This window comes from Juglans regia, chromosome 1, assembly GCF_001411555.2.
Source record: "Juglans regia cultivar Chandler chromosome 1, Walnut 2.0, whole genome shotgun sequence".
NCBI classification, from domain to species: Eukaryota; Viridiplantae; Streptophyta; class Magnoliopsida; order Fagales; family Juglandaceae; genus Juglans; species Juglans regia.
The window spans coordinates 12475247-12619425 of NC_049901.1; the positions used below are offsets into that span (position 1 = coordinate 12475247).

General features: G+C 36.2%; 9 protein-coding genes and 2 long non-coding RNA genes across 16 annotated transcripts; 3 read left to right on the forward strand and 8 right to left on the reverse strand.

Moving 5' to 3' along the window:
• Positions 1-11657: 11657 nt before the first annotated feature.
• On the reverse strand, positions 11658-14101 carry LOC109021127 (G-type lectin S-receptor-like serine/threonine-protein kinase LECRK3). Its single transcript, XM_019003683.2, has one exon. It carries the CDS (start codon positions 14085-14087, stop codon positions 11766-11768), a length of 2322 nt encoding a protein of 773 aa, XP_018859228.1. The 5' UTR covers positions 14088-14101; the 3' UTR covers positions 11658-11765.
• Positions 14102-22452: 8351 nt separating this feature from the next.
• LOC109021131 lies at positions 22453-26186 on the forward strand. Of its 4 annotated transcripts, none has more exons than XR_002001037.2 (4): positions 22453-22707; positions 22867-22934; positions 24046-24087; positions 25115-25404. XR_002001037.2 is itself a non-coding variant. In XM_019003689.2 (4 exons), exons 1-4 carry the CDS (start codon positions 22590-22592, stop codon positions 25642-25644), a joined length of 249 nt encoding a protein of 82 aa, XP_018859234.1. In that variant the 5' UTR covers positions 22453-22589; the 3' UTR covers positions 25645-26186. The 4 variants fall into 4 exon arrangements, 3 of the variants coding, with proteins under 3 accessions (XP_018859234.1, XP_018859232.1, XP_018859233.1); XM_019003689.2 differs by lacking the exon at positions 25115-25404 and adding an exon at positions 25624-26186; XM_019003687.2 differs by having other exon boundaries at positions 25126-25404.
• A 7620-nt stretch (positions 26187-33806) lies between these two features.
• LOC109021128 (G-type lectin S-receptor-like serine/threonine-protein kinase LECRK3) lies at positions 33807-36292 on the reverse strand. The gene has a single exon (XM_019003684.2). It carries the CDS (start codon positions 36290-36292, stop codon positions 33923-33925), a length of 2370 nt encoding a protein of 789 aa, XP_018859229.2. The 3' UTR covers positions 33807-33922.
• Positions 36293-54412: 18120 nt separating this feature from the next.
• On the reverse strand, positions 54413-54724 carry LOC108990483 (histone H4-like). The gene is made up of 2 exons (XM_035685005.1): positions 54680-54724; positions 54413-54628 (listed from the first exon to the last, which is right to left on the reverse strand). Exons 1-2 carry the CDS (start codon positions 54722-54724, stop codon positions 54413-54415), a joined length of 261 nt encoding a protein of 86 aa, XP_035540898.1.
• A 605-nt stretch (positions 54725-55329) lies between these two features.
• Positions 55330-63358, reverse strand: LOC109021129 (G-type lectin S-receptor-like serine/threonine-protein kinase LECRK3). Its single transcript, XM_019003686.2, has 2 exons — positions 62035-63358; positions 55330-55532 (listed from the first exon to the last, which is right to left on the reverse strand). Exons 1-2 carry the CDS (start codon positions 63356-63358, stop codon positions 55330-55332), a joined length of 1527 nt encoding a protein of 508 aa, XP_018859231.1.
• Positions 63359-70465: 7107 nt separating this feature from the next.
• On the forward strand, positions 70466-73213 carry LOC108990480 (protein TONSOKU-like). Its single transcript, XM_018964464.2, has 2 exons — positions 70466-70738; positions 71362-73213. Exons 1-2 carry the CDS (start codon positions 70466-70468, stop codon positions 72067-72069), a joined length of 981 nt encoding a protein of 326 aa, XP_018820009.1. The 3' UTR covers positions 72070-73213.
• Positions 73214-81195: 7982 nt separating this feature from the next.
• Positions 81196-101245, reverse strand: LOC108990479 (G-type lectin S-receptor-like serine/threonine-protein kinase LECRK3). The gene is made up of 2 exons (XM_035688029.1): positions 99435-101245; positions 81196-81843 (listed from the first exon to the last, which is right to left on the reverse strand). Exons 1-2 carry the CDS (start codon positions 101213-101215, stop codon positions 81309-81311), a joined length of 2316 nt encoding a protein of 771 aa, XP_035543922.1. The 5' UTR covers positions 101216-101245; the 3' UTR covers positions 81196-81308.
• LOC118347901 lies at positions 81992-84336 on the reverse strand. Its single transcript, XR_004801058.1, has 3 exons — positions 83784-84336; positions 83088-83152; positions 81992-82210 (listed from the first exon to the last, which is right to left on the reverse strand). It is a non-coding gene; the product is annotated as an uncharacterized LOC118347901 (long non-coding RNA).
• LOC118347903 lies at positions 89504-91844 on the reverse strand. Its single transcript, XR_004801060.1, has 3 exons — positions 91292-91844; positions 90600-90664; positions 89504-89722 (listed from the first exon to the last, which is right to left on the reverse strand). It is a non-coding gene; the product is annotated as an uncharacterized LOC118347903 (long non-coding RNA).
• A 6374-nt stretch (positions 101246-107619) lies between the features above and the next one.
• Positions 107620-118781, forward strand: LOC108990474 (protein TONSOKU). Of its 3 annotated transcripts, none has more exons than XM_018964456.2 (20): positions 107623-108056; positions 108511-109311; positions 110300-110476; positions 110767-110858; positions 111254-111352; positions 111669-112150; positions 112239-112282; positions 112374-112637; positions 112735-112882; positions 113401-113517; positions 114375-114481; positions 114574-114697; positions 114839-114948; positions 115401-115512; positions 115759-115863; positions 115952-116018; positions 116113-116233; positions 116333-116500; positions 117755-117872; positions 117960-118781. In XM_018964456.2, exons 1-20 carry the CDS (start codon positions 107784-107786, stop codon positions 118496-118498), a joined length of 4068 nt encoding a protein of 1355 aa, XP_018820001.1. In that variant the 5' UTR covers positions 107623-107783; the 3' UTR covers positions 118499-118781. The 3 variants fall into 3 exon arrangements, with proteins under 3 accessions (XP_018820003.1, XP_018820001.1, XP_018820002.1); XM_018964457.2 differs by having other exon boundaries at positions 112738-112882; XM_018964458.2 differs by lacking the exons at positions 117755-117872; positions 117960-118781 and having other exon boundaries at positions 107620-108056; positions 116113-116222; positions 116333-116453.
• A 7512-nt stretch (positions 118782-126293) lies between these two features.
• Positions 126294-127328, reverse strand: LOC118348322 (protein IDA-LIKE 2-like). The gene is made up of 2 exons (XM_035689850.1): positions 127243-127328; positions 126294-126777 (listed from the first exon to the last, which is right to left on the reverse strand). The coding sequence occupies exons 1-2, from the start codon at positions 127326-127328 to the stop codon at positions 126588-126590; spliced, it is 276 nt and encodes a 91-aa protein (XP_035545743.1). The 3' UTR covers positions 126294-126587.
• Between the last annotated feature and the right edge of the window lie 16851 nt (positions 127329-144179).

Sequence of the window (144179 nt, forward strand, 5' to 3'; positions counted from 1 at the left end):
CGAACTCCAAACGGTCAGAACAAGTATCTAAAAATCTGAGAATAACAAATGCCAAACGATCCAAGCGGCGACCGCTTCGGCTGGGAGGAAAAAAACGAGATGAAAAAATTATTCAGAGAAAATAGTAGAACTTACGAGAAGACTGTAAGAAGTGGAAAAGGAAAGAAAAACAAATACCAAAGCAAGGGTAGAAATAGGCGACTGCAGAAGCCAAGGATGAAAGGGGAAGACAAATAGAAAATTAAGGGCAAAAATGGAAAAGAAAAGGAATACAGAACGACAAACATACGGAAATTGAACCGAAATGCATGAGTAAAATCGACAGAAAAAATGGAATAAGACAACAAGCTAAGGGTGCAAATGGAAAACGAATAAAAAAGTAAGGGCAATCGTGACAAAAAAATATTGCCAGGACAAAATGTAATGACACAAAGGAAAAAATCATAACTTCAGTAACTGAAAAAAAATTGCCAGAAGCGAGTAAAAAATCAGAACGTAGTGGAAGTTGGAGAGCGGGAAAATGAATAAAAATGGAAAATAAAATTTGAAAACAACGAGAAGATAATACCGGAATTTATTCAAAACATCAGGGGCAGAATTGGAAGAAATAATGAACGATTTTAAACGTGAGAGAATTAACAGCAAGTAAAACGGAAGAGGAAATGGGGTAGAAAGTAAAAGATGAGGAGAATTGCTTTTATATGAAATGCCAACCGGTGGAAGCGGCAGAAGAGAATAATAAGAAAAAATTAAAAATTATTCAATTTTTAAAAATCTGATAATACTAAACTGCAAACGGTCGAAGCGGTGGAAAAGGAAAGAAGGATAGAATACATTCCAGAACAGTAATTCCTATGCTTTGCAAAAAAAAAAAAAAAAAAAGTGATTTTACAGCAAAAAATCTATTCGGTGCACTGCCAAAATTGGCAAATAGGCTCACAAATTTAAGGTAACAACTGTAAAAGGGCAAAAATAGAAATAAAAATAAAAGTAGTCACTGCAGAATCGAAGGATTGTTGGGGAAAATAAGATAGAAATGGAAAAAAAAAAAAAAGAACGCAGGATGGTGGAAATGGACGTACGACAAAAGTGGGAAAAAAAGAACGCAAGATGGCAGTAATGGTAAAAAGAGCTGAAATTCAGGGACAAAATCGTAATAAAACGAACGACAAAAGTGGGGAAAAAAGAAGGCAAGATGGCAGTCATGGTAAAAAGAGCTGAAATGCAGGGACAAAAATAATGGACGAACGACAAAATTGGGAAAAAAAGAACGGAAGATGGCAGTCATGGTAAAAAGAGCTGAAATGCAGGGATAAAATTGGAAGAAGCGACGGACGACACCTGCTTATTGGCGCTTATTATATATAAGATTAGATATATATATATATATATATATATATATATAGTTGTAGTCGATGTCGTTGTCAAGACTCAAGGACCAAGGACCCCAAAAAGTCGTCGATGTCTCCCTTCGCAGTCTTCGTCATCGCCTTCATTTTATATATATATATATATATATGAAAAATGATATATAAAAACTACTGTTTATAGAAGTTAATTTTGTACACATTAGGTGTCAAAATATACACCACATATTTGAGAGGAAAAACGAGAGAGAGAGCAAAGATGAGAGAGAGAGCGCACAGATGAGAGAGAGAGTGCAGATGAGAGAGAGAACGAGCGAGAGATGAGAGAGAGAGCGAGACGAGAGATGAGAGAGAGAGAGAGCGAGACGAGAGCGAGAGCAGAGATGAGAGCGAGAGCGAGACGAGAGAGAGAGCAGAGATGAGAGAGAGAGCGGAGGCGATGAGAGAGAGAGACGCTGGTGAGAGAGACAAGCCGAAGGAAGAAAAAAAAAACAATTGGATGAAAGGCATCCACGTAGTGTGTGCATTGTGTGCACCACTACAGTGGATGCCGTATAGCACTTCTATATATATATATATGAATTATTCCTATTAATTTGTGGTATGAGGGGTGTTGATATATTCATATATATATATATATAATTCGATCGCACACAAGAGTCATGTTTTTGTAATCCAGGTATTAACGTAATATTTATTATGGAATTTATTATTTCTATATAGAAGAATAAAAATAATTAAATATAAATATTATTCAATGTAAGCTGATGCTCAATGTGTTGGGAAAATCAACACGACGAAATGAATAAAAGCAGAAATAAAATAGCACACTCACGTACTCAGTGACACCAAGAATTTAACATGGTTCGGCAACTGCCTACGTCCACAGAAAAGAGCTTCAATAATAAATAGTGAAACACAAGAAAATATTACAGAGGAGGAGGATCACACTCCACTCAACTCAACTCTCTTCTTTTCTCTCAGAGCTCTCTTAGCTCTTTCTCTTTTCTTTTCTCCTTGGATGTATCTGAGGCTTTCGCTGGGAGCCTCAATTTATAGGCGAACATATATCGCCTACTAGTATGAATGCATTTATTTGAATTTAGTTGTGGACTGCTGAGCGTTGAGCGCTGAGCAACAATTGTTGACTGCTCAGGGCATGGGCATGGACTTCAACAATTCTCTCCCTCCATGCCCATCTACCTAGATGTTATCCATTCCAGTTATGCCTCTGCATAGCTCAAGTTTCTCACTTGTAACCACCGTCGTCAGCATGTTCATTGGATTCTCTTTCGTATGGATCTTCACAAGCTTCAACAGCTGTTGTTTCGTCACTTCGCGTATCCAATAATAGCGGATGTCAATATGCTTGGTGCGGGAATGGTACATTGAATTCTTGCTCAAGTCTAGAGTACTTTGACTATCACAATGTTCCTTGTAGTCTTTTTGACTAACCCCTAGTTCTTGGAGAAAACGCTTCATCCACAACACCTCTTTCTCAGCTTCCGTTGTGGCAATGTACTTTGCATCTTTTGTAGATAAAACAACACACTTCTACAATTTGAACTGCCAAAAGACAGCTCCTTCTGCAAAGGTGAAGAGAAATCCCGAAGTGGATTTCTTACTATCCAGATCTCTAGCCATATCTTATATTGTAATGCCCCGTCCCTGAGGGTCCGGAGAGTTAACTCATAAAACCTGATAATCAACTCTAACAAGGCTAGAGTACTTCCAAATTTAAGGATATATATATTTTCCCAAACCTCAAATCAAACATAAATACTTCAATTAAATAAACCATATAAACTCATCTATCCAATTTTCAATCCAGCAACTCAAATAAAATCAACTCTTCTTCATGTCTCAAATAACAAACTAGAAATAATGAAACATTAACATAAGTCTTCATAAACCGTCTAAATCCATTGAAGCAAACTTAAGAAATATAAATAACTTCCAACATCAACATTAATACCACGAAATACCCAACAACCATTCACTGCTAATCTTCTCCATAAACTCTAATACTGATCTTCAGCTGAACCATCAATGTCATCTGAAATATTATGGAGATAAGGGGGGGTGAGTTATCAACAACTCAGTAAGCAAAGAACATATACCAGTGTATAAACATGAGCATTTACAGAAATCAGAATGCAGAACAAAACATTTTTATTTTCAGAGTGCGGAAGCAGAACATGTTATCAAAATATCAGAGCGAAGATTTAGAAATAATTTCATTCAAAATATTCTTTGGCATAACATAAAAGATCATCATCATCATCAGAACATCATATCAGAACAGAGGCCATGTATAATCCCCGTGGTAGGGTTGTGCATCTGCGGATAGCCAAGCAGAACATAAAACACTCTGTCACCAAGGTGTGCACTCAAAACAGAGACCACTACTATAACCCGTGGCAGGGCCGTATCCACTATTATAACCCATGGTTGGGCCGTATCCATTAGGGCTGCAACCCGAACTGAAACAGTCGGGTTTACGCCCGACCCGACCCGACCCGAAATGATCTGGTTGAGAACTCAACCCGATCCGAACCGACCCGGTCAACATAAAACCGGGTCGAACCCGTATGACCCGATAAATCTGCCCTTTTCATGGTTCTGTACCTTTCTCAGATGAAGAAAAGCCACGAATGAAGCGAATTCCAGCAAACGCAACACCAAACAATCTCCACTAGCCAAAAAAAGCCTCGAATAACCGTGTGAATTTGTATACATATCGAAACCAAAAGCTTCTTCCCGAATCCCTAGCCTATATAATTGAAAGACCAATGACCTCGACGGCAATGAGATACGCATGAGGTACAAATTAGATTTCTTGGTGGAATCGGCGAAACAATTCTTTGTGTGTGTGTGTGTGTGTGAGATGGGGTTTTTGATTTTCGAACCCATCCTCCAATGGAAAGTAATGTAACCAATTACCTTCCGTAAGAAGCGATTGGCGACAAAGGCAAGGAAAGATTCAAGAAATGCAGAAAATTTGACACCCGTCTTCCTTCTTCCCACAGGGCACCCCCGTAGAGATCGGCTCACACGACGCCGGATTCGTGGGCTCCTGCTTCGCCGGCACAGTCCGCAGACCTCAGATCTTGAGATACGCATGATGTGTTGGCAAAAGCACGGAAAGATTCAAGAAACCCCATTCGCAAGATGTTGAAGGTTCTCAAGAAAGTTGCATGTCTTTCGGTTCTCTGCCTCTCAGTGAACCCACATCGCACTCAATCCATGGAAAGTTCTACAAGGCTCAGAGACCATCACTCGTAAGTTTACGGACGAATATCTGCGTTTTAGACTTTGGGCTGCATGAATATCTGCGTTTTAATTTGGGCGAGTTGGAGAACTGAAGATGAGAACAGTTTACGGACGGGTTGAAAGAAAAATACAAACCCGTTAACTAGTTGGGTTGGAGACCCGATTATATAATAACTGACAAAATGCGGGTCTGGTCGGGTCACTTTAAACGGGCCCATCGGACTGACGGATTATTTGCACAGCCCTAGTATCCATTATTATAATCCGTGGTTGGGCCGTATCCACTATTATAACCTGTGGTTGGGCCGTATGCTACTATTATCACCCGTGGCAGGACCGTAACTGAACAGAACAGAAACATAATCAAATTCAGAATCAGAGAGTCATGCCAAAGGTTTTCAGAAATCACGTCTTTTCCAAATAGTGTACTGAACAAAAATTTTTGGAACAGAACAAAATCATATCACAACATAATTTATGCACAAATTTCATATTTGCTCTCATTTTCAAAGTTCAGAAACAAAATATAAAAAATAAGCTCATGTTTACACCAGTCATGACAGAAAATAAGTTCTTCTTAAATAGAATCTCATGAGTAATGCAGAACAAATATCTGAGATTGTTTTCAAATTTCTTTTCATAGTAGAACATGCACATTTTTCAAAAAGGACCTCAGTTCATTTTATTTAATGCAAATTCTAGCATAGGAACCCCGCTTACCTGGACTTCTTAGCTTTTCAGAAATTTCCTCAAAATGTCGATAATTAACAATCGTCACCTATCAAATAATCAAGTAATTCCCGTAAATTTTCAATCAATCACGTATTTCGGTATTTAAGCCTAAACTTATAAAATAACCTATTTAATTCCATAAAACCCTCAAAAGCCCAAAATATAACATCCCTTCCTAAAATTGGCAATGTCCATTCAATAACTTCGGCTAAAAACCTTTAAAAGTCTAACTTATTTACTATTGACGTGTAATTATAAAATCTAATACCAGCTAATATAATTACACCAAAATATTTTAAATTACAAAGCGATCATATAATAAACTAAGTAATTGTAAAAATACAACATTACCAATTATTCCTTTGAAAGAAATAACAACTTAAAGCATTTAGGAAACATTTTTTTTTTTTTTACTAACATAATAAAAGACTTATCTGTATCAAAAACCCTTCGTAAACTTCAACCCAACCCAGCCGAAAAATAAAACCCATTTTAAAAGCAAAATACATTCAAATCCTATTGGCTTAAGGGCAAAATGGTACTCTCATAAAAATCTTCCCCTACCCACTAATTTTACGTAACTGCAGTACTTATAACCATAAATTCCGACCGAAACTCACGAGTGAGGGACGACGTGCGACAGGAGCTCTCGTGAGGGAAGGAGATCGTGGAGGACCTGAGTTGCGGTGGGCGGAGGCTGTCCCGACGGCAGCGCACTGAAAGAGAGAGGGAGGAAGAGAGATTAGCGAGAGAGAGACAGAGAGAGAGAAACGAAGAGAGACGGAGAGGCAAGTTGAGTTCGGGGGGCAGCTTACCGAGTGGAGAGTGACGAACTTGGATGGAGTACAGAGCCCAACGATACACGATGTACGGCGGCGCTCGGCTGGTTTGCGTCGAACAGCAACAAACAGAAAAGGAAAACAAAGATACTCTGTTTTCGGAGACAAAAACAGAGGTTCCTTCAATGGCTTGAACGATGGTTTAGGGCGGGAAGCGACGGCAGCGTTGAGTCTGAATCGTGGGGTGCTGCTACAGGAAAGATGCTGGCGGCAGCGACTGGATCGTGATGTGGCAGAGTTTGGCAGTGAGACTACCCTTCGGTGGTGGTTGTGCGGTTCTCGTGGGGCTCGGGCAGTGGTTATAGCCTGATGGTAAGCAAGGCTGTGTGCGTGAATCAAAGGTTGGGCGTGGCAGGGTGGTGAACGAGCTAGAGGGCGAGCGCTGTTTGCCAAGAGGAGAAGAAAAAAAAATATAAATTGGGCTAAGGTTTCGCGTAGGAGGGCAGCGGCGGACGCATCCTTCGAATACGTACAAATATAAATATATAAGTGGAGAAACAAGAAAAGAAAACCCTAGAGAGCCGAGAGAGAGACATGCGCGCGGACGTGCCGTGAGTGTGCATGGAGTGGGCGAGAGGAACACTACGGGAGTAAAGAAAAAAAAAAGACGGAAAATGAGAAGAAAACAAACAAAAAAAAAAAAAATTAACTAATTAAACATGCGGGGAGAATAAAAGAATAAAATAAACAATCAAGATCTCCAAATTAAAAGAAAACCACCACTCAAATTCGTAAAATAAAAACTTAAAAAAAATATATATATCAAGCTCCAATAAATAAATAAATAAATAAATCTAAAGTCCAACCATACCAATTTTGGGTCCAGGTGTTACATATATAGCCTTCCAAAACTGGTTTAGCTCCCCCAAAACACAAGCATATCTTCAATGTACCTTCTAGGTACCTGAGAATTCACTTGACTGTTTCCCAATGATCCTTTCCTGGATTTGAAAGGAATCTGCTTACCATGCCTACAACATGAGTAATATCTGATCTAGTACAAACCATTGCATACATCAGGCTTCCTACTACTGAAGAGTAAGAGACTACTTCCATCTCTTCAATCTCTTTCTTTGAAAAAGGACACGAGTTATTTCTCAACTTTAAGTGGTTAGCAAGTGGAGTATTGACTGGCTTAGCATCTCCCATGTTGAAACATTTCATTCAACATATTTTTGTTTTGATAGCCACACCCTTTTGGCTTTCCTTTCACGAACAATCTTCATATCTAAAATTTGTTGTGCTGGGCCTAAGTCCTTCATGTCAAAGGACTTGGATAGTTCCTTCTTTAGCTTGTTAATCATGGACCTATCCTCACCAATGATTAACATATCATCAACGTAAAGAATGAGTATGACAAACTTGTCATCCTGGAATCTTCGAGCATAGACACACTGATCTGCAACAAGTCTCTTGTAACCATGACTCATCATGAATGAGTCAAACTTCTTGTACCATTGCCTCGGCACTTGCTTGAGGTCTTAGAGACTCTTCTTTAGCTTGCAAACTAAGTGATCTTTCTCTGAAACTTCGAACCCTTCTGGCTGCTCCATATAGATTTCCTCCTCCAAATATCCATGGAGAAAGACTGTCTTCACATCTATAAGTTCGAATTCCAAATTCAAGATGACTACTAATCCGAGTATGACTTGGATTGACATCATTTTCACCACTGGAGAAAATATCTCATCAAAGTCGATTCCCTTCTTCTGCTGGAATCCTTTGACAACCAATCTGGCCTTGTGCTTTATCAACTTTCCTTGGCCATCTTTCTTCAGCTTGAACACCTATTTGCTCTTTAGGGCTTTCTTTCCTTCAGGAAGTTTCACCAACTGATAGGTCTAATTTTTCTACAAAGAACTCATCTCTTCTTGTATTGCATGCACCCATAGGCTTCTACTAGCATGAGTTTGAACTTCCTAGAAGCTCTCCGGCTCCCCCTCATTAGTAAGCAGAATATAGTCTAAGTCCGGATATCTCCTCGACGGAATCAGTAGGCAGCCTCTTGCCGATCTTCTTGGTTGAGCTTCATCAACCAAAGGAGGTTCATCACCATCTAACCCTTGTGGTGGTACACCAGCTTCTGGTGAAGAGTGTTCTTGCTCCCCCTACTCGACACCCTGAGTTTCTTCTTCTACTTCTGGACCTCGATCCTACATATCCTCATTATCTATTGCGAACTGTAATGGTGCAGGATCTGGAGTATAGAAACTAAGCTCTGCTGACATAGAGGAAGCTTCAATTCCTATGTGCTAGTTTTCATGGAACACAACGTCCCTACTTCTGACAATTCTTCATGGAACACAACGTTGTATCCGAATTCTTCATCTCCATATCCAACAAAGATACATGGAGTTAACTTGACATCGAGCTTCTGTCTCAACTTCTTGGATACGTGTGTAAAGGCTTTGCACCCAAACACTCTAAGGTGAGAGTAAGAGACATCTTTTCCAGACCAAACCTTCTCAGGAACTTCAAATTTCAGTGGTGCAGAAGGTGATCTATTAATCAGGTAACAGACAGCACGAACAACTTCACCCCAGAATGGCTTTGGTAACTTAGTCATACTGAGCATGCATCTTGTTCTTTCAATGATGGTCCGATTCATTCTTTCGGCTACACCATTGTGCTGAGGGGTATATGGGATAGTTTTCTCATGTCAAATACCGCGATCAACACAGTATGCAGTGAATCTTTTGGAGATATATTCTCCTCCATTGTCCGTTCGCAGGCACTTCAACTTCTTTCATGTCTCTCTTTTCACTAGGGTGTGGAAACTCTTGAAGTGCTCAAAGACCTAATCCTTTGATTTCAAAGCGTATACCCAGATCTTTCGTGAAGCATCATCAATGAATGTCACGAAATATCTGTTACCTCCCAATGACTATTCTTCCATGGGACCACATACATCAGAGTGTACCAGACTCAGCAACTCTGATCTTCTCTTAGTATAGGAATTAAACGAGACTCTGTGTTATTTGCCAAACAAATAGTACTCACAAGGGCTTAACGCTGTTACTTTGGCAACTTTGATGAGTGTCTTCTTTACAAGCGTATTCAACACTTTCTCGCCGATGTGTCCGAGTCTTTTGTGCCACAGATTCGATGATGCCTCGTCTTCAACTGTATTGAGGCTATCAAAACCGATCTTCACATTGGTCTTGTACAATGTAAAAATAATATGTCATCGGGCGACAACCATGGCACCTTGTGACAGCTTCCAAGTGACATTGTTGAAGTAGCTGTCATAGACCTGTCGATCAAGGGTTGTTCCCGAAATCAGGTTGAGATGAAGGTCAGGAATGTGTCGAACATCCTTCAACACCATGGTGCAACCAATGTTGGTTTTTATCTACACTTCGCCAACTCCCACGATCTTTGAGGAATCGGCATTCCCCATCCTTACCGTACCAAAGTCTCCTACTTTGTACGTAGTGAAAAATTCACTATGGGAAGTGGCGTGGTATGATGTTATTGTGTCTACAACCCACTCAACATCGTGGCTTGCAACGTGCAGACACGTCTCTTCACTGGTGGAGAGTATTGCCACATCTCCCGAAAGGGTGATAGGAGTTTCACCATCTTCTTTCTTCAGCTTACTGTTTTGACATTGCTCCCTTTAAAACTCGCGACAGTGTTTCCTCATGTAGCCTTCTTTGCCACAATGGTAACACTTCATCTTACCCGTCTGCTGGTTCCTGCTACTGCTGGACCTTTCATGTGGTTGAGACTTCCCTATGTTTCTACCTCCACTTCTCCCTCTATCATTACCTTGAGGCCTTTCTCTACTCTAGTTGACAAGGACATGAGATTGATTCATGCTCATCTCCTTTCGTCTAGCCTTCTCATTGAACAAGGCATCCTTAACCATCGTAATGGTAAGTTTGCCATCTGGGGTAAAGTTACTTAAGGAGACCATCAGCGCCTCCCAACTGTCTGGTAATGAACTGAGAAGTAGCAGGGCTTGTTCTTCATTGCCAAGATTCAACTTGACAGACCCGAGCTGGTTAACTAGGTTTTGAAACTCACTAATGTGCTCGGCAACAGAGGTGTCGCTCTTCAACTTCAAGTTAACAAGCCATCTCATCAAGAGGGCCTTGTTTCGAGTAGTCTTAGCTTGATACATATCCTCTAATTTTTTTCCAGAGGTTATATGCATCTGTCTCTTGGGCCACGTGGTAAAAGACACTATGGTCGATCCATTGCCTAATCTAACGGATAGTCTTCTTGTGCATCTTTTTCCACACTTGATCCGTTAATTCATCTGCTTCTTCCCTTCATTTTCCAATGGGTCAGACAGATCTTTACAGTTCAAAAGATCTTCCATCCGAGGTCTCCAAAGACTATAGTTTGAGGCAGTCAGATTTATCATGGCGCCTGATGCTGAATCCTCCATGGATTTAGACTGATTCTAAATACAAAATGAAAGTACATGATCTTCAAAGTGGAATATCGCAAAAAGGACAGCACCGTTGTGTCCGGAATGCCTGATTTTGTTGGAAACAAGTTTTGTTTCATCAAAATCGGACTCAGATAGCACAAGGAATGAGCAAAAGAACCAAAACAGGAATTCTGTTACGCGTGCAATGCATGCGACGTGAAAAACGTGTAGGCGCGTGGAGATCACGCGCAGGGGTCTGTAGCGCATGTACTTCATGAGCAAAGACTTCTCTAGAGTGCGTGTGGTACGTGGTGGGCGTGGGTGTCACGCGCTCCATCCTCCCCTGGGTGAGTGTTGAGAGTGGACTTCACTCTCAGATCTTTGGGCGGCGCATGGGGGCGCATGTAGCGTCCTTTTGGCCTCTGGTTTTCACTGCTTTTCTTGTCTCGATGAGACGAACACAGCGGTATGCTCAAATTCGCAAACTAAGCAACGCACTAAAACCGAGTTTTCTATAAAAAAAAAACTCCTCCCAACAATCGCTCTGATACCATTTGTTGGAGAAACCAACACAGTGGAATGAATAAAAGCGGAAATAAAAGAGCACACCCACGTACTCAGTGACACCAAGAATTTAACGTGGTTCGGTAACTGCCTATGTTCACAGAAAAGAGTTTCACTAATAAATAGTCGAACACAAGAAAATATTACAGAGAAGGAGGATCACACTCCACTCTACTCAACTCTCTTCTTTTCTCTCAGAACTCTCTCGGTTCTTTCTCTTTTCTTTTCTCCTTGGGTGTGTCTAAGGCTCTAGCTAGGAGCCTCGATTTATAGGCAAACATATATCGCCTACTAGTATGAATGCATTTATTTGTATTCTATTGTTGAGCGCTGAGCAACAGTTGTTGACTGCTCAGGGCATGGGCATGGACTTCAACACAACGTCAGTAGTAGTGTGGTTATTGTATCAATTGATAAACTTGTGAAGGCATCATCCCATTCATGACATTGACAATAACACTTTTACTATAATGGAAAGTAAGAGTTAAATACCAACTACAACCAGAGAATGCACAAACAGGTACCTTAAAGTAAAACTTGTAGGAAAAATTACACTTGGATGTAGAAACTACTAGGCTGATCAAGCAGTTGACAGCCAGCATGCCTAGCCTAGATCACACTGAAAAAAGAAGTAGGGCTGGGAGGGATTGGAATATCCACAGTTCCTTCCAGCATAAGTAGAACCTTCTTCATCGAGGGCCGGAGTGATGGTTCATCCTGAATGCACCAAAGTCCTAATTTAACCATTCTCTCCAACTGTTTCTTGTCAACCTCATCATCCATCCCAACTAATTGGCCCAAGTCGCCAGCCTCGAAACAGTGGTAGGCCCAGTCTTCAAGAACAGCTTTTTCCTCTGGTAGACTCCAATCCACACTCTTTCGTCGACAGATGATTTCCAACAACACAATTCCATAGCTGTAAACATCTGCCTTGACTGTTATGGGCAGTTTCCTATGCCACTCCGGTGCAACATATCCCCTCGTCCCTCTAATGCCGGTAAAGGTCCTGGTTTGATCTGGTTTCAGTAGCTTTGCCAATCCAAAGTCAGAGATTTTTGCACACCCAAAATCATCCATGAGAATGTTCTGTGGTTTTATGTCACAATGAATGATTTGTCGCTCGCACTCTTCGTGGAGATAAAGGATTCCTCTTGCTATGTCGCGAGCAATTCCCATTCTTTCTTCCCAACAAGGTTGTTTTTCTGGTGTGAAGAGTATATCTGCGAGTGACCCATTGCTCATGAACTCGTACACCAAAAGCCTATGAATCCCATCATGACAATACCCGAGTAGACGGACCAGATTTCTGTGATGCGTTCTCCCGATCACTTTCACCTCAGTCTGGAACTCTCTTTCCCCTTCAGCCAACACTTTCTCTAGCTTCTTCACTGCCACAATCTTCTGGCCTCTCAATATTGCCCCTTTGTAAACTGTGCCAAATGATCCTCTTCCAACCTCTTCTTTAAAGCCATCGGTCGCTTTCTCAAGGTCTAGATAAGTAAATCGTCGCAGAGCAACATCGTCGCTCAGCTCAACATCTCCATTAAACGGGAGCTTTCTATACCAGAAATGATTTTTGTAGAACACAATTCCAGAAATTACCAACATCATACCTCCAAAAGTAAGAAAGACAGCACTAATAATTAGAATGTCTAGTCGGAGGCCTTCCCTTTTTTCTTTCGGCATATCTTTACTTGTAACAGGTGTCGATTTACCTACCTTGATGAAAGCTATGGTTGAATCACTAAATTTTCTTCTTCCGTATCTCAATGGGAGCCTTTGTTTGTTGCAGTTCCCGTCTTTGAATAGTGCAGCTTCACAGTTACAATCCTCTAGGCAGGCTTGTTTGCAATCTTCTTTAACTAGAAACGACATAATAGAATACGAAACATCTTCCCATTGGGTATTAGCCAGCTCCTCCATGGTGTAAGTATTATATTCATTCTTGTTGTTGCAACCAGGACCACTGAAACTTCTGTCACAGCCTGGAGTCCAATTCCCCGGGTGTACCATTTCAAACCCAGGAAGGCATACACATTTAGCTTCTGTATCATTCGAAACACAATAACCGTTTAGTCCACAGAGACCCTTGGGATCACACAAATCATTCGAAGATGACCATACAACTGACCAGTTTCCATTCTGTTTCAGCTTATATGAGTACAGTCGGAATATCCCATCTGCATCAATTCTCATAAGATAAATAGTTTCCTTTGTAGGATATCCTCCATCGGTTAGATTCCTCATGTCAGCACCAGTAGCGTTGAGCAAGTAGAGATGGCCATCAGGACTAAAGTTTAGCGTTACGTTATCTCCCATTCCATTTGTCCCAGATGCAAAGTAAGCATATCCAGCGATGTCTGGAGTTACCGCCGGGTATTGAACAAGGTTTCCATCACGTTGCATCTTAAGACGAAAGACACCCGTTGAGTGATCAGTTGCTGATATACCAGAAAACAGCTCTGTACCTGCTAAGAGACGTTGACCGGGTAAAAGGGAATCAGTCGGATGTTCAAAACTCTGCCATAGTATTTCTTGATCAGAATTATAGAGCACAAAATTCCCAGAATTATGCATGGCAGCGGAAGTAGAACCAACAGAATCAGCTATACTGATTCTTTGCTCTGGTGTCGATTGCAGGAAAAGCGTGCCGTCCCAGGAAAAATGCAAGGTAGCATTGCTGGAGACTGGAGGATAGTCACGGTTTGCAGTCCAGACAACAGTTTTTTGAGGAATTCCAGCAAGAAAAATACCAACAGCGTAGCCATTGCCTTGCTTATAAAATCCAAAGGCAAAGAGACCAGAACGTGACAACCACGTCGAGTTGATGCCGGGTGTTAGAGAAGAGCCTCGGATTACATTGGACTGTATTTGTTGAGCTGAAGCAGTAAAAAATGCAGAGAGAACGAGAAACAGAGTGATAGAATCCATAACGAGCAGAATGAGCTCTTTGCAACCTCTCTGTTCTCTGTTTTGTTTCCTTTCGTATGAAGTTGAGGACTAAAGTATTTGAAGTTTAAAAATAAAATCCGACATCAAAGTTCCAAATAATTGTTTCCACTTTCAACGTCGACTTACGAGTCAACCGAGACAAGTAATAGCAATCTTGAGGACGACGTTGTGGGTTAATGCACGCGGGGCTAGCGAGTTTTTTGACGAATTCAAAATGAGACATTATTGCTTTGCTAAATAAATAAATTAATATTTTATTAAAACAAAAAATTCTAAAAAGCAGTTCTTCTAAACCTTTTTTTTTTTTTATTTTTTGAAAAGAACAATCTATGTATTATATTTATGAATCAACAGAATTATAAAGTTTATCAATTTCCACAAGTTTCTTAATCTCTTGAGGATAGTCTTCCATCCACACTATCTCTTCATTTACACGTAAAGCACTTTTAGCAAGACTATGTGCAATACTATTACAAAGCCTATTCACGTACCCAAGCCTCCAATGTCTTCTGTTATTCAAAACCACCTTCAATTCTTCTATCATTTGGTCATGCCACACCCACGAGACTTCAACCTTGTTGACAGCTTGAATCACAGTTAATGCATCCCCTTCCAACTGCACCCTTACAAAGTTTAATTCATTACACAGCTTCATAGCCCTCCGAAGGGCAAAGATTTCTACCATAATAGGATCTGCAACATTTAACTTTGGACAGCACAAAGTAGCTAATACTTCTCCACAGTTATCCCTGATAATCACCCCAATCCCTCCTCTGTTCTCATCGATCTTCAGGGATGCATCCCAGTTGACCTTGATTGTTTCCCCAACAAGTGGTTTCCAACGGGTAATCCTACTGCCTTGAGTCCCAGACCTCTAGCCACTTCCATGCTTGCTCTGAGCTTGTTGAAAGTCACTCAACATCTCTGCTGCTAAATTAAAAACTTCACTTGGACCCTCAAACTTGCTCTCAAAAACCACATCATTCCATCTTAGCCACACCCTTCTCAGAACCACTGCTATCACCTCCAATTGGTCTTGAGAAAGCTTTGAATTCCATTATGTCCATAGATCGAACATATCCATTTCAGAACTAGACCACTTCTGCATTGGACTCCTCTCACAGGCCCACACATCACTAGCCCCACTGCAACTCCACAAGGCATGACAAACTGATTCCTCAACTAGCTTACACACTGGGCATAAGGCTTCTCTAAGAACCTTTCTTCTCATCAGATTTCCTTTTGTTGGAAGGCAATTGGTAATGGCTTTCCAAACAAAAACTTTTGCAACCCCTGGAATATTCAGCTTCCATAATTTCCTCCAAGCCTTCTCTACCTCTTCTGATGCCTCCCATTTATCCCTTCTTCTTTTGCTCATTTCAGCATAATAGGCAAATTTCACACTAAATAAGCCATCCTTTGAATAGGCCCCATATTTGCTTATCTGGGAGCCCATCAATACTAACAGGTAACCTGCAAATTAAATTTGCTTCATCAACATTAAAAACTTGCCTCACTAACTCTTCATTCCACCCTTTCTTTTCAATAATCAGATCTTCCACTCTTGCCTCAGTATTTAAGATATTCACAGGAGATTGCACTCTAAAAGTTTCTGCCTTAAGAATCCATTTATCTTCCCAAACTTTGATATTTTTCCCATCCCCAACTCCCCAAACCAAACCACCCTTCAATAAGTCCATAGCACCCCATAGACTTCTCCAAACCTGAATGCACCAAAAGGGTTAAACAATTATGTTACGTTAACACACTTTACTAATGCGGCAGAATTTAACATTTATTTTATATTAAAAAAAATAACGAAACCAAACACATCTTGTGCAATCACTTTTCCATATTCTTTGTGCACTACATTGCTGTAATTATTTACTTTACTTTTTTTAAATATAAAATAAATGTTGAGTTGTCACATTAATAGAGTACGCAAAAAATACGCAAAAATAACTGTATATAGCATAATTGAGTCTTAATAGTCATTCTCTCCAATTGTTTCCTATCAATCTCGTCATCCTGCTCGACTAATTGATCCAAGTCGCTAGACTCAAAACAATGGTTTGGCAACTCAATATTTTATTTCATCTTATTATTACAATTTTTTAAAATTTTTACACAAAATATAATAAACAATTCAACTTTTTTCAAATCTCAATTCAATTTTTTAAAATCTTAAAACAATAATAATTTTAAAAAATAATATTTTAAACTTTTATCTAAAATAAAAAATTCTCATCTCATTGTCCAAACTTATCCCCCCAAGTCTTCAAGAACAATTCTATCTTTTAAGTATTCATAAATATTTCATTTCCAAACATGTTCAAATAAAAAAAAAACTCTTTCTTAATTTCAACTTTTTAACTTTTTCATTTAATTATTATTTAATAATTATCCAAATACAAAATCTAATATTATTTTTTCAAACTCTCAAACAAAACACAAAAAATAAAATAACTTTTTTAAATTTTTTTAACTTTATAATATTTTTATTTAGTTTTTTTCCTCTCATTTTTTAAAATCTAATAAATATTTTAATTCAAACTATTTCACTATTACTTACAAACAACTTCATTACTATTTACAGATATTACGAGATATTCAATTATCCAAACATTTCTAAAAATAAAATCCAAGATTAAAGTTTACAAATAGTTGTTTCCTCTTTCTAAGGGCGACTATTACGAGCCTACCGAGACAAGTCGTAACAATCTTGAGGACGTCGTTGTAACTTGTGGGTTCATGCACGCAGGACCGTCCCCAGAATATGTTAAATATATTCGTACGAAGACCCAGCAAAACGATGATCTGCATTCAAATTTCAATGCAAATAAATAGACCTAATGTCAAATACTCGAGTTAAACATCTCTTATAAGTCATGAAAATTCACTCGAATCTTAAGTTTTTAAAATTCTCATAGGGGGACACACTACTGAAAAATCCTATATGGATAATATTAAATATTGTAAATTCTACATTATTTGTCTATTTCTCTTTAGAATTTACTTATTTAATTTGGTCAAACAATTAAAAAATATCCCTATACAATTATTAATTTTGTTTAAGTTAATTGGTTGTGGTTGGTACACCTTAGATATATATGTCCTCATTTTGTTTTCGGTACTTTTTTTCTAGGCTCATAAACATCAAGAATGCTACTCACAAGTCATTGAATGACATTACTGACTGATGTGATTTGATTCATTAGAAAAGTTTAATGTTAAATTATATTGTTAATCAAATCATGTCATGTCATGTCAATAACGTTGAGATTGTGTTTTCTATACCGACTTATAAATATAATTTTTTAAAGACCATGCTATTGTGCCGCCCAGCACATACAGTTGGACAAGACCACTAGGCATTCTGCCTTTAGTTTTTAAACATTATTCAAGTTCATTATAGTAAATTTTTAAGACATTTTAAAATAAATTAAAATAAGATAAACCAACAATGAAATCTAGGGGCAAAGTAGTATTTTCCATTTTCCAATGCCCCGTAATGCACGGTTAGTCAAAGTCCTCCCATTATAAGATCATGGTGTGAAAGTTGAACAAGTATTCAAATGATCGATATGAGCCTTTTTAGCATTTAACTTTTATAAGATATAAAATGTCAAGTTTGAAAATTCAATGACACTTTCTAGAAAGGTAGAGGTCTAAAGACTATTTCTTTCATCAACGTCGACTAATCATGCGTGATTGTCCAAAACGGGATTGGATTTTCACTCGTAAGGAAGGAAAGTTGGATGCCTTTCACGTGGTTGTATTTTTTGCTGAAATGGGGATGCATGGTTTTTAAATTCCCAAAATGCATTACTGACAGTAGACCCTCCCCTTTTTAATTGGACTGACTCAGGAAATTATCAATTTCCTATCGAGCACAACCACTCATTCTATTCTTTCTCTAGATAAAAAAAGGATGGTAGGAGGGAGGAATCAAATATAGTTTTCTTACTTCACCGCGTCTATAAGAGAAATGATAATTATAACCATGAATACACAAGCGTCGTGTAATCATTTAAAAAAAATAAATAAATATGAGACTCACATAAAAAGAAATTAATTTTTTAAAAATGAATTCTACTCATTTTTAAAATAACTGCATGGTGCTTGTACAGTACTCAACCACTGTATGTAGCATTACTCATAATACAATCACTTATCATCCTAACCAAATAGTAGAATCTATCTCTCAACCATAATACAACCCTACTACCTTCTTCTTCTTTTTCTCTAAAGACACGCGGCATATTTACACTAATAAATAATTACTTGCACGATACATGCGTAAAGATGGATAGACTTTAAAAAAAAACATAAAAAATTAAAAAAAGTGATACAGGGCCAGAAGATTGATCCCCACCATTCTCTATGAACTTGGATAAACCAAAAGAGTAACAACTTAGAACATTGGTTCTGATACAGTCCTACTTGCGAATTGTGAATCCACATTTGTAAGCCATGACACTACAACAACTAAAAAAAACTTTTTGAGACAAAATAAAAATCGTTCCAAAAAATGAGTTTTAAGGTTGAAATTTAAATTTGGTCCCTAAATACTAATGACAATCGTTTACCATTTGAACCATCAATATTAAGTTTGAGCGTGATATGTAGGGAGAAAAAAATTTGTCTCCAATACAATTATCACTCGAACATGTACTAAACCGTTCAATCACTATAAAAAATAAAAATAAATAAATAAATAAAAACTCTTACTCGAACAGATATTAGCTACAATCGAACGGAAAATTGGTGGGATAAGTTAATAAATTTAGCAGGAAACTGACTTACCATTCGAACAATTTATTTGTGTGTTCGATCGATTGGTTTTGATAAAGTAGAAGTTGCTCCAAATAATATAAGCGTTCAAACATGGATGGTAACCGTTCGATCTGTACTAATTGTGGCTCCCCCAACTCCCACTTGTGGTTTGGAGGAAGTCGTGACTCCAGTATGTTGACCACTCAGGTCATACTATTAGGGACCTCAGTCAAGTCCCCAAACACTAAGGTCCTCTAGCTCGCCTCTCCTTGTGATGACCGATTGCACATTGTCTTCTTGCTTGGTCTTGAAATGATTATAGCAATGAAGCGTCCCTAGAATAATGGAGGTTTGGTGTTTAGTAGTGAAAAGATGAATGTAGTGATGATGATGTATTAGGGTGATCTAAGATATGAACTTGTGAGTATGATGCAATGTGGCACGGCTTGATATTGTTCCTTGATGGTGGTGCCACTTGGGTGGTGATTAGGGTTTGGATATGAAGTGAAGCTAGGGTTGGAAGATGGAAGATGATATCCTAAAATGTAGGAGGTGATTAGGTTGGCTTAGGATTTTCGGTTAGGGAAATATGAAAGGGATTTGGTGGGTTGGATGAGGATAAGGTTCGTTCCTTGAATTTAGGGATTCAAGAATGGAAGATAGGATTTGAAACCTAATTTATAGGACTTGCTTATGCAGGCTCCTAAGCTATAGGAATGGCTTATGGAGGCTAGGGTTTTTAGCTATGGCAATTGTATAAAGGCTAAGGTTTTCGGCTATGGAAATTGATGATGGATGAAGGGTTATTTTTAGGAAAGATAATAATGTGAAGAATTAATAATATGAAGGATGAGGTTAGGATATGTTTGATATGTGAGAAAGTGCAATAAATTATATGAACATGCAAGAAAATGTATGAACAATGATAGGTAATTGGATGGAAAATGGAGAAATACTCATAAGATAATAATGGAATCACAACATATTCACGAATTGCAAGGTGATGTCTCTCTTATTGGGATTCGTGAATTTTATCCAAGAAGCCTAAGTACAAAAGTACCAAAAAATGTTAAGAACAACTCAAACCGACCACAAAGGAATTTAGCCAAAAGATACAAATGAAATGTCAAAAAGACTTATTTAAAGCAATAACATAGGAGAAAAATGTCCCCTTTCAAATATGTCTTGGGTGGGCTCCATGATGGGCTCGTGGCATGGTTTGGCCCGTGGTTGGCCTTGGCTGGCCCATGGCATGGGCCATGAGCATGGTCATGGCCTGCTGCTGGTGTGCACCTGGCCCAAGCCAAGTGGCCTGGGTGCTATGCTGCTACCGTGCGCAAGAGGTGTCATGGCCCAAGCGTGGGCCTGGGCGTGGTGCTGTTGTGGGAAGGCAGAGGCCTGCCTCGGCATGGCCTGTTGCTACGCGCATGGGGCTGTCTTGGCCCATGCCCATGCATGGGCCTGGGCGTTGGCTGCTACTGTGCGCTGGGCTGCTGCGTGTGCTGCTATGGTGCACGTTAAGGCACAACCATTGCGTTGTAATGGCCAGGCCATGGCTAACCTCGTTGCATGCTTGTGGCAATGTCAAGGCATGGGTCGTGGGGCTATCAAGGCTTGTCGGCGACAGTGTCAAGGCATGGCTCGTGGGACTATCAAGGCATGTTAGTAGCAGTGTCATGGCACGGCCCGTGGAGCGATCAAGGCCTGTCATGGCATGGTTGGTAGCTTCGTCGTGGGCCACTCTCCTTCAGGTCTTGACACATACACCCATAGCATATTGTGATAGAAAAGTGTGTGCATACATGCAATACAAAAGTGTGTGATTAATTCACTACGGAAAAATAAATAGGACATCAATTAATTCTAATAGTACCAAAAAATTAAAATTACATCATTAAGCTAATGTCCATAAGCCACAAGTCTTCCAACCTCATATATAAAAATATTATAGTAATCCAAATTTAATCAAGCAATAACACTTAATAACAAAATGGGAAAATACCCCAATCTTCACTCTTTAGGTGGGGCCAGACCTCCATACTCGTACCTATCCTTTGCATCAAAGTCTACGATACTGCGAAGCAAAACTGCAAATAGAGACACCATAATGAGATTTTGCAAAATCTCGATAAGCGAAACCAAGTCTAACACTCAAAATGCATGCAAGTGGAAAAATATGAAATTATGCAATTAGGAAATTTCAGAGAATTATACGCTTGTAGTTTATCAAACTCAAGTATATACCCATTTCTCACACAAGACATAACACACCCAAAAATCACATTTTTAATTTGAAAATATTCATTTGATTAAGGTATGCACCATGGTCTCCCTTATGGACCATCCACACACTCTGGCTCCCTTCGTCACACCACGGGTAACAACCGTGCGTGTAACTTCGTAAGAAGCAATGTCTAGCTCCACACCCTGATACTTGCCTAGGCATCCTCTAGCCTCCGTCAACAGAGAGGCAAGGGAGTCGACCCGAGAGCGATATCTTCTTGCCTAAGCCCGTTGTCGCCCGGCGACAACAGAGGAGACGTCACGCAGTTTTTTGCACTCCCGAGTGACCAAAAGAGCTCCTTCAAGTTAATGGTCTTGGCTTGGGGTCATGATACTCACACACTTGACATACAATCCATATAGCCATTTTATTAATGTATGCACTATGATCTCTCCTATGGATCATTTACACACTTTGGCTCCCTTCGTAACAGCATGGGTAATAACCGTGCGTGTGAATTTGTAACTAGCAATGTCCAGCTCCATGCCTGGCGCATGCATGATTAGGCATCCTCTAGCCACCGCCAACAAAGAGGCAACAGAGTCGACCTGAGAGCGTTACTGTCTCGCTCGAGCCCGTTGTCTCCGAAAGACAACCCAAGGAACGTCACTTAGTTTTATGCGCTCCCGAGTGACCAGAGGAGCTCTTCCAAGATAATGTCTCATCTCATCTTGGAGTCGTCATAACCACACCCCACAAAATCCTTTGACATAAAAATCAATAATTTTAAAAATTTCAGCTTATACACACAAAATCAGAGTTTAATGACATAATTATCAACTACAACTCTCAATTATAATGCAACAAAAAATGCAATAATTAATAAGTGAATGACATAACGACAACAATATTTATTATGACAAACACAATATTTCAACAGCACATCCATTCCCAACATTAAAACCAACTACAAATTTCAGTCTCAACACTTCTCAAGGGCCCTCGGCCACTACACAATTTCACAACCAGACTACAATTTCTAGCCCAACGCTTTACAGGGTACAATAGCCTAAGCTATTAGGGAAAATCCTATACCAATAATTTATTTAAATCAAATTCTATCTCCATGTATTTTAATTTAGGAGCCTTCATTACCGATTCTCCCTCTAGTATTATTATTTTGATCTTAATAATTTTGCTCCTTTTATTCTCAACCATAGATAGGGTATGAGAATTAGAAAAATATCTACTTACTTTACATCTCAACCACTCATTTTTATGAGTACAATAGATAAGTTCAGCTCCATCACCCGATAAACCCATATATACTTCAAAAAGAGAATTTCAGCCATTTGGAGTGGAACCCTAGCTTAGATCTCCTCTAGAAGAAGACTATAATCATCTAAGTTCCTATTTTTTATTCATTTTCCCTAGAGATTTTTGTTCTACAAACAATAAATAGCAACCAAGAGTCTTATTATATGAAATTTCTGCAAAGTTCCAGCCAAGAACCTTTTCCCTCCATTTCTTTTAGCTCACAACTCTTATCTTTTTGCTTTGATGCTCTAGTTCACACCCTTGGGAAGAAGACTAATCCAGGTAAAAGTCTAGTTCCAAATCCTTTGTCTGTTAGGTCTATGCTTAGCAGAAAACAGCAACAACTCAAGTTGATTTTTGAAAATCCAGCTGCTGTCCAAATTTGTTTAGTGATTTCCAAGCTTCGAATTTTCTCACATATTGCTTCTAATACTTGTTTAGTTGGGTGTATAAAAAAGTGGAGGGAAGTTAGAAACAAGCATAAATCGTGCAACCTACAGCTTGAAGAGGTGAGATGATTTTCTGCCCTGTTTTGTTCCAAGTTATACAATTTCTACAAAACATTCTATAGTTTTAACTCTACTTCTTCCTCTATTTGAATCACTTTTTAATTATGTTTAAGCCTCCAATCTTATATGTTAAACAAGTAGAGATTAGTATGTATTTTTAACCTTTTCCTCAAATTAATAACCTAAGTAAACAACCAAAGATTTCATTCAAACTAGTAAGTTGTCTTAGAATTTTCTGGTTTATCAAGAACTATCTTTGCTGTTTTATGCCATGTTTACACAAAAATGAGGTTTCTTTTCAATTTTTCTTCAACACTAGTATCCTTTGTTTATGTAGTTGGGATCATGGTTAATTGAAGGGAGTTTTAAAGCAAGAATATAACCAAGTGGCTGGCTATACAAGTTAGTGCAAAAATGTTTTGCAATGCATTATGTTTTAGTTCAAACCAGTCAATTTTCATCTCTATTTTGCATTTCATCTTTCACTCAACTAAAGTTACTTATTTGAGCAATAAAGTACTGAAAAACAAGGGCCAAATCAGCCATCAAGTAAGCCTTAGTTCTTCACATTTTTTGGTTCCAACATTGTTACCATAAGCTGTCAAATATCCATTTTGGTGAAATTTCCAGATTTTGATACTTTCTTGTTCACTTCAATTCCTAGCAAATTTCGATCGTCTATAGATTCTTAATCCATGATTTTCACCTATCTTTCATGTAGAAAACTCAATACTCTTTATTGAACAGCAAGCATGTTATTAAAAATATCTATGAATTTCTTTATATTGCTTGAAATGAGAAGTTTGAAATGGTTTGACTTAGTGCGAAGTATGGAAGTATAACATGCAATTGTTATACCTTCAAGAAATGGATGGTGAGAAGGAGACAATAAATTTGATTAACTTGGTTTCTTGTTGAGCTTGTTTGATATGTAAGGAAGTTGAACGGATAGAGATTGTGCCTTGTAGTTGACTTTCTCTAAGTGAAGAGGAAGTTAAGGAAAATGCTTTACTTGCTTCTTGGATTTAAAGTAAGCATCTAGCTAAGAGTATAGTTAGGAAAGCTTAATATGAAATGGGTATTGATATGTTCATTCCATTTCATTGAATAGGATTTATTGAAGTGCAAGAGGAAACAATGGTTGGGCTTGGAGGTAAGTAGCTACGACCATACTTCTTACACAATATTTTTCTTCTATTAAATGCTCTCTTTTTCTTCAAATGCTTCTTTTTAATGAAAAATTAAATGTATATAATGTATAAGCTTTCTTGGTGGCCCATGTTAAGCATTGTTTTATTTATTTAAGAGCGGTCAGTCACTTGTCCAATAGTGACCCTCTCCCGAATTTATTAATAAAGCCCTCACTTATGGCGGAGAAAAATCGTGGAAACAAACAAGGCCCATGAGGAAAAAACTCAAAATGCCCAAACTAGAAAAAGACTCTAGATAAGCCTAAAGAGCATAAACATGAACATGAAAGCCAAAAACAATAAAAGGACTATCGACATCTTAAGGAAGGAAGTCCAGATAAATCCAAATGGATCAAACCTCTAAGAGCCCAAGGTATGATAGAATTATTTGTATAGACCAGATCAACACCAAGGCCCATGTTAAGCATTGTATTAATTATAAATGTGTATAAGTATGATGTAAAATATTCACATTCAAGGTTGAGATCATGAAATTTATCATGTACATATTTTCTTAAAAACAAGTGATTTTATGAATATAAAGTTATAGCATGAAATGCATTTTCGAATGAAAGAAAAAGGCATTTTGCATTGGACTAAGAAAGATAATGAAAATATTATGAAAGGAAAAAGGAAAGATAAAGGAAATGAAGGTTTTATGTATGAAAATACGTAATGGCCAACGACGGAATGATAATGGTACCAAAGAGGGGCAGATTGCAACGCCATATCGATTCTATTGGTAGTGCACCTAGTGGCGCCACGGGCAAAATCAAGTCCAAAAAATCGCTAACCTTAACACGCAAGGAGTAATAGTGTGTATCATCTAAAAAAAATTTAAAATTGATTCACAATGTTTAATTGAAATGTTTTAAACTTGTATGACTTTTAAAAAAAATGAGTAACTGATGTATGATATTTTAATTGTATGGTGTAACTACTTACCATGTTTTAGACTCACTTTTATGTTTAATGTTTTAAACATCCAAGTAATGACATAGATGAAGATGCAGAGCAAGACACTACTCAGGAAGGAGAGACGAATGCTTAGAAGCCTTGGGTTGGGTCTTGTTAATGATGTTTCAGTTTTTGGTCGGTTTTGTGAAACTGTTTGGACTATGTATTTTGAGAAAGCAAGCATTTTGTAAACAGGGTAGATGTTCATATTATGTAAATAGTTATGGTTTTTAATATGTAACCAATGGGACAATCTTATATTCTGACAAATATCTTATATTATTTAAGTATAAAAAGAAAGTAGGACGAAACGTTGCAGCTCATTCCATCTCTTGAGAGGGGTGTTCCAAGTTTGGTATTAGAAGTTCTGTAGACTTTTGGAGTTAAACTAGGTTGAAGTCTCTTTCTCTAGAGTATGTCAAGCCGTAGGTTTAAAATGATATTTTTTTATTATGTATCATGATTTATGTTAGGATGATAGTAAGTTATGCATTTTAATTTATATGAATCTATTGCTAATGTCACTGTCACACATGTTCCAGTATGGCACTACCGAACAATAATAAGCAACACAAATGTCGGGGCCGACCCTCTAGCCAAAATATAGAGAACCAGCAGGAGACCCCAAGAGACATGGAGGAACTCATAAATGCAATTGCAAGCTTAATAGAGCCATTTACAAGTGGCCAAACTGAGGCACAGAGGCAAACTCAACAGCCAAATGCCTTTGATCAATTCTGTAGACAGCATCCTCAACTATTTGATGGTAAGGGGAATGAAACAGATGTTCACAACTGGATTAAGCGACTAGAGAATATTTTCAGTGTAGTTCCATGCACAGAACATCAAAAGGTGAAATTTACTTCTTACAACTTATCAAACATGGCAAATGGATGGTGGGAGTCCACTCATGGACTTATTCGGCAAGAGTTAGTTGAGGCAACTCCAATTATGTGGAAAAAAATCAAAGAAGCCTTCAACGACTAGTTCTTTCCTCTGTCTATTAGAGAAGCTAAGGCTTTAGAGTTTGCATATCTGAAGCAGGGGTCTATGATTGTAAGACAGTATACCTATAAATTTATAGAACTTTCGAGGTTTGCTTAGTACCTAACTCCCACTAATTCACTAAAGGATGAAAAATTCGAGCAAGGACTAAATCCGAAAATCATGGATTCTCTACTTGTGCTGAAAATCAGAAATTTCTCTGATCTTGAAGATCGAGCAGTGTCCTCAAAGAATACTTGTGTGTCAAATCAGACTTGTTCAACCAGAAGAAGAGGCAATTTTAGTTTTTAGATCAAAGCCGAGGCAAGAGGCCGATGTATAATAATGCACCTGACCGATTCAGAAAAATAGACCTCCCCAGTGTAACATGGCAGCACCTCGTCCCGCTTGCCGGAACGATGGCAAACTTTACTCTGGAAAATGTTTAATGGAAACCAATACTTGCTTCAAGTGTGGGACAGCGAGTCACAAGGCAAGAGAACGTCCCACGTTAGGTTCTCCTCTTGCTCAAGTGGCTACCCTAGACAAAAGAAGCTGGCTCTAACTCGAGTCTTTGCTTTTACAATGGACGATGTTGATGTGTCCAATGATCTGGTGGCAAGTATCATTTTCTTATTTTCGCATCATGCATTAGTACTATTTGATTCTGGTGCTACACACTCTATTATATCCTGTACTTCTGCTTGTTTGAGTGAAAAAATATCAAAACCCCTAAAGTGTATGATGTATATTTCTACACTACTAGGAGATTATGTAAATTATAAGTCTGTGCTTAAGAATTGTGTAATTGAGATACAAGGCCGACATCTTCCTACTGATTTGTTAGTATTTGACATGGAAGGGTTTGATGTGATACTGGATATGGAATTCTTGGCACGATATCATGCTTACATGTAGTGTTTTAAGAAAGAGGTAGTCTTTAGACCTCCAGGTGAAGTAGAATTTCGAGTAAGTGTTGTGTGTAAAATCTCTACACCAAAAATGATTTCCCCAATGAAGGCTACAACGATGTTAAAGATGGGTTCTCTGGCAAGTTTGGTGATGCCACAACCGAATGAGCCAAAGTTGTAAGACATTGCAGTGGTGAAGTAGTTCCCTGATGTTTTTACAGATGATCTAGCCGAATTACCTCCAGATAGAGAAATTAAGTTTTATATAGATCTCATTCCGTGAACGGCGCCTATCTCTAAAGCACCATACCGAATGTCACTTGTAGAACTTAAGGAACTTAAAGATTAGCTGCAAGAATTATTAGAGAAGGGTTTTATTGGCCCAAGTGTATCACCCTGGAGTAGCAGTTCTCTTTATAAAGAAGAAGGATGGTTCGATGTGACTTTGCATTAATTATCGAAAACTAAACAGGATGACTATTAAGAACAGGTATCCATTGCAGTAAATTGATGATTTGTTTGATCAACTACAGGGAGCTTAGGTATTCTCCAAAATCGATCTTCGCTCTGGGTACCATCAACTTAAGATCAAAGCAGATGATGTTCCGAAGTGCTTTTAGAATGAGGTATGGTCACTATGAATTTCTAGTAATGTCGTTTGGATTGAGTAAACACTCAACAGCTTTCATGGACTTGATGAACCACTATTCAAGGAATACATCGATTAGTTTGTGATTTTATTCATTGATGATATCCTCATTTATTCAAGAAGCCCAGAAGAACATTCGAAACACTTGGAATTTGTTTTGCAAATTTTGAGTGAGAAGAAGTTGTATGCAAAACTAAAGAAATGTGAGTTTTGGCTACAAGAAATTGTTTTTCATGGGCATGTAGTGTCAAAAGAAGGGATTTTGTGAACCCTGCTAAAATCAAGGTCGTAGTGGAGTGGCCCAAGCCCAAGACTGTTCCAGAAATTAGAAGTTTCATGGACTCGTTGGGTATTATAGAAGTTGCAATTCCTATGACTAAGTTGACCGGGAAGAATGAGAAATTTGTGTGGACAACAGAATGCGGAGAGAGTTTCTAGGAGCTGAAGAAGAGACTCGAAACAACACCTGTTCTTACAATACCCAAATGTACCAATGGATTTGTGATTTACAGTGATGCTTCACACAAGGGTTTTAAATGTGTTATTATACATTATGGGAAAGTTGTAGCATATGCATCGCGTCAACTTAGGGAGTATGAGCACAATTGCCCAACTTATGATTTAGAGTTGGCTGCAGCTGTTTTTGCTTTGAAGATATGGCGGCATTATCTTTATGGGAAGCGTTATGAAATTTATACAGATCACAAAAGTCTCAAGTATTTCTTCACTCAAAAGGAGTTAAACATGAGACAACATAGATGATTAGAACTACCGAAAGACTATGACTGCAATATTAATTGCCATCCCTGCAAAGCAAACGTAGTTGCAAATGCCCTAAGCAGAAAATCTTCTTTTAGTACTCTTGCGACTATGTACATCCCTCAGAAATATATTTTATTGGATATGGAGAAGCTAGATGTTGAAATGGTGCGAGATGTACAAGCAATGTTGAGTAGCCTAGTTCTTGGCTCAACAGTATTGTATCATATTAAGGCCGCTCAAGCTGATGATATTAGCTTTCTGAAGATTAGGAAGGAGATATATGAAGGGAAGCAACCTGACTTTATAATTTCTTATATGGGTCCTTGCGGTTTAGCAGTAGGTTGTATGTGCCAGATAAGAAGGAAATACGAGATTTGATATTAAGGGAACCACACAAGTCTCTATATACAATACATCCAAGTAGTACCAAAATGTATTGAGACTCATGAAAACACTATTGGTGGAATTGAATGAAATGGGATGTGGCCAACTACGTGGCACAATGCTTATCATGCCAACAAGTCAAGGCCAAACACCAAAGACCTTCAGGAACACTTCAACTGTTACCAATCCCAATTTGGCCATGGGAAGGCTTGCACTACCCCCGCAATTCTTAGACATGCACAATGTTTTCCACATATCAATGCTATGGAAGTATGTACATGACCCTTCCCATGTACTAGAGTATGAGCTCCTCCAAGTGCGTGAAGATTTTTTACATGAAGAAGAACCTACACAAATCCTAGATCAGAAGATTCAAGTACTTCATAACAAAACCATTTCTATGGTCAAAGTACTTAATTTGGAATCATCATACCGAACAAGAAGATACATGGGAGCGTGAAGAAGATATAAGAGATAAATATCCCTATCTCTGCAACTAAGGTACGTACTATCTCGAGGACGAAGAGGAGAGTTGTAATACCCGAACCTATTAAGGAAAATCCTATGCCAATAATTTATTTAAATCAAATTGTTTCACCATATATTTTGATTTAGGAGTCTTCATTACCAATTGTCCCTTTACTATTATTATTTTGGTCTTAATAATTTTGCTCATATTAATCTCACCAAGGGGTGAGAAAAAACTGGTGAACCGGTAAACTAGACCGAACCAAACTGAACCGGTGGGTTTGGTCCAGTACCGGGTTCGGTTCTATCTGTTACTAGTTTCATTTTTCTCAAAATCGGTCCGGTTCCGATTTTCATTTTTCTAACACTGAATCGAACTAGTTCATATATATATTTTTAAATTTTTTATATTGTATAAAATATGTTTTATATGATTTTTTATATTATATATAATTTTTATATATAATTATATATAAAATAATTTTGTATCATATGATAAATTACTAATTAATATAATATTAATTTTAAATCCTATATAAATAACTATATATTATTACTATAGTATATTGTATTAGTAGTTATACTAATACTATATCACTATATATAGTATATAAAATCTCAAAACTATATACCGATTCGGTTAAAAAATATGTCAAAAATCGAACCGAACCGGATCGGTTACACTCCTAATCTCATCCATAGATAGGGAGTGAGAATTAGAGAAATATACCAGAAAAAGATTATAGTCCAGCCCATCACCCGATAAACCCATATACATGACTTCAAAAAAAAAGGAAAAAAAAAATCAATTTTTACCTAAAACGTTCAGCTTCTTCTTAGTTCTCTTCAGCTCATCTTTCAACCTCTTGGAGTGGATCCCTATCTTAGATCTCCTCTAGAAAAAGACTAAAATCATGCAAGTTCCTATTGTCGATTTTTTTTCCCTAGAGATTTTTGCTCTACACACAACAAATAGCAACCAAGAGTCTTATTATCTGAAATTTCCGCAAGTTCCAGCCAAGAGCCTCTTTCCTCCACTTCTTTTTGCTTACACCTCTATCTTTTTGCTTTGATGCTCCAGTTCACACCCTTGGGAAGAAGACTACGTCAGGTAAAAATATGTTCCAAATCTTTTGTTTGTTAGGTCTATGCTTAGCTCAAAACAACAACACCACAAATTAATCAGTTCTAAAAATCCTTCTGTTGTCCAAATTTGTTTATTGACTTCCAGCTTCGAGTTTTCTCACATATTGCTTCTAATACTTATTTAGTTGGGTGTATAAAAAAATGGAGGGAAGGTAGAAACAAGCATAAATCGTGCAACCCACAGCTTGAAGAGGGGAGATGATTTTCTGATTAGTTTTGTTCCAAGTTATACAATTTCTAGTACAAAAGATTCTACTATAGTTTTAACTCTACTTCTTCCTCTATTTGAATAAATTTTTAATTATGTTTAATCCTCCAATTTTATGTGTTAAAAAAGTAGATATTAGTATGTATTTTTAACATTTTCCTCAAGTTAATAACCTAAGTAAACAGCCAAAGATTTCATTCAAACTAGTAAGTTTTCTTAGAATTTCCTGGTTTATCAAGAACTATCTTTGCTGTTTTATGCCATGTTTATACAAAAATGAGGTTTCTTTTCAATTTTTCTTCAAAAACAGAATCCTTTGTTTATGTAGTTGAGATTCTGGTTAATTGAAGGGAGTTCTTAAGAAAGAATATAACCAAGTTACTGGTTGTACAAGTTAGTGCAGAAATTTTCTGCTATGCATTATGTTTTAGTTCAAACCAGTCTATTTTCATCTCTATTTTCCATTTCATCTTTCAATCAATTAAAGTTACTTATTTGAGTAGTAAACTACTAAAAAACAAGGGCAAAATCAGCTATCAAGTAAGCCTTAGTTCTTCATACTTCTTGGTTCCAACAACCGAATGAGTCAAAGTTGCAAGACATTGCAATGGTGAAGGAGTTCCCTGATTTTTTTCAAATGATATTCTAGCCGGATAACCTCTGGATCGAGAAATTAGATTTTCTATAGATCTCATTCCGGGAACAGCGCCTATCTCTAAAGCACCATACGGTATGCACTTGTAGAACTCAAAGAACTTAAAGATCATCTGCAAGAATTATTAGAGAAGGGTTTTATTTGTCCAATTGTATCACCCTCGAGTGCACCAGTTCTCTTTGTAAAGAAGAAGGATGGTTAGATGTGGCTTTGTATTGATTATCAAGAAATAAATAGGGTGACTATTAAGTAAACATGGTGACTATTAAGAACAGGTATTGCCGCAGATTCATGATTCGTTTGATCAACTATAGGGAGCTCAGCTATTCTCCAAAATCGATCTTTGCCTGGGGTACCATCAACTTAAGATCAAAGCAAAGGATGTTCTGAAGACTGCTTTTAGAAATAGGTATGAGCACTATGAATTTCTAGTAATGTCGTTTGAATTGAGTAACGCTCTAGCAGCTTTCATGGACTTGATGGACCATGTATTCAAGGAATACATAGACCAGTTTGTGATTGTATTGATTGATGATATCCTCATTTATTCAAAAATCCCAAAAAGAACATACGAAACATTTGGAAGTTGTTTTGCAAATTTTGAGAGACAAGAAGTTTTATGCCAAACTAAAGAAATGTAAGTTTTGAATACAATAAATTGTTTATCTTGGGCATGTCGTGTCGAAAGATGAGATTTTTGTGGACCCTACCAAAGTCAAGGCCGTAGTGGAGTGGCCTAGCCCAAGATTGTTTGAGAAATCAAAAGTTTCCTTGGACTCACTGGGTATTACAGAAGATTTTTCGAGGGATTCTCACGCTTTGCAGTTCCTATGATCAGTTGACTAGGAAAAACGTTTCTACATAACAATCCATTTGAACGTTCAGATTCAATCGACCAATCAACCGATGCATTCAAACATAGAGATACGGTCAAACACAATGAACTAAACATTTATCTGGGACGAGATTTAATCATCCTAGAAAAATCATTACATTTGAACACCATCAAACGATTTCATTGGTTTCATCCCTTTTTATGACGAAATTCAAATTCTCGTCTCAAAACATCTATTGGGATAGTGATATTGGTACAATCTTGGGATGATTTTTTTGGTTCCAAAAACCTTTTTTGTTGTTGTGTAACGGTTTAGGATGCATTTGTAACGATCCAGACCAATAATTTTAAGGTCGAGATATTAATAGTTTTTATTGGGCCTAAAGTATATTTAATAGGTCATATTGGATAAGTCCACGAGCGATAAATTATTGAGGTTGATTAGAAATTTTAATCGAAGTTTTGAATACCATACCGGACGTCATACTGGTCAAGGCACTGGAACGAAATATTTCGATATCAGTACCGTACTTTCGAGATAGTCGATATATGAATAAATTATATATATAAATTATATTTCAAAATAATAGTAAATATATGAATAAATTATATATAAATTATAAATAGCCTAGTTTGAATTGGGAGTCAAAAAATGAGCTTGGAGTTTGAAAAAAAAAATTAAGGCTGAAAATTCAGCCGATACGAGTCGAAAAACAGACCAGTATAAATCGAAATATCGGCTGGTACGGTCAGTATTTGGGTTGGTACGAAATATATAATACTTGTACCGGACCAATGGCCGGTACTGTATATACCGGCCATACTGGCCGGTACGGTATGATATTTAAAACAATGATTTTAATTAGGCTCAATCACTAGATTACATCTCATTTATTATGTATGTCTTTGTGTGTGTGATTAGGAGTGATAAATGCTTGTATCTGTGTGTGATTTTGATTTATATTATACTCTATTTAATTGAATAGGTTCATACAAAGTGGGAGAAAATTATTTTCGTTGTTTAGTGATTGATTTAGTTATTCCAAATCGATAATTTATTTCTCCCAACACCGTGTGGTGACCCTGCATGTCTTTGATCGCACTAATTACTTTTATCCAGGCCGCCAGGTTAGAGATATAATTAACCGTTCGTCCTATATATATACTGATCTAATTTATGAGATAATGGTACGCATTTAATTACAATTTGTGTAATTACAATTTGTGGATTTATAGAATTGAAGCTACTATATATATATATATTTATATATATAATATATATCCAACAAAGATAAATGAAAACTACATGCGCGCAGCTTTTGATTATTTAAAACTACGACACATAAATCTTTTATTTTTTATTTTTTTTAACTTAGCTGACTTCAAAGATAATGATGTGATTCAAGTTCCCACATATGCAAATGTGAGTGGATCGATTAACTAGTTAGTACAAGTTCGTAAGTTAATATTGGTATGGTAAATGTATAAATAGTGTCATGTTAACTGCAATCTTATAAGATATTAATGTTTATAAATTACTTGTACATACACTTTATACTTATAACCAATTAATTATCTAATGTTGTTTGTGTTTTTATATGATGCCAGCATTCTTTCTGAAATCTAGCATTTGCCAGCATTTTATGATGCTACTAATTTGCACGAAATCATGAGCCAAAAATGCTTAACAATTAAGATTGGAAATTGGAATAACAGGTACCACTATTCATCTGTAAAACTTGTAGGAAAATTAACTAGATCAAGTAAAACTTGTAGGAAAAACTACACTTCGACGTAGAAACTATGAGGCAAAGTCAGTGGAGAGCAACCCTAGCTAGCCTAAATCACACTGAAAAAAGAAGTAGGGCTGGGAGGGGTTGGAATATCTACAGTACCTTCCAGCATAAGTAGAACTTTCTTCATCGACGGCCGGAGTGATGGCTCATCCTGAATGCACCAAAGTCCTAATTTAATCATTCTCTCCAACTGTTTCTTGTCAACCTCATCATCCGGCGCGACTAAGTGCTCCAACTCGCCAGCCTCGAAACAGTGGTAGACCCACAATTCAAGAATAGCTCTATCCTCTGGTAGATTCATATCCATACTCTTTCGTCGACAGATGACCTCCAACAACACAATTCCATAGCTGTAAACATCTGCTTTGACTGTGATGGGTAGTTTCCGATGCCACTCCGGTGCAACATACCCCCTTGTCCCTCTAATGCCGGTAAAGGTTCTAGTTTGGTCTGGCTTCAGTAGCTTTGCCAATCCAAAATCAGAGATTTTTGCACGCCCGTAATCATCCATGAGAATGTTCTGGGGTTTTATGTCACAGTGAATGATTTGTCGCTCGCACTCTTCGTGGAGATAAAGGATTCCTTTTGCTATGTCGCGAACAATTCCCGTTCTTTCTTCCCAACAAGGTTGTTTTTCTGGTGTGAAAAGTACATTTGCGAGTGATCCATTGCTCATGTACTCATATACCAAAAGCCTATGAGTTCCCTCGTGACAATATCCAAGTAGACAGACCAGGTTTCTGTGATGCGTTCTCCCGATCACTTTCATCTCAGTCTGGAACTCTATTTCCCCTTCAGCCAACACTTTTTCCAGCCTCTTCACTGCCACAACCTTCTGGCCATTCAGTATTGCCCCTTTGTAAACTGTGCCAAATGATCCTCTTCCAACCTCTTCCCTAAAGCCATCGGTCGCTTTCTCAAGTTCAAGATAAGTAAATCGTCGCAGAGCAACATCGTCGCTCAGCTCGACATTTCCATTAAACGGGAGCTTCCTATACCAGAAATGATTTTTGTAGAGCACAATTCCGGAAACTACCGACATCATACATCCAAAAGTAAGAAAGACAGCACCAACAATTAGAATTTCCAGTCGAGGGTCTTTCTGGTTGTCTTTCGGCATATCAGCGGGCATCGATTTACCTACCTTGATGAAAGCTATGTTTGAATCAGTCAACTGCCTTCTCCCGTATCTCAATGGGAGCCTTTGTTTTCTGCACTTCCTGTCATTGAATAGCGCAGCTTCACAGTTACAGTCCTCTAAGCAAGCTCGTTCGCAATCTTCTTTGATAGGAAATGACAAAACAGAATACGAAATATCTTCCCATGCGGTATTAGGCAGCTCGCGCATGGTGTATGTATTGTATTCATTCTTACTTTTGCAATCTGCAGCATTGAAATTTCTCTCACAGCCTGCAGTCCAGTTCCCCTGGTGTACCATCTCGAACCCTGGAAGACATTTGCATTGAGCTTGATTGTCACTTGGAGTACAAAACCCGTTTAATCCACAGAGACCCTTGGGATCACACAAATCATTGGAAGATGACCATACAATTGACCAGTTTCCATTCTGTTTCAACTTATATGAGTACAGTCGGAATATCCCATCTGCATCAATTCTCATAAGATAAATGGTTTCTTCCGTAGGATATCCTCCATCAGTTAGATTCTTAATGATAGAACCAGTAGTGTTGAGCAAGTAAAGATGACCATCAGTATCAAGGTTTAGCGTCACGTTCTCACCCGTTCCACCTGTCCAGGATGTAAAGTAAGAATATGGAGCGGTGTCGGGAGTATCCACCGGATACTGAATAAGGTTTCCATCATGTTGCATCTTAAGACGAAAGATTCCCGTTGAGTGATCAGTTTCTGATATACTAGAAAACAGCTCCGTACCTGCTAAGAGACGTTGACCGGGTAAAAGGGAATCCGTCGGATGCTCAAAACTCTGCCACAGCATTTCTTGATCGGAATTATAGAGCACAAAATTTCCTGAATCAAGCATGACAGCTGAAGCAGACCCAAGAGAATCAGCTATGATGATTGGCGTTTGCTCTGGTGTCGATTGCAGGACAAGCGTGCCATCACTAGAAAAATTCAAGGTAGCACTGCTGGTGGCTAGAGGTCCATCACGATTTGCAGTCCAAACAATAGTTCTTTTAGGAATTCCAGCAAGAAAAATACCAACAGCGTAGCCATTGCCTTGCTTATAAAATCCAAAGGCATAGAGACCAGAACGTGATACCCACGTAGAGTTGATGCCGGGTGTTAGATAAGAGCCTCGGCTTACATTGGACTTCATTTGTTGAGCTGAAGCAGTACAAAATGCAAAGAGAAGGAGAAACGTAATGATAGAATCCATAACAAGCAGAATGAGCTCTTTGTAACTTCTCTGTTCTCCTCTCTTTTGTTTCATTTGATACGATCGCTTCTGCTCAAGTTATATATCAGCCTATTTCAACCTCAACTCACAAGTCTACGACGACTTACGAGTCTACCAAGACAAATTCATAGCAATCTTACCGACTACGGACTACGTACTTGTGGGTTATTGCACGCAGGGCCGGCGAGGGTTTTGGCGAATTCAAAAAGAGATCACATTGTTAATTTAGTAAATAAATATGAGACGAATATTATGCATAAGTCACTATTTAATTTTATATTTTATATTTATAATTTTTTTATAAGATACGAACGTATTTTTTATAAATTATGAGTGTTTTTCGTAGATATGGAATGGTGAATAGTGATTAATGAGAATTTTTTTAAATATTATATTAAAAACTAAAATTAAAACAATCCGTTCTTCTAATCTTTTAATTTCGAAAACATATCTAAAACGTCATTATTTGAATATTTTAGATGTTTTTAAAAATTAAATTAATAATGTATGGTCAATATTTTTTTTTCAAAACATGAAACTACTGCTTTTGACTATTCAATATATTTGGGCCCCCATCCGGTGCCGGGGGGTTTAGGAGTGCCTGGTCATAAATTCGTAGGAAGACCCAGTACTAAAAAGTTGATCATCTACCATTCAAATTTCAATGCAAATAAGGGATAATGCAAATAAGGCTGAGTAACGAGAGGAGATGAAATTTTTATAAATAATAATAGATTAATTTGGGAATTAGTTTGGTAATTTTTCAAAATTTAATAAAATAAATTAATTCAAATTATTTTACGATTATTTATTAATTATTTTATTATTATTCAAAGATATTACGAGATATTCAAGTGCTCAAACGATCTCTAAAAATAAATTTCAAGATCAAAATTTACAAATAGTTGATTCCTCTAATTTCAACGGCTACTATTACGAGTCTACCGAGACAATTAGTCATATCAAACTTGAGGACAACGTTGTAATTACATGTGGGTTCATGCACGCAAGACCGTTGACGGATTCAGAATGAGACATTATTTATAATTTAGTAAAGAAATAAGTAAATTTGATATTAAAAATATTTTATTTTAAAAAGCCGTTCTTCTAATATTCTTTGGATAAAAGTAATTGGCATGATAAAACAAAGGTTCACCACCAAGTGGGCATTTAACATTATTCATACTTGCATGTTTATTTTTCTTAAATTCAGATCCTTAATTAATTATTTCCTAAGGATTTTAAGGGACATAATATATATTAATCTCTATTTTATTAAAATAATGTAACATACAATCGTAGAATGTACAAATATCATGTAATCGTTTTGAAAAAGAATAGAATTTATTATTAAAAAATTAATTTATTTTTCTATAAATTTCATATTTATTTTTTTTTAATAATTATAAATATTTGTACATGCACGAATGTAATTATTATTTTTTATTTTATTAATTAGTAGACTAGCTATGTACAGAAGGTAATGGTGTATACATCTAAGGAATTGAAAGCTACTGACCAACCAAAAAAATAAAAAACATGAATAGTGAAAACTACAGCAAGCCTTTGATTATTCAATATATTGTGTACACCTCCCACAATCACAGTATCTAATTCCACTCCCTCCGTGATGGCAATAAAGCTTTTTTGTCGTTTTCTTTTTCTTTTTTTTTTAATGAAACATACTCATTTCATTAATAAATCGAAATTATAAATGTGACTTATCAATACAAGAAATTTTAATACACAGAAAATCCAGTTATAAGCCAACTAACGCAACAGTTCTGGAGCTTCTCCACACACAAATACGTTTGCGGTGGATATTGTCTTAACTTCTAATCAAACTCTCTCGAAAATGAGAAAGCGCTCTGTAAAAACAGAACTTAAAGGTCCTCTCTATCCTTCCAGGGAAGAAGAGTATGGGACACTGCTATGGACATCAAATCCAAAGCCTATTCCTATTTTATTAGAACTAAACTAACAAACAACTAACAAATAACCACATTAACAACTACAAGGCCACAAGCTCTGGTGAGACCTCAGACGACACGCCCACTGCAAGCATTGTCATTTCGAGCTCTGGTAGAACGAGCACCCAACGTACATACAGACCACAACAGCCCGGCCGTATAACCACCGGCCGTAACATCGCCCAACACTCTCGAAAGCCTTGCCCCGGATTACGTCCGATCTAAAAACTCAAACCTCACTCAGGTCAACAAAAGCAACACCAACATCAGAAACAAGACAAACTACAAAATACTGAAATGGACAACAACATAGAAACGAAACAAAATACAGTACAAAAAAATAAAACGGATGAACAGTACACAATGGTCGGCATTGTTTCGTGCAGTACTGTTCACGCTGAGAGGAAAGTCGACGATCAGACTTGGAAGACCCAGAGTCAGCGGTTCCACAGCTACCGAGCGTGGTGTCGGTAGAGGGTTCCTCGGTGGCGCTTGAGGGCCACACGCCAACATTGTCAGGATTTTCGTCCCGCGCGTGCGGGCTACGCGCCACTCCAATGGACGCCGGATTTGGAGGTTTAGAAGATCGGAGGCTGGGCGTCATACCGGTGGGGCGCGTGTAGAGAACTGGTGGCCGGAAAGACTCGAACGGCGATCCTCCCTTATTCGACCTAAGAGCACAAAAAGAAATAAAAATACTACACAGAAGTTAAAACTAAACAGAGAAGAGGGAGAGGGCATGGGAAGGGGGCGAGGAGCCGAAGCTCCGACCCCCTTTCAGAAAATCTAGATGTTTTGGACGAGTTAGGGGGTTTTTCGTTCGGAGTTAAGGAAAAGGTCTGGATGATGTTACTTCCAAAAGGAGGATTGAGGACTTAGCTGGTCGTTTTCTTTTTCTTGATAGGAAGATGGTTGCAAGATAGCAGACATGATATAAATCCGGGGGAAGAGATCAGTAATGGAAAAGTAGGCTGAATAACGAGGACAAAAGATGAATCATAAGGACCTCGTCAATAATTTGCCTTTGACACGACTTTGATTTGTAGTTACTTGCCAGTTGAACAGTAAGTGCAGCTGAGTAGCAAGTCCTCAGCGAATTAGAAGTTGTTAAGACATGAATTAAATAATATTTTTTTTGAGTTTAAATTTTTTTTTTTTAAATATATAGTGATTTCATATGATATTATAGTAGAGATCTTAAATTTGAATATTGACTCTATATATGAGCCTGTTAAAAATATTAGATTAAAATATACAACAAAAATTATATTACCTTATCAGCAAATCGTAGATCTAGTACAGTTGTTTCATGAATTCTTCATCGTCGTTATTGTTTATCCGAAATTTTCTATATCAGTGATGGAGTGTTCTACGTACATGATAAAACCAGAACAATACCCACATATTCTAAAGTCTGAAGTACCATCATCTCATTTATTATAGGTTATTCGTGTAGTTGGTGATGTGAAACACGTCTTTAAAACTTCGAGAGCATTCACATTAGCCTCCCTATATTATTTTTTGCCAAAGTTTGGTTAAAAAATGCCTATTCTCTATTTTAATTACTCACTTTTCTAAAATCTAGCCTACATCCCACTCTCTACTATTTCTCTATTTTATTAAAATAATCTTTATTTTTTTATTATTATTATTTTAACTCCTTTCTTCTCAACTGTTCTCAAACATGCAAGAGTTATTTGTTTTCTTCATGTTTTTAACTATTTATCTCTAACTATTAATTTTTAAAAATTTTATATTGTATATTTCCCACAAACGATAATGTTTTCGATATATATAATTTTCTATTAATGATAAACTCATTTTTTAAATGATGCTAACAATGTAACAATAATGATAAAAATATAAAAACAGTAGAAAAATTAAGTTATAAAATGGGAAAAGACAAAACAGTTATTATCACATATATATGCAGGAAAAAAAATTAATTAAAAGAAGCAAATAAGAAAATAAATAATAAAAAATAATAAAATAATTATTTTAGGAAAAACTACAATAGCTCTTTAAATTTGACGAGTTACTATAGCAAAGTTATAAAATTTGGTCCTCAAAATACACAGCCCGATGGAGGTAAATTTTGGCTAAAATCCCCTTATTGAGGGGATGAGAATGACTTATACGGAAGGAAATATTTTAGGTGCAAAGAAATTTTATTAAAATAAATTTATAAACTAACACGATTTTATATGATTTTTTTTTTATAAGTAAAAATTTTATATTTTGAAGAGGTCACACAAGATTTTATATGATGTATTAAATCTATTTTATAATATAACGTACTACATCAAATTATATTTTTATTTTTATAAAATCTTTTTGTGACAATAATAATTTTCTCGTACGTTCAACAAAAAAGTACCGAAGCAAATATTAAGATAGACTTGGTTTTTCAACAATATATAGAATTCTTTTTCATATTCTAAACATGGAGTTTTTTTTTTCAAAATAAATCTTTACAATTTCTTAATACTTTATACTCTATATTATTTTTAATTTTTATTATTTTATCAAATATTTATTATGTGAATAATAAATAGAAAATTTAAAATAATTTAAAAATAATAAACTCAAAAAAATTTAAAAAATTTAAAAAATTTTAAAAAGTGTGGAGTGTGGAATATGGTAGAGGTTGTGTAATAAATCTTTTTTTTTTTCAAAGCACTTCTCGTACAACCTTTTTAAAAACTGAACGTTGGACCTTTCTTTTCCCGGTTACACCACTTGAATCCCAAAATATATACAGTATATGTTCAATCCTAGCTTCGAAAATTTCAGTGTAAGAAAACTAAAGAAGATTCGGGCCTGGATTAAAAAATAATCTGAAAAAATTATATGTTCAAGCCGCACTCCAAAAATTACAGTATATGTTCAAACTTCTAGGCTTGGATGGACATTGAAAAAACCGGTAATGTCAATAAGGTCAATAAAATAGAACTAATTAAGCAGCGACTAATAATTTTGATTAAAAATAAAAATTGAAACACTTTTAGTCTTGTTTAGATTTCATCTCATTATTCTAATTTTTTTAAATTCTCACGTAAAATATAATAAACAATTCAACTTTTTCAAATTTCAAAACAATAATAATATTAAAAAATAATATTCTAATAATATTTTTTTCAACTTCTATCTTTTATCTAAAATCATCTCGTCTCATCTCTAAATCCAAACCAATCCTTAATATGCACTCAATGACCAATAATTAAACCAATGTAACCCCCAATCTTAATGACTAAGACCTCGTTTGGATGTTGTTAGATGGGATCAAATGAAAAATTTATGAATAGTAGTGAAATTATTTATGAAGTAGTGAAATAGTTTGTGAATAGTCATAAAATGGTTTGAATTCATATGTTTTAAGGAGTTTTAGAAAAGAATAGAAAAAATTTTGAATAAAACTATTTAAAAAAAAAGACGGAACCTCAATTTTATTGATAGTCCTCACTTATGGCAGAGCAAAACCGTGGTAACAAGTAGAATACTTGGGATTTACAAATAATAATAAATAAATAAAAAAGCATCCCATGCATCAAGAAAATTCTTCAATAGACCACATATACAATAACTAACCAAATAAACAATAAACCATAAATTTACCATAGTCACGGCTGAAGCTAGGCAAACCAAGAAAATCCACACGAAGCAAACCTTTAGCACGAAGGGGCAAGTCATTAGAGTTCCTATATATATAGTTTAACCCCTCCTCTCCCTGTCTTGCTAAAAAGTCCACCACTTTATTTCCCTCCCTAAATTGATGAGCCACTGTGTAATTAAAACCATAACTCACTTGTACAAATTCATCTCAATAATCCCATAAATACCAAATCGTGCAAGACTTATTCCGAATCCAATGAATCACCAAAGCTGAATCACATTCAATCATAATATTCTGCAAACCCAACTCCCTACAAAGCGATAAACCACAAATGAGCGCCCTTAGTTATGCTTCATTATTAGTCCCAAATCCAAACTTGGTAGAAATGGCTGCCAAAAATTTTCCTCTATCATCCCTTAGAACCCCACCCCCACCACAACTATCTGGATTACCCCTACAAGATCCTTCCATATTTAATTTCACCCATCCATCTCTCGGTTTAGACCATAAAACTAACTTCAGTCTCTTTACTAGAATTTCCCGCACAGTTCAACAAGAACACAACGATCCATGTGAGATAGAGATCTAACCTTCAACAACCTGCTAGAAAAAATATGCAACCAAAATTTAATCAACATCCAAATTGTACCCACTGTATCATACATTTCCTGCAATTTTGTTGTTGTACATCTCCACTGCCATAACCTCTAAGAAATCAAAGATGGAATTAAACCGATCAACATACCTTGCTAGGATGATTTTTTTGCACACCGAAACCAGCAGCAGCATCACGCCCACCATGAGTTGAAGTTCATACACTGAACACCCAGCGTGATAGAAGCTTTTTGCCATACCTTTTCTGCGACATCTCTCGTGCATAAGACGTGGTCCCCATCCACCTCACTAGCATTTGACCAGTAAACACAATGGGAAGCTAAACGGATACCCACCGACTGAATCCTTTTCTCAACTGGGAGACAATTAAATCTAACATTCTACATACAAACAGACATCTTGTTTGGAAGTAGGTTACACCAAATCCAATCCATCTCTTCCAGCTAAGGCCACTTAATACGAGTTACTTCCTAAGCCGTTTTAGTCGAAAAAAATCCGTCCAGCCAAGGATGCTAAATACAGATATCACATCCTGGTCTTCCACCTAGAATTTCCAAAATAATTTCATCTACCTCTCTAACATCAACCAGATTATTCAACAACTCCCTATCCTACCTATCATCCACCTATCATCCACCCAACAATCCCTCACCTCTAGCCTAGGCTAAATAACATTCGGAACACTAGCCGCAAGGGGCCCCCACGCAATCCATCTATCGAACCCAAAAGAAATAGCTCCCTCCCGAACTTTAACCGACATATCATCATAACCTCTGTCATCACCATACTAATGGATTTCCAAAACATGGAGTCTGAGCTTCTAACTTTAGATTCCAGAAAATGCTTCCCTTTTAAATACTTAGCTTTAAAAAATTGAGTCCACAAATTATTTATCGACAGCAATCGCCAAGCAAACTTCATATGTAGCGTTTTCTGAATCTCAGAAAAATCTCTAAGACCAATCCCCCCTTCCAGGACTGGCTTACACAATTTCAACCACGCTCTCCATTTTCTTTTCTTCCTATCATGATCCTCCCCCCCCCCCCCCCCCCCAAAAAAAAATGAAGCTAAAATAGAGTTCAATTTTTTCAAAACAAGCTTCGGGATATTTAAAACCACAAGCGAGTCGTCATACTCGTTAGTACATGCTTGAGAAGAATCAACCTCCCACCTTGAGATAACAGCTTAAACTTCCAACCTGCAACTTTATTTTGAAATTTCATATCTAATAGCTCCAACATTCTTGCATTCAACCTCCCAACAGCAAGAGGCGCACCTAAATAACAAGTTGGAAACTTCCCCTCAACAAAACCCGTAAGCCGAAGTAGAGACAACCTTCTTGCGAACTGAATTTTCTCAGAAAGAAAAATAAAGCCGACTTTTCTTTACTATTTTTTTCCCAAACCATAGCTCATATATATTCAAAGTATCCAGGAGCGCCTTCAAGGGCTTTCTCTCACCATTAGTAAAAATCAATAAATCATTTGTATACAACAAATGTGAAATTAAAGGTACCCCCAAGGATGGGAAAAACTCCCAATTCTCCCTTGGTCAAACTCATTCTTCAATAAACGAGAAAGAATCTCTTCCATAATAATAAAGAAATACGGCAATAAAGGATCTCTCTGTCTCATTCCTCGCAATGGTTTGAAGAAAACCTTATAGGTCTCATTCATCATAATAGAGAACGAAGGAGAATGAATGTAAACCTTAATCAAGCTACAAAAATTTTCTGAGAACCCAAACTTTGCCAAACCAAGTAAAAGAAAATTCTAGTCCACTCGATCATATGCTTTGGCCATATCAATTTTTATAAAAACATTGCCACCAATATTCTTCTTATTAATAGATTTCACCATCTCCTGAGCCAGAGAAATATTCTAAAAAATACTCCTCCCCAAAACAAAAGCACCTTGCTCATGAGAAATAATCCGAGAAAGAAATAAAGTCATTCTCCTTACTAAGATCTTTGAAAAAACCTTACAGGCCACAGAGCATAAATTGATAGGTCGAAACTTATCAAAACTCTTCGGCTCTTACACTTTAGGAATTAAAACAATAAAAGAAGACGAATAAAATCTCGGCAATTCACTCCTAGAAAAAAAAATCCCTTGTTGCCTCCACTAAATATTCCTTAACAATCTCCCAACAAGATAAATAAAAAGACGAACCAAAGCCGTCAGGCCCAGGACTGCTCAACCTCGGGATAGATACAAGAGCCTCTTTAACCTCCTCTTCTAATGGCACCCGACAAAGCTCCTCATTATCTTCCAAGGAAATAACCTTGTCAATTAACCGTGACAAAACCACCTGGGAAGAAGCATTCCTCTCACCCAAAAATTTCTGAAAATATTGAACAGCACCCACATGGACCTCCTCCGGCGAATGCAACTCCACTCCCATCCACTAGAGTCGTGGATGAAATAATCTTCTTCTGTTTTCTCATGTTAGCAACAGCATGAAAAAACTTTGAGTTTTGGTCACCTTTATCAAGCCATTTCTTTTTTGCCATTTGCGCCAAACAGGCCTCTTCATTTTGCTCCCAATAAGACAATTCAGCATTTGACACCAGCAGCTCCATCTCCAATTCTTGTTGGTATCCTCCTTGAAGTTAAACCTCCATCTTCTCAATTTTTGCCTCCAACTCCGAGATAGTGTTACTAACATGACAAAACACATTTTTATTCCATGTTTGCAACACTACCTTCAAATTTTTCAGCTTTGTCGCAAGCCTAAACAATCCCCTTTCCACCACCAGTTCCCTCCAAACCTCAGCCACACGCCTAAAGAGAAGAATGATTAATCCACATATTGTGAAAATAGAAGGGAGCGGGACCATATTTCTCCTCCATCATCAAGCCCCTAATAAGCATAGGTTGTGATCCAAAGTCTTCCGAGATAAATATTCCAGGGATGTCGAAGGGAAGCAATGCAGGAAACAGTCATTCATAACCTCTTGATCCAATTGAGCCCAGCTTCTAGCACCACCCGTTTAGCCATTACATTATGAAAATCTTTGACCCCTCACCGAAAGCTCCAGGAGACCACAAGAATTTAAACAATTATTAAAATCCTTCATGGCCACCAATGACCTCGGATTACCACCAATTCTTTCACTATCATCTCTAATAATATTGAAGTCACCCACAACAAGCCACGGAACATCACTGTCATGACCCTCCAGAGCATGCCAAAGATCCCTCTCTAGATAATTGCATTTAGCGTAAACAAAAGTTAAATACAACTTCTGATTCGGATACTCAAAACAAACCGTCAAAAATTGATCTGACATATCAATAATATTAACATCAAAGTCGTCCTGCCACAACAGCCACACCTTCACCCCCCCCCCCCCCCCCCCCCCCCGAATTCTCAAAGTCTTTTAGTATAGCTATCCTCCCAAACAAAATTCAGTATAGTATCGTACTATCATATAATCCATATATCATTTCGCTTAACTATAATGCACATAAAGTTTCTATAAATATGCCATGACTACTTACATAAAAGTTGAGGCTCAAGTCACACATTTCATGATACAATAATTTATTTTGAGATGTTCTAACATTTTTATTCAATGTGAAATAATTTTCTGGACAGTACATGCTTAATTAAAAATAAAGAGTTTAGAAACTTCTAATAAAAATGCCAGATTAATTAAACCTACTTATCTCGATACCCAAATTACCACTGGAAAAAGATCTTCGTATTACTCAATACCTAAATAAATTATGCAAACAAAACGTAAAACACAAACTTGCTCTAAAATCAAACCGAACGTAAAACGAGCCCAAACTTATAATACTCACTTAACGTGAAAACCAAATTCGAAGCAAGGTAAAAAAAATAAGAATCATCATCAGCATAAGAACTTAGAAAGCTCCTCCAACAGATCAAAACAGCATTGATTTCCTATTTCGAAGCCAAAAGGGCAAAAGGAAAAAGCTCCATCAGTAAGAATACAATATCATTTTAGTTAGTCTCTTCCAAAAAAAATATAGGCTAACAACCTTGCAAATTTATTTAATCTATTCTTGCATAATAAAACTTATCCTTGACCATCAACCAGTCGCCCAAGAAATCACGATGGCCTTCGTGTCGTGGTGTTAAAGTTCCAGTAACTATAGCACGCTAAAATGAATGCTAAAATTTTCATTCAAACAGATTTAGTCTTGCAATAATCGAAACAACTAAAAGAAACTCATACAATACTTAGTTTGTCTTAACAAAACAAAAGTAAATACATAGTAGCAGAAATTAAATTAAAGGGGCTTATTGAAATCGTCCCAATTAGGAGTGTGACCTGTTTGGTTCGGTCCGATTTTGTACATTTTTTAAAACCAAACCGGAATACACCGGTTTTGAAATTTTAAGAACCGATACCGGACCGATTTTTTCGATTTTACGGGTCATCTATGTTAGTAATAATATAATGTTTATATATACTAAACTATTAGTCTATTTTTATTATAGTATAAGTAGAATATTTTATAATAATTAACACATATTAGTATAATATTAAATTTAACTATAGTCTATATAAGTTCTAGACTTTTTATATGAGTATATATGATTAAATGTATAAAAATGTATTTACAAAAAGAATATATATTATAATTTATCATGTCAAAAATGTATTTATGATTGATATATATATACATATCAAAATTAATTTTATATTAATAACTTAATATTAATGTTTATGTTTAAGATTAAGATTTTATGTTATATTAATTTTATATTATAAAATTAAAATTTATATGTTATATCATGTTATATTAAAAAAGTATAAGATTAATTTTATCTTATATCACATGTTATATTAATCTTATGTTATAAGATTAATAGACTTGAATAATAAAATTAAAATTTCATGTTATATTAATTAGCAATTTAGCATATATTATATATATAATAATATAATATAAAAAATTATAAACATATATACCGGTCCGGTTTGGTTTAAACCGGTTTTCAAAATATGAAAACCAATACCGTACCGGTTTAGGACCGGTTTTGGTTCTTAAGAATCGATACTACACCACACTGCTTAAAAACTAGACTAAACCGATGGATTCAGTTTGGTTCAACCGATTTTCTAATTTTTTTTACACCCCTAGCTCCAGTTATAGCAAAATAGGAGAAAGATTTTGAGTCAAGAGAGAGATGATAAAACTTGAAATGAAATTGAGTTGGGGTATTTATAGAGGAAATACCATTAACTCGGGAAGGAAACCGATGACCATACATTAAGGGAGCTACGTTACAAATCTGAAGGGCTGATGATTTAATCTTAATGGAGATTTAAGAGAGAGAGAGAGAGAGAGAGAGAGAGTGAAACATCACTTGAGTAACTAGCATATTTTTTTCTTAACATGGGCACGTGGGCTGGGCTAACAAAGGGACTGGGTATTACAATGCAAGTTTGGGATTGTAGACCCATTCTTTAACCACATTTTGCAAGAAGCTGTTCTATTGGAAGAAATTCATGTTTGTGCACCTGATTTTTAGTTTAGAAGGTATATATTAAATTTTATTAGCTTAATTAAGTTGAGACATTCCAACAGTTTACTGTATTGCTAAGTGTGGTGATATTTACCGCGTGTAGGCTTGTTTTATTTACGTCAGTTTGCTGATGTTGGTGTAAACGCTAGTGCTCAATGTTGAGTTTTGTGCTTATTTTGGTGCTCATTTTGCTATTGTTTGTGCTCATTTTGGTGCTCATTTTTATGCTCATTTTAGTGGTGCTCAGTTATGTAAGAATACCATTTCTGATATGTATGATTGTCTTTTGAGAATACCATTTCAGATATGTAAACTAACTTCAAGTTTAGGATATGTACTAGACGTTAACCAACCAGTTTTTATATATTTTACTCCGGGGTTGTTTCCAGCAACATTTCCTTTGGATATATTGTGAGAAGGATGCAGTTGGAAGGGGCAGGTGGACAAGCCCATGTCTATAATTGTGCTTTGTTTGGCACATTTGGGCACAGAACCTGCAATGAAGGCCTTCGCTGTATAGAGGCATTTTGCCAGAATTTTGGGCAGGTTGTTCCTAGGGTAGGCATTGTCTTTATGACCTACGAGTCATACAAGTGTACCCAATTCAAATGATCAAGTGTACATATTATTTTATTTTTTAATGAATCAAATTAGTTAATAACACCAAGTTTATAAACATGTTTGGAGAGACATTTGCTAATTATATTGCGTTAGAGTTGTACCCATGATTGACATATAGTGAATAACACTAGGTTTACACGCAAGATTGGGGAGGCATTGGCTATGAATATTGCGTTAGAGTTGCAGCCATGATTGATATATAGATAGTGAAGATTAACACCAGTTGGCTCCATTGAACGATGTGGCCATTGTAGGAGACGCAACTCGAAGGGGAAAGGAGGCTCAGCTTGGGTGCAACATGAGTGCTTCTGAGTGAGAGAGAGAGAGAGAGAGAGAGAGAGAGAGAGAGAGAGAGAGAGAGAGAGAGAGAGAGAGGTTCAGGAATGGCTATGTGGGATGTCTCACCTTTGACAATGCCATTATTCCCATGCTGAGAAAGGAGGCTCGGCCTAGGCGTCCCACTATGGAGAGGAGGATACGAAAATGTTAGGGTCCGAGATTGGAGATGTGCGAAAATGAAAGGAAAACAGGAGGGTTTGTGATGGAACTAGGATCTTACTACAATGAAAAGTAATAAATTATGATCCACTTCGAGCTGGAACAAACCACAAGTTTTATATTCTTTCTGATGATTGAGAATAAACAACAACCCTAGTATTTATAGCTATGCACTCCTAACCATATATGGAAACCTACTCCTATTCTAATAAAAATAACAATTCTACTCCTATTCTAATTAGAATAACAATCCTAACTGACATGAACTAGTTTAAAGCAATAAAACAACTAACAGTCATAATAACTCTTCCTACTCTAATTAAATAATAAATCTTCCTAGAATAAAACAAAACTTTAACCCACTTCATGTCCTACTCCACTGCGGCTTCTCCACTTCGTAATAGACTTCCAAGTTCTGTTTCCATCATTCCTCCCCTCTTCCACAACAACCTTGTCTTCAAGGCGCGACCATAGAAACTGTCCTTTTAACTGTTTCGTTTCTTCCCACTTTGCATCTTCCGCTGTTTCGAGGAGAAAGACTTGAGGCATCCGACACTAGTGTCCCGATGTGAACCTTTCATCACAATTGAAACATAGCCCTTTCTTTCGCTTCTTCTGCATCTCCTCCCAGCCTAGTCTTTTGAACTTCAAGTTGAAGTTGTTACATGTTGTAGAAGGCATAGTGACAGCTTGAAGGGCCCCTGTTGCTTGAACCTGTGTTCGACTCTATTCTAGGTGTGTACTTTCACTTGGCTTACTTAACTAATCGTCCCTCATTCTTGCCAATTCAATGGTCTCATGCACTGTTTTTGGCTTGAACATCCGAATGTTCGCAGCGATTTCATCCTCCTCCCAAAAACGTGCCTATTAGTGCCTTTTGAGGCCCAACCAACCAGTCTTGTTGCTAGGCGTTCAAACTCACGTTGATAACCTCAGAGAGACCCAGTTTAACAAATCTAAGATAGTGTTTCATCAAAGTTCTCGTATTCGGGTTGTCCAAACAACACAAATATCTCCTGCACAAAGTCATCCCAGGTGATGAGCTTTTCATCCTCCTTGTAGACTCACTGAACTCATTGCCACCATACATTCGTCTCACCTTCCAAGTGGAGGAGGCTAATCGCACCTTATAATCCTCGACAATTGCCTGAAATTCAAAGAATTGTATTGATCGGTTTACCCACATCGTTGGATCATCGTCAGAGTAATGCAAAAAGTCCATTTTAAACTATTGCGGATGCAATTGTTGGTGTCCTTCTTCTCCTTAGTGCGGAATTCGTGAGTGTGACCCTATTTCTTCCTACTTTGAAGAGTCTGTCTGGCCGATGAAAAGGTTTTTCCTTTGATGCCTCCAAAAATTCCTTGATTGCCTTCAAACTTTCTTCCATTTCTTGAAGCTGTGAACTGGTGTTGTTGGACTCTTCCCGTCATACCTCATGCAAACTGTATTCCCAGCTTTCAAGACATTCCGTAGTCGTATACATGCTCTAATACCACAAATAGAACCAGAATTTTACTACGATGAAAAGTGATAAATTGTGATCCAATTAAGTCTGGAAATAAACTATAAACCCTAGTATTTATAGCCATGCACTCCTGACCATATACGGAAACCTACTCCTATTCTAATAAAAATAACAATCATACTCCTATTCTAATTAGAATAACAATCATACTTGACATGAACTAGTTTAAATCAATAAAACAAATGATAGCCATAATAACTCTTCCCACTCAAATTAAATAATAACTTTTCCTATAATAAAACAAAACTCCAACCCACTTCGTGTCCTACTCTATAGCGGCTTCCCCACTTCGTAGTGGACTTCCAAGTTCCGTTTCCATCACTTTGTGATTTGTGGTTTTGAAATTCAAAATGAAAACAAAAGAGCTTTTGAGAGTTTCAAATCTCAGAGGGACTGACAGCTTCCGAATGTCTGCTTAGTCAAATCTCAGACATAAGGCTTTCAAAAGGCAGAGCAACAGACCCAAAGAAAGAAAAGACAAAATAAAGCCCCGTGGGCTGGGTAGTAAACCGGTAGTAGGAAGTAGTAAGGGTATCATTACTCTTGTGTTTGAGCATATTTTGATATTGAGATGAGATAAAATGAGATTCCTCAACATCCAAACCAGCTAATGAATTTCAAAATCCATCATGATTAGACATTAACAAAAAAAAAATGTTACAAATGCTTCCTTTTGTTCTTTTTACTTTTCAATTAGGTACTCTGATTTGCTTAAGTGGGCTTTTTCTTTCTCTTTCCTTTACACTATTTTGTTTTTTCAACATATGGTGTCTTTGTAGGGTTCTTGGATTCAAAGAGGTACTGGATCTTTTGGCTTTTGTTGGATATTCAAAGCTATGAAGAATTTACATTTAAGTGAGAATCCGTTAAATTTCTCTCACGTTCTCAAAAAATATCTTCTAACACTTGGTTGACTCCAACACTTCCACAATATTTTTTTTCAGAAAAAAAAAAAAAAAAAAAAAAATCATACAAAAACAAATACTAGAGCTGAGAGACAAGGGCTGTTTTGGATGGTCTCAATTAATATAGGATGGGATGCTCCTGCCAAAATTGCAGAACTTTGTTCTTTACAAAAGTTGCATGTCAAAATTGTTTTATTGTTAATGGGATTTCAGGTAACCTGATTTTTTTGGTTTATTTATTGAAGAATTACGTTGATAAAGAAAGTGATCAATTCGAGTCCAAATATTATTGAGCTCTCGTTTGGATGTTAAGATGAAATGAAAAATCTATTAATAATAGTAAAATAATTTAAATTAAAATGTTTTATAGATTTTAAAAATTAGAAAAAAAATTGAATAAAAATTTTATAAAATCGTATAAAAAATCAAAGCATAGCGGATTGTCCTGTTTTCCTCTGTTCACAAACCACATGTTTCTGAAATTACAAAAATACTCTTCAATGTAGTTCTCTGCTTGGCAATCAATATAGTCGGTAAACCATGGCATCCCATATATGAATAGTAGTCCATCTTCAACAAATTAAAGCATCGAGTACAACACATCAAGAAACCAAAACACTTATGTATCAATGGAATACAGATAGTTGGAACTGTATTTCTTTTTTTTCTTTTCTTTTCTTTTCTTCTTCTTTTTTTTTCTTTTTTTATATGCAATTTCTCTGATTTTTTTAACTACTAAATTTTATTTAAAAAATAAACAACTCAAGTTAAGCTAAGTAGGTTTGAAATTTTAAATAATGAGATAAGATGAGATGATTTTAAATGAAAGTTGAAATTCGAATAAAATATTATTAGAATATTATTTTTTAATATTATTAGTGTTTTGATATTTGAAAAAATTAAATTGTTTATTATATTTTGTATGAAAATTTAAAAAATTTGTAATGATAAGATTAGATAAGATGAAATATTTCTTATATCCAAACAGATCAAACAGGCTCAAGGTGGGAGTTTAGCTCATCGAGTCATGCTCGAAAAAATACTAGATAAAAATTTGTAGTTCAGATTTTTTTAACTGAGCCGAGCCAAGATCGAAAATTCAAAGACCAACTTAGCTCGGCTTGATTCAATTACAGCCCAATTCCCGGGACATCATTAAAATGAGCCTTTGTGGTCTATCTCATCACATCTACCCGCTTGAAGAATGGTCCAAGATATATTCAACCATGTTTGGACTCAAATGATTTCATATGTTTTTTTAAGTTTTTCCACTTTCAATTTGAATATGTTTTTAAAAACTATAAAATAAATTGTGAGTGGATATTTATCAACGCGTTATATGAATTTTAAGTTGTACATTAATTGTGTCGTGCATGAAACTATATTTCATAAATCGTTATAATGAACTTTATTTCTAACCATGTTGATTACATTTTGGTACGTAAAATGTGAGGAAAGTAAACAGCTGCAAGTTTATGTAACTCGCACTTTATTTCAAATGACTTAAGTGGAAAAATTCACTGACAAGCTTCTATTTTCGTTAATTTTGTTGTAATTAAAAAAGTAGGATGCGTGCATATTTAGAACTCTGTAGAAATTAATGTTCTTACTTTATTATTATAAATGTTCTGTTTTTATATTGGTTGTAATTAAGGAATGCTATGTATCAGTTACTATTTATTTTCACACATTATATTTATAATTTTTTTTCTTTTTTATAGGGTATGTGAGTATTTTTCATAAGATGTGAGATGTGGAATAATGAATAGTAACTGATGCATAGAATTTTTTATTATAATTATAGGAGAAAAGGCTACAAACGGAGATATATCGAATGAGTTCAATTTAGAGAAAAGATTCAAATCGGCCGGGTATTCTTTCCCATTTTACACACTCCAAAAAAATTTTAACACGCAGAAAACGCATATGACTTACGGTGTGGGTCAAGGAAAATTTTATTTGACTTTTCCTTCTCCTCGAGCTCTCACCTTTCCTCTCCATTCTTCCTCTCTTTTTCTCTTCTCTCTCTCTCCCTCTGAAAATTGTAACTTAGAAATGGTTGTTTGTAAAAATTAGTAAAACACCGTAACGTGACCAACAAACCTCAAGGGACGATAATAAGAAAATGGCCTCAATAGTTTATATAAGTATCCAAAATTATTGGACGATAAATAAATAATCTCTAGACAAATGACTAATGAGTGCATCTCCATGGCCATAAAGATCTCACCAAAGCCATAACGTGAGAAAGCACATATCATTATGCATCTAATTTATTTTTAGGGGAGAGCGACTGAGTGAGAAATGGGGGCTTCGATGTAGACGTTCGAAGGGAAGAGAGAGAGAGAGAGAGAGTAGGGGTAGAAGAGTAAAGCTACACAGCCTCCTACTGTTCACCCAACCTCCACACACTAGCTATGTGGCCTTTTTTTTTTTAAACGTCCCCCAACCCCTCATTTTCCTCCCTCTTTCTTTGATTTCATGTTTCTACAAAATTCTGCAGATGGACTAAATTCTGCAGCTAGAATTATGCAAAATTATAGCATTGTGGGAAATAGAAATGGAATTATACAGCATATGGATTCAAAACACTTCCTAATACCATCGTCAAAGAACAGATTAAGACCTAGATCTGCTGAAGAGAACCCTACAATCAACTTGGGCTTTTTTCCTTCAACATTTTTGTAACAAGCAAACAGATTTATAAAAGAAGGCAAAATAGAGAATCAACGATTCTAAACTTGAAATAAAACAAAATTCTATTACTTCAAACTATGAGTCCAAATTACAGCCTGCATAAACACAAAGAAATAACAAAAAAGAACACGGAAACCAGATCTATAGCCAAGATCTACAACCACTAGTAAGAACTTAACATCTTAAGGCCCAAATTATACAGTCTAACCCCCAAATCCATAGAGAGTCCTTCCCTGCCTCTTCAAAGTGTAAACCACATCCATGGTTGTCACAATCTTTCTCCTTGCGTGCTCGGTGTACGTCACGGCATCACGAATGACGTTCTCCAAGAAGATTTTGAGGACACCTCCAGTCTCCTCATAGATCATACTGTTGATACGCTTCACACCACCCCTACGAGCCAGACGACGTATCGCAGGCTTGGTGATGCCTTAGATGTTGTCCCAGAGGACCTTACAGCTACGCTTTGCTCCTCCCTTGTCCAAACCCTTACCTCCCTTACCACGTCCAGACATTTTCCTGAAAAACATATGAAGAACAAGTTGGAGGGAAAATCAAGCTCGAAGTATAAACTAGAATTAAACTGCTACGGGAATTATACAGATGGGTGACCTTTGGCATATTATTTGTTAACCTTTGGAGCTAGTGGCATGTACTTTACTTTTGCCAACACCCCAACAACATGTGAGTTCTTTTGACGTCAATGCCAATGGCAAATCTCCATAGCTATACTGGGGGAGAGAGAACGCGGGGGAAGGGGGGACATTTAAAAAAAAAAGGGACACATAGGCTAGTGTGTGGAGGTTAAGTGAACAGTAGAAGGTTGTGAAGCTTTTTTCAAGGTAAAAAGGCTCGAGCCTACTCAACGGGGGTGGGGGAGAAGGGGAGAGAGAGAGAGAGAGAGAGGAGAACAAAGATCAAAACAGGGGAGGAGATGAAATTAAAGCAAATTCACTGCATGCAATTCTATTTTATTTTTGTTGGAATCCCCGTGTGTCTTGTGATTATTGGTAGGTGTAAAATAACGAAAGTCAGAGAGATTCCAGTAGCATTGCCATGTCGCCAGCCTTGAAACGATAGCATTATGGCAGTCAGAAACAGTGGCATTGCCAACCCAAAGTCAGAGATTTTTGCACACCCTCAATAATTCCATGAGAATGTTCTGGGGTTTTATGTCACCATGAATGATTTGTCGCTCACACTCTTCATGGAGATAAAGGATACCTCTTGCTATTTTATGAGCAATTCCCACAACAAGGTTGTTTTTCTTGTGTGAATAATATATTTGCGAGTGCATTGCTCGTGAATTCATATACCAAAAGCCTATCAATCCCATCAGGACAATACTCGAGCAAACGAACCAAATTTATGTGATGAGTTCCGCCGATCACTTTCATCTCAGTCTGGAAATCTCTTTCCCCTTCAGCCAACACTTTCTCTAGCTTCTTGACTACCACAATCTTCAAGCCATTCGGTATTGACCCTTTGTAAACTGCGCCGAATGATCCTCTTCCAACCTATTCCCTAAAACGATTGGCCGCTTTCTCAAGTTCTAGATAAGTAAATGGGAGCTTTCTATACTAAAAGAGAAAGTGTTCTAGCTACAAGATTCCAGCAAAGTAAATCTATAAACTGATATAATTTCATGAGATGATATGTTAGATCTACTTTACAATAAAAGTAGTTTTAAAATTTAAATTAACACATCAAGCTATGTCAAGATATGAGTTTACTTTTGTAAAATCTCTGCATGCCTAAAGCAGTTCTCATACCGTAAATGATTTTTGTATTACACAATTTCCATAAATTACAAACATAATACCTCCAAAAGTAAGAAAGACAATATTAAGAATTATTTTATTCTTAAGACAGTGTGTAGCAATGTTTTGAATACCGTACCGGATGCCATACCGGTCAAGGCACTGGAAAGAAATATTTCAGTACCGGTACCGTTTCAGTATAGTCGATATATGAATAAATTATATATATATATAAATATATATATATAAATTATATTCTCAAATACTAGTCTATATATGAATAGATTATATATAAATACATATAGAAAAAAATTATAAATAACCTAGTCTGAATTAGAGGTAAAAAAAATGAGCTTGTAGTTTGAAAAAATGAAAAAAAAAATTAAAGGCTGAAATATCGGCCAGTAGTAGCCGAAATACAGGCCGAAATATAGGCCGGTACGGCCAATATGAAATGTATGCAATATCTGTACCAGATCAGTGGCCAGTACGGCATATTTCGATCGTACCAGCCGGTACAGTACAGTATTTGAAACACTGGTGTGTAGAGCACATCATCCACATTAAATTTTTTTTTAAATGATGAAACCTCAACTTTTTGGAATCCGGTTTGGGTCTGATGTGGCGTAGTGTTTTTATGTTGGAATCTCCGTTTTTAAGTATCACCTAAAGTGCAAATCAGTGAGCTCATTGTATCTATTAACCAATTTAACCCGATTATTTTTGGAAAAGTCCTAGATTTATTTATAATATTATTTATATAACTAGGGCGGTGATTTGGAAATTCGGAAGGACTGTAGTACAGATTGGGAAATTCTAAGAAAGTCATATGGCCAGTTTTTGAAAAGGAGCTCCACTAAGGCTGCGACTCGCCCTTCAAAACTCAATTTATGATTAGTCCTATAATTTTTTGGAATATAAGGAGAGTTAGAACGTCTCAATTGCACTTGAAAAAGATTTCTAAGTATAGGCCTAATATTTTAGCTTTGGTTGAACCCTTCTTGCTGGAAGACAGAATTCCTAATTGTTTGAGAAAGTTTTCTTGTGATTCTTTCCTCACAAATGAAGCGTATGGTGGTAAAATCTGGTTGTTGTGGAACTCGGCAGTATCAATGCTTTGGGTGGCAAGTTCTAATCGGTTTGTGACTGTGCAAGTTGAGAAGAATGGTCACATGTTCATTCTAACTATTGTTTATGTTAAATGTAATCAACTAGAGCAGAAATTCCTTTAGGAGGATTTGGAGGCGAGTGGCAATGTTAATCTCCCGTTGATTATTTGTGGGGACTTTAATATCATTAAAGAAGATTTCGAGAGAAAATGTGGTAATCCTCATTAGTTTGCTGCGATGAAGGATTTTAATTTCTGTATTCAGAATTAGGGCTTGCTGGAGATGTGTTCCAAAGGACCAAGGATGACTTGGTGTAATGGCCAAGGCGGTTTGGCTAGAAGTTGGGCAAGGTTAGATAGATGTTTTATTGATTATAAGTTTCTTACTTGTTTTCTGAATATTTTTTTATCAGGTTTTGGCGCGCACTACTTCAGATCATTCTCCTTTGCTGATACAAATGGAAGATGACTCGTTCAGGTATGGACCTAGCCCCTATAGATCTCAATGTGGACATATCATATGGGTTTTCTTAAATTTATGGAGGGAGTGTGGAAGCAGAAATGTTTTGGCTTTGGGATCCAAACCCGTGAAGCAAGCTCAGAGATGGATGTGTACCATTGCTCGAACTCCCATTGCTTGCTTGTCAGGCTAGAATCCATCCGATCTTGTTTGACTGCTTATATACAAACATACGTTGTCTTTTAAATTGACAAGGGCCAAGGTGGCTTTAAGGGAGTGGTATTGGTGTGTTTTTGGCATAACTAATGTCATTATCCAGGATAGAGAAACGTATTGAAAGACTAGAAAACTGTCTTCAAGGTTGCTTTAACTCTGAAGATGATAATGTTCTCATGGTGGCTAAGTTGGAACTTTTGACTTGGATGGGTAGAGATGAGATGAGACTTTCTCATATAACAAAAAAGAATTGGTTGAAAGATGAAGATCAAAATTCAAAATTCTTTCATGCTATCTTAATTGCTAAGGAGCATAACCTAGTTAATGATATGTTATTGGCCGATGGTACTTTGCTAAGTACCCCTATTGATACTCACCTTGCTGTTGTTAAGTCTTTTTATCAATTTTTAGGGAATAGCAGTAGTCATGAGTTGCCTAGTTTAAGTAACATTATCTCTCATGTGATCTCAACTACCGATAATCTATTCATTTGTAAAGATCCTTCCCTTGAAGAAATTAAGGATGCCCTTTTTAGTATTCCCACTGAGAGTAGTCCTGGTCCGGATGGTTTTGATTCGAGCTTTTTTTCGGTCTTGTTGGGATTTAGTTAAGGAGGATTTATTACAAGCTACCTCTAAGTTTTTTCAAACAAATTCACTCCCCAGGTTCTTCACTGTGTCCTATATTGTTTTGATCCCTAAGGTGGAGAATCCTTCTAGTTTTGAGAAATTTAGGCCAATTAGTCTATGTTCGGTTTTTTATAAGATTTGTACTAAAATTATTGTGGCCTGTATGACGAACATGTTTTCTAAGATTATTTCTCAGGTCGTAGTATTTTTGAGGATATCAGTTCAACCTAGGAACTTATTCATTCTATTCATAAAAAATCTAATGGGGGTAATGTATTGATTAAGCTAGACATGTCTAAGGCCTATGATAGAGTGAATTGGGATTTTCTATTACATGTCTTGGAGGTTTTTGGTTTTTCTGCCCAAGTGTGTGCTTTGGTTAAAACGTGTATTTTTTCGCCATAGTTTTCTATCATAATGAATAGCACTCCTCTAGGTTTCTTTAAAGGTGAACGTGGCATGCGGCAAGGTGACCCCTTCTCACCCTAACTATTCATGTTATCCAAGAGATTCTCTCTTGCTTGCTCAAAAAATCCTTCGAGAATAAAAAAATTGGGCAGTTTACTCAAGCTCAAGGTATTCCTCTTGTTTCTCATCTTATTTATGTTGATGATATTGTTATTTTTGCTAATGGTGGTCAAAGGTCTATGAGTGTTTTGATGTAGATTTTGAGTTGTTACGAAGAATGGATGGGACAAGTTCTAAATAAGGAAAAAAATGCTATTTATTTTTCTAAACATATCTCAGTCTCTAGAAAATGCTCTATTCTTCATTTTATTGGTTTTTCTGAAGCGTCATTTCCTTTTAAATACTTGAGAGTACCTATTGTGGTTGGTAGACTAAAAGCATGTGATTTTGGCAATTTAATTAGTAAATTTAAAAAGAAAATTGCAGGTTGGAAGATGAAATTACTTTGTGTTGGTGGTAGAATTGTCTTGTTACATCATGTTTTGTCTAATATGGCCACTCACCTTTTAGCTGTTTTACACATTCCTAATGACGTGATTAAGTCGCTGAACAGACTCCTGAGTTTTTTCTTCTGGGGAGAATTTGAAGCAAAAGGTAAAAGGAAATGGGTGGCTTGGACTAACATTTGTAATCCTATAGGAGAAGACGGTTTGGACATTCGGGATTTTGGGGATATTCAATGGGCCTTACATATGAAACTTGTTTGGCGCTTGATCTAGGGTAATTCTTTGTGGGAGAATTATTTTAGAAGCAAGTATGTTAGGGGTAATCATTTATCCCTCTTGAAGCCTAATAAGGGTACTCAGTTTTGGAAGTCTATTGTTAAATGTATTCTGGAAATCTTAGCTAATTCAAAGTGGCTAGTGCGTGAGGGTAATATTTTTTTCTGGTATGACAATTGGAAGGAGGGTGGTCCCCTAAAAGATCAAGTACTAGGTTACAGAGCATCCCTTAATTAAGATTAAAGAGTGTCGCATTGAGAATGAGTGGTATATCTCACGATTGGAAAGGTTAATGGGTCCTCAAAAAGCTAATGATTTGTATCTTTTTTGGCTAAGCTTAAGGATGGTCAAGGTGTTCTTATTTGGAATAAGGAAAGTGATGGTAAGTTCACTACTAAAAGTACTTGGGATTGTATTAGGGTTCGGACCCTTCCTTTACCTTGGGTCCATTGGATTTGGTATAATAACTTTACTAAGAAAACTTCTATTATGATGTGGAAAGCTACTAATAATTGTTTGAGTGTGGATGCTAAAATTAAAATGGCCGATATCTCCATGACGTCCAAATGTAATTGTTGCTCTTCGGGACATATTGAGGACCTTAATCATGTGCTTTGTACAGGTGACATTACTAGACACATCTTGCACCTGGCTTCGGTTCAATTAGGTGTGCATATGGATTTTTTTCATACTTGGCAGGAGAAAGTGAATTTTTGGTTTCATTGTGCTGGCAATTCTACTCAAGTTCGAACTATCTTTGGTCTTCTTCCTTCCATTGTCTACTAGAAACTTTGGGACTGGCGTTGTAAAGTCAGGTATGAAGGAAAATGCGATACGCTGAATTCGGTTTGGCATACTTTTAAATTATAGATTCGTAGAATTATGCAGTTGACCAAAAAAATTGTGAAACTCCTTACCACTGATATTGTTATTTTAAAGAGGTTGGATATCCCGGTGCTTTTACCTAAATCCAAGAAGGTATCTGTGGTGAAATGGATTCGACCACAACAGAATAGGGTGAAGCTTAATACGGATAGTAGCAGTTTGGGTAATCCAGGGTCGGTTGGAGCTAGAGTGTTATTCGTGATAATGGTGAACAATTTCGGGTAGCTTTTGCAGCATGCTGGCTCTAACAATTTTGTTGAAATGAGAAATCTGCAGAAAGGAGTTAGGAGGTGCTGTAAACTTGGGTTTTATCAAGTTCACATTGAGACAAAGGAAGAATGGTTTATAGAGTGAGTCATGTGTTTTGTGAAGAAAATGTTATGGCCGATTTTTTAGCTAAGCAGGTTGCTGAGGGTGTAAAAATGGACTGGATTGAAGATAGAGATCCTTTGTCCAGTAAGTTGAGGGGTCTTCTTCACTTGAACATAATTGAAATTCCTTATTTGCAAACTTCGTTGTGAGGTATTTCTTATATTACACCTTTTTTTTTGTTATTATTCTTATTGGTGTGAGTTTACGTTTATCTGCAAGATTGTCTTACTTTTTAGTTTTTTAAGACTTGATTTATTGTTGATTGACCTGTAAGCCTTTGATAGTTGTCTATTGTTGCTTTATTTTAGGTTTTTTGGATGCCTGAGTTTTGGTCATTTATGATTATTTGTAATTCTTAGTTGTCTGCCAGTAACCACGGTTTTCCTCGACTATAAGTGAGAACTATTAATAAATTTGGGATACCGTTCTTTTTATAAAATAAAAAATAAAAAAATAAAAATCTTAAAATTTCAAATTTCAAATTTGAAATTCAAATTTTAAAACAATACTGATAGAATTGGACTACTTCTAGTATGTATAATATTGTGTGTACGTGTAGCATTACTTTTTTTTATTGAATAATTTTAGATATAATTTTAAGTGTCACGCATTTTCAATTGCAAAAAAGTGAGGTTGACCACCATTAAAAATAGAATTTTTAATGTAGATAACAAATTTATCTTTTTTTAAAAAAAAAAACAAAATGTGTGAGACTTAGACGCCTTAAGAGGAGATTTAAAATTATGGAGAGGCAAGATCCATGAATAAAATTATATTTTTTATTTTCCCGTTTCCTATTCTGATCTCCATTATTATTATAATTATTATTTAGTATTTTAACCATTCCAAAACGCAATAGTAGTATTAAACTCTCGAATTCTTAGCTTGTTAATTAGATAGACCCATCAGCATAATTTTTTTCCTTAACCAAATATTACACGACGTCAGTTTGATTAACAGGAAATATTTTTGCAACAGATCCAAGCTGGACCAATTTTTATATATTAAATAACGGAAGAATATGATCTTGTACAAAGGGGGGATGAGAGTTACAACCAAAATCCAAAAACCAAGCTCTCCTAAAGAATATTAAGAGTAAAAATCTATCCACAACACTTAAATGTAAAATTTGATTGATAAGAGTCTAATTTAATTTTCTTTAATTAAATTATATCTATAAGGATTTTATTAGATTTATTATTCACATTGGCTTATAGATAGAATTTTTCCAGCACGGAGAATTAGAATGTCTATTCGACGGTCTTCCCCGTTTTCTTTCAGCATATCCTTACGTACCTTGATCATGACAGCTATGTCTGAATTAGTCAACTGCCTTTTTCCGTATCTCAATGGGAGCCCTTGTTTCCTGCACTCCCCTCCTCCGAATAGTGCAGCTTCACAGTTACAATCCTCTATGCAGGCTTGTTTGCAATCTTCTTTGCGTGCCACAGACATAATAGAATACGAATCATCATGCCACCATAAAGCCAGCTCCTCCATGGTGTATGCATTATTATTATATTCATTCATGTTGTTGCAACCAGGAGCACCGAAACTTCTGCCACAGTCAGAAGTCCGATTCCCCGGGTGTATCATTTCAAACCCAGGAAGACACACACATTTATAATTAGTTTCAGTTCCTACAACATTTGAAACACAGTAACTGTTTAATCCACAGAGACCCTTGGGATCACACAAATCAATGGAAGATGACCATACAACTGACCAGTTTCCATTCTGTTTCAACTCATACGAGTACAGTCGGAATATCCCATCTGCATTAATTCTCATAAGATAAATAGTTTCCTTTGTAGGATATCCTCCATCGGTTACATTCCTAATGTTAGCACCAGTAGCGTTGAGCAAGTAGAGATGGCCATCAGGACTAAAGTTTAGCGTTACGTTATCTCCACGTCCAGATGTCCCAGATGCCCAGTAAGAATATTCAAAGGTGTCTGGAGTGCCCACCGGATATTGAACAAGGTGTCCATCATGTTGCATCTTAAGACGAAAGATACCCGTTGAGTGATCAGTCGCTGATACACTAGAAAACAGCTCCGTACCTGCTAAGAGACGTTGACCGGGTAAAAGGGAATCAGTCGGATGCTCAAAACTCTGCCACTGTATTTCTTGATCGGAATTATAGAGCACAAAATTTCCTGTATCAAGCATGGCAGCTGAAGTAGACCCAAGAGAATCAGCTATGATGATTGGCGTTTGCTCTGGTGTCGATTGCAGGACAAGCGTGCCATCCCTTGAAAAACTCAAGGTAGCACTGCTGGAGACTGGAGGTTCGTCACGGTTTGCAGTCCAGACAACAGTTTTTTGAGGAATTCCAGCAAGAAAAATACCAACAGCGTAGCCATTGCCTTGCTTATAAAATCCAAAAGCAAAGAGACCAGAACGTGACAACCATGTAGAGTTGATTCCGGGTGTTAGATAAGTGCCTCGGCTTACATTGGACTCCATTTGTTGAGCTGAAGCAGTACAAAATGCAGAGAGAAGGAGAAACAGAACGACAGAATCCATAAGGAGACAATGAGCTCACTCTTTGTAAAGTCTCTGTTCTTTCCTGTTTTGTTTCATTTAAGAATAATTGCTTTTCGAGTGAAGTTAGTGGCCTAAACTTTAAACTATTTAAAGTTTACAAATAGTTGTTTCCTCTAATTTCAACGTCGACTATTTCGAGTCCTACCGAGACAAGTCATAGCAATCTTTGAGGACTACGCGTACGAAGGACCGTTTATCGATTCAAAATTTAAGTCCTCTCAGTTTATCTCATCTCATCATTATAATTTTTTTAAATTTCTACATAAAATATAATAAATAATTTAACTTTTTTAAATCTCAGAACAACTTTTTCAAATTCTCATACTAAATATAATAAATAATTTAACTTTTATTCTACCATTCATAAATCATCTTAACCCATCTCAACTTATCTCTAAATTCAAACCTCTACTAGTCAATAAATAAATATGATATTAAGGTTACGTTTGGATGTTGAACTGAATTGAGTTGAGATTATAAAATATTGTTAAAATATTATTTTTTAATATTATTATTATTTTAAAAGTTGAAAAATTTGAATTGTTTATTATATTTTATATTAAAATTTAAAAAAGTTAAAATGAGTTAAGGAAACAAACGAAGCCTGAATATAAATTTTTGAAAAGCCGTTCTTTTAATTTTTTTTAAATTTTGAAAGCAAATCTAAAACATCATTATTAGAATATTTTTAGAAGTTTAAATTAATGATGAATGGTGGATATTGTTTTCAACTACGAGTATAATAAAAGTGCTTATTTATTGAAATTATGTACAAGGAATTGGAAATTATATCCCTAACCCGGACAGGATCAGAGAGAGGTTCACCGCCGAATGAGAAATTAACACTAATCATAATAGCACGTTTATTTTTCTTAAAATTTAAATCCTTAATTATTTTCCTAAGGATTTTAAGGGACATAATATATATATATATCCTCTATTTTATAAATAAATAGACTAACTAAGTACAGGAGATAATGGTAGACATGATCTAAGGAATTGAAAGGTACTGTCCAACCAAGAAATTAAAACATGAAAACTACAGTTTTTCTTCAATATATTTGGTATGCCATCGCCCGTCCCGGGGGTTGGGACTGCAATTCACGGTCATATTAAATTCGTAGGAAGACCCAAACGTTGATCTGTCAATATTCAAATTTCAATGCAAATAAATAGACCCAATGCTAAATAAATACTCATGTCATTAGATCAAGAAAATACTCTTGACATGTTAGTCAAAGTCTTCTATGTGATGGAGGTCAACAATCCTTAATTGAGAGCCACGCACAATGATCAACTATAATCCTAGTTACGTGTACAAATTCTAATCATCAGTATACACTAAACATATTTTTTATTTTTATTTTTCTTATCAAATATATGATGTATAGATAATGAGTAGAAAAATTCATTTAATTTAACAAGAATAAAACAAAAAAATCAAATAAAAAATCAGATGTAGTATATGGTATAAAAATAATGAGTTGAAGGGCTCTTGTTGCGTGATTGTCAATAATGGGATAGAATTTCTACTCATAAAGAAAGAATGTTCAATGTTGGATGCCTTTCACATGGTTGTATTTTTTTGTTGAAAATGGAATGGTTTCAAATTCTCAAAATACATTACTGACAGCTGGCCTCCCCTTTAAGACTATAAATGAACCAGTATGTTTGATAGCTAGCTCGATACTCTCCTTATTAAACTGGAATAGAATTCGATTTGTGAAAACAAAAAAGTTCACTTATGAAAGCAGATACCTGTTCGATTAGTAAATAATACATACCCGACTCGACTCGGCTAAGACTCGTTAAGGTCCTTTCGTTTACGTCCGAATCAATCCGTTAGCTCGACTCGATTAAAACTCATTCATATGTTGATAAATATAAACACACGCCTATGTATATATACATATATATATGTATTAGCTAATAATATTAGTATAACACTTTTATAATTAAATATATGATATGTAACTTAATTACTTATGTCTATATATTGAATATGTTTAATAGCTATATTTTATAGATTGTACAATAGTTAATCAATAAGATTTAATAATTTCATATACTAGTATGTGTAAACCATATATATGAAATAGATATATGCTATCAATATTATATCTATGTATTAATAATTTATGTAAGCATATAAAATATTATTATTATGGATAAATATCAACTAGTTACATATTAATTATTTATAAATTTTTAAAATCTTATAATTCAATAGAGGTTCTACTTGTTAGTTATACAAATTCAATATTTGATTTTTTATTTATCTAATTTATTAATCATTAAATCTTATTAAAAAAATAACACGAGCTCGACTTGACTCAAGTTCGAGTTGGGAATTTAGCTTATCGAGCCAAGTTCGAATAAAGACTAAATGAAAATCTTGAGCTTGAGCTCAAGTTTTTTTATTCGAGTGGAGCTCGACAAGCCAAAGACTGACTCGGCTCAATTACAGTCCTACTCCTGTTTTTTACTCAATTGACTCGAGAAATGATCGATTTCCTACTGAGCACAACCAGTCATTGTTTTATTTTTCTAGATAAAAAAGGGTGGAGGAAATAATCCATAAATCCACCAACAACACTAGTACCTCGAGGTACTCAACTACTATCATCAGCTAATCTTGCACACGTACTCTATTACTAATTCTCATCTGAACCTTCAAGTCATCTGAAATATTGTGTAGATAATATGGGTGAGTTATCAATAACTCAGTAAATAGAGAACATATACTAGTATGTAAACATGAGCATTTATAGAGTTCAAAATGTGGAACAAAATATTTACTTCCAGAACGCATAGTCAAAACATGTTACAAAATATCATAACGAAATTTTCAAAAAACATTATTATTCCAAAAATCATTTGACATATCATAAACTGAGACATCATCTTCATATATTATTGGAGCATCACATCGGGATAAAAACCATGTTTAACCCCTATAGTAGGGTTATAAACCATCATTATACCTGTGATGGGGTCATATGCCACTATTATACCCGTAGTTGGGCCGCATATCATGTTTAACCTCCTTAATAGGGTTATAAACCACCATTATACTCGTAGCTGAGTCGTATGCCACTATTATATCTGTGGCGGGATCGTATACTACTATTATACTCGTGGCAGGGTTGTATACCACTATTATACTCGTGGCAGGGCCGTATACTACTATTATATTCGTGGTATGGCCGTATACCACTATTATCCCTGTGGCAATGCCTTAACGAAAACAGAACAGAAACAACATCGGAACCAGATTATAATCAGATGCAAAATTAGAAATTCATGCCAAGATTTTCAGATAACACATCGTATCAAAATATAGTACTGAATAGCTTTAGATCATTTCACATATTCAAAATAACATAATCAAAGCATCTTCATTTAATCAAGGCAACATTTTTTAGATCTCATATTCGCTATTTTTCACATTTCAGAAATAAAATGCTAAAATAAGCTCATGTCTACACCAGTCATGACAGAAAAAAAAATTTTTTCTTTATACAGATTTCATGAATATGCAGAATTCACATATAAGGTTGTTTTCAGGTTTCTTTTCAAAGCAAGCATGCATATTTTCAAAATCAACCTCATTTAATTTTTTTTATGCAATATCTAGTATAGGAACCCCGCTTAACTGACTCTTACCATGTATAAGTTATGCCTTGGGTCCAACCTCTAACAATATCACAACCTAAAACATTTACCAATCAATTATCAATCCAAACAAGCATGCCACTAGTTTATTTAGTAAACCTCAAACCAACAAATAATTTAGTCCCGAGCATCCACTCAACTCGCAATAGTTCAACTACAACCAACCCAACATGATCAACTCAATAACACTCATAGAATAAACCTTGTCAGCCACATATCTCAACCCAAACCACCATGATCATCAACCCAATTGATCTAGCAAACCACAATCAGCTCAACAATCCATCACTCAACTTCAATAGTATCTTATAGAATCTCAACATCCAAATGTCAAATCAATAGTTAATACTCAAAATTGGAACAACCAACAGAATAAACCTGTAACTCGGACAGCCACATAATTTCATTCATTAGAAACTCCAGCAACCAAAATTCATTAATATAGCCCACGTAACAATGTCGACAATGAGCATAAAATTCTAAATATCTTACCTAAGTTCGTATGCGTGGCTCGTGAAAATTAAAAAGCAGAAACAACATTGTTTGGGGGGCTAGCGATGACCTATGATATATAAATAGTTACGTTAAAATTACACTTAAGCACCAGTAATGTACGACTGTGGCTAATCTTGAGGCAAGACCTTACTTACGTCGATGAGGGAATTTTTGCATTTCGAAACAATGGTGATTACACCATGGTGGAAGAGGAAAATAATTTGTGCAAAGTTTTTGAGTGTTAAACTAGTGAGAGTGTATAGAGTGAGAATGAATACTATAAAAAACTAGCTAAAGATGGAATAGGCTCACCACTGTAGGATAAAAATAGTAGCAACAAAGACCCTCAAAATTTAGTGGCGTCGCATGGTTTGCAGTGGGAAAGTAAAGAAATAAATTTCAAATAGATAAAATTGAAATAAACCTATAGCTATCGGTGAAGAGATGAGCGTAGAGAGAGAGGTCTGAAACTTAAATAAAGGGAGTGAATGAAGAGTGGGCTTATCGGCGTCGATGAGAGGCCACCTGCGGCGACACCTTTATGGTGGTCACACGCGACGAGGAAAAGGGGTGGGATGCTCTGCAAGTGCGAGATTTGTGAGGATGGAGTACGAAACTGCAAAGAGAAAAAGAATAGGTAATAGAGAGAGAGATTTGAGTGGTGAGAGAAAAGAAGAGAAAAGGAAAATCAAAACCGTATAGACGTAGGGAAGATGGAAAGTGGGGTGGAGAGATTTCCGGGATGAAGAAAATTGAAAAGGGGAAAAGGGAACTTACCTAAACGACATTGTTTGGGGTCTCTATGGTTAGGGTCTCCGTGGGCTTGGGCCTGTATTGCAAGCTTGGGCCTTAGGCTCAAGTATTACAAAATTAGTCCAATTCAATCTGGTTCGGTTGGAACCAAAACTGATTGAAAAGCGGCTCAATCATGATTTTCACGATTCAAAAATCAAATTGGACCGAATCAAACCGAAAATTATATATAATTTATATTATATAAAATAAATATTATATGCAATATATATTATACATATTGTAAAATTAATATGACATAAAATCTTAGCTTTATTATTTATGTTTCCTTAATGTAACATATATTAGTTTTATTAATATGACATAAATATTAATATTAAGTTCTGAATATGTTATTATTTATTTTTATATATTAAGTTATATACGTACATATATATATATATAATATGTTATAAGTATAAGAGTACACTTTTGATATATATATATATATATATATATATTAAGGATAAAGACATTTTTATGAGTAAATTTTTTCACCTTTTTTGTGGCTATATACATGTTATTTTTGAAAACAATGTTTTAGACTCTTCATATTTAGGGTAAAAATAATTTCTCATTTGGGTTAGAAAAACCAACTAGCCAAACAAAAAAGTCAAAAACTAAATTACACTTGCAAAACTAAATCGACCTGAAACTGAAAAAATGGAAAGTTCTGATTTTCTAGATGAATCGATTTGTATCGATTCGCAAAATTCTAAAATCGATGTAGAGTGATTTGATTCTAAAATATGTCTAAAATTGAATTGAACCGAACTGATTACACCCATATTCATAATTAAATACTAGAGTCTATCTCTCAACAATTATTTCTCTACATGCTTTATTTTTTTCTTTAAAGGCACGCGACATATTTACATTAATAAACTAGCAGTATATATGAGTAGAGATGCTGTATATATGGATTTCAACAAACACCAAATTACAACTAATACAACACAAAAATAATAATAAGTTATGTGGTAAAAGGATTGGTTCCACCCTTCTCTATTTACTTGAATAAACCGAAAGGGGAACCACCTAAAATATTGGTTTTGATACCGTCCTTGTCCCGCTTGTGAACTGTGAATCCACATTTGCAAGCCATGAGGGTTTGGTCAAGTTCCAAAAACCTTCTAGTTTGGTTACATAATTTAGATGAAATGAAATGAGATATTTTATTGAAAGTTGAATAAAATATTATTATAATATAAATTTTTAATATTATTTTTTTTTAATTTAAAAAAGTTAAATTGTTTATTATATTTTGTGTGGAAGTTTATGAAAGTTATAATAATAAGATGAGATGAGATGAGATTATTTAGTTTTGTATAACCAAACCAGCCAGCTTGTTTGGGAACTAAGATGAGATGATAATTTTATGAATAGCAGAGATAGTTTATGAATAATATTAAGATGGTTTAAGTTGAATATTTTTTGAGTTTTGGGAAATAAGAGAGAAAAAATTGAATAAAAAATATTATAAAGTTAAAATATTGTTAGAATATATTTTATAATAAAATTTTTATTTGGGAATTTAAAAAAGTTGAATTATTTTTTATTTTTTGTTTAAAAGTTTAGTAAAATTGTAATGATTAGTTTAAAAAGAAAGTGATATGAGAATTTTGGAGTGAGATCTATTTCCAAACAAGCCATATAATTTTCTTTTTTAAAAAATAAAAAATAATTTAAGAATAATAAAATGTCACATTTTGTATAAAGGATGAAAGTAAAAATAAAGTAATGTTTAGCATTATCCATTAAAAACTTAAAAAAAAGCATTATTCATTAATAAAAGATGTTTTTATAATTATACTTTTGGACCGGCATTAACCCAATTAATATATAACTTAAAACAGAAGCTACCCTATCGAAAAAGGAAAAAAAAAAAAAAAAAAAAGGAACCCAACACGTTTTCTCAAAAAAACTTTTTTTTTTTAAACATGTTGGCGGGAGTTCCATTTCGCTCCAAAAAGGTTTCAAAACCCTCGATTCCTCCACTCCCAAATCCCACAAAGCCTTTTCACTAAAGAAGTCTTCGGCCCCAGTTCGATAATCTCTATCACCCACATCCCTCTTCTTCTCTTATTCGATCCCCATCGGACCCTTGATCAAATCCTCTTTCAAATGGCTCGGGACGTCGAGAAATTCAAATCGGCGAAGAGGTCGTACCTAATCGCCAAAGAGCAGGGGAACCGGTACGAGGAGGCTATGTGCGCCAACGTGATTGGAGACATCCTCAAGAACAGAGGGGAGTATGTAGAGGCGCTCAAGTGGCTGCGGCTCGATTACGATGTGACGTCCCGCCACTTGCACGATAAGCAACTTCTGCCGACGTGTCAGTCTCTTGGGGAGGTCTATCTTCGTCTCCAGGACTTCACGAACGCTCTATCTTCTCAGGTATTTTGTTTTTGGGACTTCTTTAGGCTTCGTTTGGTTACCAAACATCTTTCAATTCATCATTATAATTTTTTCAAATTCTAACATAAAATATAATAAACAATTCAACTTTTTAAAATTTTAAAATAATAATAATATTAAAAAATAATATTATAATAATATTTTATCATCTCAACTCAACTCACTTTAATATTTAAACACAACTTAAATTTTGTGTGGGGTGGGAAAGTGGGACAGGGAGAGAGATTTTTTCCCCGTTTTGAGTGTTTGGGTTGGGAGAGTATGGGAAGTGGATTGTGTTGAGACTAATCGGTGTACTCGGTTCATTTGGGCGGAATCTTCATTTTTTGGAGTTTCTATGGAAAATATGAGGAAAAGGAAATCGCTTCTGTTTGCTTCCAGATAAAATAAGGTAAAGGAAAAGAAAGATAATTAAGTGGGGCGGTTTCGGAGGAAACTGCCCCTAGGGTTTCCTTTCTTGCTCATACTTCGTGAACTAAGATTGTAAATCTGCATCACTGTTTCATTTGGGTAAAAAGTGCAATAATTGAAGAAAATGGCAACTGTACAAATTTATCAATGATAACTTGAGAATTGAACTTCTCTACATTTTTTTGCTTCAGAAAAAACATTTAGAGCTTGCCAAGGAAGCTAATGACCTTATTGAACAGCAAAGGGCCAACACCCAACTTGGTCGTACTTACCATGAAATGTTTTTGAGATCTGAAAATGACCACTTCTCAGTTCAGAATGCCAAAGAGTACTTCAGATGTTCAATGAAGCTTGCAGAGGCTGTTAGGGAGAACCCACCTGTTAACGATAGCAAATTCTTCCTTAAAGAATATATTGATGCACATAATAATATTGGGATGCTTGAAATGGATCTTGATAACTTGGACGAGGCCCAGAAAATCCTAACCAAAGGATTACAGATTTGTGCAAATGAAGAGGTTGAGGAAGATTATGATGGGCGAAGTAGGCTCCATCACAACCTAGGAAATGTTTATATGGAGCTCAGAATGTGGGATGAAGCTCGGAAGCACATTGAGGAGGACATTAAAATTTGTAAGAGAATTGGGCATTGCCAAGGGGAGGCAAAGGGGTACATCAATTTTGGTGAATTGCATTATAGGGTTCAGAAGTATGAGGAGGCACTTTGTTGCTACCGGAAGGCGCTTGGTCGAGCAAAATCCATGGAAGATGAGGATGCTTTGGCTATGCAAATTGAGCAAAACATGGAGACTGTAAAAGAAGCTATTAGAGTAACAAAAACTCTACATACAACCTGCCTGGGGACTCGGCGTGAAACCGGCGCCAGCATGGCAAATTGAAAACGCAGCGTTTGAATGGCAAAACGAAAATGCAGCGTTTTGTTTGAGTTTTCTCGTTTTCATTTCTTTTCTCGTGTACATTTCCTTCCCCCTTTCGATTCTTCTTCTGTTTTTCCATCGCCCCCCCTTTCCCCCCGACCCCTTCAATCCTAACCCTAACCTCTCACTCATTTCCTTTCCCCTTCGATTCCTTTCCCCTTTCCCCTCATAAATTTCCTTTGATTCACCCATTCGAACTCTCACTAGTGGTTTCCCCGTGGCAGACCTACTTCGATTCATCCATTCCTTCGAAATCGACCCACGAAACCGTGGTTATGTTCTTCGTCAATCACGGCATCTCACCTTCGTTCGTGGTCATCAAAATCCATTTCCCACTTCAAACCCCAGTCCCTAACCCTAACTTGTCCAAAATCGTGCGTGTAACCCTAACCCTAACCCTAACATCAACCCCGCCGCTTGATCCTAATCCTAACTTGTCCAAAATCGTGCATGTAATCCTAACCCTAACATCAACCACTGTGTAGATCAGGTTAGTTATCCTACAGTTACGTGGATTTGGTTTTACTTTCTTGCAAAATTCAATTTTTTATCTAGAGTTTTTTGTTCTTTTAAGTATCAATTATACTTGATAATTTTCGATGGCTTGTTTTGCTTTCCAGCATAGAAATAAATTACATTTGTAGTGATGCTGATGGCTTTTGTTCTCGATAACATAACAAATATATGCTTGTGAAAGTCTGAATAACACCATCCATGTGGACGTATGTAAATTTTCTTTGGAGTCAAATATTTTCTTTACCCAGTGTAGACGATTGTAAATTTATGTCATATGTAGTTAACTCTGGATTTACATTTTCCTAGCCACCAAACAGAATATGTCTGTTCTGAAAACTGCCTTCTGCTACAGGTAATGTTACAGTTTCTTAATTAATTTTTACATCAACTGTTTACAATGTAAATGTCTCATAACTAATTTTACATCAATCTTTGCAATGTTACAAGTAATGTTATAGCTTTTCAGTTTAATTTTTGCATTCTGAATTAGATTTTTCAGTTAAGTTACAATATTACAAGTAAGTTCGATCATGGTGGACCTGTTATAGTTTAGCATCAATTCAGTTGAAATGAATTACAACTTGTTTTTTTTTCCCTAGTTTATCATATGAACCAGAACATGTCTACATTTGTATTTCAAAAAACGCAAATAATCTTACATCAATCTTTATAATGTGTCATTCTAATGTTTTAGTTTAATTAAACCTTTTTGGTCTAATTAGAACCTATTTTCCATGCTAGTTTGGACATCATTTCAGTTTTCCGAATTACAGGAATGGGGTCGATCATATAAATCTCAAGTAATTATTCTTTGGTTTTCAAAAAACACAAGTAATGTTACATTTAATTTTTACAATTTGTCATTCTAATGTTTCAGTTTCTCAGTTTTTTACTTTCTTGTTTCCTCAGTTTCTCAGTTTTTCAATTTCTTAGTTTTCCAGTTTCTCAGCTTTTCAATTTAAGTAAACCTTGTTTGGTCTTAGAGGAACCTGTTTTCGCTTTAGCTTCAACTTGTTTTTGTTTTGTTTTTCCCTAGTTTACAATATGAATCAGAAGTAATAACTCTACAAACTTTTTTTTTATTTTTTATTTTTCCCTTTACTTATCAAAACAATTGGTCTTTCCTGCTTACTTGCACATTCTGAGATGACCTTCGTCCAGATGTCATCATCATCACTACCATCATCATCATCATCATCAGCAATAACTTCTTCATCCTTTGCTAAACCTATTGTCGGTCAACTAGTCTGCTATTGTGAGGTTCCAATTGAGATACTCACATACTGGCAGAAATCCAGGATGACCTTTCTTAGGTTGTTCAAAGTATAACACAGAGGTAACTAAATAATGTGTAGTATGAGATTCTAAATATAATGATTAATTTTATTTACATCTAACATTTTCTATATGTAAATAATCATCAGGGATTACCTTATTGCAAATTTTTCAAGTGGGCAAATGGTAATCACGAATATGAACTGCATCTTCGAGAATGTTTAAATGAGTTGTTAAGGAGCCAAAGAGAGCTTGAGAAGAAACTTGACGACATCAAGAAGACATTGATTGGGCTTTGTAAGAGAACGGAGGAGACCGAGAAGAGAGAGTTGGGGCTTCAAAAGCAGGAAGTTGAATACTGTTGTTCACACAGATTACTCTGTCTTTATTGGGTTTTTGTCATTATTGTGTCATGTTATGTAGTACTATGTAGGTGATTTTGGAACTTGGTATATGTTGTGAAGTTTGTAGGCTTATGTTAGACTAATGTAGTTGCTGCTTACTTAAAGTGAACCAACGAATTTTTGTATTTTTGTACTTAGCTTAAATACCTGATCCAACATCAAATTGTACCCAGGTATGTTAGACTGATGGTTGCATTGTCTGTAATGATGGAAGAGGAATATATCTGTTTTAGTTTTGATTTTTCAGTACTTGTACATTATTACTCATCTTGAGAATATGAAAGAAAGGGACGTTTTTGTCTTAGCATTGTACCCTTTATTCCCCTTTATACAGCACGTTATTATGAAAGAAAGGGACCGAAATTGCTACCGTAATTCCCAACCCAAAACAAGTACTTCTCCTGACTTCCAATGGATAAGGACTCGCATGCATGCGTTAATATATATATATATATATATATATTTATATATATATGCTTAGCTAGATAGGCATATACGCCATTCAAGCAATCCAATCCCACCGACCCTGCAGATTTAGATTTCAACCAAACCCATTCAAGATGTACGCGCGTACCCATTGGCCAGTTTTAATTTCTGTGTAGATTTGATTGAATTATGTACTAGCCAATTGGTCAAGATGTAGCCATTAATATAGACATAAGCACTTGTAGAAGTAGTATTTGAACCTACTTCCATTCGGCCCCTTCATCAGATTATTGTCGAGGATCGATCTAGAATGTTACATGCATGTCACATGCGCATATTGTTAAAGTAGTAGTTGATGCTATATATATTTCCTTTTTCGGCCTGTTGATCATTAAAAAGTAATATTTGCATGATCTGGTAGGCATGCATACAGATAAGATTGAACTTAATTTAAAGAGTAATATTTGCTTTTTCTGCACCTCTTGTTTTCAACCTACATACAACATGTTTTCTGAGAAGCCATGGAACCTGATTAACAACCTGATTAACATATAAATTCCTATTAAACAACCAGAAAACAGTTTTTAAAATTCTGCACATAAGCCAACTAGATTGATCAACATCCACATTCTAAATTGGACTATCGGGTAGCAGAAAATATTAATAAATTCATTACAGACAACACAACCAAATCAACATCCAAGACAACACAACCATGATGGTTTACACCAACAAATGGTGCAAAGGGCATCCCATATCGATTTGTCAGGTATGTGGTGTCAAATGTGACCACATCACCAAAATATTGGTAGGCTGCTCTACTACGGGGGTCTGCCCAGAAAACATTTTTTAACCTCTCATCATCACATATATCCATTAATGCAAAAAAACTAAGATTTTTGTACTGCATCCGTAAAAAGTACTCTTGAAGTGCTCCAGCACCACCTGCGCCCAATCGTAGATGTCTAGCCTTGTCGATGTAATTACGACAATCTTTTTCCAAAAATGGAAGATTCTCAAATCCACCAGCGCCAACAACAAGAGACCCAAAACTTTTATTCATTCGGATCCCAGCCATATCATTTGTATCTAAGACCCTTTTTACGGCATCACTGACTTTTCTATTACATAAAAAAAAAAAGGATTTCCTTGGACTGAGACCGTGGTTTTGAATATTATGCACTGTAGTCAACCGAAACTTTCCATCAGATTTTAAGGCATTAATCTTTGCCTTACATTCTATCTTTCCTGTCGGACGTGGGTTGGCGACATTCAAAGTCCTATTTCGGGTCTTCCCACTGCGGGCACAAGCAAGGGTGACACATCTAACAGTCTCATCATCTCCTCTCTCAGTTCTTTTTGTCATCACTCCAAACCCGCATTTCTTACCATATTGTTTATAATAACTCATTAAATCTTCAAGGGAATTAAACTCCATCCCCGACTTCGGCTCCTCAATCATATCATCACCATCCATTTGCACATTCTGAGATGTCTCGGCATTGCCATCCTCGGTTTCCTGTGAATTTTTTCTATCCTCATTACTTTGTTCAACTCTAGAGGATGTACATGCTTCAGTTTTCCTACTTTCGGCTTTATTATCCTCTGAACCAACTGGTTTGCTTGTAGTGGAGCTTGTATAGGTGAGACCAATCGGAGGTTCCAACGAATGTTGAAATGGGTAAACGTTCTGAAAAAAACATTAAAAACAATAAGGGAAATAAAACTCATGAAAAGAAGGCAACTTATTTAAGTTAAATAAAATGTACGTTGAATGGATATTGGTTCCCAACTGGATATGGCAGAAAAGCAGGTTACCACGCAGGCACTGGTCCATAGTAACCAGGCATGTAATTTGGGATGTTCAGACAAGTTGATGGTATGTCCTGCCATCATTTTTCATTTAAGTTATTGTTTTTTTTTTGGGAAATAAATATTAACTCAACAAATTCTAATTCACTTTTCATATATTAAATGAAATAAAATACCGCGGATCTAGGATTTGAGTTAGATGGTGTTAGCGTAGATGGATGTTCTTTCTCATTTCCCATGCTGAGATCACCAAAATATTAAGTTCAGTACATACAAATTCTTAGATATAGCATGAACAATATAACATGCAGATCATGGCCTCATAGAAGATCATTTCAATAAGAAAAACATTATTTTCTTAAGTATACATTATCTACTTAATGACTTTATAACTTTGCAATTTACCTTTTGTTGAAATTAGTTGATACTGATTATGTATAATTAGGTTTGAGTTTTATTGTACTTAATTATTTTCATTTAATTTGCTTGCAGGAAGCATGAGGTTATAGGATTGTCATTTAGGCTGTCAAAATGTTTGATCATCCCATGCCAATGGTTTGGCGGTGGATCTTATGTCTAAACTTTTGCTCCCTTTTATGAGGAAATATATCCCTCCTCCCATGTCAATTTGTTTTGCCTTACATTCAGAAAAATGGGTACTTATAGATTGGAAGCTGGCCTCTATTTGTACTTTTATTTGAATTCTAATGATTTAGCAAAGGTGTTTTTATCTATCGTAGGTTATTGGATGCCTGTCTCCATGATTTAGCTTTTGATAATAATTCACTGTTATTTATTTCTGTTTTCTACAATGTTTTTTGTTCACCTCCCCCTTCTTTGATGTAAGGTTGTTTTGTTTTTGGTATATGTTCCTTATGTTTATTAGGAGTTTAGACTCTCTCTTCATTATAGGAAGAAAAATGATATTGATTTAAATGACTTGAATCTTATTTATCAGTAATTTTTTGTGTTTAGCACTTCTATGCTGGTTTTCTGTACGATATGGGATCGTATGGTTGGAAAAAATTGCATGTGTGTCATGTCTTAAGATTTTAGGTGTTGCTTTAAATGTTTCTTTGTTCCAATTTGATAAAACGTTCTCTTTTTAGGTTTCTCTATGTACTTATACAGGGAAGAGAATACATGTGGTTGACTTTGATGTTCTGATGGCATCACTAAAGCTGATCCTAATTGGGATTAAGGTTCAGTTCAGTATCCACATTCTAAATGAATTTTGCCACTCTGTTGTTATGTATTATGATTCATTTAATGAATATTGCTTTGCTTTAGATTTTATGGTTGTGTGGTTTTGATTTGTTTCCGATTTCTTAAGGTATTTTGGGTACTTTTTGTCTTATTATGGTATGTCTACAGAATTTTTTATGTTCTCTTATAGGTGAGTTTCTAATTTTCTTTAGATTTTCTCACTTTTTGATTATCTAGGAGTTTTGTGCCAATTAGGTCTTTAGGTGCTATAATTTCACTGGTATTGATAATGATGGCACATAAATAAAGTCATTAAGTACACACAAGTATTAATAAATTCCAGCATCCAATGACTTTTTTTATAGGTAAATTTTAGCATCAATATATATTCTCATACACACATCAAGTGAAAATTAAGATAAAACAAAAATGTCAAGCTTAGTGGACACCAAGAGAAACAAATGAACATCCTTGTAGCATATAAGACAATACAACCACATCAAAGAATGAGCAAAATAATCTCAATAATAAATCTTTAAACGACAAAATGAAAGTGTTAATTAACTTATCTATACTATAAAACTATCTATTAATAATTAACATCTCAATGAAAATATGGGTTCGATCATGGATTGAACTTTTTGCCTCGTCTCTTTCAAAGGGCCAAAGAGAGATAGGTCCAGTGCAATAGATATAGCCAATGGGGTCGGTCATCGTGGCTCAGGGCCAGCCTCTCTTGCCGAGTCACCAAGCAGGTTGTTTCTAGAGTTTTTGTTTTGTAAAGATATTCTTCTACAAACATCGCAGCAACATTTCACTTTAATTTCACCCAGATTCCACTGTACACAAACAAAACTCTAGAAAAATAACTTTTGATTACCGAATCAATTTCACCTTCACCGGCTTGAAGAACCGAGACAAACGAGGAAGGCGTTCACGCAAACCTCTCTCTCACCCACGACGCCGCAACCTAGAGACTTGTAGGTTGTGACGACGGCGACCACGGGACGGCGACCACGGGACGGCGACCGGAATGGCCGAACAGACTTCCTTCAGACGCACGGCGATCTCCCTCTTCGATTTCGCTCACTCGAAATCTCTCTGTTTTGTTTCCTCTTTCATTTCGACTTTCCCTCCCAATCCGCATACAGTATATTTCATGAGTTTTATTTATTTTCGATTCTTTTTTTTTTCCAACTAACGTGGCAGATTGCCACGTCAGCCGGTTCCGCGCCGGGTCCTCAACCCGGTTGTCTGTAGAAGAATTGGACCAGAGAAATGACCAGTGCAAAAGGAACAGCACGTGAGAGGAAATGTCTGTTGCAGCAAAATGCATCTCTCGATTGCCTCATCGAGAAATCGAGAATGATCTTGGCATGGCTGAAGGTACGAATTCTGTTCTATACACATTTTCTTTGCCTTTGAACTCTTTCTCAACTGCTAGAGGGATATTCAACACACAGGATAGCTTGTAAATTTTGTGGATGAGTTCAAATTTTGTTTCTGATTTGAGTTAGTGTTAGGGGCGTAACCGGTTCGGTCTGGTCCGGTTTTGGACAAAATCTAGGACCGAACCGGTATGTACCGGTTTTGTATTTTCTAAAACCGATTACGTACCGACTACCCTTCTAAACCGGTACCTCCAGTTTTACCGGTTTCCGGTCCGGTCCAGTCCAGTTTTCTGATTTTTTTAAAATATAAGTTTCACAATTTGTCATTAAAAATTTGTTTAAAAAAAAACTGATTTAAAAAATACTGTTTTATACTTTTATTATAAGTTATATATTAGTATTAGTTATAAACTTTTAGTGATTTAATATTAACATTTTATGTAATAATTTATATATTATAATAAGAAATTATTTCATATATGAATATATAATTATATATAAAAATTTCACATAAAAATTTTTAATTATACATAATATATAAAACTTATATATATTAATATATATATATATAATATTTTGTATAAAACTTGTATATACAATAATACAAATATTATTTTTTATATATATTTTTTTATCAACCGGTCTGGTCTGGTCCAAAAAATCCTAAAACCGGAACTAGCCGGTTTTCACATTCTAATAACCAGTCCGGTCCAGACCGATTTTCCGGTTTTCTGGTTTGAATTTACACCCTTAGTTAGTGTATCAATTGGTTTTCTAATTTCATGTTTACATTAAACATAGACAGGATATTTCATGTATTCAACTCCTTTGTCAAATTTCTAGAACTTGATTCTGATGGACTAGATGGATTTGTGCGTGTGACAAGATTGTGTTTAGTGAATGATTAGTCTCGTCTAGAAGATGAATGTTTAAAAAATCAGCATGGCTGGGTTCCTTCTTGCCTTCTGTTTTGCTTAAAAGATTATTTACCTTGTATTAATCATACAAAAGATTTTTAAGATTTTTCATCTCAATTTAGTCCATTAAAATTGCTTGTCACTCGCTAAACTAATCAATTCTTAAGGATCAATTGAATTTCCAACAGCTAGTTGCTTTGTAATGGCTATATATATTAGTACCATTTTAAAAATTTTAAAAAGGGTTCCTATAATTGATCTATATTTTAAAAAAGTTTTACACTCTAAATCATAAAACAAAACTAGTCAAAAGGGAAGACCAAAAGAAGCCAGTGTGATCTGTGCTTCATTTGCCATTTTCTTTTAATGGAATTACAATCAAAATTTTCTAGCATACTGATATTAAATTTATATCATCATCGCCGACATCATAAAATTATTTTAAAAATAAATAAATAAATGGGTCAAGTCGGGTCGGAAGATCCGATCCTTCGGGGGTGTATTTGGACCTTTGGTTCTAATGATCGGGCAAGTCATCGGGTTGGAAGTGCCTTTTTCGAAACCTTATATTTTTGGATTGGGTCGATATGGTACCTTTTTGGGGATGGATAGGATGAAAGGTCCTACTTGGCTACATTTGAATGTTAAATTGAATTGAGATGATAAAATATTGTTAGAATATTATTTTTTAATATTATTATTATTTTAAAATTTAAAAAAATTAAATTATTTATTATATTTTATATTGAAATTTAAACAAATTATAATGTTGAGATGAGTTTAGTTTGATTTTCAAACGCACCTTAACAAGCAGCATCGTCCAGTACATGACATTGACAACAACCACTTTTACAAGAATGGAAACTAAGGGCTCGTTTGTTTTTAGAAATGAGATGAAATGAGATAAGTTAAAATTAAATTAAAAAGTTGAATAAAATATTGTTAGAATATATTTTTTAATATTATTTTTATTTTAAAATTTGAAAAAATTGAATTGTTTATTTTATTTTATATTAAATGTTGGAATAGTTATAATATTAGATAAAATATTTTTTGAAAACAAACCAACTTAAAACTAACAATAACAAGAGAATTCAACCATATTGCACCTAATCACATAGAACAAGAAAAATGCATCAATGAAAAGAGTCAAAAGACTCGTGCCTGTGACCGAGAAGTAAAACTTGTAGGAAAAACTACACTTCGACGTAGAAACTACGAGGCAAAGTCAGTGGAGAGCTACCCTAGCTAGCCTAGATCACACTGAAAAAAGAAGTCGGGCTGGGAGGGGTTGGAATATCTATAGTTCCTTCCAGCATAAGTAGAACTTTCTTCATCGACGGCCGGAGTGATGGCTCATCCTGAATGCACCAAAGTCCTAATTTAACCATCCTCTCAAACTGCTTCTTGTCAACCTCATCATCTGGCCCGACTAATTGATCCAAGTCGCCAGACTCGAAACAGTGGTAGGCCCAGCCTTCAAGAATAGCTATATCCTCTGGTAGACTCCAATCCACGCTCTTTCGTCGACAGACGATCTCCAACAACACAATTCCATAGCTGTAAACATCTGCTTTGACTGTAATGGGTAGTTTCCGATGCCACTCCGGTGCAACATAACCCTTTGTCCCTCTAATTCCGGTAAAGGTCCTGGTTTGGTCTGGTTTCAGTAGCTTTGCCAATCCAAAGTCAGAGATTTTTGCACACCCATAATCATCCATGAGAATGTTCTGGGGTTTTATGTCACAGTGAATGATTTGTCGCTCACACTCTTCGTGGAGATAAAGTGTAACGCCCCGTACCCGAGGGTCCGGAGAGTTAACTCATGTCACTAACAAACCTGTCTCTTCCAGCACTTAAAACTCCAAGGACTTCATGTTTAGCACACAATTCATATTTTTCCAAATAGCCATAACAAAACTCCATAAGTTATCATTACAAAACATAAACCAAAAGGGGTCCACAATCTCCCAATAACCTCAAAAATATAACAATACACCTTTAGGTATCAATAGGTTCAAACAACGTAAAGTACTTCAAATGCTCAAGTTAAATCCATCTACTAACAATGGTACTCTAGAGTACCCAATCCTTCCATCCATATCTAGCCAGCTTCAATTCTATTCCCGACCCCTAGCTGGGAAATCAATATCATCTGAAAATATATGAAGATAAGGGGGGTGAGTTATCAACAACTCAGTAAGCAGAGAACATATACTAGCATGTAAACATGAGCCTTTTCAGAAAGTTCAATATGCCGAAATAAAACATTTTATTTTTATATGCAGATCTCAGAAAACGTGTTATCAGAAAATCAGAGCGACTTTTCAAACATTTCATACTCATGTCAACAATTCATATTTGAGGATCTATTTCATATTCAAAAACGCTTTGGCATAACATAACTGAACATCTCAATCTTATCATGTCATATCATATACCATGTTTAACCCCCGTGGTAGGGTTGTGCTATCCCCGGTGGCCAAACCAGGCAGTATCATGTAGTGAACTTCCCCTTTTTCAATCTCGGAGCCCCGAGTGTGCACACAGGAAAGAACACGTAAAAAGACCACTTTGTTTCCAAAGTGGGTGCACTCATATCATATCATGGTGGTACCAACCATATCACGTGAACAGTATCATCATATCAGAACCATATTCAGAACAGATAAGTATGCCAAAGTTTTATCATATCCATATCATATCAAAACACGTGCGAAACATATTCATATCATTTCTATTTGATCAAAAACAGATCCATATCATTTCATATCACATGCATAAAAATTTCATTGATATCATATTCGCTCTTCTGTATATTTCAGAAACATGTCAAATATTGCTCATGTCTACACAATGCATGTCAGAAAATATTTTCTCCTTTTCGTTCAGATTTCATGAGTGATGCAAATAAACGACCGAGGTTGAATTTTTCTCAAGTTTTCATTTCATCACAAAATATGTAAAGTTTTCAAGAAGTCAACCTCAGTCTCGATAGTTCGTATAAAACCTAGCATAGGAACCCCGCTTACCTGGACTTCTTAGCTTTTCGAAATATTTCCTCAGAAATGCCGAACTAAGAAAATTTATTCGTCACCTACAAGATAATCACGTAAATTTCCATAAGTCTCCAATTAATCTCGTATTTTGATATTCAAGCCTACCGCTTCTAAAATAGTCCATTTTTAATTCCTCAAACTCAAAATTCTCATTATTCTCAACATACCAGCATCACTTTCTAAACTCATCAATATCCGACTTCGACTAAACATTTTATTTTATTCTATAATTTTACAATACAAAGTAACATAACTATAATAAATTCATGCATCTACGCCTAAATAAAACACACTTTACAATCCACGTATCATACTCATGATTTCAAATCCGAATTACATAACCTAACTTAATTAAGCTAACACCCCAACACTACTTTGGAGGCGCACTAAGAGAACAGAAAATAAAATAAAATAAAATAAAACAAAACGTTATTATTTCCTACTATTAATTTAATATGATTTTACATATACATCCGTATATATATATATATATCTACATATATTTACACCAGAAAATCCGTATATATATATGTACAAATATATATATATATATATATTTACACCAGAAGAAAACAAATAAATTTTCGTATACATTCATGCATATATATATATATGTAAGTACACGAGAAACAGAAAACTCACTTCACACAGTGCGGCGGAAACACTTACGGAGGGTGGGGATATACACGGCGGCGTGGAGTGGCTCCTAGCGTGGGATGAGGCAGCGTGAGGCGGACCTGGGTGGAGGAATGACCTCGCCGGTGGTTTCTGTGGAGGCGCAGCACGGAGGAGTGCACAATGGAGGGTGATCACCGCGGCTTAGACAATGCTCTGTTTTTTGACAACAAAAACAGAGTGTTTCGGAGCTTGAAACCGGGGCTACGTGCGTTGGATGGCAGCACCGTGAGACTGAGGTGGCGTGCGGTTGGGGTGATGGACTCCGAACGACCTAGATACCGGCGTGGTTTCGCTTGGTGTGGTGGAGTTGCTGCACGGAAGTGGCTCTGCAGGTGGCCATCTATTGTTGCAGACCGAGGCTTCAGTTTGGTGTTTTGCAGAGAAACCGTGGTCTTCTGTGAAGAGGGAACCGAGCGGCACTTAGTCTAGGGTTGTAGTTGCTTCATATATATATATAGATCAAAATAGAAAGTGGATCAAACCTAAATAAAAGGGAAGAAAAACATGCACAAAAATGGAAACGAAAAACGTGAACCGTGCGATGCGTGGCGTGAACCCGTGAAATGATTTCTGAAAACGTGAACCGCGTGCATGGGTCTAGCAATGCTGGGTCTTACATCCTCCCCCCCTTAAAAAAAATTCCGTCCTCAGAATTTGCTATAAATTGTCGAAACTCCCATCGAAAAGTCGTGGGTACTTATCTCGCATTTCTTCCTCCAACTCCCAAGAAGCTTCACTAATAGCATGATTTTTCCACAACACTTTAACAAAAGGGATAGTTCGAGTCCGTAGCACTTGTTCTTTCCTTTCCAAAATCCGAACTGGCTCTTCCGCATAAGTCATATCCTCCTGAATCTGAAGTGGTTCATAGTCAATAACGTGCGTCGGGTCGGGAATATATTTCCTCAGCATGGAAATATGAAATACATTATGCACTCCCGCAAGTGCCGGTGGAAGTGCTACTCTATAAGCCACTGGTCCAATCCGGTCAAGAATCTCAAATGGCCCAATATATCTTGGGCTCAACTTGCCCTTCTTTCCAAATCTCATAATTCCCTTCGTAGGTGCTATTCTCAAAAATACTTTGTCTCCCACCTCAAACTCCAATTGGCGGCGACGCTTGTCTGCATAACTCTTTTGTCGGCTTTGAGCTGCTTTCATTCTTGCCCGAACGATATCTATCTTCTCTGTAGTCTGCTGAATAATCTCTGGTCCCAAAAGTTTCCTTTCACCTACTTCATCCCAATACAATGGAGATCTACACCTCCTACCATACAAAACCTCATAGGGTGCCATTCCAATGCTAGCCTGGAAACTATTATTATAAGCAAACTCAACCAACGGTAAATGGTGCATCCAAGTTCCCTTAAAATCCATCACACATGCCCTCAACATGTCCTCCAAGATTTGAATAGTTCTTTCTGACTGTCCGTCTGTCTGAGGGTGAAATGCAATACTGAAATTTAACTTAGTACCCATTGCTTCCTGTAAGCTTTGCCAGAACTTGGAAGTGAAACGAGGGTCTCTATCTGACACAATGGATACCGGTACCCCATGCAACCTCACTATTTCCCGCACATACAATTCAGCTAGTTTGTCCAATTTATAAGAAACTTTAATAGGCACAAAATGAGCAGTTTTTGTTAGGCGATCCACGATCACCCATATAGCATCTTGTCCGCTCAATGCCCTCGGTAGGCCCGTCACAAAGTCCATGGAGATATGCTCCCACTTCCACTCTGGGATCTGGAGTGGTTGTAGTAATCCGGCTGGTCTCTGATGCTCCGCCTTCACCTGTTGGCAAGTTAGGCATTGTTCTACAAATTTAGCAATTTCTCTTTTCATACCATTCCACCAAAAAGACTCTCTCAAGTCCCGATACATTTTGGTACTCCCTGGGTGAACTGTGTATAAAGAACGGTGTGCTTCTTCAAGAATTACTCTTTTCAGTTCTTCATTAGCTGGCACGCATAATCTACCTCTAAATCTTAAAACTCCATCTTCGGAAACGCTAAAGTCAGATCTGTCCCCGTTCCCGACTTCTTCCACTAGTTTCACCAACCCTAAATCCACCTTCTGAGCAGCTTTGATTCTATCTAATAAGGTTGGTTGAACTATCAAATTGGCCAAGAAGGTACTTGTATCACTAGTGATAACCTCAATACCGGCTCTTTCTAGGTCCATTAACAACCTATGTTGAGTGGTGAGGGCTGCAACTGCTGGTCCCACCGACTTCCTACTCAAGGCGTCGGCTACAACATTAGCTTTGCCTGGGTGATAGTTGATGGTGCAGTCATAATCCTTGATCAACTCGAGCCATCTCCTCTGCCTCATATTTAATTCTTTTTGGGTGAAGAAATATTTCAAACTCTTGTGATCCGTGTAAATCTCACACTTTTCCCCATACAGATAGTGTCTCCAAATCTTAAGTGCAAAAATGACGGCTGCAAGCTCCAGATCATGCGTGGGATAATTCTGCTCGTACGCTTTCAGTTGGCGTGAGGCATATGCAATAACCTTCCCATGTTGCATCAGCACGCACCCCAAACCAAGCCTTGACGCGTCGCTATAAACTACAAATCCCCCTCTAGCCGTGGGAACTGCTAATACCGGAGTCGTCACTAATCTCCGTTTCAACTCCTGAAAGCTTTCTTCGCACTTTGTTGTCCATTCAAACTTATTATTTTTCTTGGTGAGTGCTGTGAGAGGAACTGCTATCTTGGCGAAACTGTCAATGAATCGACGGTAATAACCCGCCAATCCCAAGAAACTTCTAACCTCATGCACATTCTTCGGCGTCGGCCAATTAACCACTGCTTCTACTTTTCCCGGGTCCACTGAAATGCCATCTTTCGAAACTACATGCCCCAGAAATGCGATTGAATCAAGCCAAAATTCACACTTCTTCAATTTAGCAAACAACTTTTTATCTCTGAGTGTCCCAAGTACCAGCCTCAAATGTTCCTCATGCTCGGGTTTGCCCTTGGAGTAAACCAATATGTCATCAATAAAAACAACTACAAACTTATCCAAAAATTCATGTAACACCCTGTTCATCAAATCCATAAATACTGCTGGGGCATTAGTCAGGCCAAAAGGCATGACCAAAAACTCATAATGGCCATAACGAGTCCTAAACGCCGTCTTAGCTACGTCCTCTGCTCTGATCTTCAATTGATGGTAACCCGATCGAAGATCAATCTTTGAAAATACCTGAGCGCCCTGGAGCTGATCAAACAGATCATCTATACGGGGTAGCGAGTACTTATTCTTTATGGTCACACGATTGAGTTCCCTGTAGTCAATACACATCCTCATCGATCCATCCTTCTTCTTCACAAAGAGGACTGGAGCTCCCCAAGGTGATACACTGGGCCTGATAAAACCCTTATCCAACAGGTCTTGCAATTGTTCCTTGAGTTCCACTAACTCCGACGGTGCCATTCGATAAGGTGCTTTTGAAAGGGGTGCCGTGCCTGGAGCTAGTTCAATAGTAAACTCCACTTCCCGCTCGGGCGGGAGTCCAGGTAAATCTTCTGGGAAAACCTCTGGATATTCTCTCACCACAGGTATCTGCTCTAAGTTCAACTCCTCTTTTGGTACTTCTACCACGCAGGTTAAGAATCCCTGACAACCATCTCGTAACAATTTCCCAACTTGAACGGCAGATATGATGGGTGGATGCATCCTCACTTTTGAACCTGAGAATCGAAATTCACTTTCTTTTGGGGGCCTAAATATCACTTCCTTTTTAAAACAGTCTATGCTGGCGTGGTAGCAAGCCAGCCAATCCATACCCAAGATTACATCAAACCCAAACATGTTAAACACTATCAAATCTGCTGGCATCAATCTTCCCTCAATCAATAAAGGACACCCTGGTAGGAACTTGTCACAGACTACCGAATTTCCTGTTGGGGTCGCAACCACCAACTTGGACTTTAACTCTTCAGTTTCTAAGGTGCAAAATCGAGCATAGGTCATGGAAACAAACGAATGTGTCGCTCCCGAATCAAATAGTACAGTGGCATTTTTAGAAAACAAAGAAATAGTACCTGTGGTCATAATCAACATCATTCATGAACTAAAATTTTTAAGTCTTAATCGTAATCCACAAATCAATATCTTAAAAACATAACCAAGAAGTCATACCCGTGATCACATCATTCCTATCCTCCGCCTCTCCAGGTGTCAGAGCAAAAACCCTTGCAGGTGCAGTAGTATGCTGCATGTTGCCTCGCGCTGTCCCTTCTGTTCTAGGTGGTGGTGGGGGCCTGCTGTTATCCAATCGTAGAGGGCAGTCCCTGAGATAATGGCCCGATCTGCCACAACGGTAGCATAGTCCCGCTTCCTTCCTGCATACTCCAGTATGCACTCGGTTGCAAGTTCTACATTGATACGCTTGATGGGTGCCCTGAACCATTCTTTTTCCTGAGCTACTACCTTCATTTCTCTTTTTCCACGCTCCTTGGTCCATACCAAAATGAGGCCCCGAAGAAATAGTCCTCTTCTTCTGATCGTGCAATGCAGCGCTCCTTTGAAGGCTTCGCTCAAAAACTGTGGCCTTATCTACCAATTCTGAGAAATTTCGAATCTGGAAGCCCACTACTCGCTCATAAAGTTTTTCATTCAGCCCTTGTTCGAATTTACGCGCTTTCTTTTCTTCGTCAGGAATCAGATACGCAGCAAAACGAGATAATTCAATGAATCTAGCTGCATATTGGTGCACCGTCATGGATCCCTGCACCAGAGTGGCAAATTCCATTGCCTTGTCCTCTCGAGCCGAGCTTGGAAAAAATCGCTCAAGAAAAATCTGCTTAAAATGTGGCCAACTGACTATTTCTGTTCCCCCTGCTTCTCGGATAGTTCTTTCTGAGATCCACCATCTTTTTGCCTCACCGGTCAGTTTGAAAGTTGCATATGCCACCTTTTGTTCATCTGTGCAGGTTAACACCCGCAATATTTCCTCAATATCTTGCACCCAATCTTCAGCTAAGGTGGGTTCGCCTTTGCCATCAAATGAAGGGGGGTGCATCCGATTGAACTGTTCTATGTTACCACCTCCTTCATTAGAGTTGCGTTGGCGACCTACGGGATTTTGCGCGAGATCGTCTATTAACTGATGAGCTGCTGCTCGTAGTACTTCAGAAGCACTCGGGTTTGCTCCCCTTTCATTCTCGTTCACGTTCAAGTCCGACATACTTCGTTCGCGACGACGAGGTGGCATCCTGTAATAAAGAGAAAAGAAGTACGCGCAACAGTAGTAATGATTAAACTCCAAAGTCTAAAACTTTAACGCCATCAAATCTATTTAATAAAAGTCTCCAAAATCAAACCAAACCACAAACAACATGAATTCCACTCATAGACCTACAAAATCCTACACATCAAAGTCATTCCTAAAGTTCGTAAAATTTAAGACCTCGAATACCTATGATATTCTTCCTCATAACCCACTCCACCATCACATCCAATCTGAAAATGATTTCTTAAAGCCTATCTATACTCCATGATCTTACGCTCTATAGTCTGCAGAACCTCAAACCTGGCTCTGATACCAACTGTAACGCCCCGTACCCGAGGGTCCGGAGAGTTAACTCATGTCACTAACAAACCTGTCTCTTCCAGCACTTAAAACTCCAAGGACTTCATGTTTAGCACACAATTCATATTTTTCCAAATAGCCATAACAAAACTCCATAAGTTATCATTACAAAACATAAACCAAAAGGGGTCCACAATCTCCCAATAACCTCAAAAATATAACAATACACCTTTAGGTATCAATAGGTTCAAACAACGTAAAGTACTTCAAATGCTCAAGTTAAATCCATCTACTAACAATGGTACTCTAGAGTACCCAATCCTTCCATCCATATCTAGCCAGCTTCAATTCTATTCCCGACCCCTAGCTGGGAAATCAATATCATCTGAAAATATATGAAGATAAGGGGGGTGAGTTATCAACAACTCAGTAAGCAGAGAACATATACTAGCATGTAAACATGAGCCTTTTCAGAAAGTTCAATATGCCGAAATAAAACATTTTATTTTTATATGCAGATCTCAGAAAACGTGTTATCAGAAAATCAGAGCGACTTTTCAAACATTTCATACTCATGTCAACAATTCATATTTGAGGATCTATTTCATATTCAAAAACGCTTTGGCATAACATAACTGAACATCTCAATCTTATCATGTCATATCATATACCATGTTTAACCCCCGTGGTAGGGTTGTGCTATCCCCGGTGGCCAAACCAGGCAGTATCATGTAGTGAACTTCCCCTTTTTCAATCTCGGAGCCCCGAGTGTGCACACAGGAAAGAACACGTAAAAAGACCACTTTGTTTCCAAAGTGGGTGCACTCATATCATATCATGGTGGTACCAACCATATCACGTGAACAGTATCATCATATCAGAACCATATTCAGAACAGATAAGTATGCCAAAGTTTTATCATATCCATATCATATCAAAACACGTGCGAAACATATTCATATCATTTCTATTTGATCAAAAACAGATCCATATCATTTCATATCACATGCATAAAAATTTCATTGATATCATATTCGCTCTTCTGTATATTTCAGAAACATGTCAAATATTGCTCATGTCTACACAATGCATGTCAGAAAATATTTTCTCCTTTTCGTTCAGATTTCATGAGTGATGCAAATAAACGACCGAGGTTGAATTTTTCTCAAGTTTTCATTTCATCACAAAATATGTAAAGTTTTCAAGAAGTCAACCTCAGTCTCGATAGTTCGTATAAAACCTAGCATAGGAACCCCGCTTACCTGGACTTCTTAGCTTTTCGAAATATTTCCTCAGAAATGCCGAACTAAGAAAATTTATTCGTCACCTACAAGATAATCACGTAAATTTCCATAAGTCTCCAATTAATCTCGTATTTTGATATTCAAGCCTACCGCTTCTAAAATAGTCCATTTTTAATTCCTCAAACTCAAAATTCTCATTATTCTCAACATACCAGCATCACTTTCTAAACTCATCAATATCCGACTTCGACTAAACATTTTATTTTATTCTATAATTTACAATACAAAGTAACATAACTATAATAAATTCATGCATCTACGCCTAAATAAAACACACTTTACAATCCACGTATCATACTCATGATTTCAAATCCGAATTACATAACCTAACTTAATTAAGCTAACACCCCAACACTACTTTGGAGGCGCACTAAGAGAACAGAAAATAAAATAAAATAAAATAAAACAAAACGTTATTATTTCCTACTATTAATTTAATATGATTTTACATATACATCCGTATATATATATATATCTACATATATTTACACCAGAAAATCCGTATATATATATGTACAAATATATATATATATATATATTACACCAGAAGAAAACAAATAAATTTTCGTATACATTCATGCATATATATATATATGTAAGTACACGAGAAACAGAAAACTCACTTCACACAGTGCGGCGGAAGCACTTACGGAGGGTGGGGATATACACGGCGGCGTGGAGTGGCTCCTAGCGTGGGATGAGGCAGCGTGAGGCGGACCTGGGTGGAGGAATGACCTCGCCGGTGGTTTCTGTGGAGGCGCAGCACGGAGGAGTGCACAATGGAGGGTGATCACCGCGGCTTAGACAATGCTCTGTTTTTTGACAACAAAAACAGAGTGTTTCGGAGCTTGAAACCGGGGCTACGTGAGTTGGATGGCAGCACCGTGAGACTGAGGTGGCGTGCGGTTGGGGTGATGGACTCCGAACGACCTAGATACCGGCGTGGTTTCGCTTGGTGTGGTGGAGTTGCTGCACGGAAGTGGCTCTGCAGGTGGCCATCTATTGTTGCAGACCGAGGCTTCAGTTTGGTGTTTTGCAGAGAAACCGTGGTCTTCTGTGAAGAGGGAACCGAGCGGCACTTAGTCTAGGGTTGTAGTTGCTTCATATATATATATAGATCAAAATAGAAAGTGGATCAAACCTAAATAAAAGGGAAGAAAAACATGCACAAAAATGGAAACGAAAAACGTGAACCGTGCGATGCGTGGCGTGAACCCGTGAAATGATTTCTGAAAACGTGAACCGCGTGCATGGGTCTAGCAATGCTGGGTCTTACATCCTCCCCCCCTTAAAAAAAATTCCGTCCTCAGAATTTGCTATAAATTGTCGAAACTCCCATCGAAAAGTCGTGGGTACTTATCTCGCATTTCTTCCTCCAACTCCCAAGAAGCTTCACTAATAGCATGATTTTTCCACAACACTTTAACAAAAGGGATAGTTCGAGTCCGTAGCACTTGTTCTTTCCTTTCCAAAATCCGAACTGGCTCTTCCGCATAAGTCATATCCTCCTGAATCTGAAGTGGTTCATAGTCAATAACGTGCGTCGGGTCGGGAATATATTTCCTCAGCATGGAAATATGAAATACATTATGCACTCCCGCAAGTGCCGGTGGAAGTGCTACTCTATAAGCCACTGGTCCAATCCGGTCAAGAATCTCAAATGGCCCAATATATCTTGGGCTCAACTTGCCCTTCTTTCCAAATCTCATAATTCCCTTCGTAGGTGCTATTCTCAAAAATACTTTGTCTCCCACCTCAAACTCCAATTGGCGGCGACGCTTGTCTGCATAACTCTTTTGTCGGCTTTGAGCTGCTTTCATTCTTGCCCGAACGATATCTATCTTCTCTGTAGTCTGCTGAATAATCTCTGGTCCCAAAAGTTTCCTTTCACCTACTTCATCCCAATACAATGGAGATCTACACCTCCTACCATACAAAACCTCATAGGGTGCCATTCCAATGCTAGCCTGGAAACTATTATTATAAGCAAACTCAACCAACGGTAAATGGTGCATCCAAGTTCCCTTAAAATCCATCACACATGCCCTCAACATGTCCTCCAAGATTTGAATAGTTCTTTCTGACTGTCCGTCTGTCTGAGGGTGAAATGCAATACTGAAATTTAACTTAGTACCCATTGCTTCCTGTAAGCTTTGCCAGAACTTGGAAGTGAAACGAGGGTCTCTATCTGACACAATGGATACCGGTACCCCATGCAACCTCACTATTTCCCGCACATACAATTCAGCTAGTTTGTCCAATTTATAAGAAACTTTAATAGGCACAAAATGAGCAGTTTTTGTTAGGCGATCCACGATCACCCATATAGCATCTTGTCCGCTCAATGCCCTCGGTAGGCCCGTCACAAAGTCCATGGAGATATGCTCCCACTTCCACTCTGGGATCTGGAGTGGTTGTAGTAATCCGGCTGGTCTCTGATGCTCCGCCTTCACCTGTTGGCAAGTTAGGCATTGTTCTACAAATTTAGCAATTTCTCTTTTCATACCATTCCACCAAAAAGACTCTCTCAAGTCCCGATACATTTTGGTACTCCCTGGGTGAACTGTGTATAAAGAACGGTGTGCTTCTTCAAGAATTACTCTTTTCAGTTCTTCATTAGCTGGCACGCATAATCTACCTCTAAATCTTAAAACTCCATCTTCGGAAACGCTAAAGTCAGATCTGTCCCCGTTCCCGACTTCTTCCACTAGTTTCACCAACCCTAAATCCACCTTCTGAGCAGCTTTGATTCTATCTAATAAGGTTGGTTGAACTATCAAATTGGCCAAGAAGGTACTTGTATCACTAGTGATAACCTCAATACCGGCTCTTTCTAGGTCCATTAACAACCTATGTTGAGTGGTGAGGGCTGCAACTGCTGGTCCCACCGACTTCCTACTCAAGGCGTCGGCTACAACATTAGCTTTGCCTGGGTGATAGTTGATGGTGCAGTCATAATCCTTGATCAACTCGAGCCATCTCCTCTGCCTCATATTTAATTCTTTTTGGGTGAAGAAATATTTCAAACTCTTGTGATCCGTGTAAATCTCACACTTTTCCCCATACAGATAGTGTCTCCAAATCTTAAGTGCAAAAATGACGGCTGCAAGCTCCAGATCATGCGTGGGATAATTCTGCTCGTACGCTTTCAGTTGGCGTGAGGCATATGCAATAACCTTCCCATGTTGCATCAGCACGCACCCCAAACCAAGCCTTGACGCGTCGCTATAAACTACAAATCCCCCTCTAGCCGTGGGAACTGCTAATACCGGAGTCGTCACTAATCTCCGTTTCAACTCCTGAAAGCTTTCTTCGCACTTTGTTGTCCATTCAAACTTATTATTTTTCTTGGTGAGTGCTGTGAGAGGAACTGCTATCTTGGCGAAACTGTCAATGAATCGACGGTAATAACCCGCCAATCCCAAGAAACTTCTAACCTCATGCACATTCTTCGGCGTCGGCCAATTAACCACTGCTTCTACTTTTCCCGGGTCCACTGAAATGCCATCTTTCGAAACTACATGCCCCAGAAATGCGATTGAATCAAGCCAAAATTCACACTTCTTCAATTTAGCAAACAACTTTTTATCTCTGAGTGTCCCAAGTACCAGCCTCAAATGTTCCTCATGCTCGGGTTTGCCCTTGGAGTAAACCAATATGTCATCAATAAAAACAACTACAAACTTATCCAAAAATTCATGTAACACCCTGTTCATCAAATCCATAAATACTGCTGGGGCATTAGTCAGGCCAAAAGGCATGACCAAAAACTCATAATGGCCATAACGAGTCCTAAACGCCGTCTTAGCTACGTCCTCTGCTCTGATCTTCAATTGATGGTAACCCGATCGAAGATCAATCTTTGAAAATACCTGAGCGCCCTGGAGCTGATCAAACAGATCATCTATACGGGGTAGCGGGTACTTATTCTTTATGGTCACACGATTGAGTTCCCTGTAGTCAATACACATCCTCATCGATCCATCCTTCTTCTTCACAAAGAGGACTGGAGCTCCCCAAGGTGATACACTGGGCCTGATAAAACCCTTATCCAACAGGTCTTGCAATTGTTCCTTGAGTTCCACTAACTCCGACGGTGCCATTCGATAAGGTGCTTTTGAAAGGGGTGCCGTGCCTGGAGCTAGTTCAATAGTAAACTCCACTTCCCGCTCGGGCGGGAGTCCAGGTAAATCTTCTGGGAAAACCTCTGGATATTCTCTCACCACAGGTATCTGCTCTAAGTTCAACTCCTCTTTTGGTACTTCTACCACGCAGGTTAAGAATCCCTGACAACCATCTCGTAACAATTTCCCAACTTGAACGGCAGATATGATGGGTGGATGCATCCTCACTTTTGAACCTGAGAATCGAAATTCACTTTCTTTTGGGGGCCTAAATATCACTTCCTTTTTAAAACAGTCTATGCTGGCGTGGTAGCAAGCCAGCCAATCCATACCCAAGATTACATCAAACCCAAACATGTTAAACACTATCAAATCTGCTGGCATCAATCTTCCCTCAATCAATAAAGGACACCCTGGTAGGAACTTGTCACAGACTACCGAATTTCCTGTTGGGGTCGCAACCACCAACTTGGACTTTAACTCTTCAGTTTCTAAGGTGCAAAATCGAGCATAGGTCATGGAAACAAACGAATGTGTCGCTCCCGAATCAAATAGTACAGTGGCATTTTTAGAAAACAAAGAAATAGTACCTGTGGTCATAATCAACATCATTCATGAACTAAAATTTTTAAGTCTTAATCGTAATCCACAAATCAATATCTTAAAAACATAACCAAGAAGTCATACCCGTGATCACATCATTCCTATCCTCCGCCTCTCCAGGTGTCAGAGCAAAAACCCTTGCAGGTGCAGTAGTATGCTGCATGTTGCCTCGCGCTGTCCCTTCTGTTCTAGGTGGTGGTGGGGGCCTGCTGTTATCCAATCGTAGAGGGCAGTCCCTGAGATAATGGCCCGATCTGCCACAACGGTAGCATAGTCCCGCTTCCTTCCTGCATACTCCAGTATGCACTCGGTTGCAAGTTCTACATTGATACGCTTGATGGGTGCCCTGAACCATTCTTTTTCCTGAGCTACTACCTTCATTTCTCTTTTTCCACGCTCCTTGGTCCATACCAAAATGAGGCCCCGAAGAAATAGTCCTCTTCTTCTGATCGTGCAATGCAGCGCTCCTTTGAAGGCTTCGCTCAAAAACTGTGGCCTTATCTACCAATTCTGAGAAATTTCGAATCTGGAAGCCCACTACTCGCTCATAAAGTTTTTCATTCAGCCCTTGTTCGAATTTACGCGCTTTCTTTTCTTCGTCAGGAATCAGATACGCAGCAAAACGAGATAATTCAATGAATCTAGCTGCATATTGGTGCACCGTCATGGATCCCTGCACCAGAGTGGCAAATTCCATTGCCTTGTCCTCTCGAGCCGAGCTTGGAAAAAATCGCTCAAGAAAAATCTGCTTAAAATGTGGCCAACTGACTATTTCTGTTCCCCCTGCTTCTCGGATAGTTCTTTCTGAGATCCACCATCTTTTTGCCTCACCGGTCAGTTTGAAAGTTGCATATGCCACCTTTTGTTCATCTGTGCAGGTTAACACCCGCAATATTTCCTCAATATCTTGCACCCAATCTTCAGCTAAGGTGGGTTCGCCTTTGCCATCAAATGAAGGGGGGTGCATCCGATTGAACTGTTCTATGTTACCACCTCCTTCATTAGAGTTGCGTTGGCGACCTACGGGATTTTGCGCGAGATCGTCTATTAACTGATGAGCTGCTGCTCGTAGTACTTCAGAAGCACTCGGGTTTGCTCCCCTTTCATTCTCGTTCACGTTCAAGTCCGACATACTTCGTTCGCGACGACGAGGTGGCATCCTGTAATAAAGAGAAAAGAAGTACGCGCAACAGTAGTAATGATTAAACTCCAAAGTCTAAAACTTTAACGCCATCAAATCTATTTAATAAAAGTCTCCAAAATCAAACCAAACCACAAACAACATGAATTCCACTCATAGACCTACAAAATCCTACACATCAAAGTCATTCCTAAAGTTCGTAAAATTTAAGACCTCGAATACCTATGATATTCTTCCTCATAACCCACTCCACCATCACATCCAATCTGAAAATGATTTCTTAAAGCCTATCTATACTCCATGATCTTACGCTCTATAGTCTGCAGAACCTCAAACCTGGCTCTGATACCAACTGTAACGCCCCGTACCCGAGGGTCCGGAGAGTTAACTCATGTCACTAACAAACCTGTCTCTTCCAGCACTTAAAACTCCAAGGACTTCATGTTTAGCACACAATTCATATTTTTCCAAATAGCCATAACAAAACTCCATAAGTTATCATTACAAAACATAAACCAAAAGGGGTCCACAATCTCCCAATAACCTCAAAAATATAACAATACACCTTTAGGTATCAATAGGTTCAAACAACGTAAAGTACTTCAAATGCTCAAGTTAAATCCATCTACTAACAATGGTACTCTAGAGTACCCAATCCTTCCATCCATATCTAGCCAGCTTCAATTCTATTCCCGACCCCCAGCTGGGAAATCAATATCATCTGAAAATATATGAAGATAAGGGGGGTGAGTTATCAACAACTCAGTAAGCAGAGAACATATACTAGCATGTAAACATGAGCCTTTTCAGAAAGTTCAATATGCCGAAATAAAACATTTTATTTTTATATGCAGATCTCAGAAAACGTGTTATCAGAAAATCAGAGCGACTTTTCAAACATTTCATACTCATGTCAACAATTCATATTTGAGGATCTATTTCATATTCAAAAACGCTTTGGCATAACATAACTGAACATCTCAATCTTATCATGTCATATCATATACCATGTTTAACCCCCGTGGTAGGGTTGTGCTATCCCCGGTGGCCAAACCAGGCAGTATCATGTAGTGAACTTCCCCTTTTTCAATCTCGGAGCCCCGAGTGTGCACACAGGAAAGAACACGTAAAAAGACCACTTTGTTTCCAAAGTGGGTGCACTCATATCATATCATGGTGGTACCAACCATATCACGTGAACAGTATCATCATATCAGAACCATATTCAGAACAGATAAGTATGCCAAAGTTTTATCATATCCATATCATATCAAAACACGTGCGAAACATATTCATATCATTTCTATTTGATCAAAAACAGATCCATATCATTTCATATCACATGCATAAAAATTTCATTGATATCATATTCGCTCTTCTGTATATTTCAGAAACATGTCAAATATTGCTCATGTCTACACAATGCATGTCAGAAAATATTTTCTCCTTTTCGTTCAGATTTCATGAGTGATGCAAATAAACGACCGAGGTTGAATTTTTCTCAAGTTTTCATTTCATCACAAAATATGTAAAGTTTTCAAGAAGTCAACCTCAGTCTCGATAGTTCGTATAAAACCTAGCATAGGAACCCCGCTTACCTGGACTTCTTAGCTTTTCGAAATATTTCCTCAGAAATGCCGAACTAAGAAAATTTATTCGTCACCTACAAGATAATCACGTAAATTTCCATAAGTCTCCAATTAATCTCGTATTTTGATATTCAAGCCTACCGCTTCTAAAATAGTCCATTTTTAATTCCTCAAACTCAAAATTCTCATTATTCTCAACATACCAGCATCACTTTCTAAACTCATCAATATCCGACTTCGACTAAACATTTTATTTTATTCTATAATTTTACAATACAAAGTAACATAACTATAATAAATTCATGCATCTACGCCTAAATAAAACACACTTTACAATCCACGTATCATACTCATGATTTCAAATCCGAATTACATAACCTAACTTAATTAAGCTAACACCCCAACACTACTTTGGAGGCGCACTAAGAGAACAGAAAATAAAATAAAATAAAATAAAACAAAACGTTATTATTTCCTACTATTAATTTAATATGATTTTACATATACATCCGTATATATATATATATATCTACATATATTTACACCAGAAAATCCGTATATATATATGTACAAATATATATATATATATATTTACACCAGAAGAAAACAAATAAATTTTCGTATACATTCATGCATATATATATATATGTAAGTACACGAGAAACAGAAAACTCACTTCACACAGTGCGGCGGAAGCACTTACGGAGGGTGGGGATATACACGGCGGCGTGGAGTGGCTCCTAGCGTGGGATGAGGCAGCGTGAGGCGGACCTGGGTGGAGGAATGACCTCGCCGGTGGTTTCTGTGGAGGCGCAGCACGGAGGAGTGCACAATGGAGGGTGATCACCGCGGCTTAGACAATGCTCTGTTTTTTGACAACAAAAACAGAGTGTTTCGGAGCTTGAAACCGGGGCTACGTGCGTTGGATGGCAGCACCGTGAGACTGAGGTGGCGTGCGGTTGGGGTGATGGACTCCGAACGACCTAGATACCGGCGTGGTTTCGCTTGGTGTGGTGGAGTTGCTGCACGGAAGTGGCTCTGCAGGTGGCCATCTATTGTTGCAGACCGAGGCTTCAGTTTGGTGTTTTGCAGAGAAACCGTGGTCTTCTGTGAAGAGGGAACCGAGCGGCACTTAGTCTAGGGTTGTAGTTGCTTCATATATATATATAGATCAAAATAGAAAGTGGATCAAACCTAAATAAAAGGGAAGAAAAACATGCACAAAAATGGAAACGAAAAACGTGAACCGTGCGATGCGTGGCGTGAACCCGTGAAATGATTTCTGAAAACGTGAACCGCGTGCATGGGTCTAGCAATGCTGGGTCTTACATAAAGTATTCCTCTTGCTATGTCGCGAGCAATTCCCTTTCTTTCTTCCCAACAAGTCTGTTTTTCTGGTGTGAAGAGTATATCTGCGAGTGACCCATTGCTCATGTACTCGTATACCAAAAGCCTATGAGTTCCGTCATGACAGTACCCGAGTAGACGGACAAGATTTCTGTGATGCGTTCTCCCGATCACTTTCATCTCAGTCTGGAACTCTCTTTCCCCTTCAGCCAACACTTTCTCTAGCTTCTTCACTGCCACAATCTTTTGGCCATTCAATATTGCCCCTTTGTAAACTGTGCCAAATGATCCTCTTCCAACCTCTTCCCTAAAACCATCGGTCGCTTTCTCGAGTTCTGGATAAGTAAATGATCGCGGAGCAACATCGTCCCCCACCTCAGCATTTCCATTAACCGGGAGCTTTCTATACCAGAAATGATTTTTATAGAACACAATTCCAGAAATTACCAGCATCATACCTCCAAAAGTAAGAAAGACAGCACTGATAATTAGCATTTCCAGTCTATGGCCTTCCTGGTTGGGTTTTGGCATATCAGCGGGTGTCGATTTCCCTACCTTGATGAAAGCTATGTTTGAATCAGTCAACTGCCTTCTCCCGTATCTCAATGGGAGCCTTTGTTTTCTGCACCTGCTGTCCTTGAATAGCGCAGCTTCACAGTTACAGTCCTCTAAGCAAGCTTGTTTGCAATCTTCTTTGAGTGGAAATGACAAAACAGAATACGAAATATCTTCCCATACGGTATTAGCCAGCTCGCGCATGGTGTATGTATTGTATTCATTCTTACTATTGCAATCTGCAGCATTGAAACTTTTCTCACAGCCTGCAGTCCGATTCCCCGGGTGTACCATTTCAAACCCAGGAAGACATACACATCTAGCTTCTGTATCATTCGAAACACAATAACCGTTTAGTCCACAGAGACCCTTGGGATCACACAAATCACCGGAAGATGACCATACAACTGACCAGTTTCCATTCTGTTTCAACTCATACGAGTACAGTCGGAATATCCCATCTGCATCAATTCTCATAAGATAAATAGTATCCTTTGTAGGATATCCTCCATCGGTTACATTCCTAATGTTAGCACCAGTAGCGTTGAGCAAGTAGAGATGGCCATCAGGACTAAAGTTTAGCGTTACGTTATCTCCACTTCCAAATGTGCCAGATCCCCAGTAAGCATATCCAGCGGTGTCTGGAGTGTCCACCGGATATTGAACAAGGTGTCCATCATGTTGCATCTTAAGACGAAAGATACCCGTTGAGTGATCAGTTGCTGATACACTAGAAAACAGCTCCGTACCTGCTAAGAGACGTTGACCGGGTAAAAGGGAATCAGTCGGATGCTCAAAACTCTGCCACTGTATTTCTTGATCGGAATTATAGAGCACAAAATTTCCTGTATCAAGCATGGCAGCTGAAGTAGACCCAAGAGAATCAGCTATGATGATTTGCGTTTGCTCTGGTGTCGATTGCAGGACAAGCGTGCCATCCCTTGAAAAACTCAAGGTAGCACTGCTGGAGACTGGAGGTACGTCACGGTTTGCAGTCCAGACAACAGTTTTTTGAGGAATTCCAGCAAGAAAAATACCAACAGCGTAGCCATTGCCTTGCTTATAAAATCCAAAAGCATAGAGACCAGAACGTGACAACCATGTAGAGTTGATTCCGGGTGTTAGATAAGAGCCTCGGCTTACATTGGACTCCATTTGTTGAGCTGAAGAAGTAAAAAATGTAGAGAGAAGGAGAAACAGAACGACAGAATCCATAAGGAGACAATCAGCTCACTCTTTGTGACGTCTCTGTTCTTTCCTGTTTTGTTTCATTAGAGAATAATTGTTTTTCGAGTGAAGTCGAAAGTATTTAAAGTTTACAAACAGTTGTTTCCTCTAATTTCAACGTCGACTATTCCGAGTCCTACCGAGACAAGTTATAACTATCTTGCGGACTACGCGTACGCAGGACCGTTGACGGATTCAAAATCAGACATTATATCCCTAACCCGGAGGACAGGATTAAAGTGCTTGGCATGATCAGAGAGAGGTTCACCACCAAATGAGAAATTAACACTAATCATACTCGCACGTTTATTTAAAATTTAGATCCTTAATTATTTTCCTAAGGATTTTAAATAAATAGACTAATTAAGTACAGGAGATAATGGTGGACATGATCTAAGGAATTGAAAGCTACTGTCCAACCAAGAAATTAATACATGAAAACTGCAGTTTTTGATTATTCAATATATTTGGTATGCCATCGCCCGTCCCGGGGGTTGGGACTGCAATGCACGGTCATATTAAATTCGTAGGAAGACCCAAACGTTGATCTGTCAATATTCAAATTTGAATGCAAATAAATAGACCCAATGCTAAATAAATACTCATGTCATTAGATCAAGAAAATACTCTTGACATGTTAGTCAAAGTCTTCTGTGTAATGGAGGTCAACAATCCTTAATTGAGAGCCACGTACAATGATCAACTAATCCTAGTTACGTGTAAAAACTCTAACTAAACATATTTTTTATTTTTATTTTCCTTATCAAATATATGATGTATAGATAATGAGTAAAAAAATTCCTTTAATTTAACAAGAATAAATCAAATAAAAAATCAGATATAGTGTGTAGTATAAAAATGATGAGTTGAAGAGCCCTTATTTCGTGATTGTCAATAATGGGATTGGATTTCTACTCGTAAGGAAAGAATGTTCAATGTTGGATACCTTTCACGTGGTTGTATTTTTTGTTGAAAATGGAATGGTTTCAAATTCTCAAAATACATTACTGACGGCGGACCCTCCCCTTTAAGACTATAAATGAATCAGTCTGTTCGATAGCTCGCTCGATACTCTCTCTATTAAACTTGAATCGAATTCGACTCGTGAAAACAAAAAAATTCGCTTATGAAAACATATATCTACTCGATTAATAAATGATACATACTAGACTCAACTCGGCTAAGACTCGTTAAGGTCCGCTTATTTACGTTTGAATCAACCCATTAGCTCAACTCAATTAAAATTCATTTATATATTGATAAATATACACACATGCCTATGTATAGATACATATATATGTATTAGTTAATAATATAAGTATAACACTTTTATAATTAAATATATGATATGTAACTTAATTACTTATGTCTATATATTGAATATGTTTCATAGCTATATTTTATAGATTGTACAATAGTTAATCAGTAAGATTTAATAATTTCATATATTAGCATGTGTAAACCATATATATGAAATAGATATATGCTATCAATATTATATCTATGTATTAATAATTTATGTAAGCATATAATATATTGTTATTATGGATAAATATCAACTAGTTACATATTAATTATTTATAAATTTTTAAAATCTTATAATTCAATAGAGGTTCTACTTGTTAGTTATACAAATTCAATATTTGATTTTTTATTTATCTAATTTATTAATCATTAAATCTTATTAAAAAAATAACTCGAGCTCGACTTGACTCAAGTTCGAGTTGGAAATTTAGCTTATCGAGCCAAGTTCGAATAAAGACTAAATGAAAATCTCGAGCTTGAGCTCAAGTTTTTTTAGTCGAGTCAAGCTCGACAAGCCAAAGACTAACTCGGCTCAATTACAGTCCTACTCCTGTTTTTTACTCAATTGACTCGAGAAATGATTGATTTCCTACTGAGCACAACCAGTCATTGTTTTATTTTTCTAGATAAAAAAGGGTAGAGGAAATAATACATAAATCCACAAACAACACTAGTACCCCGAGGTACTCAACTACTATCATAAGTTAATCTTGCACACGTACTCTATTACTAATCCTCATCTGAACCATCAAGTCATCTGAAATATTGTGAAGATAAAATGGGTGAGTTATCAATAGCTCAGTAAATAGAGAACATATACTAGTATGTAAACATGAGCATTTATAGAGTTCAAAATGTGGAACAAAACATGTTACAAAATATCAGAGCGAAATTTTCAGAAAAATATTCTTATTCCAAAAATCTTTTGACATATCATAAACTAAGACATCATCTTTATATACTATCAGAGCATCACATCGGGATAAAGACCATGTTCAACCTCTGTAGTAAGGTTATAAACCATCATTATACCTGTGATGGGATCGTATGCCACTATTATACCTATAGTTAGGTCGTACACCATGTTTAACCCTCGTGGTAGGGTCATAAACCACCATTATACTCGTGGTGGGGTCGTATGCCACTATTATATCTGTGGTATGACCGTATACTACTATTATACTCGTGGTAGGGCTGTATACTACTATTATACTTGTGGCAGGGTTGTATACCACTATTATACTCGTGGCGGGGCCTTAACGAAAACAAAACAGAAACAACATCAGAACCAGATTATAATCAAATACAGCATTAGAAATTCATCCCAAGGTTTTCAGATAACATATTGTATCAAAAAATAGTACTAAATAGTTTTAGATCATTTCACATATTCAAAATAACAGAATCAAAGCATCTTCATTTAATCAAAGCAAAACTTTTTAGATTTCATATTTGCTCTTTTTCACAGTTCAAAAATAAAATGATAAAATAAGCTCATGTCTACACCAGTCATGACAGAAAATACTTTTTCTTTATACATATTTCATGAATATGCAGAATTCATATTTGAGGTTGTTTTCAGGTTTCTTTTCAAAGCAAGCATACATGTTTTCAAAATCAATCTCATTTCATTTCTTTTATGCAAAATCAAGTATAGAAACCCTGTTTACCTTACTCTTACCATGTATAAGTCATGCCTTGGGTCCGACCTCTAATAGTTTCACAACCAAAAACATTTACCAATCAATTATCAATCCAAACAAGCATGCCACTAGTTTATTTAGTAAACCTCAAACCAACAAATAATTTAGTCCCGAGCATCCACTCAACTCGCAATAGTTCAACTACAACCAACCCAACATGATCAACTCAATAACACTCATAGAATAAACCTTGTCAGCCACATATCTCAACCCAAACCACCATGATCATCAACCCAATTGATCTAGCAAACCACAATCAGCTCAACAATCTATCACTCAACTTCAATAGTATCTTATAGAATCTCAACATCCAAACGTCAAATCAACAGTTAATAATCAAAATTGGAACAACCAACAAAATAAACACGTACCCCGGACAACCACATAATATCATTCATTAGAAATTCCAGCAACCAAAATTCATTAATATAGCCCACATAACAATGTCAACAACGAGCATAAAATTTTGAATATCTTACCTAAGTTTGTGTGTGTGGCTCGTGAAAATTAAAAAGCAGAAACAACACTATTTGGGGCATTAGTGATGACCTATGATATATAAATAGTGACGTTAAAATTACACTTAAGCTCCAATAATGTACGACTGTGGCTAATCTTGAGGCAAGGCCTTACTTACGTCAGTGAGGAAATTTTTGCATTTCGAGACAATGGTGATTACACTGCGGTGGAAGAGGAAAATAATTTGTGCAAAGTTTCTAGGAGTGTTAAACCAGTGAGAGTGTATAGAGTGAGAATAAATACTATAAAAAACTACCTAAAGATCGAAGAGGCTCACCATTGTAGGATAAAAAAAGTAGCAACAAAGACCCTCAAATAAATTTCAAAGATATAAAATTGAAATAAACCTATAGCTATCAGTGAAGAGATGAACATAGAGAGAGAGATGAACATAGAGATAAAATCCAAAGAGATAAAATTGAAATAAACCAATAGCTATCGGTAAAGAGATGAACATAGAGATAAAATTTCAAAGAGATAAAATTGAAATAAACCTATAGCTATCGGTAAAGAGATGAACATAGAGATAAAATTTCAAAGAGATAAAATTGAAATAAACCTATAGCTATCAGTGAAGAGATGAACATAGAGAGAGAGAGAGAGAGAGAGAGAGAGGGGTCTAAAACTTAAATAGAGGGAGTGAACAAAGAGTGGGCTTATTGGTGTCGATGAGAGGCCACCTACGGCGGCACCTTTATGGTGGTGACACACAATGTGTAGAAGGGGTGGGATGCTCTGCAAGTGCGAGATTTGTGAGGATGGAGTACGAAACTGCAAAGAGAAAGAGAATAGGTAATAGAGAGAGAGATTTGAGTGGTGGGAGAAAAGAAGAGAAGGAAAATCAAAACTGCATAGTGGGGAAGATGGAAAGCGGGGTTGAGTGATTTTCGGGATGAAGAAAACTGAAAAAGGGAACTTACCTAAACGACATTATTTGTGGTCTCTATGGTTAGGGTCTTCGTGGGCCTGGGCCTGCATTGTAGGCTTGGGCCTTAGGCTCGAGCGTTAGGCTCGAGTATTACAGAATTAGTCCAATTTGATTTGGTTTGGGCGGAATCGAAACTGATTGAAAATCGGCTCAATCATGATTTTCACGATTCAAAAATCAAATTGGACCGAATCGAGCCAAAAATTATGTATAATTTATTTTTTATATTATATAAAATATATATTATATGCTATACATATTATACATATTATAAAATTAATATGACATAAAATCTTAGTTTTATTATTTATGCTTCTTTAATGTAACATATATTAGTTTTATTAATATGACATAAATATTAATATTAAGTTATGAATATGTTATTATTTATCTTTATATATTAAGTTATATGCTTACATATATATATATATATAATATGTTATAAGTATAAGAGTACACTTTTGATATATATATATATATATTAAGGATAAAGACATTTTTATAAGTAAATTTTTTCACCTTTTTTGTGGTTATATACATGTTATTTTTGAAAACAATGTTTTAGACTCTATCTTATTTATGGTAAAAATAATTTCTCATTTGGGTTAGAAAAACCAACTAGCCTAACAAAAAAGTCAAAAACTAAATTACACTTCTAAAACTAAATCGACTCGAAACTAAAAAAATCGAAGGTTCTGATTTTCTAGTGAATTGGTCTGTATCAATTCGCAAAATTCTAAAATTGATGTATATTGATTTGATTCTAAAATATGTCTAAAATTGAATTGAACCGAACCGATTATATCCATAATCCTAATCAAATAGTGGAGTCTATCTCTCAGCAATTATTTTCTCTACATGCTTTATTTTTTCTTTAAAGGCACGCGACATGTTTACATTAATAAGCTAGCAGTATATATGAGTAGAGATCTGGTATATATGGATTTCAACAAACACCTAATTACAACTAATACAACACAAAAATAATAAAATATTGGTTTTGATACCGTCCTTGTCCTGCTTGTGAACTGTGAATCCACATTTGCAACCCGTGAGGGTTTGGCGGTGTTCCAAAAACCTTCTCGTTTGATTATATAGTTTAGATGAGATGAAATGAGATATTTTATTAAAAGTTAAATAAAATATTATCATAATATAAATTTTTAATATTATTTTTATTTTAAAATTTAAAAAAATTAAATTATTTATTATATTTGGTATCGAAGTTTATAAAAATTATAATAATAAGATAATATGAGATTATTTGATTTTGTATAACTAAACCAACCCTTAAGGCTTGTTTGAGAAGTGAGATGAGATGATAATTTTATGAATAATAAATATAATTTATGAATAGTAATGAGAAGGTTTAAGTTGAATATTTTTTGAGTTTTGGGAAATGAGAGAAAAAAAAATTGAATAAAAAATATTATTAAAATTAAAATATTGTTATAATATAATTTGATAATATTATTTTTATTTAAGAATTTAAAAAAATTAAATTATTTTTTATTTTTCGTTTGATAGTTTAGTAAAGTTGTAATGATTAGTTTGAAAATTTTGTATTTGAATTATATTTGAAAATAAAATGAGTTGAAAATTTTGGGATAAGATCTATTTCCAAACAAATCTTAAAATTTTCTTTTTAAAAAAATAAAAAATAATTTAAGAATAATAAAATGTCACATTTTGTATAAAAGATGAAAGTAAAATGAAAGTAATGTTTAGCATTATTCATTAAAAACTTAAAAAAAAAACATTATTCATTAATAAAATATGTTTTTATAATTATAGGTTTGGAACAGGCATTAACCCAATTAATATATAACTTAAAACAGAAGCTACCCTATCGAAAAAGAAAAAAAAAAAAAAAAGGAACCCAACACGTTTTCTCAAAAAAACTTTTTTGTTTGAAACGTGTTGGCGGGAGTTCCATTTCGCTCTAAAAAGGTTTCAAAACCCTCGATTCCTCCACTCCCAAATCTCACAAAACCTTTTCACTAAAGAAGTCCTCGGCTCCAGTTCGATAATCTCTATCACCCACATCCCTCTTCTTCTCTTATTCGATCCCCATCGGACCCTTGATCAAATCCTCTTTCAAATGGCTCGGGACGTCGAGAAATTCAAATCGGCGAAGAGGTCGTACCTGATCGCCAAGGAGCAGGGGAACCGGTACGAGGAGGCTAGGTGGGCCAACGTGATTGGAGACATCCTCAAGAACAGAGGGGAGTATGTAGAGGCGCTCAAGTGGCTGCGGCTCGATTACGATGTGACGTCCCGCCACTTGCACGATAAGCAGCTTCTCCCGACGTGTCAGTCTCTTGGGGAGGTCTATCTTCGTCTCCAGGACTTCACGAACGCTCTATCTTCTCAGGTATTTTGTTTTTGGGACTTTAAATTTTGTGTGGGGTGGGAAAGTGGGACAGGGAGAGAGATTTTTCCCCGTTTTGAGTGTTTGGGTTGGGAGAGTCCGAGAGTGGAAAGTATGGGCAGTGGGTTGTGTTGAGACTAATCGGTGTACTCGGTTCATTTGGGCGGAATCTTTATTTTTTGGAGTTTCTATGGAAAATATAAGGAAAAGGAAATCGCTTCTGTTTGGTTCCAGATAAAATAAGGTAAAGGAAAAGAAAGATAATTAAGTTGGGCGGTTTCGGAGGAAACTTCCCCTAGGGTTTCCTTTCTTGCTCATACTTCGTGAACTAAGATTGTAAATCTGCATCACTGTTTCATTTGGGTAAAAAGTGGAATAATTGGAGAAAATGGCAACTGTAACAATTTATCAATGATAACTTGAGAATTGAACTTCTCTACATTGTTTTTGCTTTCAGAAAAAACATTTAGAGCTTGCCAAGGAAGCTAATGACCTTATTGAACAGCAAAGGGCCAACACCCAACTTGGTCGTACTTACCATGAAATGTTTTTGAGATCTGAAAATGACCACTTCTCAGTTCAGAATGCCAAAGAGTACTTCAGATGTTCAATGAAGCTTGCGGAGACTGTTAGGGAGAACCCACCTGTTAACGATAGCAAATTCTTCCTTAAAGAATATATTGATGCTCATAATAATATTGGGATGCTTGAAATGGATCTTGATAACTTGGACGAGGCCCAGAAAATCCTAACCAAAGGATTACAGATTTGTGCAGATGAAGAGGTTGAGGAAGATTATGATGGGCGAAGTAGGCTCCATCACAACCTTGGAAATGTTTATATGGAGCTCAGAATGTGGGATGAAGCTCGGAAGCACATTGAGGAGGACATTAAAATTTGTAAGAGAATTGGGCATTGCCAAGGGGAGGCAAAGGGGTATATCAATTTTGGTGAATTGCATTATAGGGTTCAGAAGTATGAGGAGGCACTTTGTTGCTACCGGAAGGCGCTTGATCTGGCAAAATCCATGGAAGATGAGGATGCTTTGGCTATGCAAATTGAGCAAAACATTGAGACTGTAAAAGAAGCTATTAAAGTAATGGGTGACCTGAAGAAAGAAGAGCAGAATCTCAAGAAGCTGACCAGAGAAATGACCAGTGCAAAAGGAACAGCACGTGAGAGGAAGTGTCTGTTGCAGCAAAATGCATCTCTCGATTGCCTCATCGAGAAATCGAGAATGATCTTGGCATGGCTGAAGGTACGAATTCTGTTCTATACACATTTTCTTTGCCTTTGAGCTCTCTCTCAACTGCTAGAGGGATCTTCAGCACACTGGATAGCTTGTAAATTTTGTGGATGAGTTCAAATTTTGTTTCTGATTTGAGTTATTGTATCAATTGGTTTTCTAATTTCATGTTTACATTAAACATAGACAGGATATTTCATGTATTCAATTCCTTTGTCAAATTTCCAGAACTTGATTCTGATGGACTAGATGGATTTGTGCATGTGTGACAAGATTGTGTTTACTGAATGACTAGTCTCGTCTAGAAGATGAATGTTTAAAAAATCAGCATGGCTGGGGTTCCTTCTTGCCTTCTGTTTTGCAAAATCTTCCATTCCTGTTTTTGTTAGAAAAATTCCAAGGGCTCTTTTGGACATAAAATTATCTTGAAGATTTTCTAAACCAAGATGGAAAGTTTAAGAGATAGATTTTTGTGTAGGCTTTTCGAAAGTGGCGGGACCCATAGAAATTATCTTTTGATTGAGAAATTTTGAGGTGTATTTTTATTGAATTTGAAAAAGTGGTAGGGTCCGTTTAATGATGTTTGGAGAGAAGCTTTTGTGAAAGGGTTTATTTTTTTGGTAAAAGTTGATTGGATCAAATGATGGATCTTGTTGTTTGTGCGTGTTCATGATCAAGTGCGTGATGCTAGTAGGTAGGTATACTTCTTGCTCTTTTAGACGTGACTTATTCATCAAAGAGAGAATAAAAATATTCAAATTTGAATGCAGTTAGCAGGAAGTTACTAGTAAAGAATTCTACAGCAGTGTTTTAATGTTGCAAATAAACTGGCTTCACATGGCAAGAGTGTCCTGCCTTCATATTTAAGCTACACATATAGGTTGTCTGATACATCCAATAATCCACTGGAAGTTCTGAATGCTACAAAGAACTGCCCTTCATACTGTTATTGTGAATTTTAATGCTGCCCCATTTCTTATTTGAAATATTCCATGTTTAGCTTCTTGAATTTGCTAAAAGGAAGAAGAGAGTAGCAAGTGCACTTTGTGACAAGGAAAAGCTGGGTGATTCATTTCTGGCTATTGGAGAATCATACCAGAAGATCAGAAAATTTAATAGAAGCATTAAATGGTACATGAAGAGTTGGGAAACATACAAGTCAATAGGTAACTTGGAGGTAAGTTGAAGTTTTTTTCCTATGATCTTTAGATGAATAGATGATATATGTGGCATCTTGTTGTCTGAGAGAAGGTTATATCATTGAACTATGCTTGGATCCTTCGATATATTTGTATATGACCTAGGTAGTCAAGGCATATGCTTATTTTAGTTGCCTAGATTTCAGCAATGGTCATGATCCTGTTGGATAATTATAGGTTGATGTTGAAGTATATTGACTGTTCTGTCCATGGATGTGCTGTAGATTGTTGTTCAGTGGATTTTCACTCTGATTTGATATTATTTCAGGGGCAAGCATTAGCAAAAATCAACATTGGTAACGTTTTGGACAGTGATGGCAATTGGACAGGAGCACTAGATGCATTTGAGGAGAGCTACAGGTAATTATCTGTTTGGTTTTTCCTGGTAGACATTAATAAATGGAATAAGAAAATTATGGGGCACTCAAATTGATGGATATCAATTTAGCTTGAATGCTGGAAAGTGGAACTCCTTGCATGCCTGGCCAAGCAGTCCTAGATGCCTTCAACACATCTGGAACTATAATATTCACTATTTTGATTTCATACACATGGCCAGATGATTGCACTGTTTTAGCGTAACTTTCATAGCACTTTTGGTATCACCTGGATCCTTTAATAGAAAATAGTTTTAAGCATCAAATCATAGGATGCCCTTTTATTTCTTTTTCATATTGCCTTGATGCATTCTTTTAATACGTCAACATATAGGGTTTGTAATGATTTGTTCTCATCCACTCTATCCTGTATTGCAGGATTTCCATTGAAGCGAACCTTCCTTCTATACAGCTTTCTGCACTAGAGAATATGCACTATAGCCACATGATAAGATTTGACAATGTTGAAGAGGCCAGGTAAATATGGTTCATGCAATCCTCCTTAACCATATAAGCTGTTACAATCCAGTGAGTCTGCTGATGGAACTTGAAAGTTACGGAAATTAAATACCAAACTGATGATTCATGTCATACAAGAATTTGCTTGAAGGGTTAAATTTTTGGTATCTCCATAAAAAAATAAAGAAAAGTTGTGTGACCCCTCTGTGTCCCCTTCTGGAAGGGGGTTTCAATTAGTTTATTTACTTATCAATAGAACCAAGTATCTGTTCCTTATTTTTTAATGGGTTTTGTAATAAGTTAGAGAATTGCTTAAAGAAAGACTCTTCTGTAGGAGATTGCAGCGTTTAATTGACAAATTGAAGCAGTCAGGAGATAAGGAGCTTGAAAGACATAATGTGGCAGAGGATTGCTGCTCTGAGACTGACACGGAAGGGAATGATCATTTGTCAGAAAGTAGGTATAATGCACGCTGCTCACCTGAGATGAGTAAATGGAATTCTAGCAGATCAAAGTCTGTAGCCAGTGTAGAAGAGTTGAACGACGATGTTCCTCTGATTTCTCTCATTGGATCGGGTAAAAATTCACCCAAAATGAAATCAGCTCAGTCAGGAAAGCAAAATATTTATACTCAGCCTACCAAAGTTTTGCCAAAAAGTTTGTCTAAATCCACCAGTGATCAGCGGACAGTTGTTGGTCGTAAACGTGTTCGTGTCATCCTTTCTGACGATGAGAGTGAAGAACCAGATGAGGTGAAGTGCTCGAAAGGAAGCCCTGGTAAATGCCCAGTAGAGGCAGTTGCTACATCTGATGAATGTGGGTTTTTAAGTCATTAACTAGTTTTTGCTTCAGACATTTCACTATACTAGCGGAGTACTGACTTGTATCTTTTACTTGAATGCAGTCAAGTGTAAAAATAATTTACCCAGACATAATTGTAAATTTCAGGTAAACAAAACCATTGTATTCCTTGATGAATATTTTTCCCATGTTCAAGCTGGTCTGTTGGTGTCTGATGTTTAATCATTTGGTTTGGCAGGAGGTCCCAGCGGATGCCTCCCAATGTGCCACCCGGTCATGCAATCCCTTTGATATGGAAGAAAGTACTAGTTCATACAGATCAAGGAGTCCCAATGTAGCCACTCAAAATGGCAAACTATTCAGATCTTCAAGCATTGGTGAAGTTGTTATTGTGTCTGATTTTGCTGCTAGTGGTTCTAAATGTGACATTGATGTCAATGGAAACCTATTGCATAAACATAACGCTGCTGATCTGAAGTTGCTTGCTGGTGACAGATATGATGTGTGTTGCTCATAACATTTGGATACTATCCAAGTAGATCTATGTGATTGCCAATATACATATTTTGCTAATTTGTGATCTTTCATTCTGTTCACAGCAGTGTATTATTTGCAAGATTGACAAGCAACTGATACTTGTTGAAGCAAGCTCATGTATGGATAGCGATAAGCTGAGCATTGAGTCTGTAAAGGTTGAACTGGCATGCTTATACTATTTACGACTTCCCATTGAAAAGAGATCAGAGGGTAGGAACTTAACTGTTATACATGCTGCTGATTGCTAATAATCAAATTTCTTACCTTGTTGTTAAGAAGGATGCATTTAAGTGGATCTTTTAACATCTAGAGTGATCAGCAATATGAAAAATAGGTTGCAGATACTCACATTTTTTTTATTTTGAGATAGGTTGGCAGCATATTACATTGTGCTGTAATAATGTTTTTTGGGAGGTGGGGGAGGGGCTTGTTATGATATCGATGCTTTAGTGTTGGGATAACTAAAGGATGAACTCCATTGGCTTTAGTGGTGGACCATAAATAATTGCCAAGTGACAAGCACAAAACTGTATTGGACACATTAAGCTTGGCTGCCTTTTGGTGGCACACAAGTTTTCTATTTGTCCACCGTCATACTTTTCTCTCGTGATTTAAATCAATGGAAAGAGTAAAACTTGGTGGGTGCTGCGAGCAAGTCACTGCTTTACGTGCTTCATCATCATTTTAATATCATCTATGAGTCATCTAATATGGTTGTTTCTTATTAGGTCTGTTACCTATAATTCGGCAAATTAAATGCAGTGGAAGAGTTGTAGAATCCTTGGAGACAGTTGAAACTCTTAAAGATTGTTTGGGAAAAGTCTCCCTTGAAGCTTCTATAGATGGTATGCATAAAAACTGCATAATTACATTTAGCGAAGTTGTGAATCTCCCATTATTGTTGTTGTTGTTGTTGTAAGTTATGGTTGACGATTTACGGTGCCTGAAATGTTTTTTTCGCATAGAGAACTATTTCTGACAGTTAGTGCAAGGGTAAAGCCCTAGGCTGAGCATAAGTGTGTTTGTTCTTGAAAATAACCACTTCATGCAAAATACCGAAGGTTAAGACCAGATCTATATCTCAGCTCACACCACTTTGCTGTTGTGGGAACAACATCGGGTACTGATCCAATTTTTATTTTTATATAAAACTTTTTCATGTCATATAGTAATCTATGATAGGTTGAAAACATGGAAGTTATTGGGAAGGGCCATTCTGTAAGTGGTTAAACAGGTGCATAGAACACCCCTTGTGGTTAAATAGTTGTATAGAACACTACTCCAGGAGATGAGTGTTTTCGTGCTTTCATCCCCTCTTCTTTTTGCCACTGCCCGTGAGTGTTCTTGTACTGGAATAATACCACTAATTACTAGTTACTTGCAAACTCAGGCCCTTGACCATGAATGATTTGTTTTCCCGAGAATGTTTCAAGGAGATGCCGAATTTGTATATAATTCATGGAAAACAGTATTCTGGAGCTGAACTAGAGTTCCAAGGTAGACTGCTAGCTTCTATGGCATATTTGCATGCATTACATGTTGGCTGGATACATCTTTTAGGTAGTCTTTAAAGTAGGAATGCAAGGGCTCATTATGTATATCAGAATCGCTCCACATGAGTATTTCCATTTTGACCTTTTGCTCACTGAAGTGCTGTTTTTGCCAGTTAGGTATGCGTTTCATTTGTTTGTTACTTTTCCAGGATGGGTCCAAAAGCCTTTGATAAAACTGTACATTGACAGCTGCAATGAGTTATCTGAGGCACCTAACATGAAGTTGCTCAAGAAACTATACAATAGAAGAATGGAGGTAAGTGCTAGTTAACTAGGCATAACCTTTTATTTTTGCTTGTGGATTGGAATAGTTTTGTTTATTTGGAATATATAATTCTTCTTTACCAGGTTTCAGACGATGAAGTGACTGTATCTGAATGTGAATTGCAAGATTTATCAATAACTCCATTGGTGATTGCGCTGCGTGCCCACAAAACATTTTCCATGCTGGACCTTTCTCACAATTTGCTAGGTAATGATATCTGGCATCTAGCTCATCTATTCTCATTTTTTTCCTGAACAGAAAAAGTCTCTTCAATTCTCCTTGATGAAGAGATTAGTAGGGTTATTTTTTAATTAGTATTAGCTGTACATTGGCTTGCCATCCCCCCAGGAAATGGAACAATAGAGAAGCTTCAAGAAGTGTTTGCATCAGGCCAAAATTATGGTGGGTTAACCTTGGATCTGCATTGCAATCGATTCGGTCCAACTGCATTGTTTCAGGTATGTAACTTTGTTCACAAATGGATTAGATTGATGGTCTTGCGAACATTGAACATATGCAAGTATATTAATACAAAGCACAATCTTGTGCCTAGCGGTCTTTGTAGTCAACTGATATCTCCCCCGTCTTACTAGAGGAAGTATTGGGTTCAACCCAAGAAAAGGGAGGAGTTTTGGGAAGGGAATTCACTCCTACTACTATCTCTGTCATCCTTCTTTGAAAGAAAATGTGTGTGTGTGTGTGTGTGTACAAATATCTTGAAAAATGTCTTTCAACTGTCATATGTGATACATGTATTCTGTAGTTTAAAGTTCCCTGGAGACTTTGAGATTCTACCTATTGAACCATATTCTACTTCATCAGTAGCATGACTAAAGTGGGAAATGCCTTTTTATTTTTAGTTCTCTTCATCTTAACCACATCACTTATTTATCTATTTTCTAATTTTCAGATTTGTGGATGCCCTGTGCTGTGTGCTCGACTGGAAGTGCTTAACATCTCTGGAAACCGTCTAACTGATGCTTGTGGATCTTACCTTTCAACTATTTTGGAGAGATGCAAGGGTAATGTTCTTTTTCTGCTGTCCTGTTTATTTCAATATTAGTTTTGGAATCTTGTTAATCATCATCACTAGCTCTGTGCTGCTGTTTTGGATTAGTGTGGATCATACTATGTTCTTGGAGTCAAGGCTTTGCAGAGTTCAAATATATCTGATGTCAACTGTTAACTCTGTCAAACATTCGAGCATGTGGACTTTTATTGTAGAGAATACCTGTTGTTTCAGCTCACTTATGCTCTCTGTTTTGTAGGCCTATGTAGCTTGAACATTGAACGCTGTTCTATCACATCTAGAACAATTCAAAAGGTTTCTGATGCACTGAATGCTGGATCTGTACTTGAACAACTTTGTATAGGTATTGTTGACTTATTAAGTACTCATTTAGAATCTTCAATGCGTTATTTCTTGGTAGCTTACCAGGCCTTGCAACTCTTCTTTGATAGGATATAATAACCCAGTATCAGGAAATGCCATCATGAATCTACTGGTCAGGCTTGGCAGTTTGAAAAGGTTTTAATCAATTTTTTTCCTTACTCTCTGTTTAGATGGTCAATATATATGTGCTGATTGATGTTAACATAAAATTACATTCACTTTTGTACAGATTTTCAGAACTGAGCTTGAATGGTTTAAAACTAAGCAAGCCTATTGTTGATAGCCTTTGCCGGCTTGCTAAAACCTCGTGTTTGTCAGGATTAATGCTTGGGGGCGCTGGTATTGGAACAGTCAGTTTCTCTGTTATTCTTTCTTGTTATTATTGAAGTTTGAGTGCACTTGTGGGTATTTATCTCCTGCTTCTTGTGACTAGATTTGTCTATTTGCAGGATGGGGCATCACAATTAACTGAGTCCTTGTTCAATGGAAATCAAGACTTACTCAAACTTGACCTATCCTATTGTGGACTCACTTATAAATATGTTCTTGGACTAAAGAATGATATGGCTACCGGCATTCTTGAGCTGAACCTAGCAGGGAATCCTATTATGCAAGAGGTTTGCTCTTTGTTAATTGCAAGAGCTTTTTTCACAATTATTCTTTTGAATGCACGTTCCAAATTGTTGTTTGCTTTGCAATTTATCGACATATATATTAGAGGAGTGCAGCAGAGAGTATTCTTGATATTTCCTTTTGCAATCCATCACCATTTTTAATGCTTTTTAAAAGAAATATTCCTCTTTTTATCAATTCTGTAAGAGTTAAATCCTTCTGGATCATCAGAATATGTGGATTCATCTTATATTAGTATGATTAAACTGATTTTTTTGTAGATTAGGACGGTTCAGGTTTATTTGTTGATTTTCCTTGATTCTATTTTTCCACATCTGTTTGAGTGTGCTCAGCATAAAACCATTAAATATGCTAACCTGATATTCCCTATTCTTTGAGTCAGCGTGCTGAACGCATCTCAGAACAAATTGGACAATGATTATGATCAGAATTTATGAGGAAAAGAAAAGGGGCAGAGTATAAAATTTGTTTTCTTCTACAGATCGTCTTTACATTTTTCAGGCAGCCGCATGAAGTCCTTGTCATTCCACTCTATTTAAGACCATATTCTCCCTTGTCAAATATTTTTCCAATATTGTAACCCCAACATGTCCTTTTTGGTACTTTCATGGGCTGCCACTTTCAACCGGCATTTTATCGCTTCTTGCTGTTGCAGTCTTTGGCTTTGATCTCAAAGCCATGCTTCTCTCCATTTTTCTCTCAACTAATCATGTCTTAGATGATGTTATCGTCACTACACTTCCAGCATTCTATCTACTGTTGAATTAAAAGGTTAAGAAGGTCTTTTACTGATCATTAATTTTTTTTCACTTTTAACATTCAACAAATCAATGGATAACTCATCATGTCTCAAATCTCAGATATAGTCACTGTGGTTCCGCCATCAGGTTGGGGACTTATATTATTATAATGGGCATCTGTCAACTGTTGTGCATGTTGCCTAGATAATTTCTTCATCTGCCTACGGTGTGTAGTATTTGAGGAACTACTCAGCTATTGATGTATGCTTGATCTTTTGGTATGTAAACGTTGTAGAATTTTACTGAAATCAATTGTGTAAGTGGATGACCTAATCAACATAAAATATTTTTGAAGTCCCTTTGGTAATGAAAAAAACTTTTCTACGAGGTCTTTCATTTTTTAGCAGTGATGTTTTTCTTTCCTGTTAACTTCAAAGCAGTACTTTGCATTTCAGTTTTCTCTATTCTTTGGGAGCCTGATGACTTACATGAATGCAGGGTGCAAATGCATTATCATCACTGCTTATGAACCCTCAATGTTGCCTAAGAGTTTTGAGACTCAACAAGTGTCAGCTTGGACTTGCTGGAGTTCTTTGTATAATTCAGGCCCTGGCAGGTGAAAGACAATAGCCCACTTTTGTTTTCGGTATCAGTCCCTAGAGATTAACTAACTTCTCAACGATGACTCTTATGTTTCTAACAGAAAATGACTCTCTTCAAGAGCTTAGCCTTGCTGATAATGCCTATCTGGATAAACATTACAGTCTACAATACAACTTAGCAGGCAAGGGGAGCACAGAATTTTTAAAAGAAGAACACGATATATCTGAAACATGTCTGAGGGAGTATGCAAACAAAGAAGTTGACAGTGGTCGGCAGGATGCATGCGCTGTGACCACTGACTGCAATCAGCTCGAAGTTGCTGATAGTGAAGAAGATCCAATTAGAGTAGAAGTTGCAGCAACTGGAATTGACGACAGTTGTGTTAGTTCATGTCAAAAAAGAATTCCATCCCCAGAGTGCCAGTTTATTCAAGAGCTCTCGACTGCCATTATCATGGCAAAGAAATTGTGCTCTCTGGATCTTAGCAATAATGGTATCTCAGCACAAGCTGCAGAAGCTTTGTACAATGCATGGTCAGGTATAAGAGTAGGTTCAGCTGAGAGGCATATTGAAGACCAGACCATACATTTATATATGAGGGGAAACAAGTGTTGTACAAAACCCTGCTGCAATAATTAATTTTTCTTCGCTTGGAGGTCCTTATCTGAGCGGAAGGGAACGCAGCCATCACAAGTATATACTGGTAGATGTAGACTCCCAACTGGGGTGCATCGCTGATAAATCTCACATGGATTCGGTCGTTCGTGGATAGCACCTGTTTTATTTAAACTGTAAATTTACCTAAATGTTTGGCAATTATAGTCTCTGTTTGATACTCTCTGGACATTGGAAATCTTGGAATTGAGAAAAATACGTTTTGAGTGCAAAAGGCACATGCAGATCTAAGGATAACCCCATTAATATTCTCCATTTTTCCATTTGTTCTTCTGTTTTCTGCAGCATCGAGTTTTCTGTGCGTTATTATTTAGACCGTATTCCTTTTTTTCTCTTTATATATATATATATATAATTGGAAGCCTTCACAATCTCCTTCAAAAATTACATTTGACTTAACATCCACATCAGCATCCCAATTAGCCTACATATAATGCTCAGCTGGTTTCCTCCACTTCCTTCCTAAGCCCCCTCATTACAGCAACTGCACTAACATTTTGAGATTGAACTGATTCGTGGGCAGATTGGTATGCTTCCAAACTTTTCCTTGCCTACTGAGAAATAATTCCTGGTCGATCAAACTTATTATAAAAAATGACAGCATTCCTTCGATTCCATATATTTCTCATTACCAAGACCACATATTCTATATCTTACACTTTCAGATCAGTACTCAATTTTTTCCATAGTTCCCAAACATCAAGAAAAGTACTTGACCATTTGATCTTGAGAGGACTGATTGATTGCCTCTCCCCATACATCACTAGCTACAAGGCAAGACCAAAGAGCATGTATTGATGTCTCTTCAGACCTTTCACAAATGGGACACCATGGGCTTTCCAACACTCTTCTTTTAAACAGATTTTGTCTTGTGGGAAGTAAATCATGGCAGGCTCTCCACATGAAGTGCCTAACAGATCTCGACACTTTAAGATTCCATAACAACTTCCACGCTGGTTCCTCAGTTGATCCCCCCGAAGTTTCTCCATGGATTTTCTCTCCTCTCCATTTCCAGATGAATAGGCAGTTTTAACACTGAATACGCCATCTTTTGAGGGTCTCCAAATCATTCTATCTTCTGCACCTAGTTTGCTAACAGGCATATTGCAGATAATCTCAGCCTCCTTTTGGTTAAAAATCTAAGAAACCAAATTTCTATCCTAGTCATCAGTATCAACATCCACCCAATGTCTAACCGTGGCCTCTTCATCTAACACATTAATGGGAGACTGAATGGTATAAGATACTGGACTTGTAGGGCTCATTTGGGGAGTGAGATGAGATGAGAATTTTGTGGATAGTTTGTGAATACTAATGAGATTGTTTGAGTTGAATTTTTGTGAGTTTCGGGAAATTAAAGAGAAAAAATTGAATAAAAAATATTATAAAATTAAAATATTGTTAGAATATGGTTTTATAATATTATTTTTGATTGAGAATTTGAAAAAGTTGAATTGTTTTTTATTTTTTATTTAAAAATTTGAGAAAATTGTAATGATTAATTTGAAAATTTTGTATTTGAATTATATTTGGAAAGGAGATGAGATGAGATCAGAATTTTAAGATGACATCTATTTTCAAATAAGCCCTTAGTCCCCCATATTCTAATCTGTGATCCATTCCATACTCTCCAAAATAAGCCCTCTTGGACTAAATCCATAGCTGATAGAATACTCCTCCATATAAAAGATAGTCTATTCCCAAGTTGAGCATCCAACAGATTCCCATTTCTAAAAGACTTTAATTCTTCATGATCTGAAAAACAAGAGAATCAGGCTTTTTCAACATTCTCCATATATGTTTAGCTAACAAAGCTTTATTAAAAGACTCTATGTCCCTAAAGCCTAGGCCTCTTCTTAATTTATACTCACCCAATTTCATCCATTTCCTCCATTGTATTTTCCTGTCATTTTGCTTATGGCTCCACCAAGATACTTCTCATAGTTCTTAGTAATTGAAGCTGCCACTATCCTTATGGTCTGGTTCCTCACTGGAGCACTGGTATTTAGAACTGAACATGGTTGATGTTTTCTGTTTGTTCAAACATTGCCTAGAAGCTTGCTCATACATCCACAACAAAGCTTGAATTTTCTACCACTCTGCCATTTGTGTTCTACAGAATAGAATGCTATCATCAACAAATAACAAATTATTCACTGGTTGGCAGCCCCTTGCAATTTTAACTCCTTTAATATTACCTGATTTTTCAGCAGCATTCAACATTGAACTGAGACCCTTTGGACAAGCAGAAATTGGATCTCCTTGCCTAATCCCTCGTGTTGACTTAATAATATTCCCAGACTATCCATTGATTAAACTGTATAAGTCACCGAGGAGACACTTGCTATTATTAAAGAAATCCATTTATCATAAAAGTCTAGCTTCCTCATCATTGCAGCTAAAAAAGGCCACTCTATACGATCATATGCCTTGGACATATCAAGCTTCAAAACCATGCTTCTAATCTTTCATTTGTCTAGTCAAGCTACCAAGACATTGTTAGTGATTAACCTCCGCGGGATAAAAATACTTTGACTATTAGAGATAATATGAGGAAGAATCCTTTTCAGCCTATTAGCAAGAGCTTTAGACACTATTTTGTAAAATACATTATCCAAACTTATAGGTCTAAACTCACTAGCACACATTGGATTTTAATCTTAGGGATCAAAGCAATATAAGTAAAATTAATACATTGATCAACCAAAAATTGAGAAAATTTAAAGTGGTGGAACATACCTCCTCCCCCACAATTTGCCAATAGGATTGATAGAAACAAGCAGTTACTGAAATCATCCAGGCCTATATAATGCATCTAAGAAATTATTTGCTTGCTCAATTTATTCTGAAGATGTGACCAAATTTCACATTTTTACTAGACATCTAAGTCGGTGAAAACAAAAGATGAAAGAAAAAAAAAATGATGGGAATTACATAAGAGAATTAATATCTGCAGTTTTAAGCTGTGTAAGTGTCATACACTAGCTCCCAGATTTATCCATTTTTAAAAAAAATAAATGTACAAGACTTGCACATCCTAAAACTATATCTAGCATTACTTCGGTCATTACATAATTACAATCATAATTTAACAAATATTGACAATACATACGAATAATTCAAATATCTAGCTAGTATTCATCATTTTTTATCATGGCTCGCCAGCTTGCAGCTTGTTTTGTTTAACTTATTCAATCATCATGTGTTACTGTATGTATCATGCCCAATTGATCGTATATATAATCTCTGTTCATTATTTCCACTGCATTATTTTGTACTCCATTTATCCTGATCCCGCGCACGCCTACCCATCAAAAAAAAAAAAAAAAAAAAAAAGCATGTAAATAAAAGCTGAAAAATTACGCCGTCATCGGCCTTATTTCTTGGCGTTTGTAAAATAAAATTTGTTTGAGCATTGATCGAGCTTTCGGTGAATGAAATCATGAGTCATCATCTTAGTGCAATTATCATTTATTTGGATGAAAAGAACTGTGAAACCTTTTTAATCAGAAATTATAACGACCGTAATTGTTGGGAAATTGTAGCAAACTACATGATTCATGTACGTACGTAGCTTAATTGATAAGGTAACTCATTATATATATATAGTTCTTTTCCTTTTTTCCTCAATGGATTACATGATTACAACTTAGGTAGACTTGTAGTTTTACTCTCAATAATATTGATGTCAAAACCGATTCCATCGATCCAATATCGTGCCTTTCATAATATATATATATATACACACACATACACACAATTATGAATGTAATCTTGATTCACTTTGATTGCAAATGGTTGCAACCACTTTGTATTTTGTGGTTGTGATTACCCTTTTTCCTTCCACACGTACGTAGTATATATATATATATATATATATATATATATATATATATATATATATATATAAATAGGTGAAAACAATTATTTCTATTATAATTTTTAGAAGTGTTACAAACTTACAGTCATAAAAAAAACTTTTTCAAAAGTAAATTTATAAATTGACATGAATTCATATAAATCGTTATATCTATTTTACAATTAAAATGAATTTACAATCTAATATATATACCACATCAAATCGCGTCGGAGTTCGTAGAAATTTTTTTCAGCCATATCCAAAATATATCGGATTCGCTAATTATATTCATCGGATTGTAATTTCTCTATACGTATGTTATGATGATCATCCAAGAGATCAGTCGGTGTGGGGATTCAGATACCCTATTTATACCTTATAATTAGTAATCATTTCTCATCAGCTGTGTCATTTACTGATCAGCGTGCTCTCAGTTTGTGCAATGAATAAGCACATGAAAAGGAAAAAGATAAAGATAAAAAGCAGCAAAACACATAATTCTTCATAATGGACTGGAAATTACGTACATCATCGACCGATCCCACGGTCACAAAGTCCTCGATTTAGATGAAAGCCATTTTATTTTTATTTTTTTTAACCTAATGTTATAAACCAAAGTGGTCATGTATTTATCTTCTTTAAACGAAAAAGGTGGTAAAAATAAAGTGTCTTAGGTTTCGATCGAAACTGATCATGATGATTATAATTAGAATAAACATATATAATTGCACAAAACAATTAAGTTGTTCTTCTGATCCATATATAACAACTGTTGATGGGAAAATGTTGGCACCCACATAAATTAATATTTCTAGTGCAATGTTCATCATTGCTTGGCCTCCAGGCTCCATCCCCTTTAACTCAGCAGAAGCTTTTGATCTACAGAGAAGATAGAATATTATATAGAAAAGGTATAGGACAGAATTTAAAACCCTAAATTATCGAAACTTTTCATTCTTTAATTTACTTTCTGCCATGAAACAGGGAGCAGTAAGCGGTAGGGTACCATAGCCAGGCTTGGTCAAAGGAAAATAAAATTCTCCCTCAAAGGGGCCCCTATGAATTTAAAAACAAAAATTCTATGTGTTACATTTTTGCGTATTTTTTTGTACATTTTATTAATTATGTGATTGATTTTGTTATTATTTTTTAATATAAAATAATTATTTTAATCAATAAAATATACAAAAAGATATCTAAAAGTGACTGTAGCAGCGTGCAAAAATAGGAAAATGTGTTTTCTCAACCGATCCACAATAAGCAAAAGCAAATAGTCCCTTGATGTCACAAAACGTACAGTCAGGCCAGAAAATTCAACGCGAAAATCCCCAGATTTCAAAGAAAGATTTTCTATATATAATGATTCGTTTTTAAATGCACCGATAGTCTTGTTGGAGTCTGCCTAAACTACCTAACCTAAGGAAGAAAAAACACAGATTGTAAATCAGTTGATTTCCGTTTTTCTTCATGGTTATGATATATATATATATATATATATATATATATTTATATAATATTATTCTTCCGTTTCAAAATCGATAACAAAGAATGATTGATATCATGAAAAAGTACACATAAAAGAATTTTCTTCGATGCCTTTATTTTAAACGTACGTACGTACGTGGCATGCATGGATTTTGACAAGAATAATATTTATTTTCAACAAAAAGATAAGAATGATATGAATGAACTCGTTTTAATTTCTGTTTCAAAATCATATGCTTTTTTAAACTAAAAATCACATTTTTAAACAGAGCCCATGAATGTTTTGACTCAAAATGATCAATAAATGGTTTAGACTTTGTGGAAAACCCTTTCAGTCTCATCAAAATCTAAGTTACTTTCAAAAATTCAAACCACCCCGACGTCATTTAAGGAAAAAACCAAAGCTTCCTTTCCATGTATAAACGTTGAAGTGGCGATCGATAAAGTAACAAGGAAAGTGCGAATATTCATCATCATTCGATAAATGAGGTCGGGCAGTCTTGAGAATAGTCGTAATATAATTTGTGGATAGTAGTGAGATAGTTTGAATTAAGTATTCATTAGATTTTGAGAAATAAAAGATAAAAAAAAATTAAATAAAAAAAATTATAAAATTAAAATATTGTTATAATATAATTTTTTATTTTAAGATTTAAAAAAGTTGAATTATTTTTTGTTTGTAAGCTTAGGAAATTTGAAATAATTAGTTTCAAGGTGCTTGTATTTGAATGATATTTAAGAAAGAGATGAGATTAGATAAGATGAGATGAAAATTATTTCCATATATCCCCTAAAGGCTTTGTTAAAACAAATATAAATGGTAAATCTACTTCTTCCCATTAGTTTAAACTTTTGAGATAAGTGGTAATTTTATATGATATTAAAACAACGGTCTTGAGTGGAATTAAATATTATACTTTACATTTTACTTCATTTAATTAAATATTTTACGTATTAGACTCACTCATTAATGTGAGTTATTAAATCAACTTTTAAGTGTAACATGTGAATACTTCATATATATCAAATAGAAAAAATTAAAATAATCGACTCTGAAAAGCACTTGTTCAATAAAAAATCATATTAGCCAAGATCCGTTGGACCAGATGGCATAAAATCTGATCTCCAAATGGGAGAACCAGGTTCGAACCCCCCATCCCCTATATATATTAAAAAAAATCATACTTAATTAGTAATAATAGAAAAAATGCATCTTTTAAAATTTTGAACTTCACATGATCCAATGAATATGGTTCTTTGCCAACTAAGCTTTATGACCCAATTCATGAGGTATATATGTACATGCTCAAGATTTCATGACCTATACTATGAGTACGTACGTGGTATTAGTGGGGAATTATTGAACATATCGAAGGAGAAATTAATGTTACCACACTTCTCTCCCTGGTACCTTGATGATTACCATATATCCAGCTATTGTGGCACTAGAACCGTCGAGAATAACGAAATATTTGTCATGATTTCCTATGGAAATGAAAGGATCGATTTACCACATGATAATTTTAATTGGGGAGAACAATAATGTAACACCAGTACGTATATCATATGTCATTGACATCAAAATCATAACACATCATACCACCCCCCTTCGATAGTATGAATGCTATATCCTTTTTCTTCAATTGTGAAGAATCCAAGGGAGATTCAAATTATAGCCAAACTTTGGGGGTCCATGCATCAAGACAACCCATGGTGGTCATTAATTAAAGGAGAAAGATTTGGTTGATGGAGGCTCTCAAGTTCTTTGCATGAGTTGTTATGATAACCTGAAATAATACACTCGATCAAAATCATGTCTTGATCAGCCGAAACTTTGGCAAAGTTATAATTCAGGGATGGCACACCACATGATAATGCTCTACATGACCACTATCTCCATTTGCTACCATTTAACTTGGGTGATAACTGATAAATTATGATTGTATATAAGATCGGAATTTGTCCCTTTTTTTAAGGCGGAATTTGTACTTTGAACACTAGCTAGCGTATAAGGCATGCAACCCGAGATTTTCATGGTAGATAAAATAATATAATAAAATAAATAATTTCAAAATGCTGATTATTATCATCCCCATGGTACTTAACAGTAACCCACGATGAGGATTACAGCTAAGGCGATATATACTACCTTCTTAATTAATTTGATGTGTATCAAAGATCAAAGTGAAGAGATTGCGTACGTACGTACGTACGTGCACATGAACTGCAACAAAATACATACACAAAAAGGCAAATTCTATTGGATTTTTGCGTTTCTATAGAACTGATATTTTGCATGTATATATCGTCGAGTCTTTCCGTAGCAAAAGATTGATCTACTGATCACAGAAACAAAGATGTATATATAATAAATAAAAGAAAAAGTAATTAATTAGAACTTTTGTCAAGTTGTTCATTCTCTCTACATTTCATGCACACCAAAAAATATAATATGAAGCCAACAGTGTTATGCTTCTCCACGAGTATAAAGGAGAAACATGAATACAGACCCAATATTACCTTTCCTTAAAAAAACAAAAATACAATATTGTCATCAAACCTCCAAAAAAGAATTAGCCATCAACAACCCCATGTACATTGCCCACTAACTCTTCTTTGACTTATGAAGAACATCCCAAAAGGAACCAAAATAAAGAAAAAAAAAATAAAAAAAGCTGGTCACCTTTTCCAAAATCTCTATGATCATCTTCATGGTGATCCCCAACTCTTTAAGCCGATATCATTGTGTTTCCTTGATGGACCAGAAGCAGGTATCGGTATTCTTCTTGGCAAGAAACCCAAGAAATGGCCTGAATTCTGAGACTTTGGCTTTTTGAAGACATTAGTGGTTCTTGAGCCATGACAGTGGCCAAGAATTAAGATGATCAACAAAAACAGAAAAGTAAACCGAAGTAGAGGTTTTCTACATAGACTGATCATGTTGAAGATCAAGCTAGAGAAGAATAGAGGCCGGAGGGGCGGTGGGAGGGTGAAGTACTTGGAGTGGATTTGTTTTCTGAGGGTTTTGATGGACCAAAGGCGTTGAGGGCAATAAACATGGACAGTCGAATGCAGAGCTTAGTGTATTACACAATTTACACTGCCTGTGTGCGTACTGGTATGTAATCTGATGGAAAGAGAGAATTTTAAAAACACATATGAGTAGAACTGATGTTGGAAGCAGAGGGTTGGGAAAGCCTGGCAGAAGGATGAAAAAGCCTGGCTGAAGCTTTTTCTTTCTTAAATGGGTCTAATGGCTTTGAAGTAAGATACCTCAAAAAAACAACTAGGGGAGAGAAGAAATAAGGCTTTTTATTTTGTCAAATGCTAGGAAAAGGAAGAGATGGTCCAGATGGAGCAAAGCGAAAGGAGAAAGAAAGAAAGAAAGAAAGAAATGGGTTCTCTTATGTCATCTCTCGAGGTTAGGTGGAGTGCTTGGTCCCACTCCATATTAATGGCCGACTAAGGAACTGCGACTGTTATTTTATAAGGCCCCCATAACAGGAAATCTTGTCCCTTTGGCACAGCACCTTTTCTAGGCCCTTTGATTACAGCCCTCCTCTTTTTTCTCCCTTTCTCTGGTTGAGATTACCCAACCATTCACCTAATTAAAGGCACTGCAATCACTGTCAGTATACACGAACAGTAACAAGAATACAAATCTCAGTACAACGTACAAGTGATCACCTCAAGCTATCTGATCGATCCATTCTTCATTACTTGTTCACCTTTCCATACAGGTTCTCATTTTTTACAAGTATGCAATGGAGTCATGGGAAAGCAATATCTCCTAGGTCATGTCCATTGTCTGAAACGTTTGACTCTGCAAACTCTCTGGCCCATACCGCATTGTACACGTTTTGGGAAGGAAAAAACCCGCGTCGTGTTGTTTCCAAGTAATGACTCGTGAATCTTAATGGTCTCTCGTACTGCTGTCAAAGATGGATTCGCAGGGTGACAATACAGAGAGAGTTACGTACAGACTGTTTAATCAGACGTAGTAATTCAGAGCTCACGCAATATCTTTATTTCACTTTCATCCGACCTATATTTAAGAATAATCCAAACCATTGGAATTAAAGACTGCAGGCATGATCGTAACCATCACTCTTCATATCATCAGTATTCTGTTTGACAGTGCCCAGATCAGACATAAACATCAAAGTTCAGCAAATTTTGTGAGCATGTGGATATTATTTTAACATAATCAATAATGTTATTAAAAGATATTCAAGAAGCAAGTTAATTTGCATGTAAAAAAAACCGTATCCGGTTTTCTAATAATTGCTACGATCTTCAAACAAAATAACGACATAATTTAATCGATTTTGTGACATCTGAAGCCTTTTCTTTTGCTTTTTAGCCTCCAGAAGCTTTTTGTAGGAAGAGAGATGATTACTAGGTTTTAGTTTTACCACGCTGGAAATAGAGGAAAAGTAAATGCAGTACTGTCGGAGTCTCGTGGCGGGCCCATACTTTCTGCATATCCAAGTCTCACTCTCCCTTTTTTTTTTTTTTTAACGGATCAAACTTTATTGATAATAAAGATTAAAGATATTTATCAAATCATATAATTTAAGAAAGAAAATCTGGCAGTCTTTTAACTTCTGCAAATAACGCCCCTAGAGCTGAATCAAACATATTGTCTTGCTGTAAAGACTAAACAACTAATAGAGAGTCAGATTCAACTATCAAGTTTGAGATACCCCTACTAGTATAGAATTGAATGCCTAGGAACACAGCCAATAATTCAATAGCTTCAAGATTTTCAACATCATACTCTACCTTACTATCTACCATGATCAACTCTCCTTTATCATCTCTAAGAAGAAACCCAACACCTGCTCTCTTTAGATCAACAAACATGGCTCCATCGGTGTTTAGCTTAAGAACATCTATAGGATATGGTTAAGGGTGTAACTGGTCCGGTCCGATTTTTTGATTTTTTAAAATGTAAGTTTGTCATTAAAAAATAAAAAACTGTTAATAAAAAAAATTGCTTCAAAAAATCTATTATAAAAATCTATTCCTATTACAAAATCTGTACTGCTAAAAAAATCTGTTTTAGTAAAAAAATATGTTTCAGTAAAAAACTAGTATTAGTTATAAACTTATATATTATATAGCTATACTAATATATAACTATACTAATAGTATAATATTAATACTATTATATAGTCTAATATATTATATAGCTATATAATATATTAGACTATATATAATATAATTTAATATATATATTTTATGTTTAAAGCATATGATCAATTAAATTTTCATCTTATTAAACTTTTATTTTATAAATTATAATAACATTATCTTATATATAATTATATTAATAACATATAATCAAACAAATTACAAATGTTCATATTTAAGATTAACATTTTATGTTATAATTTATAAATTATAATATGAAATTATTTCATATATGATATTTAATTATATATAAAAATTTCACATATAATTATATATTATATATAAAACTTATATATAAAATATTAATTTTTATATTTTTTTCCTCCAACCGATCTGGTCCAGTCCCGGAAATCGTAGAACCAGAACCGGATCGGTTCTGGCCAGTTTGCATAATTCAAGAACCAGTTCCGGACAGAACCGGTTCAAAACTGGTCCGGTCCGGTCTGGACCGATTTTCCGATTTAAATTTACACTCCTAGATGTGGCTTCCATTCGAGATGTTGCTTCAACTGAACTGGACATTGCCCTCTAATCTCTTTGTAATTCTTCATAGTATTTAGAACAAAAGCAGCAACCTATTTCGGACTTATAACAACCTTATCAAATTCCAGTTTGTTCCTCCTATACCATAATCTCCAAGTAAGTGAAAAAAAAAAAGAGCCAACATGTCTTTATCCTTCCCCTGACTAATCTGCATAACTAGATCAAACACCTTACCATTTGCATTAATAACGAAACTGGGTAGCAACCGGTTCCATAACTCGTGAATATACTTGCAACTGATCATTGCATAGTTAAGATCTTCCAAAGGATAAGAACAGAAACCACAATGCCCCTCAGAAACAACTTGCTTCTTCATCAGATTCTCTTTAGTAGGAAGTCCATCTTTACATGTATGCCAAGCAAATATTTTAATCTTATTAGGCACTGCCATTTTCCATAATGCCTTCCAAAGACCTTGCTGACCAATCATATTAGATGACTTTGCATGATTATACTTCATTTGTTCTGCAAAAAAATGACAACAGGTCTTCATAGAAAATCTTTCATCTCGCTCATGTTCCCATATCCATCGATCTTCTACTGCTCCTGGACAAATCGCAATTTCAAACAAATCTGTGATCACATTAGGATTGAAAATAGACCTATTCTTGTCCATATCCAACCATCCAGTTGACTCATTAATCAAATAAGCCACTAAATCATTTATGTTCTCCTCAGAAACCTCAAAACCCTCCTGCTCTAAAGCCTTGTGCCTTGGAATCCATTTCTCAGTCCACAGATGTGCATTTTCCCCATTCCCAATCCTCCATCTACAACCTTCTCTCAACCACTTCTTAGCCCCCCAAATGCCTCACCACGTATATGAAGGATTAGGACCCAAACCCACTTCAAAAAACCCTTTATTCGAAAAGTATTTTGCTTTAAACAGTTTATGGAGTAAAGAATTTTCATTTTAAAGCAATCTCCAACCTTGCTTGGCAAATAAAGCAAGATTAAAGATCTTAAGGTCCTTAAAACCCCAAACCCCCTTTCGATTTCTTCTCACACATTTGACCCCCACTCATTCGATGAATCCTTCTTTCCTCTTTTTTTGACCCGATCAAAATTTTGACATAAATCCCTCAAACTCAGCACACAAACCGAAAGGTAGGAGAAAACAACTCATGCTATAAGTTGGGACATAAAGTGCAATAGCTTTCAAAAGCACTTTCTTACCCCCCTTGAGAAAGTAATTTCTCTTTCCAGTTTTGAAGTTTTTGCCAAACCCACTCTTTAATAGATTGAAAAGCTTTATTCTTGTACCTACCCACCAAAGGAGGTAATCCAAAATGCTTCTCATACGGTAAGATCTCACCATTTCCCCACGAGAGACCAATTTCTTCCATAACTTCCCTTCCCACATTGCTGCTAAATACCATAACAGTTTTGTCTCTATTTATTTTCTGGCCAGACACTCTCATAATTAGCCAACAGATTTTGTTATCTCCTATTCTCCTCCACCTTTGCCTTACAAAACACCACACTATCGTCTGCAAAAAGTAAATAATTAATGTTTGGGGCTCCTTTACATATCTGAATACTAGAAATTTGCCTCCTTAACCCTGCTTCCTTCAACAAAGCTGTCAGACCCTTTGTACATAGAAGAGAAAGATAAGGGGATAGTGAATCCTCTTGTCTCAATCCCCTAGTTGGTTTAATAGATCCTTTAGACTCCCCATTAATCAATACTGAAAAAGAAACTGAACTTACATAGAACATAATCAAATCAGTAAAAGTCTTGTTGAACCCCATAATTGTCACACAGTCATAATGAAACACCATTCAACTCGATCATATGCTTTACTCATATCTAATTTTATAGATATATATCATTTCTTCCTCTTGTTTTTATGCTTTAAATAATGTACTAACTCATCAGCAATAAGCACATTATCAGTAATCAATTGGCCTGAAACAAAAGCACTTTGCCTTTCCTCAATAACAAAAGGTAGCACAGATTTCAGCCTATTGGACACAATCTCTGCAATCAACTTATAGGCCACATTACATACGCAAATGGGCCTATAATCAGGAACTTTTTCTATAACGCCCCATTTTCGGAGGTCCGGAGAGTTAACTCTTAATATCTCAAATTAACTTAAATAGTACAACTATAAAATCTGAAAAATTCAAGAAAATATTAATCAATTTAATCAATCCAAATATCTAAGTTCCTCCATGGGGACAATAAAGAAAATCTCAACAACATATTAAAAACTCTCCAAAACTCGAAATTATCCTTAACTCATCAAATCAAAATACCAAAAAAATAAAATCAGTTTACTGACTACGACTCTCAAATAAGCACTTGTACCCTCGGGCACTTAGTTCACTTTGATCATCACACCTGCTAAAACTTCATACTCTCGTTCTCCAGCTGAACCATCAAAATTATCTGAAAAATATATGGAGATAAGGGGTGAGTTATCAACAACTCAGTAAGTAGAGAACATATATCAATGTGTAAATATGAGCATTTACAGAAATCAAAATGTAGAACAAAACATTTTCATTTTCAAAGTGCGGAAGCAAAACATGTTATCAAAATATCAGAGCGAAGATTTAGAAATAATTTCATTCAAAAAATATTATTTGGCATAGCATAAATAATCATCATCATCATCAGAACATCATATCAGAACAAAGGCCATATAACCCCCGTGGTAGGGTTGTGCATCTGCGGATAGCCAAGCAGAATATAAATCACTCTGTCACCAAGGTGTGCACTCAAAACAGAGACCACTACTATAACCCGTTGCAGGGCCGTATCCACTATTATTACCCTTGGTTGGGCCATATCCACTATTATTACCCGTGGTTGGGCCGTATGCCACTATTATCACCCGTGGCAAGGCCGTAACTGAACAGAGCGGAAACAAAATCAAATTCAGAATCAGAGAGTCATGCCAAAGGTTTTTAAAATTCACGTCTTATCCAAACAGAGTACTGAACAAAAGTTTCGGAACATAATAAAATCATATCACAACATAATTTATGCACAAATTTCATATTCGCTCTCTTTTTCAAAGTTCAGAGACAGAATGTTAAAAATAAGCTCATGTCAACACCAGTCATGACAGAAAATAATTTCTTCTTAAACAGAAACTCATGAGTAATGCAAAACAAATAATCGAGGTAGTTCAATTTTCTTTTCATAATCAAATATGTAGATTTTCCAAAAATCACTTCAGCTCATTTTATTTTAATGCAAAGTCTAGCATAGGAATCCCGCTTATCTGGATTTCTTAGCTTTTCAGAATTTTCCTCAAAATGTCGAACAATTAACAATATCACCTATAAAATAATCAAGTAATTCCCGTAAATTTCCAATCAACCACTTATTTCGATACTTAATCCTAAACTTTTAAAATAGCATATTTAATTCCTCAAAACCTAAAATTTCATAACCTTAAATATCTTCATTCTCTAAATTTCTTTGATAATATTCAACATTTAAGGTAAGTACTAGTAAAAATTTCGTTAAATAATAATAAACAAATAGCTTTAATCATAATTTAAATATTTAAAAATAAAATTACAGAGTTACTAAAATAATTTGCTACCAATAGTACAGGTTGAAAATCCTATTTATTTTTTGTAAAAATTTCTTATACCACCCGCATAAACCATGCACGTAAAAACAGACTTAATATAACCTGGAATTTCAACTTGAACCCATTCAATGATAAGGGTAAAACTGTAATTCCATATTCAAATACTATGTAAAAATCTAAGTTTACGTAGACTATACAGGAAACGCATTCATGCAGTCTTGGTGCAACTATCAGCGAGGACAGGGGCGTGAGGTACTCACCGCGAAGGGAGGAGCTGCGCTTGACGTGGCGAAAAAGGTCACGGTGGTGAGGCACTGAGAGAGAGAGATAAGTGAGAGAGAGAAACACGATGAGAAAGTATGGCATGCGGAAGGGGAGAGAGCTCACCGTGGGGCAGCGAGAAGGTGTGCGACTGGTCAGGAGCTACGTACGGTGGTTTTGGTTGTGTAACGTGGCTGAAAAACCGAGGGGCATAGAGAGATGGAGAGGCTAGCGGAGGAGCTCAGTGGAACAACTTGAGCAAAGACTGCTATGTTTCGGGAGTGGAAAAACAGAGTATGCCATGTGTTCCTCCTTCAACGGCTGGGTGACGGTGGTTGGCCTTCTGTGGCGGCGAGGACGGCTTGGAGGGCGGTGGGCTGCAGGGCAGCGGCGTCACAGAGATTCAACCCGTGTTGCGCTACGGACATGGCCAGTGACTAGGTGTTGCACGGCTGCGCTGAGGGGAAGGTCTCACAGTGAGGAGAAGAAGTGGCTATGGTGAGACTTTGGGCCCTGGGCGATGGTCGTTTAATGTGGAAAAGGGTTGCTGCAGAGGAAACGTGGTTGCTGCTTAATTGTGGGGAGGAGTGTGTAGTGGGAGAGATAGGCTGCGACTTGTTGGGAATAGAAAGGTGCAAGTGGCAACCCTAGTTTGTCAAAATGAGGAACTGCTAAATGTGAGAACATATATGTATATCTATTACACAACAGTTGCCGCGAATGATGGAGGGATAGGGACGATCATGACACAGAAAAACGGACGAGTAAAACGCACTAAAAGAAAATCGTGCACGACAAGAAAATAGTGAGGCTAAAACTGTGAAGTTGCCGTGTGAAAGAAAAGATGTTTGAAACAAAACAACCACAAATGAGGAGAAAATAGAGGCGTACATGCATGTGATGATAAGTGCTTAAATATATATCAAAGGGCGATACGAAAAATCCTAGAGAAAAGAGAGTGGCGCGCATGCAGTGGGTAGACGGACGCAAACGTGCAGAAACGTGGAGTCTGAAATTATTTTCACGGTGTACGGCACTTTAACCCGAAAATAATTGGCCCACAACTTGGATCTTGAATGGGGTTAATGCATGGCCTTTTTCTCTAAGTTTTAGATCTCAACTCAACCTAAAAAAATTATAGTAGCCCCATAAATTTTTCGAGTGAAAATCTACTTGGTCCATTAAAATATTTTAAACCTATAAAAAAAAAAAGAAAATTATAATCCACCAAAAATAGTTTAGGCCCTATACTCTCTTCCAAAAAAATTTTACTCGAAATTTCAAATGGACTTTTCATACCTATAAACTCAAAAATTTTGAAAAGCGGGCTTGGCTGGTTCCAGGTGTTACATTTTCAATGTCCTTCTTCTTAGGAATAAGAGTAATATTAGTATGATTAAGAGTATAGGGGAATGCACCTGAATTCAAAGCATTCAAAACTGCTCCAGTGATAGAGTTGCCAACGACACTCCAGTATTTTTGGTAGAACATAGGTGACATTTTATCTGGTCCTGGGGCTTTACCATGATGCATATGTGCCAAAGCGGCAGTAACCTTAGCTTCAGTGTATGGTTTAACAAGGTCTTCATTCATAGAGGGTGTCACTTTGTCAGCAAGGGAACACTGAAAATTAATGGAACCCATCAGCTTTGAACTTGTATGAAGTTCCTTAAAATAACCAGGAATAACATTATTTCTCTACTCACCAAACTGCCATACCCCATTACCATCTTTAATTCTTACCAAGTTATTCTTTTTTCACCTTTGAGATGCCTTCATATGGAAATATCTTAAATTTTGGTCACCTTCCTTTAACCACAACACTTTAGACCTCTGCTTCCACATCAATTCATCCCTTTCTAGCCATTCTTGAACATCATCTCGGGCCCAATTAAGCTCCTCCATATTGTCCCCCAGAGAACCAAGATCATGTATCCTTTCCATATGCTTCCTGGACAATAACAATTGCTTTTGCACATTCTCAAAGCAATTTTTGTTCCACATGTGTAACTGGTTCCCACTTTTTTTTATCATATCCATTACATCCCCCATATTGTTACCTACATCAACCATCCTCCAAACTTTTTTAATAATATCATCGCAGGACTTCTCACCAACCCACATGGCTTTAAACTTTTTTTTTTTTTTTGGTGAAATTCCCTTCCCCCTCATCATTAACCCATATTGGGACATGATTCGAGTATGCAACTACTATTCAACCAGTGCAAGTTCACCAAAGCTCTATCCAATCTCTCATAAATAAAATTAGAACCCCCTACAATTACTCCAAGTACACTTATACCCTCTAAACCCCAAATCTTTCAAAGCGCAGTCATCTACCATCCCTCGTAATGTTGAAATTTGCCATTCAGGCCTTGGATTTCCTCCCCATTTCTCATGATGGTGCAATAACTCATTAAAATCCCCTAAAAAAAGCCACGGTCCATCATGCTTCCTACAAAGACTTCTTAGTAATCTCCAGGTTTTAAATCTTTCATTAACAACTAGGTGCCCATAAATCCCCGTTAAAAACCATAACTTCTTCGCATGGTCATCCTCAATAGCAGCAATAATATGATAGGGGGAATAATTCAAAACAGATGAGCAAACATCCTTTCCCCAGAGTAAAGCAATTCCCCCCTTTCGACCAATACAATCAACAGTCAAGCAATTTGAAAACCCTAGCTAAAACTTACATACCTCAAATTCATGAGCTGTTAATCTTGTTTCCTGTAAAAACAAGATCTCGAGAGCTTCCCTCTTCACTAAATCACAGAGGGCCTGAATGTCTCATGGGTTCCCAAGCCCACAGACATTCCAACTTATGGTCTTCATCAATCCCAACGGGGCTGTTCAACAGTCTCCGTCGATCTAATAGCTTCAGGTTCATGATTGACAGCAACCTACACACTAGCCGCAGCCCCTCTCTTCGATTGTCTTACTGCAATACCCTCTATTTGAAAATGCCCCTTCCATTTTTTACTTCTGGAATGTTGAAGCCGTTGAGAAGAACCAAATTTAGAAGTTGTGGTTTCACGCAAAAACGACCAACGCTTATACTTTCAGCCACTAGACCCACCCGGTTTCTTCTTCAACACATGACCCTGACTTTCTTCATGGCCTGCTTCCTTTATATGCACACCAAGCACACATCATTCCAGCCCCTCCACTGTAGGCCCACTTGAAGTCACAAGCCCAACTGCATAAAACTAAGCACAAAGCCTCTGTTTCCATTCCATGTTTCCCGCATGTCCAGTTTCCTCTTGAACCATTTGAATAACCTCTGCAACTGTCCCAGAGATTTCAGGCCCCTTCTGTAACTACTTCCCAAAGAAATCCGAAACATGTCCTTCACGTCTCCCCCCAACTCCTCTACCCTTAAAATTGTCTCTGCCCTATTCGTCATATTCGTAACTGCAGTTACAACTGAGACTTCAAAATGACCAACGTAATCGTGTAATTTAATTAAAAATAAATTCAAATTTATAAATATTGACATTTTTTGCTCTTTGAGTCGATATTTAAAAAATTAAATTACATCATTACATTGGTTAATTGAATTTATTTTCTTTTAGAGTATGCAAGAAGGTAATATTATGAGATTTTTAATCTAAATTCAAAGAGCAAAATGAAAAAAAAAATAGTTGAATAGTAAAATAGTTGTAAATGAGATGTAAGGGTATCATTACCCTATATTCATTAATCATCGTTGCCCTGGCCTTCGTCCCCCTGGATCTCCTAGAGCACTCCCAACCCTGATCACCAGATTCATAGATACATATAAATTCATGAAGTGATGATGGGTAAAAGTTTTATGCCTTGTTTGGTTATGCAATTCAGATGAGATGAGATGATATATTTTATTGAAAATTGAATAAAATATTATTATATTTTTATTTTTATTTTGAGATTTAAAAAAGTTAAATTATTTATTATATCTTGTGTGGGAGTTTGAAAAAATTATAATGATTATATAAGATGAGATAAGATAGTTTGATTTTGTGTAATCAAACCAACCTTAAGCATTCAAAGCCCCATATCAGTAAAAAAAATATCAATAGGTTAATTGCCCTGCAAATGCATGGTTCATTTTTTCGAAGCAAATCTAGTTTATAGGATTGAAAAATATTTAATACGCAATTAAAAAAATATAAAAAAAGCTCATTTCTCCTATCTCTCTCCGGGCCACAAACCCTTCCACCACTGTTTTCCTATAACTCCCTTTCCTCTAGCCATAGGGGTGGAGAGTAGGCTTCACCCTCCCTCCCCCTATCTGGCCTTTGCTGAACCTAGCCAAAATTTCTTTTTGGTTTTCCTTTATTTTCTCACCCACAGTACGGAAATCTACCGATATGCTATCTACTGGCCTCCTACGACTGCCACGCGCCCCACCATTAGATTCTTCAGCCACCGTTCAGTTAGACGGTAGAAGAAAACTGACCAAAAGAGCGGCGCGTATGTTTCACGTGCAGTTCACACTGTGTGTAAGACCTATGTGCCACCATGCCAAGGGATGTATTTTGCCACCACGTGCGGCACAATCAGGGTCAGTGTATTCGGATCTATTAGATCTGACCTATACTTTATGCCAAGGGTGGCACATGAGTTACACACACCTCCATAGCTAGTGGTGGTCTTTCGCCGACAATTTGAATCTTATTCTGGTTGCTACTTTCCTATGTTCTTATTTTCTCTAACCAATGATCAAGATAAAATGGTCTTAAAAGTCTACTTCAGCCAGTTCAGCTCAACAAAATGCAGCATATCTCATTTCACTATGGCTTCTAACCGTAGAAAAACCGCTTTAAGTTGCTTTCCCTTGTGGAAAGTGGGTGGGAGCCAAACTTTTAGTTCCAAATCCCTTTTTATTTTTTATTTTCTCTTGTGTTGTATTTGTTAATCTTGGGATGATTGTTGGGGACTTCCACCCCTATTGAATTATCTTGTATCTTGTAACCCCTTTATTTTATCAACCATATGCTTGTTTGTTTAGGAAAAAAAAAAATATAAAGGAATTTGGAGGGTGATAGTGTGTGTATATATATACATACATACATGCATATATATATATATATATATATATATACACACACACATACATACATACATATATATATTCTCTTTAAATAAAATAACAAAAATGACAAATCACATGTTGATTAAATAGAGGTATGTGGTGTAAGGTTTCATGTACAACTTTTCATTCTCTTTAATTTATGTCATTAGTTGTCAAGGTAAACTCAACAGAGTTGACATTGATATTAATATTTTCATGCAAAAATAGATTTTATTTCATTTAGGGTTCCTTAGAGTTCGAACTACCTAACATCTTATGAACCTTTCACAGCTGACACATCTATATGACTAAATATGATATGGAAAAACTTTAAACCGAGTGTAGTGTATAGTTATATTTTATACATTCTAATAAAAAATGGATACGTAGATTATTTACATTATTCACAATAAAATCAATTTGAGTAAATAATTTCTCCAATTTATTCCTTTTTTCTCCCCAAGTCTCTCCCTTTCTCCCCAACTCTCCCTCCCTTTTCATTAGTCTCTCTCTCTCTCTCTCTCTCATCTCAAACTCGTCACCTTCTCAACCAGGAACCCCTCAAACCACAGATTTGAGTTTTGCTTTGCTCAGTAAATGGTTTATGCTGCATTTGTTTATACAAATGAGATGAGATGAAAGTTAAAAGTTGAATAAAATATTATTATAATATAATTTTTCTTTTAGTATTTAAAAAAATTAAATTATTTATTATATTTTGTAAACGAATTTAAAAAAATTATAATGATTAGATGAGACGATTTGTAAAACAATATCTTAAGCCAAAGATGTAAGCTTTGCTACGTAAGTGTTAGACTTCTGCATTAGAACAGTGTCCTTGGAGCTGAAAAGAAAGAGCGCCTTTTGTGGTTCCACTGTTATCAATGGAATAAAATTACATTAATAGATTGTTGTTCAAATGCCAAAGTGGCCAGAAAATTGTTTGGAGACATTGGACATAAAGAAATGGAATGAAGATGTTTGAATTCGAAGATGACTTGAAATGATTTGAGATGAACTGAGATGAGTTGAGATGGATTGTGAATAGTAATGAGATGAGTTGTGAATAGTAGTGAGATTTATGAGTTAAAGTTGCTGAATAGTAATGAATAGTAATGAGATGAGTTGAGATGAGCTGAGATGACTTGCGAATCCAAACAAGCCCTGAACATAGTCTTTTGCTACCCCACGACGCTTAAAAAAATCGGGGGGCAGTAACCAATGGGATCGATACTTCCGCTCTCTTCAATTCCATGATTTTTATCCTCAGCTCTACCCTTTTGAGCTTCATCTTTTTGTTTCTTCCGATGAAGCCTCCGTTTTGCTTTACGCTTCGCTCTTTGGCCTCATCCAGTATGCTAAATAGCTCGTCCCTAGCGCCTCTCGTAGCATCTTCATTGATTAAGCGAAATTTATTTTTAAAATTTAATCAATATCATATTTTTTTATATTTATTTATTTTATTTAAATTTAATTTCTACATTAAATTAGTTATTTACTCTTTATATAATAATAAGATATTATTAATTTAATAATTTTTTTATTTAATTTATTTGTATCATATTTTATAATTCTAACAATTTAATATTAATAATAATTATATTCTAATTAACTTATCATTATAATTAACTTAATAATTGATATTCTAATTAATATTAATTAATTTATTTATTTTTATCACATTTTATATTTAATAATAATAAATCAAACCAAATTTTTTAATTACAAAAATATCTATATATTTTGTGGGATGAGTGAAAATTGAATATTTTAATATTTGATTAACCTACTGTTCACCTACAAATTTAGAAAATCACTATAGTTGAAATCTAAAATTTTATAGCAATACGTAATCCAATATGGTAGTTTTTTGACACACATTGACTAAAGTTTAGCTATCATTAGACTCATAAGATATATATATATATCTATATATATGTTTTACGTTAATAATTAAAGTTCATAAAATAATGTAGTTTTTACAAAATTTCTATATATGTTTCCACAGGTCCCAGGCTTAAGGAAAAAACCATTCACTCCAGATCCATTACAGGTCAGAATTGACGGAGGTAGGGAGTTTTCCTGCTGTTTGTCGTGACAAATTAACGAACCATTCGCACCAGAAATGAAGCTGAAGGCCAGTGGTTCCGGCGAGTCGGCGACCCTCTCTTCAATTCGAAAGAGTGTAAGATGCGTATACCAATTAGAAAAAGACACAACATTAAAAGACGGTACTGTGTGTACAGTGACTTGACTGAGAGCGACTGAGTTATTTCAGATATAGGTTGTCCCACTGATTTGATTGTATCCTTAGGCTAGATTGGTCCTTCTCTCTCTCTCTACATACTAGATAAATTATTTATAAAGTTTTATATAAATTTTAGTAAAAAAAAAATAGATTTTATTTAAAAAAATATAAAAAAAATTATTTTTATTAATAAAATCTATTTTTTTATAATTATTTTAATAATATTTATCTATTCAAAACTTATACTTAATATTACTATTATATATATATATATATTTCTCGTAAATGATTTGTAAATCAGTTGCTACAAATATCGGCTTCTATGATCTGTAACTGTTGCATTTATTTCAGTTGCAGCAGATACAAGTATAAGAAAAAGTTCAAAAATTAGTTTCTTTGTTTTCGCGCGAAACGAAAATACTAGTCATGGGTTCATTGAATACATTTATATTAAGGGAAATATTATAAAATAATTTTATAAAAATAATTTTATAAATTAACATGAATTGACGTGATTTATTAAATTATAAAATTATTTTTCTAAAACAAAAATTATATAAAATTTACACATTTAGTACTTATAACCAATATCATACTTGGAAGCATGCTTTGTACCAGTCTGTAAAATAAACACATGACCGAAAGAGATCGGAACCTATCACTCGAAATGCAATGTAAAAAGGAAAATGACAACACATTACACAGTTAAATTTTAAAATAAAATATATTTTTGTAAAATATAGAAAAACACTGTCGTTTTAAAACGTATGTTATCAAATACGTTGTGTCGCCATCATTGCACACTTCAAAATAGGGAAGACAAAAGAAGGACCCACGATGTCGAGGTGGAATTCTTATTTATGGAGTCCTCTGGGTGGAGATTTAAATTATTAGGATCAGTTGATGATTTGAACCTCAAAAACAGAGCTGAGCTTATCTGTTCCTTTGAATGCATGTGAGAGCTTATTATATGATGCAGTCCTGAAACATAGTACTATCTGTGTCACTGAACCGCTAGATTCTAGAATGCCCCCCACACCTGCACTCTAGTTTTGGGGACCGTACACTTTCTCTTTTCTCTTTTTTGAGGGTTAGAGCGTGTGTGTCAGTCACTCTTCAATAGAGCAATTTCTAAGTTAATTGGGTGCAAATTGGATGGGAATATCGGGGCATTATATTAAAAAGAAAAAATAAATAAATTATCTAATTCTATTTTATATAATTATTATAATTTTTTTAAATTTTTATAAAAATATAATAAATAATTTAACTTTTTTAAATCTTAAAATAAAAATAATATTAACAAATTATATTATAATAAAACTTTATTCAACTTTTCATAAAATATTTTATTTCATCTCATCTAAATTGCATAATTAAACGTGACTAAATTTTTAGTTTTAGTTTTCAAACTTTTTTCTCAAATAAAAATTAGTGTCACCTATATTAATTTTTAATATATATAAATAGTTAACTAGGATTAAGATTCTAATGTTTGGATTCGAAGATGACTTGAGATGAGCTGAGATGAGTTGAGATGGATTGTGAATAGTAATGAGATGAGTTGTGAATAGTAGTGAGATTTGTGAGTTAAAGTTGCTGAATAGTAATGAATAGTAGTGATATGAGTTGAGATAAGTTGAGATGAGCTGAGATGACTTGCGAATCCAAACAAGCAGTTTCCAATTCCTTTTGTCTCAAAACGTGAGAAAGAATTATAAAAATCCGAAGGGGGAAATAGGCATGCATGCAATTATGGCCTCATTTGTTTTGAAAAAACATTTCATTTCATCTCATTTAATCATTATAAATTTCTCAATTTTTAATATAAAATAAAATAAACAATTCAACTTTTTCAAATTAAAAAAAAAATAATATTAAAAAATATATTTTAATAATATTTTATTCAACTTTTTAACTTTAATCTCATCTTATTTTTTAAAACAAACTAGCCCTACATTGCTGATGCAAAAGTCATCGACACATCGATGAGTTGGTACACGAGCTCCCATTGAAGTTTGCTGTAATTGCCTAATCCTCCTTTTATTATATTGCTTTACATGACCAACCTCTTACACGTACGAAAATGATTGATTTTTTTAACACAAAATGAATTGTACACGAACTGATCACGTACATTAATGTTAATGAAGTGTATATATAGATGCTAGCTGTAATTCATTGCTGGCCTCGTCTTCCTTTTTATTTTATTGCTTTACACCAATCTGATCTTCCTCTTCCTACCCGAAAATGATTGATTTTCTTACCACAAAATGATAACGAAAAACAGCCGGCATCCAGAGACAATGTACTCAGTGATCCACTGACTGTTATTCTGAGTGCCTTGCAAGCTACAACTCTATCTATGTTGCTCATAATCCTTTTCGAAGCAGAGGCCGTGTAAGCAAGGTCCTCATTAATTTAGACCTTTTTGAACCCAAACTTGCGTTTGAAATTGAAATGATGCCTCTCCACTCCATGATGAACATTCCAAACACTACTTTTTAGTTTCCGTAATGGGTGGGTGACTCTAACACGAACATTTCCATTCCAACTCCACTCGCATTTTGGTCTGTCTCAGACTCTTTTTCACCCCTAATTAACTAATTGGTCATCATGTCCAAGTATAAACAGTACTTTTTATATTAGTTGTACTACATGTTAGGAACGATGATTTGAAAAAGTAAAGTATACCACAGGATATAAGATTTATATGATTTGACAACGTGCTTAAGTTTATAAAACTATAAACAATTCTATTCAAATGACAATCAAAGATATATAAGTGTGACAATCGTACAAGAGTTTAATATAAGATATATAGTAAATCTGCAGGTGATCGGATCGGGTCGGGTCGGATTAAGATCCAAGATTGAAAATTCACCAAAAACAACGACAAATCATTGCCACAAACACATGAATCAAGCTCTCTAACAGTGTCGACCATGCAACATTCACATTGGTTTGAAAATATAGTTTTTCTATTCTATTTTTTGTAATCAATAAAATAGAGATCAAGCTGTGACAAAATTATTTGGTTCTAGTCATATTATAACTTAAGATGAATGATTCGCCAAGATTGTGAGGTTGAAACATCGTCTACGTAAGAGGCCGAAAGAACAGATCAACCAAAGATGGTTCAAAAGTAAAAGCTTTTAGTCATAAAATTGGACTCCAATTTCCACCACGAAACTCACCTAATTCTGTATACTTGGAAAAAAAATGGTCAAACTTTGTGATTTTCTTTTTTAAAATAAAGAGAATATATATATATTGGCGTGTGAATATCATTGGATCGGTGTTCCAAGTAGAGTTGTCAGTCAATAATATGAAACTTTGAAAATTTAGGGTAATTTGACTTTGAAACGGCAAGCAAAGATCCAATATATATTGTCGTCTTCATGAGATGATGCCTAACTACTGGACTTTGGTCGATTAGCAGA

What these genes read in the sequence shown, in the direction of transcription:
- LOC109021127 (XM_019003683.2), bottom strand. Translation starts at nt 14,087, where the DNA reads ATGGATTCTATCACTCTGTTTCTCGTTCTCTCTGCATTTTTTACTGCT.
- LOC109021131 (XM_019003687.2), top strand. Translation starts at nt 22,590, where the DNA reads ATGAAATTTCTGCAAAGTTCCAGCCAAGAACCTTTTCCCTCCATTTCT. An exon ending in GCAACCTACAGCTTGAAGAG is followed by an intron (nt 22,935 to 24,045) that starts GTGAGATGATTT and finishes TTCATTGAATAG; the next exon opens with GATTTATTGAAGTGCAAGAG. An exon ending in AACAATGGTTGGGCTTGGAG is followed by an intron (nt 24,088 to 25,125) that starts GTAAGTAGCTAC and finishes GTAATGACATAG; the next exon opens with ATGAAGATGCAGAGCAAGAC.
- LOC109021128 (XM_019003684.2), bottom strand. Translation starts at nt 36,292, where the DNA reads ATGAAACAAAAGAGAGGAGAACAGAGAAGTTACAAAGAGCTCATTCTG.
- LOC108990483 (XM_035685005.1), bottom strand. Translation starts at nt 54,724, where the DNA reads ATGTCTGGACGTGGTAAGGGAGGTAAGGGTTTGGACAAGGGAGGA. An exon ending in AGGGTTTGGACAAGGGAGGA is followed by an intron (nt 54,629 to 54,679) that starts GCAAAGCGTAGC and finishes GGCATCACCAAG; the next exon opens with CCTGCGATACGTCGTCTGGC.
- LOC109021129 (XM_019003686.2), bottom strand. Translation starts at nt 63,358, where the DNA reads ATGGATTCTGTCGTTCTGTTTCTCCTTCTCTCTGCATTTTGTACTGCT. An exon ending in AATTCTATCTATAAGCCAAT is followed by an intron (nt 55,533 to 62,034) that starts GTGAATAATAAA and finishes TGGGATTGATAG; the next exon opens with GCTTTTGGTATATGAATTCA.
- LOC108990480 (XM_018964464.2), top strand. Translation starts at nt 70,466, where the DNA reads ATGGCTCGGGACGTCGAGAAATTCAAATCGGCGAAGAGGTCGTACCTA. An exon ending in CGAACGCTCTATCTTCTCAG is followed by an intron (nt 70,739 to 71,361) that starts GTATTTTGTTTT and finishes TTTTTGCTTCAG; the next exon opens with AAAAAACATTTAGAGCTTGC.
- LOC108990479 (XM_035688029.1), bottom strand. Translation starts at nt 101,215, where the DNA reads ATGGATTCTGTCGTTCTGTTTCTCCTTCTCTCTACATTTTTTACTTCT. An exon ending in CGCGACATAGCAAGAGGAAT is followed by an intron (nt 81,844 to 99,434) that starts ACTTTATGTAAG and finishes ACGGGGCGTTAC; the next exon opens with ACTTTATCTCCACGAAGAGT.
- LOC108990474 (XM_018964456.2), top strand. Translation starts at nt 107,784, where the DNA reads ATGGCTCGGGACGTCGAGAAATTCAAATCGGCGAAGAGGTCGTACCTG. An exon ending in GACATAATTGTAAATTTCAG is followed by an intron (nt 112,283 to 112,373) that starts GTAAACAAAACC and finishes TTGGTTTGGCAG; the next exon opens with GAGGTCCCAGCGGATGCCTC. An exon ending in AGGCTTGGCAGTTTGAAAAG is followed by an intron (nt 116,019 to 116,112) that starts GTTTTAATCAAT and finishes ACTTTTGTACAG; the next exon opens with ATTTTCAGAACTGAGCTTGA.
- LOC118348322 (XM_035689850.1), bottom strand. Translation starts at nt 127,328, where the DNA reads ATGGAGTGGGACCAAGCACTCCACCTAACCTCGAGAGATGACATAAGA. An exon ending in CTTTCTTTCTTTCTCCTTTC is followed by an intron (nt 126,778 to 127,242) that starts GCTTTGCTCCAT and finishes TCGGTTTACTTT; the next exon opens with TCTGTTTTTGTTGATCATCT.